Source organism: Lissotriton helveticus, chromosome 4_1 (genome assembly GCF_964261635.1).
Source record: "Lissotriton helveticus chromosome 4_1, aLisHel1.1, whole genome shotgun sequence".
In the NCBI taxonomy this organism is placed as follows: Eukaryota; Metazoa; Chordata; class Amphibia; order Caudata; family Salamandridae; genus Lissotriton; species Lissotriton helveticus.
In genome coordinates, this window is record NC_136063.1 from 30967 (window position 1) to 175145 (window position 144179).

Here is a 144179-nt window from a genome sequence, read left to right on the forward strand (position 1 = left end):
CCTGAGCCCTAAACCCTAAAGCCTGGCCCTAAGCCCTAGCAGGAAACCCTAATCCGGAGCCCTGAACCCTAACCCCGAGCCCTAAACCCTAGAAACGGGGCCTTAAACACCCTCCCGGAGCCCTAAACCCTAGACCGCAGCCCTGAACCCCGGCCCTGAGCCCTAAACCCTAAAGCCTGGCCCTAAGCCCTAGCAGGAAACCCTAATCCGGAGCCCTGAACCCTAACCCCGAGCCCTAAACCCTAGAAACGGGGCCTTAAACACCCTCCTGGAGCCCTAAACCCTAGACCGCAGCCCTGAACCCCGGTCCTGAGCCCTAAACCCTAAAGCCTGGCCCTAAGCCCTAGCAGGAAACCCTAATCCGGAGCCCTGAACCCTAACCCCGAGCCCTAAACCCTAGAAACGGGGCCTTAAACACCCTCCCGGAGCCCTAAACCCTGAACCGCAGCCCTGAACCCCGGCCCTGAGCCCTAAACCCTAAAGCCTGGCCCTAAGCCCTAGCAGGAAACCCTAATCCGGAGCCCTGAACCCTAACCCCGAGCCCTAAACCCTAGAAACGGGGCCTTAAACACCCTCCCGGAGCCCTAAACCCTAGACCGCAGCCCTGAACCCCGGCCCTGAGCCCTAAACCCTAAAGCCTGGCCCTAAGCCCTAGCAGGAAACCCTAATCGGGAGCCCTGAACCCTAACCCCGAGCCCTAAACCCTAGAAACGGGGCCTTAAACACCCTCCCGGAGCCCTAAACCCTAGACCGCAGCCCTGAACCCCGGCCCTGAGCCCTAAACCCTAAAGCCTGGCCCTAAGCCCTAGCAGGAAACCCTAATCCGGAGCCCTGAACCCTAACCCCGAGCCCTAAACCCTAGAAACGGGGCCTTAAACACCCTCCCGGAGCCCTAAACCCTAGACCGCAGCCCTGAACCCCGGCCCTGAGCCCTAAACCCTAAAGCCTGGCCCTAAGCCCTAGCAGGAAACCCTAATCCGGAGCCCTGAACCCTAACCCCGAGCCCTAAACCCTAGAAACGGGGCCTTAAACACCCTCCCGGAGCCCTAAACCCTAGACCGCAGCCCTGAACCCCGGCCCTGAGCCCTAAACCCTAAAGCCTGGCCCTAAGCCCTAGCAGGAAACCCTAATCCGGAGCCCTGAACCCTAACCCCGAGCCCTAAACCCTAGAAACGGGGCCTTAAACACCCTCCCGGAGCCCTAAACCCTAGACCGCAGCCCTGAACCCCGGCCCTGAGCCCTAAACCCTAAAGCCTGGCCCTAAACCCTAGCAGGAAACCCTAATCCGGAGCCCTGAACCCTAACCCGAGCCCTTAACCCTAGAAACGGGGCACACCCTTTCACCCTCACATACCCTCACACCCTCACCCTCACACACCTCCTCACCCTCACACCCTGACACCCTCACACCCCCTCACACCCCCTCACTCTCATACCCCCTCACCCTCACACCCCTCACCCTTACCCTCACACATCGTCACACACCCTAACCCTCACAGCCCCTCACCCTCATTCACCCTCTCAGCCTCACACACCCTCTCACCCCCTCTCACCCTCACACAACCTCTCACCCCTCATGCTCACCCCCAGCACCCTCACCATCACACACTCTGTCACCCTCACACACCCTCTCACCCTCACACACAGCCTCACCCTCACCCTCACACCCCCTCACCCTCACACCCTCACACTCACACCCCCTCACAGCCCCATACCCTCAAACCCCCTCACCCTCACCCCCGTCAACCTCACCCTCCCTCACCCTCTCACCTCCTCACCCTCAAACCCTATCACCCTCACACACGCTCACCCTCACAGCCCCATACCCTCAAACCCCCTCCCCCTCACCCCGTCAACCTCACCCTCTCTCACCCTCTCACCTCCTCACCCTCAAACCCTCTCACCCACACACCCTCACACCCTCACCCTCACACCCCTCACCCTCACACCCCCTCACACTCACACCCCCTCACCCTAACACACCCTCACCCTCACAGCCCCTCACACCCCCTCACACCCTCACCCTCACACACCCCCTCACACACCCTCTCAACCTCACACACCCTCACCCTCACAGCCCCTCACCCTCACACCCCCTCAACCTCACCACGTCACCCTCACCCTCACCCGTCACCCTCACCCCATCAACCTCACGCTCCCTCACCCTCACATCTCCTCACCCTCAAACCCTCTCACCCTCATACCCTCACCCTCACACCCCCTCACCCTCACAACCCCACACCCTCACCATCACAACCCAACACCCTCCCCCTCATACACGCTCACCCACACACACCCTCACCCCCTCACACTCACACCCCCTCACCCTCACACACCCTCAAACCCCTTCACCCTCACACACCCTCACCCACCCTCACAAACCCTCACACACCCTCAAACACTCTCACACAGCCTCACACTTCCTCACTCACCCTCACACACCCTCACTCACCCTCACAACCCCTCACCCTCTCACACACTCTCACTCACCCTCACACCCTCACACCCTCACCATCACACACCCTCTCACCCTCTCACACCCTCTTACCCTCACACACACCCTAACCCTCACCCCCTCACCCTCACACCCTCTCACCCTCACATCCCCTTACACCCTCACCCTCACACACACCCTCACACATCCTCTCACCCTCACACACCCTCATCCTCACAGCCCCTCACCCTCACACCCCCTCACCTTCACCCTCCTTCACCCTCACACCTCCTCACCCTCAAACCCTCTCACCCTCACACCCTCACCCTCACACCCCCTCACCCTCACAAGCGCACACCCTCACCCTCACAACCTCACACCCTCACACCCCCTCAGACCCATTCACCCTAACACCCCCTCGCCTTCACACCCTCACCCTCACACACCCTCACCCTCACACACCCTCACTCACACACACACCCTCACCCTCACACACCCTCACCCTGACACATCCTCACCCACACACCCCCTCACCCTCACTCACCCTTTCACACACCCTCACCAACATAGCATAGCATAACAAATCACAGCATAGCATAGCATAACAAAACACAGCATAGCATTGCATAACAAAAAAAGCATAGGATAGCAAAACATAGCATAGCATAACAAAACAAAACATAGCATAGCAAAACACAACAAAGCATAGCATAGCATAACAAAACACAACCACATATAGCATAGCATAATAAAACATAGCATAACAAAACAAAGCATAGCATAACATAAAGCAAAGCAAAACAAAACAGCAAAACATAACAAAACACAACACATAGCAGAACAAAACATAGCATAACATAACAAAACATAGCATGACATAACATAAAACAAAGCATAGCATACCAAAACATAGCATAACAAAACATAGCAAAAGATAGCATAGCATAACAAATCACAACAAAACATAGCATACATAACAAAACATAGCATTGCAAAGCATAGCAAAACATAGCATAGCATAACAAAACACAACAAAACATAGCATAGCATAACAAAACACAACATAGCATAACAAAATAAAGCTTAGCATAGCATAGCAAAACATATCATAACAAAACATAGCATAGCATAACAAAACACAACAAAACATAGCATAGCATAACAAAACAAAGCATAGGATAGCAAAACTAAACATAGCATAACATAACAAAACATAGCTGTGGGCGTGGGAGTAGGGACGACCGTGACAACAGGTATTGGATTCAAAGAAGGCTTTATTTTCAGGGTTCTTTTCGGTTTTGACATAAACGTTTTTTTGTGTCTTAATGTCAGTCTCTCTCGGGCAAAGGTGCTTTGATCCGTGGCGCTGGTCTTCTGAGGTTCCGTGACGATTTTACTCGTGTTTGTAACATTGTCGTAAATACATAATTTTGGTATCAGTGAACCGCAAATGATCCATTCAGTATATCCTGGTGTTTTCGCTATGCTACGAGCAAGAGCACTCCAGTTACAAACACATTTCTGTTCTACCCGTGGCATCCATCTTAGAACACGGAAGCCATTTTGTATTCCTTGCCCTCACATAGTCAATGGACACGCAATGACCTCTTTTTCATTAAAGGACACGTAGGCTTTAACCGGCAATTCACCTTGCTAGTGACACGTGCACCTTAGGCCAGCAACGCTGTAGCAGCATGACTCGGCAGGAACTGCCTCCCCAGCCTGAGGCCAGTCCTGCTATACTGGTTCTTGTGTTCGTTGGCCTGATCATGATTAGGCGGCCGAAGCTGGTAACCGTGCCCATTTACGACCCACAAACATTTCTTATCCTGTCTTTCTATCTTCTGCACCTGGCTCTGCTCCTTTCCTTCTGGGCCTTTATTAGGGGGAGGTAACGAAATTTACGATGAGGCGGTCCGGGTCTTGAATGAAGAATTGACATGGGATTATGATGGACTAGTGGGAACCCCTCATTCGTAATGTTTTGACATCAGATACTGTTGACGATCCCTGTGCAACGCCAAATATTTATTATTTAAGACACGAATGTTTAGAACTGTGGTAACATGTAAAGAATTTGCCTGAAGCCCAATATTTAGTATATAAGGAGCAACCCTCTTTGTACAAATCGAACAGGCTCCTAGACACTGCCCATGTGTAGTTTCTGTGACTTCTGTGTCCCTGCAGTAATAAACCTTTGGTCTTTGACGCCACCATCGAGAAGCCCGTGTTTCTGTTTGTTTGTGCACCAAGACAGGTGGAACTCCGGGGTCTTCGGGTGTTATCCCTGACACCTCTGGACGGAACCAAAAAGTCCAGAACTCCAATTGGCGCCCAACGTGGGGCGACGTCATTCGGTACCGGTCCAAAAGCCTGAAGAGTTCGAGGAGCTTCGTGTGAAGATTTCAGAGGGAGGCGCCCCACTTCATCGATCCCGGCATATCGCAAAAGTGGCCCCGACGTTCTCTTCCACGAGGGTTCCCGTTCAGACGGCTGCAGTGGTCCGTTGCCTTGACCGTCGCCCTGTCTTGGACCCGAGGTGCAGTCCTCAGTACGGCGAAACGTGACGGGTTTCTCCTTGGTGACGTCTTCAGTGCCTCAGTTAAGTATTTAGTGGTTGCTAGTTGGTTATTTTGTAAGGGTTGCTCCTATTTGGATAATCCTTTTAGTTCTCAGTTCAGTTCAGTTCTGTAAGGTTATCACTGGTTATTCTGGTTACGATAATCATTCTGTTCAGTTCAGGTATCGATACATTTGTCAGTTCTGGTAGGCCTAAGTTCTTGGTTCGAGTGCGCATCTTTTCTGTTTGTGTCTTGTTTGTTTTGTGTTCCGGATTATAAAATGGTAAGTCGGAAAAATTGTATGTTGTCTTGTTTTAGTTGCAACAGTGATTCCCAGTTGGAGGACTCGTGTTTGGTTCCTCCGATTGGAACTCCCCTTTATGATCTATATTGCAAATTTGGCGTGGGCCCTATCTCTTATAACGAGGTATGGATCCGCTACACAGAGAAAGATGGTGTCCTTAGTTGGCCACTACATGGTAGTTTTGAACCTGAAGTTCTCGATAATCTAGAAAGAAGGTTGTTTAAGAAGAAAGCCCGGCCGGCAATGTTTGATTCTTTCCGTTATTGGCGAAAAGAATCTAAACAGAGAGAAATTAAAAAGTTGAAGAAAGAACAGAAAGAGCAAGAGTTGACTTTAGAACAGTCTGCTAGACAGCTGCAACTCAACGAGTCTGAGAAAGCGATGGAGGTGGCCGATAGAGAGCGTAATTTAGCGATAGACAAGTGCTATCCTGTTTTGCCATCGAGTACGGCTAAGATAGTAGAGGACCCTGAAAAGGATCCCCTGTTGTCTTACTTGTTACGATCACCCCCACCGTATGCACAGGGTGCTACGGCTCCACCTATACCGAATGTTCAATTACCGGTTGCTGGACAACCTGGTGTCCCTGTTCCCGCTCCCCTGAATCAAGTTCCTGTACCTCCTGTGGTCAATATTAATGTTCCTTCGACAACCCCTCTTCTAGGGTTGCCGGCTTCTTTACCTATGCCTGTGTCGCTCACACCTGCTACTTCACAAGCTATTTTTCCTGCTACCCCTACTGTTCCTGATCTATCTGTTCCAACTGCTACTCTATTCACTGCCTCTGTTAATATTATGACTCCGCTTTCTGTTCGTCGAAGAATCACTGATTCTGTCTCCAATATTCTATCTCCCTTCTATAAAACTCTGATTAAGACTCCTACCTCTGACTCTGTGCAGAGACGTAGTCAGCTTCCCAGTACTGAAGAAAAAGGAATATTAGATTCCACTGCTCTTAGATGGGTTTCGAAAGTTGGAAGATATAATGTACAAAATGTATTAGATACATTTATGCAATGGAACGAACCGACACAACGATATGTGTTCGATGAAATGTGTTTCCTTCTACGTGAGGAATTGGAAGAGGATGACCCTGAATCAAATCTAGGAGAATTAATTAATGTTCAGAAAGAGTTTGCTGCAGGTATGATAGTTGGACAAAATATAAAAGAAGCGATGGAACTGATTCTAAGTTATAGGAATGACTCATCCCTTCGTTCACCGAGAGAATTAGAGAAACGTAGTACGAAACGAAATCGTCAATATCCAATGAGAGAGGTTCCACCAATTTGGCGTGAAGCTGTGCAAGCTAATGCAAACCTTGGTATTGCAGCCGCTCCGGCCCAATTCCAGAGAGTCTGGATACATATTCCATGGAAGCGAGCTGAAGTATTAGCAGTGAAACAGGCCTTGCCAGATCCGCGTAAAAATCCTGCAGGGTACTACAAAGAGTTGGCTCAAACAGTTGACGCTTGTGTATTGAATCTTGCTGACATAGATCTGCTATTTGGTAATGTAGTACCGCAACCAATTTGGGCTAAAATTCGTAAAGAGAATCATCCAGTTGCCCTAGCTGGTGACTGGGCAGCTATAATTGCAGCGGATGGTCAACAAATAGGTGGTTCCAAACCTGAACCTTTAATTGCTAATTTGCCTGGTAGAATAATCGATTTAATGAAAACCTTGATGCCAGCATTACGCGTTAACTGGGACAAATTGTCCGCGTGCAAACAAAAGAAAGACGAAAGCGTCTCCGACTTTTTCACAAGATTCGAGGAGACTTTCGTGGATCATAGTGGTCAGGATATGAGCACAGAAGGAGGCCAGAGATTATTTGTTGATAAATTTGTGCACAATCTGTTGCCAGAACTTAGTGGTAAATTAAAGAATTCTGAAAGTGCGTGGGCTGTCTCTACGACTGCGCAAATACTTGCGACTGCTCAGTACTATGAAAATAGGGATAAAGAAGAGAAGGAAAAATCAGATAAAAAGACGAAAGATTTAAAAACTAAAGTACTTTTACAGCAAGCTTATCCGCCTCGCATGAATCAGACGAATATGCAGCAAGGGTCATATCAAAGAACGGATTATAATTTTCAAAGGCCACAATACCAATGGAATCAATGTGCTTATTGCAAAAAGGAAGGTCATTACAAAAGTGAGTGTCCAATTCGAACGCAAAATAATGCTGCGGCAGCTCAGAGAGGTCGTGGTAGTTCTATGCAAAACTCTAGAGGTCGAGGACGAGGTGCTATGCCTCCGCAGACGAGTGATCGCCCCTCTAATTATTTCGATCAGCGAAATGGACAATCTGCCCAACAGAATAGGTCTCCACAGTATCATGTCGAAGACTATTATGAAGCTAGTGAGGAAGTTCAGCAAGGTGAATACTAGGACAGCCATGGACAAAGAGAGGGAGTAGTATCAGTTCCAGTAGATCAGAGTGGGCCTTATGTCGCAGTAGCAACATCAGGTATAGTCGAACCGTTTCTGTTGGATACTGGTGCAGCAAAAAGTTCTATCATTCATGCGAAACTCCCTGGCGCACCTTTGTCTGGCTCAACAAACGTTTCAGTAGGTTTTTCGGGCGCCCCTGTTCATAACCCTGTTTCTGGTCCTTTGTTGATTTCTGTTGGACCCCGTCAATCGAAAGCACCCCTGATTTTGACGACAGGTTGTAACGAAAATCTGCTTGGTTTAGACTTGTTAAAACGCCTGTACGCGACATTGTACTGTTCTCCAGCAGGAGTACAGCTTACGTTGGGTAAAAGAATAATCTCCCCGATGTACTTGTCGATGGATGCGCTCCCACCAGAGCTGCGTTCACTCCCTGATACTCTTTGGGCGACTGGTCCTAATGATGTAGGTCTATTGGAAATTCCACCCTATGTAGTAACTTTGAAAGCAAATGTCAAACTTCCACGAATTCCACAATACAGAATCTCTAGTGAAGGTGAGCATGCGCTCCTACTGATAGTACAAGACCTGATCAAGAAAGATGTTGTAGAAGAGACTAGAGGTAATGTCTGTAATAGTCCTGTACTGCCTATTTTGAAACGAACTGACCCTACAAAGCCCCCAGTATATAGGTTCGTAATTGATCTCAGAGAGGTTAATAAAATTGTGATCCCACAGTTTCCTGTGGTTCCAGACATTACTGCATTGTTAACGTTGATTCCTGCTACAGCAGCATGGTTTTCGGTTGTCGACTTGAAAAATGCCTTTTTCAGCATTCCGATAGCCGAGGAAAGCAGAGATATTTTCGGTTTCTCTCTAGGAGGACGAAGTTTTAGATTTAAACGCGCTCCACAAGGTTATTGTGAAAGCCCATCCATTTACAGTCAAGCATTAAAAAGCCAGTTAGATTCCTTCGTACTTCCTAGTGGTTCTGCTTTAGTACAGTATGTCGATGATCTTCTAGTGGCTGCCGATGACAAGGAAACTTGCAAAACAGCTACGATTTCTTTATTGCATCACTTGTCAGATTTGAATCACAAGGTGTCACCTTCAAAAATGCAATACTGCTGCCAAGAAGTGACCTACCTAGGTCATCTCTTGTCAAAGGAGGGAAGGAAGTTGACCCCAGAGAGAATAAAAGCAATTACACAGATGAACGTTCCTAGCACGCAGAGAGAAGTACGTGCCTTTTTGGGTATTACCTCATATTGTAGGCAATGGATCCCAAATTTTTCTCTTCTAGCAAAACCATTGGTAGCCTTGACTGGGAAAGGTGTTCCGAGTCCGGTACCATGGTCTGCTGAATGTCAGCAGAGTTTTTCTGAGTTACGAAATGCACTGTGTTCAGCACCTGTATTGGGTACACCCGACTACAGTAAGCCATTCACGCTCTACGTCCACGAGAGAGAAGGTTGTGCATTGAGTGTTTTGACGCAGAAATTTGGTGATAAACAACGCCCTTGTGCGTATTTTTCATCAACATTAGATCCAGTAGCTAGAGCATTGCCTAGTTGCTTGAGAGCTACAGCCGCAGCTGCAGCTTCCATTCGACAATCTGCTGGTTTAGTAATGAACAACATGCTAGTAGTCATGGTTCCTCATGCTGTGGATACACTCATGAACCGAACCAAGACGCAACACCTTACCAGTGCTAGATTATCAGGTTATGAACTGACACTGTTAGCTAGTCATATTCAGATCAAAAGATGCAATGTATTGAATCCAGCAACATTGTTGCCGACTAGCGAAGAGTCGAGTGATTCCGAACCACACGACTGTTGTTTCAGAACTGAGGAAGAAACAAAAGGACGAATCGATCTAAAAGACACTCCGTTGTCAGAACCAGATGGCACGTTGTATGTTGACGGGTCTTGCTTCAAATTGGAGAATGGTGATGTGACTGCTGCTTATGCAGTAACAACTTTGAGTACGATTGTGGAGACTGCAAGAGTGAGTCAGAATTCTGCCCAGGCTGCAGAATTGATCGCGCTAACAAGAGCGTGCATTTTAGCTAAGGGAAAGAGAGTGAATGTGTTCACAGATAGTCAGTACGCGTTCGGCGTGGCCCATAGTTTTGGCCGTTTGTGGAAAGAAAGAGGTTTCATTACGTCCCATGGGACTAAGATTCAACATGGTCAGCTAGTTAATGACTTGTTGGAATCTCTAACCTTGCCGACTGAAGTTGCGATTGTGAAATGCAGTGCTCATAAAGCAATCACGGATGATGTTGGTCGTGGAAATGCTTTTGCTGATGAGATCGCAAAACAGACAGCTAGAAATATGATGAGTAGAATGTATGTTGCAACGTCTGCAAGATGGATTTCTGAGTCTGGAATGTGTGAGAACACAGTGGAAAGCGTGAAGGAAATTCAGAAAGAGGCGACTGAGGAGGAAAAACTTGCATGGAGAGAGAGCACGGGTAAATTGGACTCGAGTGGGTGTTGGATTGACTTGTCGGAACAACAGCGTTGGATGTTGCCTGATGCGTATGTGCTTGCAGTAGTAACGATGGCACATGGAACAGCGCACATCAGTTCAAAAGGGATTTGTAAAATGTTGGCCCCGGTCTGGAAGAATGACGGGATTAGTAAGTGTGCAGAGAGAGTGATGAGAAATTGTATGGTATGCTTGATGCATAATCCTGGCAAGGGAATCCCCACACCTGCAGGTCACTTCGCTCCTCCTTCCTGCCCCTTTGAGGTGATCCAGCTAGACTTCATTCACATGGATCGTTGCAATAATCTGAAATACGTCCTAGTGGTAGTTTGTGCTTTCTCCAGATGGATCGAAGCATACCCACTGAAGGACAATACTGCCTTATCCACTGCCAAAATTCTTCTTAAAGAATACTTCCCCAGATACGGAATGCCACGGATTGTATGGTCAGACAACGGAAGTGAGTTCGTAGGGAAAGTTATGCAGAGTGTGTGTGCCGGCCTAGGGATTAGACAGAAATTTCATAGTGCGAATCATCCCCAGTCCGCGGGTTTAGTCGAGGGTTATAATGGCACCCTTAAACTGAAACTCGCTAAGATACAAGCATCCACGGGTTTGTCCTGGCCAGACGCATTGCCTCTGGCTTTGCTATCAACAAGAGCAACTGTACATTCTAGAGTAGGGCTTAGTCCTTACGAAATAGTTTTTGGCCGTCCTGCAAATGTTTGGGGGGTACCTAGACCGAAAGAATTTAAGCAGCTGGAATACCCAATGTTAATTGATTACCTTTTCGACTTGACTGCTAAATTGAGTCTTATTCACCAACAGGTTTTCGATGCATTGCCAAAGTCACCGGAGAGTCCAGGCCATCAGCTGAAACCGGGTGATCAGGTAGTCATCAGAAACTTTGCAAGAACCAAAAATCTTCAGCCCAGATTCATTGGCCCATTCCAAGTCCTGCTAGCAACGAGAACTGCTATTCGTGTGGCCGGAAGGAAAAATTGGATCCATACGACACATGCTAAACGTGTGCCTCTGCCACTTCCTTACGACAACTGGGTAAAGAAAGGAATCGGTGCCTCTGAAACGGAACAAGTCCCCAGGTTCATACCTTTCAGCGATGCAGAACTGATCACGGATTCACCAAATTCTGACTCTCCTCCTGAAACTGCTCTTTTGAACCCTGAACATTCGTCATCCACACCCAATGAACATTTGCCCTCTGCACCAAAAGAACATTTGCCATCTGCGAACGTGAACATTGCAACGTCAGCTGAAAATACATTGTTTCCAGATCAGACAGCTCCTGCAAAACTGAGATACAACTTACGTTCTCGCAATATGGACAAATAAAGCAGGAAACTGCCTATTTTCAGATTTGAATTTGCTATACATTGCCTCCAGCCAGGAAGTTTGCTAATACTTTGTATTATTTCTTTTTGTTTTAAAATTGCCTTGCCGTCTGGGTAGCCGTAGGGTCGTGGCTGTGTGCCTAGTTGAATCTGCGGGGGTCCGACACAAGGTCGATCTTTCTGTTAGTTCTGGGAACTCCCAGGGCTGATAGAGGCATTTTCATCTACGTACACATCATCAGTGGTCGCGAACGGTCGTAGAAGATGGAGCTTCCTGAGCTACAACGAGAAAATGTAATTTATGTTCGCAGAAATAGACTGTACAGAATACTACACAGCAAATGCTTTCTAATGCAATGTGCAGTCACATTTTTAATTGTTTTAATAACGTTGGTGGGTGGAATCGTCTTTGGTGTACATTTGATTTTTATGCCAGTAACTACAGTACCTTCCCTTGATCCTACTACTTCTACGGTTTCTTCTATGCATTCTTTTCACTCATTTCCTGAACACGAACAAGCTCGACGCTCAGAATTTATTAACAATACATTTGTACAGCTCTTGCATCAACACCAACTGATAGTTAATACTACAGACTGCTGGGTGTGTGGCTTGATACCTCACACTATGGATAAAGGCATTCCCTATCTAGTCTTGCCTTTCAGCTATAATGGATCATTTCAGGCTTTTCAGACCATTTTTTCATATGCCCTTGAGACCTATCCTCCGCGTCCACCACGGTCCACTAAATACAACTCAGCCAACAAAGCTTTAGTCCAGGGAATTATTGATATGATTAAAGACGTCAATAATACTCCATCTTATCCTAGAGATGAATTACTGGTGTATTTGAGTTGGAACTCTACAGAGTATCGCCTTAGTTTGGGAGAAAGCAAGCGTAAAAGCTCCACTTCAGTTTGGGTCGTGCCTCACCGAGGTCAGGTCTGTTTGCAAGGAAATGGGAGAAATCCGAGAGCTCAGCTAGGGAGGAGTGAGTGCGTTGAGACTTACGTATTTCCGTCTAACTCCTCCCCTGCCTTTCTGACTGCTAGGGGTACCTACTTCATTTGTCAGGACAGAGCATATACATGGCTGCCTGCTGACTTTTCAGGTTCATGTTATATTGCTCGATTGTTACCCCCGACATACACTGCTTCTTCAGATTATCACAAAACCAGAGTAGCAAGAGGTGTCTTCAGCAAGGAAGATACCGCTGGTCAAGAAGCTGGAGACTTCTTCAAAGGTTTTCTTACGTTTTGGGGGCCTATGGCCAATAGTAGAAATCTTCGTCAACTAACACGGGTAGTTGAATCTACTATTACAGAAACTGCAGGTGCCCTTAGTAACTTAACAGCTGAGCTTCAGGCGGATCGTCTCATGATGTTGCAGAACCGTATGGTTCTAGACGTAATACTTGCAGATCGAGGTGGGGTATGCAGAATGATCCAATCGAGCTGCTGTGTCTTTATTCCAAATAATGCTCCAACAGTCTATGAAGCAATCTCTAAGCTACATAAGATTTCCGACTCTATACACGTAGATAAGGGAAACTGGTCCTTCATGGAGTGGTTTTGGACTCTGGTATCAGCGTGGGGATGGAAGGTTCTGATGGTCATTGGTGTCATCCTAGTATTTCTGTTCTCGTGCTGTCTTATTATCCAATGTGGTCCCGCTCTGTGTAGCCTCTGTGCTGCAACCTGTTTCAGAAAACCACCTGCATTAGGAGAAAAGGCACGAGACAGGATGATGATACAACAACATGTCACTAACCTAATGAGCATAGAATTAGACTCTGACTCTGATATAGACTGAGTAATTGCCTATGTAAGGGCAAAAGGAGGGTCTGAGGTTCCGTGACGATTTTACTCGTGTTTGTAACATTGTCGTAAATACATAATTTTGGTATCAGTGAACCGCAAATGATCCATTCAGTATATCCTGGTGTTTTCGCTATGCTACGAGCAAGAGCACTCCAGTTACAAACACATTTCTGTTCTACCCGTGGCATCCATCTTAGAACACGGAAGCCATTTTGTATTCCTTGCCCTCACATAGTCAATGGACACGCAATGACCTCTTTTTCATTAAAGGACACGTAGGCTTTAACCGGCAATTCACCTTGCTAGTGACACGTGCACCTTAGGCCAGCAACGCTGTAGCAGCATGACTCGGCAGGAACTTCCTCCCCAGCCTGAGGCCAGTCCTGCTATACTGGTTCTTGTGTTCGTTGGCCTGATCATGATTAGGCGGCCGAAGCTGGTAACCGTGCCCATTTACGACCCACAAACATTTCTTATCCTGTCTTTCTATCTTCTGCACCTGGCTCTGCTCCTTTCCTTCTGGGCCTTTATTAGGGGGAGGTAACGAAATTTACGATGAGGCGGTCCGGGTCTTGAATGAAGAATTGACATGGGATTATGATGGACTAGTGGGAACCCCTCATTCGTAATGTTTTGACATCAGATACTGTTGACGATCCCTGTGCAACGCCAAATATTTATTATTTAAGACACGAATGTTTAGAACTGTGGTAACATGTAAAGAATTTGCCTGAAGCCCAATATTTAGTATATAAGGAGCAACCCTCTTTGTACAAATCGAACAGGCTCCTAGACACTGCCCATGTGTAGTTTCTGTGACTTCTGTGTCCCTGCAGTAATAAACCTTTGGTCTTTGACGCCACCATCGAGAAGCCCGTGTTTCTGTTTGTTTGTGCACCAAGACAGGTGGAACTCCGGGGTCTTCGGGTGTTATCCCTGACACCTCTGGACGGAACCAAAAAGTCCAGAACTCCACTTCCTCCGTCTCTCACTGATGTCGGGTGGGGGGGGTTCTTTACACCGGATGTCGACTCCGTACCATGGAAGAGACCAACAAAAGAGGGATGCCGTTAGATCACAGTCCTCTATACGAGGTGCACCAGGGGGACTGGGGGAAGGGAGGGCGAACCCAGTGACACGTGTTTACTCTATATACAGTGCTCCGTGAACTTCAGGGTATGAAAGGAGGTACGGAGGGGTCGGAAAGGGAAAAGGAAGTGGATGGTAGGGTAAACGACAGAGGGAAGGGACAAACAGGGGCATTTACACTGCTACCCTCGCGCACTCCGTCTCCTCACCCAGGCCGCCCAACGCCGCCGTACCTGTGACAGCCACACTCCTCCCTCGTGAGGAAAAGTAGAAAATGACTCACTCTCCCCACCAGGGATCTATCCAGCAGTTTGCATAATAAAGCAGCAAAGGAATTGACAGGCAATCTGTAAAATTAAAAGACATCTTTATTATAATTAATTATGAGGCTTCGTCGTCCAACCGTAGTTCTACAGCTGAAAGAGGGAGCCTGCCTGAGCTTTCTCAGGCAGGCCTTTTATACAAAAAGTTTGCCCCTAGGCTCACATTCTTGCTGTGACACACATCATTGTAGGTCGCTCCCATGGTACCATAACAAAGCAGGCTATAATTATGAATTCCATTCTACTTGCCCAAACTGACCAACCCATCTTCCATCATGAACATATGTCAAACTTCACATATTTTCCTGTGCAGGCCGGAGAAGCTCACAATAGAACTGGTTTCCTCCCCATCATATAAACAGTCACCTCCCCATTGTAAAAGCCCAGAAGCAGAGAAACAGAGCCAGGTGTGGAAGATAGAAATGTAGGATAAGGGGTGCTTATGGACCATAAACAGGCATGGCTACTGTATTCGGCCTTCTTATCTTGCTCAGGCCAATGTACACAACAAGTTGCTCAGATCTTTAATATAGATTGACTAGAGGGCATGGACTGGTTTGGTGAGGCCAACATCACGTAGGCAGATTCAGCCTGTTCAGGTCAAATGGGAATCAGGAAGAACTCAAGCTAAGGGGTACGTGTCCTTTCATACTTGCTCTACCAGAATCATTGGCTCATGTATATGCCTATGTAAAGGGCAACACCTAAAATGGACGCTGTTCACAACATGGGTGCCTGTGGGCTCAGAATGAATTTGCCAATAACTCCTGCATGCATCATTGTATTGTGATGAAAATACACACACATATAAAACTTGCCATTTTCGTTTCTCTGATATCAAAATCAAAGCAGAATAATGATATTTTAAACACAGGTTCAGATTTCAAAGAACCTCAGACGCCCCTTTTGCCCTTACATAGGCAATAACCTATACTCATGCTAAATCTGAGTCCATGTCTATCTTCATCACTAGCTGGTGTTGATGTAGAAATTGTACAAAAGGAATTATCAGTAAACTCTGACCTAACCAGTTCATGTTCAGGTAAAATATGAAACTCATGTGAAGAAACAGTAGAAAAAAAAGAAAGAGTATGTTGGGAAGTTGGTGCAGACGTCAATTGTGTAGAAGAAACAAACCAAAATATAGTAGCCAATAAAATACATAAAAGTATTAAAATAGATAGAGCAATACCGCACTTAGAGAACAATATTCTATAATCTCTTGCTTTTTATCGTCATTTCTCAATACAATCTCCATTTTCTAATGTCGCTCACGCAATCTTGGTAGAGTACTTCAGCTGTGATTATTAGCAGGTCATAGGGACACTGCAAGTCCTGCAGGCCTACTGCCACTACTCAGGTCACAAACTGAACCGTTTGTACTCCTACGTGACCCTGCAACTGGCAAATGGTAACCAATCAAAAATTTAACAAAAAAAACAAACAAACATAATACAATTTCAGAAAAAGCAAGAGAAAAATAAAAACAAAAGTCAAATGCAAAATACTTGCACAATCCTAAACAGAAAGCAAATCCTAGAATTATCTAATAACATTTTATATAGCTTCCTATGCATTTCAGTAATTCATTATATGTTTAAGTGAAACACTGGTGTTCCTGATCAATGCTCTCAGATGAAAAGGGATACTGTTCCACAGAGAGTGGACTTTATTCTGCTTCTACTAAACAGAATAGTACTTTAAAACAATGCCAGAAAAGCAGCAAAAATTAGTTTCCAAACTTCAAGTCTATACAAGCTCACAGAAAATACCCAAAGTCCGTCAAAGCCTCTCCTGGCAGGCTTCTATTATCCATCAAATCCGCTTCCAGTGTTTTCTTCGCGTTGGGCCTCTTCAAGTCAGGCTTTTCATGAGAAAACAATACTGTTTAGTTGGAGTGCTCTCCGGGCAAAACACTCACAGCTCACTCGAAAGTCTCAATGTCTCAAAACAATGCACCAGTGTCTGTTCTTTGTGGCAGACGCTACAAATGATGTGCTGTTCATTGATCAAGGGCACAAAGCATCTCGTGCAGATCCAAGCACTACTTAGCAAGATCAGCAGCATCTTCGGACTCCAACACTCATCATTTAGTGTCAGAGGACGCTCAAGCTGCTCTCTCATGGGCACCAAAATGTAGTGCCTTTTTCCAAACGTGGATGCTTGGGTGTACTGCCGTTCCACTGGTGCAAAGCAAAAGAGGTGTGAATGTGGCCAAAACTCGGGCCAAGGGCTCAAGGGAATGTACACTGACAGAGGTTTCCAGCACATAACAGGTACAGAGCCCAAACAACAAATAAAAGAACCAGCTCCTCCTTTCTTCTGCAACGCCTTTCGCAAATCAAATGCCTTGCTTTGGAGGTACCACTGATGTCGCGCTGATGATCGCTGTTAAGCTTCGCGACTTTCTTGTTGCACGAATTGTAGAGCCAGGAAATCTATTCATCTCAGAGCGGTCACTGATGGGGAGTGAGCTTAGTGCTGATCACAGGTCTACAGGGAATCACTCTTCCTTTAACTCTGGAAGGTCTACCAGAGCCTAGTGATGCAGGGAATGTAACACAATTGTTAGTTTCCTTCAAATCAAGCACAAGAAGCAGTTCATGTGTTTTAACAAGGGGACTGGTAAGCATGTGGCCTGTAATTCTGCAAGGGAGTGACAATGTGCCATTGGCATAAAATACAAGAGCAAAGGCAAAAGGGCAAAACAGTATCTTTAGAATCTTCATTTATGTTCTTTTCATTATTCTCTGTCATCTATAGCTACACAGGAATTCTATCCAAATGAATTTCCTCACACAGTGGCATTGTCTAATGGGGTAAATACATGTGTTCCCTCAATGACTAAGCCTAGGTGTTCCTAAATTCCTTATCTAGAACATCTCGAATAGAAAAATAACATGATTCAGATTATCAAGGACATGAAGAAAAGTCCCTTAAAAATGTGCATTAAGTGCACTATGCAACACAAAGGCTAATGATCAAATGTGAAGACAAAGAACAAACACTAGAAAGTCCTGGTATTTGCATGATTAGAACACATCTAATTAAAAAAATTGAAACAGCAGAAACAGAAGAGAACTGAAAAATTAAAAATAGACATTAAAAATATGTCGTACTAAAAAGAATGTAAACTTGAGATATCTCCTATTGAGATGGAAAACTTGTATTGGGTCAATTAACCAGGCTATCACTATCCTGACAGTCAGTCTGAAAAGACATTTGAAGTAGGCCTAAAGAAAATTCTTGAGAACCAGTCTGGTCACACAAAAGGGGATAGTATGTAGCATAAGGGGGGTTCCTAATACATCACTGCAGTCTAGAAGTGTGAACATGAACAATACACCCATAATAATAAATGGGCTGACTGGTGAAAGGAAGATGGAGAAGGGAAAATGGACGTAGAACACAACTAAAATCTTCAATAACTAAACATGATGCAACATTGGTCAGGTAAGAAGCAAAAAGAAAAATCTATAGGAAGGACAAGAGTTTGCTTGGGTGGCCTAAGGCGTGTGACGCAGCACCAAGAGCACAGGGATACATGAAAGACCAATGTTACAGAAATTTAACTCTACCGCTGACAATCTATACCCTACACGGTAATTCCAACTAATGTTCAGTTGTCTCTTCAGGGAAAGAAAAAAATGAATCCATAGGCTAATCAAAAAATGCGATCAAAAAATGCGATATCGAAATTAGGCCACCTTTAGTCACGGATCTATAATTCCATCCTTAGGCCCAATCAAGGATACATAAATGCAGAGCTGCCTGTCCTTAAGGAAAAAGGGCAGTTAAGTGACTAACAACGGATGGCACACTTTGATCCAGTATATCATTTTAGTTTTCTTAAATATCATTACAGCCAAATTTAGGCATGCACTAGAAAAACTGCTGCCTTACTCGCTCACAGTATGAGGTCCATATCTGTGAAATTTATCTTAATACAATATTCATCCAATTTATTGTGAAATAACACATATCGTCATATGTGTTCCTTCACAGCACAGGGGATAAAAAAATACACATATCAAGCCATCTCAAGCCATAAGATATACTTGCTGTATATCAAGCACAAGGAAAAAAACAGCCCAGACAAACAAACAGCATATATGAATAAGCGGTCATGCATAATACCATGGCACATGTACTGTATACTATAAACCTGCAGCCCAATCTCAATTGTCAAGTCTAAAATCCTATACCCTACTTTTGACAGCAGGGCATCAGGTAATTGATACTCTGCTGTAAAAATATTATGTCGCTGTGTCAAATAACGCGTTTCAGTGGACCAAATGTATAAATGAAACATAAACACACATTTTTTTTTTTAAAGAAATTACGCAAAAAAAACATTTCTCTTCAACCAGCCAACTCACGTGTCTTGTGAATTAATCCATGAATTATCTATTGGAAGAAGCAGAAAAGATACACAACACACACATTTCTCATAATACAACATCAATTATAACCCTTTTTATCAAACATGACACAATGTGACATACAAAAACTTTTCATTATTTACCTGTAACTTTTTGTCCATGCACCTTGCAAAAACGCCCATTCTCACTCAGGCCTAAGGCCTTTAAGTTGCAGAATTTTGGGGAAGGGCTTCTACTTATCGCCTATCTAAAACTTAATGTAACACTTCGTTTTTCTTTTTGTCAAATAAACTTAACTAAAAAAAATCATTAGTTCCTAGCATGGAGACACACATATACCAGTTCTACAGATCATTTAGCAGAATGTTTGATATTTTTTTTAAAGAAATCACTTTTGCATTTGCCCTTTTTAAATCATGTTCCCTCATTTTACACAGTGCTTAATTTGTAAGACATGAAGTGCAGGTGCTACAATTTTGCATGAGGAATACCTTTCCTATTTGTTTATTATCTCAGATGTGCGCTTTTAACGCAGATGTAATGTGAATGCGGCAAATGAGAACAAGCCAGCCTGCAATGAATGAAGGTTACAGATTTAAATCATATACAAGCAACTACATCTCATATAAAGCGCTTGTGTGCAGCATTTTGAAAGCAACTGGGAGCTATGCAAACCACGTGTGGGCTCTAGAATCCTTCAGGGTACTGACAAATGAGGCTGCAGTTTTTCAAATTAAATAGTGTTCCTTTTATTATTATTAGCGGGATGCAATGCTGTGTCAGCCCTGCCGTATTTCTAATTTGAGATAAATGTGTTGATGACATAATTTACCGAACAACAAGCGTTTTGTGGGAACATGCTGGAGCTATTATTTATTCTTTGGCTAAAATGCAATCATCATTTGCTGTACATGTGCCCTGCATCCTCTGCTCATTTTAGTTCAAAAACAGAAACCCCATCCCAGCTAATGTCAAATTTGTAACGCTTTAAGAAGACACTTTTAAATTATGAACATGAGCAGGAATTAAATTTATCGGAGCAAGTCAGGCTATTCAAGTGACCTCAGGTCAGGACCGTGGCAGGGGCAGGGATTTAAATATAAAGAGGCAGCTGAAGTTAGCATCAAATGCATGTTTAACCATGTCATGCTGCATTCCACAGGCGAGGCCCTAATTAAAAGGTCACAAATGTCAACAAGACAGCCTTACAAGATAACATCTCGGCCGCTACTGCTGGAACACGTTATACAGGTTCTGCCAGTCCCCTGCTCATGGTAACTGAAGCTGACGAAAGCCAGTAAGTTTAAACACTTCCACATAACCTGCAATATTTCACTATATTTAAAACAATTTCTATGACACATTGACTCACTGAATCATAAGAAGGCACAACCTGCAAACATATATTATGACCTAAATGTATGCATTTTACTGAAGTGACGCTTTAAAAGGGGCCCTGTAACCATTCAAAACAGTCTATTTATCTGAAAATCGACTTTTGCATTCTGGATACTAAGAAATAAATATCATACAATTTTTTTGCATAATGGGTATTACTAGAATGTCTAATATCAAATTTAGGAGTCATACATTTGAAAATAATTATTTATACCTTATAGAAATGAGCTTGTTTGCGCCTAGGGTAAGGGAAATTGCGCACAGAAGTGTTTGGTCATTTTCGTGGTACAACATAACTTAAATCAAACATTTTAATGCTAGGGGGTCATAGTATGAGTGTTAAGCTTCACAAATATTAAAAAACGATTTTTGTAGCACTTGTTTTTAATTATTATTTTTCATAATTAATAATTTTTTTCTCCTAATGAAGCCTAATTATTGCTATTTGTGACTGTTCTACATGTAAAACGCTCACTATATCCCTAGCCTATTATTTAGATACATATTAACACACAAGCTTAGGCGCAGCTGCCTAACTGGGACTGCGTGAGATTACTGCGCCATATTTATGTAAAAAGGACTATTTGCAAAATTCCACCACCCGTGTTTAACTAAAGAGGTGTTGGCTGAATGAACATTCTTATTAGATATACTGCAGCTGAAAAGACTTGGCTGTGAACATCTAACACCGTGCGTCTAAAGAACAGGCAATTTCGTGTTTTCATTTTTTTTCTTTGGAGCCTTATTTACATCTATTGAACGTGACCCATACACATACATACATTGAGCTCATTCCAGACACAAAACGGAAGGGGGGTCAAACATTCAGGATACACAAAACAGCGTGCTCTAACCATTTCTTGTAAATAGCGCCGTCGCAATTTACAACAAAACCCACAAACAACATAGACATTTAAACACACATTTTAACCCATAGGTCAACACTTAGGACAGAAACAAGGAACAGCCTACAGACTGTCTTCAAAAATAACCTGCCAATACTAGTTGTAAACCATATTTACAACAAAAACTTTTTTGTTCATATTTTTTTTCGTTTTTTTGTTGTTAAATTCTTCAACAGATTTCCAGAAGGCTGCAAAAGGGACAGCCTCACAGACCTTTAGAGAGAGCTCATAAATTGGAGTTCCAACCGGAGGTATCAGACGCGAATCCTCCAACCGGGAATCCTTTGTTGCAACCTAGTCAATACTAATACAAAACAAAATACCGCGACCAGGCATCTGCGCTCACTAGTCGGGTTTCAGACTTCATGGGGCTATCTCCAACGATATACACGCAAATGTACGTGACCCACGGTTTTTGAATACTGCAGTGTTCAAATAATACTAAGGAACCAATACTGAGGAAGATTATCCAACTAAAGCAACCGGCGATAATCTGAACCACAGCAACCAAAGGCCTACCAAACGAACCAAATGTATCGATACCCGAACTGAACTGAACTGAACCGAATGATTATCGTAACCAGATAATCTTACAAAACCGAACTGAACCGAGAATCTTACGAAGGACTGCGTCACATTTCTGCGACCAATAAATAACTGAGGACTGCGTCACATTTCCGCGACCAATAAATAACTAAGGACTCAGAACCAAAAAGGAGTGGGAGCGACCCACTTATTCTTCAATTAAAGCAGATGGAGAAAATATCTCTTCATTAACTGCCTATACAAATTGCAATTTGCATATACACAAATATTTGTCCAAATTATAACTGTCAATTCCCCACTGCACTAACAGTCTGTTAAAAAAAACTTACAGCAAAAAAATGAGTTCCTTAGTCAGGAGTGGCAACTTCAGGAGAGTTTTAAGTCAGAAAAATCAAAAAAACATACTGGGCCGCAGAGACAAATAATCCCCCAGAAAACCCTGTGCCCAGAGTACCTCTTTTTGGTAGAATTCTGTCTTGTCTTCCCCAGCAGTTTTTCCATCCGTTGACAAAACACTACTGAAGATAACCACTCCATTATAAGGCCCACAGTTGGATGCGCCATTTGAGGAAAAGTAGAAAATGACTCACTCTCCCCACCAGGGATCTATCCAGCAGTTTGCATAATAAAGCAGCAAAGGAATTGACAGGCAATCTGTAAAATTAAAAGACATCTTTATTATAATTAATTATGAGGCTTCGTCGTCCAACCGTAGTTCTACAGCTGAAAGAGGGAGCCTGCCTGAGCTTTCTCAGGCAGGCCTTTTATACAAAAAGTTTGCCCCTAGGCTCACATTCTTGCTGTGACACACATCATTGTAGGTCGCTCCCATGGTACCATAACAAAGCAGGCTATAATTATGAATTCCATTCTACTTGCCCAAACTGACCAACCCATCTTCCATCATGAACATATGTCAAACTTCACATATTTTCCTGTGCAGGCCGGAGAAGCTCACAATAGAACTGGTTTCCTCCCCATCATATAAACAGTCACCTCCCCATTGTAAAAGCCCAGAAGCAGAGAAACAGAGCCAGGTGTGGAAGATAGAAATGTAGGATAAGGGGTGCTTATGGACCATAAACAGGCATGGCTACTGTATTCGGCCTTCTTATCTTGCTCAGGCCAATGTACACAACAAGTTGCTCAGATCTTTAATATAGATTGACTAGAGGGCATGGACTGGTTTGGTGAGGCCAACATCACGTAGGCAGATTCAGCCTGTTCAGGTCAAATGGGAATCAGGAAGAACTCAAGCTAAGGGGTACGTGTCCTTTCATACTTGCTCTACCAGAATCATTGGCTCATGTATATGCCTATGTAAAGGGCAACACCTAAAATGGACGCTGTTCACAACATGGGTGCCTGTGGGCTCAGAATGAATTTGCCAATAACTCCTGCATGCATCATTGTATTGTGATGAAAATACACACACATATAAAACTTGCCATTTTCGTTTCTCTGATATCAAAATCAAAGCAGAATAATGATATTTTAAACACAGGTTCAGATTTCAAAGAACCTCACTCGGGAGTGTGGCACGGCGGTTCACGGGGTCGTTGGCCTCCTGGCTCTCCTCTGGTCTCGGATCCTCCATCCTCACCGCGGTGTTCCTCCGGGTAGACTCTCGCTTCTTCTCCTTCTCCGCTTTGTTCTCTCGTCTCCGCTCCGCTTCCTTCCGCCTTCTCCTCCGGGGTGATTACACACCCCGTGTACAGCACTTCCTGGCTTTTACCCAATCCGGGTCCTGTGACGTCCTTCGGGGCTGGGTCTTCTGTCTCTGATGCAAATGCCCATTTAATGGAGCCGCTCTCTTCTCCCGTGTCGTTCGTTCCGCTCAGTCGGTCCTCCCACTCATTGGTCTGTGGATAGGGTGGAGATGTACAGTCAGCAGGGCAAGGGCTCCACCATTCCCTCTGGGTACTTGTCCCTACTCCGTTACAATAGCATAACAAAACACAGCAACACATAGCATAACAAAACATAGCAAAAAACCACAAAACATAGCATAGCTTAACAAAACACAACAAAACATAGCATAGTGAAACAAACCATGTAATAGCATAGCAAAACATAGCATACCAAACACAACAAAACATGGCATAGCATAGCATAACAAAACATAGCATAGCAAAACAAAGCATAGCATAATAAAACAACAAAACATAGCATAGCATAACAAAACATAGCACAGCATAACAAAGCATAGCATAGCAAAACATAGCATAGCATAACAAAACACAGCATAGCATAGCATAACAATTCAAAGCATAGGATAGCAAAACATAGCATAACAAAACAAAATATAGGATAGCAAAACAAAACATAGCATAGCATATAGCATCACTCCTCACTCAGGGGCTCCACAACATCACTATGCGCCACTACAGCATCACTGAACGCCACAGCATCAATCTGTGCAACCATTCAACAACACCTAGTTCAAATATGTTCTCTCAATGTTTCAAGCTTTATTACAAATGTAACAAAAAGATGTTAATATTTCACTTCTGTTCTTGGATTTTCGTCACAATAAAATACACTGAACATAATCTTCACACAAGCTATTTACAAAACTTTAAGCTATTGCCATTATAAATTACAATAACTTTTATTTAAGTATTAATTATTGAAAATACATTTTAAATCCATTGTTATTTGTAATATCAATACATGTAAGTCACGTAAATACAAAACATATTGCATTGCAAATGCTATAGCTGTCACATTTGCGAAAGTTATAGTTATTGACATTGTAAATGGCACAGCTATTAATTTAGCTATTTTCAAAAACAAAACATAAATAAAAAATGTGTCATTTACAATACCAATAGCTCAAACTTTCCTAATGCGAGACCTATTGCATTGCAAATGCTTGTTAATAAGTGTAAGTCATCAGCAGGCCTATCAAGTAATTTAGGTGCAACATGTTCCAAAAGTCAAACTTGTTTATCACGTTCTGGCAGCAAAAAGTTGAAATTGTAATGTTACTGCAAAAGAGATTGTTATCCCCATTGGCAAATATAGAGTCACACACGGACGTCTCAGCTGTGTTAACGTCTGAATCCTTCTCCTTCCTCGCTGCCAAAACCTGGAACACCCTCCCTACCCACCTTCGACAGACCCAAGACCTGCTCTCCTTCAGAAGACTCCTCAAGACCTGGCTATTCGAGCAGTAGCAGCACCCCCTCCCTCAGCGCCTTGAGACCCTCACGGGTAGGTAGTGTGCTCTACAAGTACAATGATTGATTGATTGATTGCTCTGAATGGGACTCCCAAAGTTAGTACTTCTAGTATCAAACAACTTGTACCACTCAGCCCGACTTGATACCCAAGTCAAAATTAATGTAACCTGTAGGCTTAAGCAGCATTTAGAAAATTGCCCACATTTTCGAGAGGCCATTTACAGAGGATGAGTATGAAACAGCCTTCTGCCCACCTGGGAAGTCATGTAAATGGCTACTGGCTCAGATAATAACAGAGGCCTGTCATTGAAAGAGGATTTGCCTCCTCCTAGAAAGAAGGCACATGGGGTGTTAGCCCAAAAGTCAAGCTTCAAAGGAGAGGATGCTGTTAATGGGCAAATGATAACCACACTCAAGGTGGGCTGCTCTTTACTTCGGGAAGACAGGCTTGAATCATGGACAGAGAGAGTTAACCACTGACAAAACTGGCTTTGCAGTGTGCCTGTGGCCCAGAGGTAGCCAAAACTCCAGGGTGGGCTACTGAGGATGAGAGAGGGGTTCTGTTATCATGATAGAATAGTGTCTTCTGGCCTTGCTAGATGCCATACTTCACAGTATGTTGTCTTCAGACAAGAGGGACCCTAGTAGCTCTTTGGAATGTATGACGTTACAACACCTACATTCACAACTCATGCCTTTACAACACAGTTTTTACATCGCAACACTCTTTAAAACGCATACATTTACATCGCATGCCATTACAACAATTTTTTTAAAACTTCATTTACAACACATTCCATTATATTACAGTATACCTTTACAATGCATACCATTACAATGCATACCTTTCCATTGCATTTAGAGTAGGGTAAGTGTTGGATAGTATAGGGGTAACAATTACTATTCCAACTCCAGGGTGTGCAACAGTAGGGTAAGTGTTGGATAGTGTTTGGTAAAAATTACTATTTTAACTCCAGAGGGTGCAACAGTAGGATAAGTGTTGGAAAGTGTGTGGGTAAAAATTACTATTTTAACTCCAGGGGTTGCAACAGTAGGGTAAGTGTTGGATAGTATAGGGGTAAAAATAATTATTCCAACTCCAGGGGGTGCAACAGTAGGGTAAGTGTTGGATAGTGTATGGGTAAAAATTACTATTTCAGCTCCAGGGGGTGCAACAGTAGGGTAAGTGTTGGGTAGCGCAGGGGTACAATGCGTTGTAATGGTATGCGTTGTAATGGTATGCATTGTAATGCTTGCGTTGTAGTGACATGCGTTGTAGTGACATGCAATGTAATGGCTGCATTGTAGTGACGTGCATTGTAAAGTATGTTGCGATGTAATGACTGCGTTGTAAATGTAGTGCGATGTAATGACTGCATTGTAAAGGTTGTTTCCCATCTCTTTGGCATGTGAGGGTACCCTTCCTTAAGGGAACTTTCTGGGCCTAAAAAGGGCCCCCCTAGCATCTCACTGTAGTGGAAGAAGAGGGTCAATGAAGAAATGCACTGCTGACCTCGGAACAGGCAAAGAAAAGACTGCACCAAAGTTAGACCTTTGACCCTGTCACCAGGTAGGTCGCCCCCCTCAGCCACCACACCCTGTGCCGCTGTCCCGCTGCCCACTGCCCGCTGTGTCCTCGCTTGTTTGCCTGTGATTCCCTCCTTTTCTCTTCTACCTCGGACAGTTTTTTCTTTTTTGCCAGTGTTTACTGTTTATTATTCTCCTGCCTCTGATTGTTGTTTATTGCCTCTGATGCCTCTGCTGCCCTGCGCCCTCCCTCCCCTGCCTCCCACCCGCTTCCCTCTCTTGCGCTTCCTGCCTCTGCCTCCCTGTGGCCCTGCCCCCCTGCCCCCCTGGTGCCCCATTCGCCGGCCCGCTCCCGCCTCCCAGTTGCTCCTCCCTCCCATAGCCCCTCATATGGAGGCTGCGCTGCTGGCACGCCAAAGGCAAGCTGTCTGCGCCCGTTAGTGCCTGGACTGCGCCCAGCGCCAGAACCCCTGGCTCCCGCTAAAACCAAGAAACCCGACTGAGATACGACACCACCACCCTCCACACACTCAACACCTACCAAGCCACCCCGAAGCGCACCCACGGACCCTTCACCAGCCAAATCTGCAAATTCACCTGCATCCGAACCTGCATCCCACCGCCCAGAGCAGGCAACAACAACAACCACCTCAAGTGCATCCTGCTCAACACCCACTCCGTCCACAAGCACGCCGTCGAACTCTGGGACCTCCTCAACACAATAGCACCAGACGTCGCCTTCCTCATAGAAACCTGGATGAATGCCTCCTCAGCCCTCGACATCGCCGTAGCCATCACGGACGGCTACAAGATCACCCGAAAGGACCGCGTCAACCAAACCGGAGGAGGAATCGCCATCATCTACAGGAACACCATCGGTGTCACGACCAACTCTGAAGATGCCCTCACCACCGCCAAACACCTACACTTCCAGATCCTCACTGACCCCAAGGCCACCCTCAGAGGAACCCTCATCTACAGACCCCCAGGCCCACGAACACAATTCAGTGAAGCCATCTCCGACTTCATCAGCCCAAATGCCCTCGCCTCATCAGACTACATCCTCCTAGGGGACCTTAACTTCCACCTGGAGAACAACAACAACACCACCACCCTGCTTGACAACCTCGCCAACCTCGGACTCAAGCAACTGGTGAACACCCCCACCCACTACGCCGGCCACACACTCAACCCCATCTTCTCTGCCAGAAGCCACGTTGCCTTTAGCCACTCCACCGGACTACACTGGACCAACCACAGCTGCGTCCACTTCACCTTTAAGAAGACCACATCCCACCACCACCCGCAACAGATCCCCCGTAGCTGATGGAGCAAAGTCACCATAGACCAGCTAACCACATAACTGAACCAGAACCCACCAATCAACACTACTGACACCAATGACGCAGCCCGCAACCTCACACAGTGGATCGCCAGCTGCGCCGACGCCCTTGTGCCACTGAAGAATCCTCCAGGCAAGTCCTCAAGAACGCCACTCGCAAACACCACCAGCTGATCCGCACCACCAAAAAGACATCGTTCAAAGAGTGGCTGGACAACAACACACACACCAGCAAGGAACTCTTCAGCATCGTAGAAGAGCTCTTCAATTCCAGCGCCAGCAGCAACGACATCACACCGTCACAAGAGCTCTGCAACTCCCTCGCCACGTTCTTTCACAGCAAGATCGCTGATATACATGACAGCTTCGGTGACCAGACTCCGCCCCCATTCACCGAACCAACGCCCCCTACAACCATCCTCAGTGCTTGGACTCCCATCAGCACTGAAGACACCACCCACGCCATGAACACCACCCACTCGAGCTCTCCTTCCGTCCCATGCCCTTACCACATCTTCAACAAAGCCGACACCATCATCGCACCCCACCTATGGAATGTCATAAACAACTCCCTCGCGTCCGCCACCTTCCCAGAGAGCTGGAAGCACGCAGAGATCAACACCCACTGAAGAAACCCACAGCGGACCCCAAAGACCTCAAAAACTTCCGCCCCATCTCTCTTCTTCCCTTCCATGCTAAAGTTATCGAGAAGATCGTCAATAAACAGCTGACCGCTTTCCTTGAAGCTAATGGCTCTCTCGACCCATCCCAGTCCGGATTTCGAGCCAACCACAGCACCGAGACCGCCCTCATCGCAGCCACTGACGACATCGGGACCCTGCTTGACAACGGGGAAACAACCGCCCTCATCCTCCTAGACCGCTCAGCCACCTTTGATACAGGCTGCCATCGCACCCTAGTAACCCGCCTCCACAATGCCGGGATCCAAGGTAAAGCCCTGGACCGGATCACCTTGTTCCTCTCTGACAGAACCTAAAGAGTCCGCCTCCCTCCCTTCCGCTCCGGAGCCACCGAGATCATCTGCGGAGTACCCCAAGGATCATCGCTCAGCCCAACCATGTTCAATATCTACATGAGCCCACTCGCCACCATCGCACGCAAACACAACCTCAACATCATCTCATACGCCAACAACACCCAGCTGATACTCTCCCTTACCAAAGACCAAGCCACCGCCAAACTCAACCTCCAGGAAGGAATGAAAAACGTCACAGTATGGATGAAACTCAGCCGTCTGAAACTGAACTCAGACAAGACGGAGGTCCTCATCCTCGGACCATCCTCTTCCACCTGGGATGACTCCTGGTGGCCCACAGTACTGGGCACTGCACCGACACCCACTAACCACGCACGCAACCTGGGATTCATCCTGGACTCCTCTCTCACAATGACCAAGCAAGTCAACGCCATCTCATCCTCATGTTTCAACACCCTGTGCATGCTCCGTAAGATCTTCCAGTAGATCCCTACCGGAACTAGAAAGACGGTCACCCAGGCCCTCATCACCAGCCGACTGGACTACGGGAACGCCCTATACGCAGGAACCACAGTCAAACTTCAGAAAAGACTCCAACACATACAGAACGCATCCGCACGACTCATCCTCGACATCCCTCGCCACAGCCACATATCAGCCGACCTGAGAGACCTGCACTGGCTCCCCGTCAGCAAGAGGATCACGTTCAGGCTCCTCACCCACGCACACAAAGCGCTCCATGAGATAGGCCCCAAATACCTCACCAACCGCCTCAAGTTCTACACTCCAACACGCAAACTCCGCTCCGCCAGCCTCGCCCTCGCCACCGTCCCACGGATCTGCAGAACCACCACCGAAGGAAGATCATTCTCCTACCTGGCGGCCAAGACGTGGAACTCCCTCCCCGCCCACCTACGACTGACCCAGGACCACCTCACATTCAGGAAACACCTCAGACCTGGCTCTTCGAGCAGTAGCGGCATCCCCCCTCCCTCAGCGCCATGAGAACCCTGTGGGTGAGTAGCGCGCTCTATAAATGGATTGATTGATTGATTGATAGACTGCACCTGCTGCTTCTTGTCCTGGCGAATGAAAGGACTGTGTCTGCGGTGTCCTGCTCATGAAGAAGTAGTCCCTAAAGCTCAGCTGGAAGCATAGACTCAAAAAGTAAGTCGGCTGAATTCCTGTGCGAAGCACAGGGCAGAAAATCTAAAGAAGCCTCTCTAGCGTGTTGGTGCCCAGATTGCTGCATCACCTCCCATCGCTGATGTGCAGCCCAAGAGATCAAGAATCGATGCTCAAAGGGGCCAAAATGTCTGCTGGATCGGGAAAAGTCATCGGCGTGAAGCTTAGTAACCCAGAAGGAGAGCTATTGTCACAAGAAGCCAGGCTACCGGTAGCCCAGAGGCACCTGGACTGCTGCTGACCCAGAGGAGACTTTGAGGAGTTTCGAAACCTGTGGTCAAAATCACCTCTCTAGGAAGGTGGATTGAGGGGTAGCACTAGGAAGAACCCAGTCGACTACACAGCATCTTCAGCATCCTTGAGCATACTCTACATCTTGTATCTCTTGTATTAGGACCACTACATGAAAGTGCATGTCAAGGAGCTACTGGTCTTAATGTCTAGACTGAAGTCTGCTTGCCTTGCTGATCCCTTCGATTGGCTCCCTGGAGGAGTTGGCCTCCAAGAGTCACTCTAAGTAACCGCATTTCACTTGAAAATGTTCCAAAGTGTAAAATGTGTTTCATATGCCAGTGCTTATTCAGTTAAATTATACGTTTTGATGTGTTGTTTCTTGTAAACTCAGTCTCTCAGGATTTATTCCATGTTGTTCTTCATGATTCATAAAAATATACTGTATTTAAAAAAAAATATCTTGTGTTGAGTTTCTTTCTTCTTTAAATATGTTCATTCATCAATTGCTATACACTTTGTGTAATTCTGAGTGCTCAGAGCCACAGACACCCAGGGATGAGCTTAGGTTTAACAAACAAAACCTGAATGGCAATGAAGGGGTTGGTAGTGTACTACATGTTGACACCTTGGCCGCGGCGGTAATTCCGCCGTGGCGCTTGGGGGAGGGGTGGCGCCCGGCATCGCCATGTTTGTGACGGAACCACTTCGTCACTAGCCACAGGCGCGCTGTGCTTGTGACGGAGTGGTTCCGTCACGGCCCCGCCCGCTCAGTAGAACTGCCCTGCAGGTGCGGAATTACTGCAGCGTGGGGTGGGCAGCCACGCCGTGACGGAACCACTCCGTCACCAGCACAGCGTGTCCATGGCTCGTGACGGAGTGGTTCCGTTACGAGCACGGAAGGGGTTAGGGACACAGAGCCGCACCATGCAATACAGCTAAATTACCTCACAGTCACTCATATTATGATGTTGCATATGCTCTGAATTATCTACATCACTCTCTTCCTTCATGTTTAAAAATATATATATATTTGGAACTCAATGGAAGTTTCTGAACAGGTTAACTGAAAACATTGTCAAAGGTTCTAAGATGTCATCAGACCTAATACTTTCATGTTTTATCCCCAGTCATGGTAAGGAGATTTATGATGTGTCTGAACCACTTCATTTTGCCTCTATTAACAAAATATAAAGGTGTAATCAGCTAAGAGTATACCCAGCTTCCCGAGCTGATACTTAGTTGTGACAACTCCCAATAGTTGCCTGGACTTTCATGAAGTGAAATTCATGGCAAACCTAAAGTCCACCATTTAGTAGACATGAGGCCTGTTTGAGATCTCGGCGGACAGAATACTCAGTCACAATGATTACAGGTATCACATCCGCCAAAAAGTAAATCCCACAGAATATAATGGAATTTGTTTTTCAGCGGACGGGATATCTGTTACAGTAGTGATCGAGTCACCTGTCCGCCGAGATCTTAAACAGGTCCATAGTCTTAAACTTCACTCAGGTGCAACCTGTCCTCCATTTGACTCCACCGTGATATCAGTCAAGGCATCCATCATGGAATGACGACAGTGAGGGTTCCATCAGAGGTCTAGAGCATGGACAGGGTCTGACTGATAATATCATGCGCTGGGTCTACATTCTGTTCTCTTTCTTTGAAGCTTCATCCTGAGTGAAGTAACTAGTCTTGGTATGGTATTTACCTTCATTCCTTGTACACATCTGTCATTAAGCACCAAACCCAAGTTAGCCAATAAAGACACAGACCCAACATAGAAGTAGCGGTGTGAACTAATGTTTATTCCTTTTTTCAATGTGCAATACAAAGCAGGCCTATATTTTATTTCTATTTTGGGTTATAGCTGTAGCTGTTTGCTGGATTAAAAAGCACATTAAAATTGGATATAAGAACCAATAACTCTGTACTCTTGTATTTTGACACCATCAACACAACTGTGACATATATTCTCAATTACTTAATGATAGAAGAGGTATTCAACCAAGAAGCAGAAGAAAACCAGGAATAGCTGTTCATGGCTACTCATGAAGTCAGCATTAGTATCACATCAGGAGAAGCTCCTTCTACAACCATAAGACAGCATCATTAGTAGATTGCAAGACTGGGCTTGGACCACTCAATGTATAAATATGAGATAACCCTCTGAGATGCCCAGGGGCTTAAGATGGCTGAATAGAGAATCTGGTGGTTAAACAACATTTTGCCTGGATTGTACAAAGAAGATTGGCCACTTGTACACTGTGTCTCAGAGAGGCTGGCATGAGTTCATGTGATTCCTCATCATCACAAGACCAGACACTACATTCCACAGAGCTTTAGGAATGTTTCTACCGACAACTACTAAGCTGCAGTCAGAGTGCATATGGGGAAGAACATAGGTCTCAAACTTTCAGGGCAGGGGAACACTTTAAACCATAATCAGAGGTTTGTGTTGCTGCCAGGTTGAAAATTCCAACTTTGCAGGAATCCTGAGTAGTGCATCCTTTCCCGCTATATGGTATCCCAGCTTCACCTGTTGAAAAACACAAACAATAATCAGTCATTAACATTGCTGTTAGATCAAGGTTTTCTGTATTTAGGAAGGAAACCATTTCCATCCCAGGTCTCAGATTGGCCACCGAACCATAACAGTAATTGTTGGAGGCCACACGGCCCAGGTTCCATGGCCTGGATCCTGTGGTCCAGAAATCATGTTGTTTTATACTGTTTGTGGTTTTCTTTTTCACCTTTTCTTTTGCAATGAAAGCTGAACACTTCCACACATTTTATTCAAATAAAAACCCAAACTACTCAGTAAATTAAATGAAGCCACGAGGTATACCCCCTTCATGGCAGAAAGTCCGTTTTCTTTTTATTTATTATCTCTTTGTGCAAACTCTGGTGGGATTTTAATCCAGTATTGGACATAAATTACCACTGCACAACAGTGTTGTGTTAAGGAGTGCCAGAAATATGTAGTGATTCAATCACACTTAGACAGGAAAGCAGCATAAACAGGATTATCGAGGTCAACAACATGCGGCACACCAACACAAGTGGAATTATAACACAATGTTTCTCACCAGGCCTGAAGACAGTTCCATAGAAGGTGCCACAGGCGTTCTGATTCCCAGTGCACTGAACATCTACAGTCGCTGTGCAGGGCTTCGCGGACTGGTTACTGGTACAACCTCCACATATGTAGCCATTAGGGGTGCCGTCTGGAGGAGGAACTGAAACAACCAAGAAGAGGAATTGAGAAGCATAATTCTGTTAATAAAAATGGTGGCCAATCATGGCTAAATCCCCAGATTCTCACAATAAACCCTTTTGACACCCCACTTTGTATGCAATTACAGAAATGTTAGATTTGTCTCTTGAGTCCCAGATCTTTCCACTGTATGTTTGTCTATAAAAAGGATGGGTTACAGTGAGTGCTGTAGAATTGTGAGTGGTTAAAGTAGATCCCTAGCCTGATTGTATGCTTCACGTAAGTGAGTAGTAAGGCCAAAAATACAGACACATATCCACAAAGCCTGGGCGGCCAGCTACGCTCCGTGCACGGAGTGCCGCCTCCTACGCATTTTGCGTAGCCGGCGTAGCCAGGCGGCACTACGCGCGCTCCGCAGACGGTGCGTAGCCGGCCGCCACCCGCCTCCCTCCCGCCCTCCCTAAATACATAAATAAATGTATAAAAAGCTTTTTAAAACACTTACCTTGTCTGCCGCGTCCCCGGGGCTCCCTCTCGCCGTCCCGCGATGCGCGCCGCCATTTCGGATCCTAATGCGCATGCGCGGGCGGCCGCGCATGCGCATTTCTCGTGAGGAATGCGCATGCGCGGACGCCCGCGCATGCGCATTAGGATCCGATTTGGTGGCGGCGCGAACGGCGGGACGGCGAGAGGGAGCCCCGGGGACGCGGCAGACAAGGTAAGTGTTTTTAAAAGCTTTTTATACATTTATTTATGTATTTAGGGAGGGCGGAAGGGAGGCGGGCGGCGCGGAGTGGGGCTACGCGGAGTGCGCGGGTGGGCGTAGTTGTGCGCCCACTTCGCGTAGCTCCGCGGAGCCCCACTCCGCACACTACGCCCAGGGTTAATATCCACAATGCAAACATATGCAATGCACCCTTGCCATTTAAGCTACTTAATCAACATATATAAAATAGTTAGAAATATAAATAATTATAAATTAATTCTAAAAATGTATGCAGATACTAAATATACAAATTTAATTATATGAAGTTTTGATACATTAATTTGTAACTTAGAAATTGATGTAACAATAAACTTAATATATTTGTATTTGCATTTTTCACTATTTAATATTCAATAAACAAATTAACATTATTTTCTGTGGGGTGTTATTTTAGTCTCCTACCTCCATTATTTTCTAATGGAGGGTATTACAGGGGAAGTGGTTAGCCCTGTGCTGTGCTGCACTTATTAATATTTTTGTTTTTTGTTTTTTCATTTGTAACTTCCACTAAGATCTTGTGACAGCCAAAAGTTGTACAGTTCCTTAAAATATATGTTACTGTTATCAATCAGGCCTGTCCATCTAATGATCTATTTTCATTGAGTTTTCCTTTAATTTCTTTCACCATATGTGCCCTCTTACCCCCTCTATTCATTCTGCTCTCCTGTTCTTCTTTGAGTCTTCCCTCCACCCCTCTGGTGGTTCACACCACGTACTAAGCCTCCCCAACGTCTAGCTCCTGGCAGCCACAGAGCACACCAGCCCTGAAGCAGATGCCAGATGCCCCTGCCTGGCACACACTTGGCCCTTGCAGCATCAGCCTTTTATGCCCAGCTCCAGGTCTGTTCAAAGACCCACAGCCTATCATCCTATTCTTTCGCATAAATCACATTTAGCGCAGTAATCACATGTAGCACATAACTCACATCAAAGTCCAGGTTGCGCCACTGCGCCAAAACCTAAATGTAGCAGCTGCCCACTACTTGCTGGGCAAATGGGGACAATAGCAAGGGGCCTAAACACTGCAGCTGGCACTAAGTGCTGCGCAGCTGGGGAAGGCCAAGTAGGGATGAAGGAGTGCGACTCACTCCTAAGTCCAAAGTACAAGTCCCCTAAGAAGCAAAACCTAAACGGTGCAGCTGCCCACTACATGCTGGGCAGCTGAGGACAAAACTGCGACAGGGGGGTGCTCTCGCTAGCCCTCTGGAACATTGCACCCAAAATGTTGGAGCCACACAGGGCTCAGTAATTAACTAATGTGCCAAAGGTGGGAGTCCTCTGGACTCTAAAATTAACCATGTGTCTTGGAGCACTCTGGCTCCTAAAATAGTGATACCCAATATCAGGAGCAAAGACTGGCCCCCAAATACTGCCAAGCGCACTAGAGCTTTAGATAACTATGCACCAGGAAGAAGGAGAACTTGCCCCCAACTGTTGGAGCCACACGCGGGCTCTGGAAATAACTGGGCCATGGCAGAGCCACACACCGGCTCTTTACACAACATAATGCCTTCAACGTAGGAGTGGCCCCCTATCACACGTGGGCCGCTCAGAAACTAGCCGGACAGCTCACTCACCGGCTCAATGGTCAGGCGGCGACTCCTCCGATCTCCTCCTAGTTGGGGCCGGGACTCCGCTCAACAGGCGGCAGGGGAAGATCTGTGGCCTGTGCGTCGGGGGCAGGCACCGGCAATGTGCCTCGAGCCCCCTCCACCTTCCTCAGCCCTCATTGGTGCCTGCGGGGCTATGGGGATTCTCGTGTCTTCTTAGACGGCTGCAACACTCCACGGACCAGCACCACTCCTGAGGAGTCCGCAAGGCTCCCCCTGCTGGCTCTGTCACCCGGTCCCTCTCAGGGAACCCGGGGCTTGGCAGGGAAGCCCACGAGACACCAGACGACTTTCTCCACTGCCGGGGTGAGGGCGGGAATTCCATTATGGAACCGGAAGTCCCGCACGCCGCCAGGCACAACGCTGCCTGACTTCCGCTTAGGCCGCTCGGGGCAGCGGCAGTGATGCGATCATTCTGGGCACCCTGAGGGGTAGGCTCCCTCCAAATCGGGCTATAAAGCAGGGTAGGCTCCTGCTAGTTAAAATATATGAACAGCGGCCATAATGCAGGGTGGGCACCTGCAAAGTCTCGGTAATCTCAGTGGAATCCCTGTGGTATATAAATAAATAATACCGGATCTAGGTTTGTCTAGGCATAGCAATAACAGATAGCTCAATAAATAAGAGTCAAGATTCGAGGTAGTAGGAGTTTTGCAGGTTTAATACAGCATAAGGACAGGAACAGGACAACCTGCACAGGAATGGAATGGCAGGGCCCGGCAGCTGGGATGAGCTGGATCTGGGATGAGCGCGCTAACATTTTAATAACAATACACAAGTATATATACACTAAAACAGTTGCATTACAGTACATATGATAGGCGGAGCAGTGGGTGTGGTCAATAGCAGTCGCGAAAGATAAGGGTGAAAGTAGGTGTGACAGGAGGCATATACATAGACATGTGATGTAAACGTAACAGAATATGTCATAAATGGGGCGGAAACATGGAGGGGGCTACCTAAGGAGCCGGGACCTCTAGCCTAATGGTGCGCGCAAACTGGCAATGACGTGTTACTAGGAGAAGCTGGGGGCTATGAACTCTGTGCTAGGAGCAGAGACTGAAGTCTGGAGAGTCAGGGCAACATGTACCTAAGCAGTATCTAGTATCTGATGTTTAGAGAACATGTTGATAGAATCCAAAAGTTATCGGGGTAAAAGCTAACAGACTCTAAGACCGGAGCATGCATTATTCTACATGTAGTGCGTGATGAAGAATATTAAAGGACCATTTAATACAGTATTTCTCTTACATGGAGACGTAAAGGCTAGACAATGACGGAAACTATTGATGCGATTCAGTAGCTTAGGAATGCAGAGAAGGAGGGCTGGACTGATAACTAGAATCATAACATACTCTTGGCAGACTCAGAGGCAGAGCCAGGCTGGGCCAGGCACTGCGAGGCAGGAAGTAAGTGAAGGGTCAGGAACACAGGTGGGGGCTGTATCGCTCCTCAGCGAGGCTCAGGAGACAGAAGCTGAATCTGGTGTCCAGGCCCTTTTGAGGCCTAGAAACAGGGACTATACAGTGAAATAACGTGCACACTGAGAACCGTGGCAACGTAGCTTTACATAGGCCTGATATTCGTAGTATTCACGAGAACTGGAAACAGGCATACTAGAGGGGGACACAACTGTAATTGCGTCTTTAATCGAACATGGGGAACACATATGCATATTAATCATGCACACATAACATATGATGGAGGACGCGTAGGGACACAGAACATGGCAGAATTTACTTTTCCACATTCCCACCTTGTCACTACGTTTCCATCAGGAAACATCAATATTCATGATACCATCTATCATTTCATACAGTATCATTTGCTCGTCTCGAATTTTCTTGGAACGGGATTTAGAATGGGACTTGGGACTAGGAATACAAGAGGTAGCACAAATGCCGCAAATCGCAGGGCCACATTGTATACAGAGGCAGCAGCTGAATATGATCGCTACTGCAATACCTAGAAAGGACAATACTTTCCATCCCCAGGCGGAAATTATATTCCAGAACCAACCGGACCATGTCCAGGTGCCTGGATCTTGGTGTAACAGATGGGCAATTTTATGGAGTCTGGTTATAGCTGAATAAACAGACGGCGCGTTATTAGGAATGAAAATGCAGCAACTAGATCCGATGACTCTACAGGCCCCGCCCCTATCGGCCAGTATGACGTCAAGGACGAGACGATTCTGGAGCACAACAAATCTCATAGCAGATTGCTCTTCAGTTAAGTTACCTAGGGCAGAGGCAGTCTCATTTACTACAGCTTCAAGGGTTCTTGTTAACCTACGGATTAGCTTACTATTCTGGATAGGTCCTATAAAGAAGAAGAAACCTCTATTGAAATCTGTATACTGTTCTAGAGCAGTTTCAGTATAATCAACAATGGGGGACTCGATCTCCCTTCTATGTCTAATGTGTACTAGATGTGTGTTTCTGTGATAATCAGATGGAGCTAGGAAAACAGGTGGCAGTAGGAAGGCAATGTAACAGGTTCCCTCCCAATCGAGGGGCAGACGAACATATGCGGTTTGACCACAAATAAAATAAGAATGACGTGAAGCTTTGAAAATAGATTTCCCACTGTCACTATATTTGACAATAGTAGTACAATCACTATGTCCTTCATGTATGGAACCATAATTTCTAACACATAATTCGCCTTTGACTGGTAGTACTGAAATAGCAGGTAAGTCTGGAGTAGTATCAGACTGAACATTCAGGACCATGAAATTCGAAGAATAATTACCTAAATTGTAAACTTCGTTTTCGAGATCTAACCCTGTTCTGTGGGGAAGACCTTGCTTGTCTGGGAAACATGTACTGTTAAGAAAAGACATATCTGTTGAGGATGATGTTAACGTGGACCATGCTCCACACGAACCATTATGTGAAAATGGATAAGGAAAGAGTGGCAGAACTCCCTTCGGTGTCTGGAAAGGGGGGAGTCGACCACATATCCAACAATTAGTGGCATTGCTGGTCTGGTGTGATTAATGTAACATGCGGATAAAAGAATTGTTACGCATAGCGAGGCGATAAGAGAGTTCATGAGGAGGCAGATGACTAAACGTGTGCTCTACTGTAACATTAGAAGACTTATTTACATGAGAAACTGGAAAATACAGATAAAATGCATAACTGGTGCAGGAAATCATAATGCTGAGAAATAATATGAAACTTAGAAAAACGATACATCGGATTGAGTTTTGACTAACTCTCTCACTATGGGGGTCTATTTTATACATGTCAGAAACCAGTCCAACCGTTTCACCTAGGGGAGGACTTAGACAATCAAACTGGCTGACTTATTTTACTAGACCTTAACTTTTTCTTATACTCCTGTTGCGGAGTTGTCTCTAACAGGGAGGGTGCAGTATCAGTGTCTTTTGCGGGACAGTCCTTAAGAATAGTACTTTGGCAGTCTTTTAAATGCTCGGAAATGTTCTTTGAAACGGGCTTCAATCCATAAAAATTTTTGATGTGCGAAAGATGCACCCAGCCTTTCCTTCCCTCCAACTTCACGGCTGTACGGGTGGCGAGGAGGACCTGTCGGGGCTCCTTCCAGCGAGGCTCCAGCGGACTTGAACGATCAAAATTTCGCACTAGGACCATGGATCCAGGAACGATTTCATGCGGTGCCACCTCGGTATTGTCTGGAAATGCGGCGGCAACCTGTGAACGACAAGAGTTGAGGGCAGACATCAAGGAAGCTAGGTAATCTGTCAGCATATTACTTGAAACATCGGTAATACTTCGGGGTCTAGGTGTACCCCACATGTTAGGGGGGCGGCCGAAAACGACCTCGTACGGGGACAGACCTGATCTGGAATGTGCGACCATGCGCATGTAAAACAAAGCAACTGGCAGAGCTACTAGCCAGTCTACACCTATCTCTTGACATACTTTTGCAATTCGGATTTTCAGGGTCTGATTATGTCTCTCTACGAGACCGGCTGCTTCAGGATGGCGTACGCAATGGAACTTCCACTGGTACCCTAACAACAGGGAAACATGTTTCATCAACTCAGATGAGAATGGCTGGCTGTTATCAGAATATACGACTCTAGGGATTCCATAACGGGGGAAATATTCACGAACCAACTGCTTGGCAGTAGTCGTGGCTGTGTAATCTGGGACTGGATATGCTTCTGTCCACCTGGACAAAGCGCATACAACTACAAGGACATACTTAAAACCTCGACATCGCTCCAACTGAATATAATCCATCTGGAGGACTTCGAAAGGGTGGTCAGGGGGCTGGAATCCACCTTGTTCCACCGGAACACTTTTACCTGGATTAAACTGACAACATATCATACAGGTACGGACTTTCTGCTTGGCTGCAGCTCGTAAATGCTTGTTGAACCAAATGTTCTGGATACTGTCTAACATTGCTTTTTCTCCTAAATGTGCTGGACTATGTGCGGTATTGATAATGACTTGAACCATAGAGTCGGGGAGAAACCATGTGGCTCTACCCTTCGTCAACCATCCTTGATCTGTCTGGACCCCTCCTTGTTCGGACCATTTCTTGATTTCCTCGGGAGTAGCATGTAACTGTATATCTATGACATCTTGAGTAGGGTCCTTAACTGTCATACAGGTAGTCGGATCTAGAGTATGTGTCTGTGTTGGGTTAACTGAAATGTCTGGAGTCTGTGCTGTAAGCTTGGCTGTGCGATCTGCTAGGTCATTACCTTGAGAAATGATGTCAGTAACTTTCGTATGTGCTTTGCACTTCATGATAGCAATAGATGTCGGTAAATGTATGGCATCTAACAGAGCCTGTATAAGGAGACCATGCTGAATCTTGGTTCCATGAGAAGTCATGAAACCTCTCTCCTGCCAGAGCACTCCAAAGTCGTGTACGACTCCAAATGCATAACGTGAATCTGTGTAAACATTAACTTTCAGGTTCTTGGCGTGTATGCAGGCTTGAGTCAGAGCAACTAGCTCTGCTGCTTGAGCAGACAGGGTGTCAATACGGTGTGTTTCAATAACTTCAGTGTCAGTAGTCACTGCATACGCGGCTACTAGTTCTCCTGTACTTGTTCTCATGCATGAACCATCCACATAAAGTGTCAGGTCGGGATCTGGTAATGGAATATCTGTCAGATCTTGTCTTGGTTTTGTCGTAATGTTGACTACTTCCACACAGTCGTGTGTGGCCGGATTCGAAGTAACTGACGGTAACAGTGTAGCAGGATTTAGAACGTTGCAGCGTCTGATCTCTATGTGTGGCTGGAACAGTGTCAATTCATAACCTGTTAAACGTGCAATTGTCAAGTGCTGAGTTTGTGTTCGGTTTAAAAGAACTTCCACGGAGTGTGGAACTTGTACTGTCAGGGAGTGTCCTAACACTATGGAATCACTTTGTCTGATAGCTAATGCTGTGGCTGCAACTGACTTGAGGCACGCAGGCAGCGCCTGGGCTACAGGATCTAATGTGCTCGAGAAATAAGCACAAGGCTTGTATTGTCCTGCTTGATCTTGTGTGAGAACAGATAATGCTGTACCTTCGCGTTCTGTGACGAAAAGTGTAAAAGGTTTACTGTAGTTCGGTGTGGCTAGGACTGGAGCTTGACATAAAGCTTTCTTTAACTCATTGAAACTAAGTGTATGTTCAGATGTCCAAGGGAGGACAGTCGATACTGCTGCCTCCTGTGTCGTTAACTGTATCAGTGGTTTAGCTAGAAATGCATACTGAGGAATCCATTGTCTGCAATAAGAAGTAAGGCCGATAAAAGCACGTACCTCCTTCTGGGTCTTAGGCTGAGGAAGACTCGCTATTAACTGGATACGGTCTGGTGTCAACTGCCTACCCCTCTTGGACAGTAAGTGTCCTAAGTAGACCACTTGCTGGACACAGAATTGAAGCTTCGAAGGGGACACCTTGTGCCCCATCTCGGCTAAGAAATACAAGACTGTAAGGGATGCTCGCTCGCAAGCACGTTCAGAACGGGCTGTGATCAGTAGATCATCGACATATTGGAGCAGGGCAGTGTCAGTTGGCATGTGAATGTTGTCTAGTTGTCTCTTGAGTGCTTGACTGTAAATACTAGGACTTTCTGTGAAACCTTGAGGAGCGCGTGTGAACATATAGCTCCTTCCATTTAAACAAAATCCGAAAAGAAACTGGCTGTCTGGATGAATGGGGACACTGAAAAACGCATTCTTGAGGTCTATGACAGTGAAAAATGAAGCTTCTGAATCAATAGCTGTCAACAGGGAAGAAATATCTGGGACCACTGGATACTGGGGAATAATACATTTATTGAGTTCTCGAAGGTCAATCACTAATCGATATACTGGAGGTGCATTTGGATCAGTACGTTTCATGACAGGAATGATCGGAGAATTACATACATTGGAGTCAGTTTCTACAATTACTCCTTGGGCCATGAGCTCGTCAATAATTTTGGATAAGGCTGCTACAGCCTCAGGTGGCAATCTGTACTGTCTGATTCGTGGCAGGACTACACCTGGCTTGAGAGTCACACGATGGGGTGTGATTTGCATAAAGCCAACATCAGTTGGACCTTGCGCCCATAGATGCTGCGGAACATTAGACAATCTCGGATCAAAATCTCGTAATACATAGTGACCCTTGAAGTCACGTAAAAACAAACGTATTCACTCTGGGGAACAGCATATAACTGCACCTAACTCTTTCAGTGTTTTAATGCCTAATAGATTTTCTGGACATGACTTAGTAAGTAACAGATCAGTAGTGCGGGACAATGGACCTACTTCTAGAGTAACTGGCTTTGAAATTTCATTTACGATAGGTTTTCCTGAAAATCCAAGGGAAACATTTCTAGAGCCTGAGAGTGGAGCCCCTGGAACTTCGGCATGACTTATAGTGGTCCTACTTGCCCCTGTATCAATCAGAAACTTTCTGTCTTTCCCTAATACCTGACTGTGAACATAGGGACCCTCTTGATCTACAGGTATCTCGATGAGAGGCAAGCCTACCTCCCTCTCTAGGCTGTTTCATGAATATGGCTGATACTCTGGATACTCGGACTGTGCATACTGGTACATCTGCTGTGTAACATGCTGTGTTGCAGCAATAGGCTGCGGTACGGTAACTGTCTGTTGTGCATTCTGTGGCTGAGGAGTCTGTGTAACTTGTTCTTGTCTAGGCGGACGTGGTCTTTCTTTAGTCTTACCGGTAGCTATGTTGTGTTTCAGAACTGCACACTCGTTTATAAAATGACCTGGCTGTTTGCAGTAGTTGCAGTTTCCTTTAACGGGAGCTGCAGGATGACTGGCTTGATTCGGACCCCTCTTCTGACTGTCTTGAGGAACAGATTGTGCAACTAGTACTTTCATTTTCGTGTCCTTCATACGTTTTCTCTCATGTTCTTGCTCTTCTCTGATTCTATTCTGGTGATACTGGAGCATCTGTAACATCTGGGACGGAGTACTAGCTTGCCACGTACTTTCGACTTTCAAAACTCGATTCTTAACTTGTGGACTTGAGTTCTCGACTAATTTAGTAACAAAAAGGTGAGGGTATGACTCGCTACTTGTCTTGAGGCCACTGTTTATGGTAAACATTTCTCAAATCTAGAATAATAATCACTAATATCTTCGTCTTGTTTCTGTTTACAGGCTGAGATTGCATCCCAGTCTTCTTTTCTAGTTGTCAATAATCTAGGCAAAACTTGTATTAACAATTCTGGTAATTCTTTACATTTATCTCCAAGACCGGTACCTGGTACTCGTGCCTTGTCTTCAGCTTCTAGGACTGTCCAATCGATCTTTTTCTCTCCCACCTCCCAATCTTTTTCCTTGAGTTTCTCATATACCCCTGCGGGCAATAGGACTTTTAACATTTTAATAACGTCTGGATACGTATATTCTCCCATACGGAGCATGTCTTTTAATTCTCGGTGGAACCCTGCTGGATCTTTATCATGACAGGGAATTAACTTTTTCATAAGAGTTCCATCTTTGAGATCGGGGTGTAAACAAACACTCGTTGCATTTCACCACCCTCTGTCTTAACTGGATGCACTTCTCGTAACGGGTTCTGTCTATCTATGTGAAAGGGTTTACCTTCTGGGGGTGAGACATGAATAAAATGCGGGTTCAAGAACGTTCTATATTTGTGCCGCTGTTCTAGAATGACACTAATTAAATCGGTACCTAAACCTCTCCATTTATACTGGAGAAACTCGTTCAGGACATCATGCAACGGACCTGGATCAGAATGTTGACCCTCGTACAATGTAATGAGGTGCTGAATCATATACATACCCGCCAGTCGCTGCTCGGCTGGGGGCAATTTCAGAAACATTTGTGCCACTATTTCGTCTGGAAAAGTGGTAGAATCAGTAATCCATCGGACTGCTGATCGGACTAGTTCTTGTTCATGCATAGTACTTAACTCGCCATAACCGATTCGTGATTTCAGAATGTGATCGGTAGCTTGAAATACTTGTTCTAGAGAACCTTGTTCTGGTGCTGGATGGTGAAAAACTGGCTTGTGTTCTAGACATAAATGGCGATCTGGAAATCTAGATTTTCCTACATACGCTATTCTGTCAGAATTCTCGTCCTCCTCTGTAGGAGAGTCACTCTCTTTCTCGCTTACTTGTGCTGCCTTACGTTGATCATGTAACCTTATTATTTCCTTACGGATTTTCTTGTACATACTCTCTATACTACCGATAGTTCTATGCTTACCGTCGGCTATATTATCACTCCACCTTGTCAGGATTTTCATTTCGGCTTGATCTTTGGTCGGATAATCTTGTTCTCTTATTAGACAATTAATCAGAAACTTTAATAGCATGAGCTGGACTTCAACTTTTCTTTGGCACATAACGTCACTAATACTTTCTGGATCATTCCCTGTACGGATGAAACGATATATTCTGTCTAGATCTTCTTTCATATCTGGTAGGGTGTCCAAATACCCGGTCACCCGTCTTACACGTATAGAATATAGAATCATACTATCATCACCTGTGACTGGATCATAGCGACATTCAGTAAGGACTCGTCGGATATCTGCAGCGGACTGATATTTGGGCGTACGTTGTGACGCACATTCATGTAACTCGACCAACGTTTTACGTTGGTGTGGTGGCGGGGTACCAGGAGGACCTCCCCCTGCGGCCCCATAACTAGAGTCGTCAACTGATGCTCTTCATGCTGGCAGAGTGGGAAATTGAAATGCGTGCTGCACTTGTATGGCGGGCTGGACCGGGGGTACCGTAGCAGGTACTTCGGTGTCTGGAGGAGCGGGAAGTGCCTGATTTACAGGGACTGGCGGAGCAGGAACAGGATTTGCATATTCCGGGACTGTGTCGTCCAAATAGGACGAAATGAAAATATCAGCTGCGGTCGGTTTGTGACGTAGCTTGGTCGGAACTAGTGGTAGCGGAAAATTACTGGATGCCTCCAGGGTCGCTTTTGGCGAGCCCTCGGCAAGAAGAGGATACATACCCTTAATGAGGGCATGCCTCTGCCTGTCTGACTGTTCAGTTCTGACTCGTTCACCTATCTCGATTAATTCTTTTTCTTGGGCTCGCTCTAAGGATTCTCTACTTAATTCAGACTTTCTGATTTCTTTTTCGGTTCTTTTATGAGATTCTTTGCGCCATAACTCGATGGCATCTTTCTGTGACTGTCTGGCTTTCTTTTTCCATAATGCCTCTTCTACTCTCATGATGCACTCGGCATCCCACGTACCTGATACGGGCCATCTATACTTTTCTTCCAAACCTTTGGTATACTCTACCCATAAATCTAGATACAATATGGCGCTTATGCCATGCTTCTGATACATGAAATGACCTGGACTGTCCCTAGGCGGAACAGGAACTGCTGCTTCTAGCAGACCTTTTCTGGTTTTTAACTGACGCAGTTTTGAAAAGAGTGGCATGACTGAACTATAATCTGGACACAATACAATACACAACAAACACGATAATTACTTCACACTCATACCACGACATTAAAATACATGAAGAACATTGTGAATAATAGTTCGAACAGAATACCACCTGGAATACGGAAAACAGAATACATGAATTTTCTCGAGAACAGAACTGACTAGAACAGAAACTAGATGCACTGCTAAAACAGTACTAAACTTACCGGTCTCATAAAGAGACACGTCAGGACCCGCATCCACCGAAGAGGACACTTCGTTTGGGATCCGTGTACCACCAAACCCCACTGACCAGAGTCAATTAGATTGACCCTGTCTAGATACTACCCCAGCAACGGTACTCACCGGGCAGCAAGAACGGAAGGCCTCGGACTGGACTGGACTGCTTCGACGCCGGACGGACGAACTTCGGACTTCTGTTACAGGTGGGCCTCCGGATACCTCGGACCTTGGACTCTCGGCTTGGGCTCTGGTCGGGACTCGCCGCGTTCCTCCACCGCCTCGTCTGGATGCTGGACCGCCACCTCCGTCTCCTCCGTAGGCCTGAGGGATACTTGAAGCAGAAATATCTGCACGTGCACGGTATGGTTCCGTCACGGCTGCAGAGGGTCAGGGGGCACGCGTGGCTTCACCGGCGCGTGGGGAAAGGGCAAGTCCCTGTTCGGGCGCCATTATGTGGTATATAAATAAATAATACCGGATCTAGGTTTGTCTAGGCATAGCAATAACAGATAGCTCAATAAATAAGAGTCAAGATTCGAGGTAGTAGGAGTTTTGCAGGTTTAATACAGCATAAGGACAGGAACAGGACAACCTGCACAGGAATGGAATGGCAGGGCCCGGCAGCTGGGATGAGCTGGATCTGGGATGAGCGCGCTAACATTTTAATAACAATACACAAGTATATATACACTAAAACAGTTGCATTACAGTACATATGATAGGCGGAGCAGTGGGTGTGGTCAATAGCAGTCGCGAAAGATAAGGGTGAAAGTAGGTGTGACAGGAGGCATATACATAGACATGTGATGTAAACGTAACAGAATATGTCATAAATGGGGCGGAAACATGGAGGGGGCTACCTAAGGAGCCGGGACCTCTAGCCTAATGGTGCGCGCAAACTGGCAATGACGTGTTACTAGGAGAAGCTGGGGGCTATGAACTCTGTGCTAGGAGCAGAGACTGAAGTCTGGAGAGTCAGGGCAACATGTACCTAAGCAGTATCTAGTATCTGATGTTTAGAGAACATGTTGATAGAATCCAAAAGTTATCGGGGTAAAAGCTAACAGACTCTAAGACCGGAGCATGCATTATTCTACATGTAGTGCGTGATGAAGAATATTAAAGGACCATTTAATACAGTATTTCTCTTACATGGAGACGTAAAGGCTAGACAATGACGGAAACTATTGATGCGATTCAGTAGCTTAGGAATGCAGAGAAGGAGGGCTGGACTGATAACTAGAATCATAACATACTCTTGGCAGACTCAGAGGCAGAGCCAGGCTGGGCCAGGCACTGCGAGGCAGGAAGTAAGTGAAGGGTCAGGAACACAGGTGGGGGCTGTATCGCTCCTCAGCGAGGCTCAGGAGACAGAAGCTGAATCTGGTGTCCAGGCCCTTTTGAGGCCTAGAAACGGGGACTATACAGTGAAATAACGTGCACACTGAGAACCGTGGCAACATAGCTTTACATAGGCCTGATATTCGTAGTATTCACGAGAACTGGAAACAGGCATACTAGAGGGGGACACAACTGTAATTGCGTCTTTAATCGAACATGGGGAACACATATGCATATTAATCATGCACACATAACATATGATGGAGGACGCGTAGGGACACAGAACATGGCAGAATTTACTTTTCCACATCCCTACGCCAGGGATTCCTTCTGGGAAGTACAGCGCTTTGGAGGTAATTTTAAAAAAAGCACTTGCAAAGCGCCAAGACCAGCAAAAGGTCCTCAGAGATTAAGAAGGGATCCTGGTGCAAGGCAGAAGGGTCACAAGGCAAATAAAGTCTCAAAGGCATCCAGGGGCTGGGCAGGGCCCAGGGAGGCAAGCCTTCCCCTGCGCCACAGCAGCAGCACGCCCCTAGTAGATTCTAGTCAGGAAAACAAGAACCTTTTACAAGAGGTCACAGCCTCTTTTTATACAGAGAAATCCTTTGTTGTCAAAGGAGCAGGCAAGGGGCGAACCAGATGCAACTGGTTCCTGAGCACTTTGTTTTGCTCAGCCCCTCTGCCTATTCACAGGATGCGTCAGCTCGAGGCAGACGCGGCTCAGGGCGGTGCCTACAAGACACCAGGGTGGTCATGACGGATAGGTCACAGCTCCTTTAACTGGTCTACCACCTGGGATCCAAATTCACCGGATGCACAAGGGTCAGACTTCTTCTGACCCCCTTCCAGAGTTCTGCACCCTCCCAACTGGAGTGGTACCCCTAGAAGACAAACTGGCCAGGACACTGGCTACAGTCGCCCTGCCGTCCAGGACAGGCAAACACCTGAACCTGGCTCCCCAACCTAGGGATGCTACCCTTTGGTTAGATGCCTGGCGCACCAGGACTTCTACAAGTTGAAAAAAAAATCTAAGACTTTCTCCTCTCCTTCAGCAGCAAGGCAACCACTGCAGGCCAATCCCCCAGGTAAGGGACAGTTTTCCTGCATACAGCTTACCCGGTTCCTTCTCTTCAGGCAGAAGTTCCTTCTTGCAACTTCAGGACACTACTTACAGTTGCCCTTACATCCAGATCCGGAAACACCGGCTACTGGCTCCCCAACCGAGGGACGTACCCTTTGGTCAGATGCCTGGCGCACCAGGACTTCCTTGAGGGTGACACATAACAAATGTGTCGTGTACAAGTCAACCTGTCACTCAGGACAGAAGTGGCATCACCATGGTCACTCCCTGGCGACACAGCCCATCTGGCTGGCCCCTGACCCACTGGTTCGTCCACTGGGGGTTCTCCCCCTCGCACCCCTCCATCTGGACATCTGCACCCTCCCAACTGGAGCGGTACTGCCAGACATCAGAACTACTGAAACCCAGTTTGGAGATGTTCCACGTTCTTAAGACACTGTGGGAGATCCTCCTCAAATGACCTATTGGTACAGCCTAGGCCCCCAATCTGATGTTCCCTTCAGAAACAATCCAGGCCCTTAGACTGGGTTTCGGGCACCAGGAGACACGCAGTCCCACCCACTCCTTCTCCTCTGAGACAGGACGTGAGCCCCTACACCGAGACCTAGCTGGGCTACACTGAACCTCTTCCACCACACTGGACTGGAAGACACCTCAGCCACTCCTTTTGGAATCACTCCATCCCCTATGTCTCTCTCCTCCCAAAACCTTACCAACTCCAACATACTGTATCTAAACAGACCACAGAAATCAAAAGCAGGCTCCACTTCTGCAGATGTTTTTGGGAAAAGTTTAACACAAGTAACTTAAGTGTCTGAGCTAAAACAGTAGTCCACAATTCACAACGTATTAAGCAAGCTCCCCATCCAGAGAACTCACAACATTCATCCACACAACCCCTCCCTAGACTGGTAAGGCAGTTTCTACCACCCCTGATTTCTCAACCTGACCACACGTGACACAGGTATCATCACTCCGGGAACGGGACGGGGAACACATGCACTGCACACATTTTCGCTGCCACCACTGGATCCTACCCTTACTGGTGAACCCAGAAAACACACTGCACTTAGGGATGATCTACCCCCCCACCCCCCGAGCAAGGGACACCTAACTCACAGTGCACCAGAAACACATTTCCAAAGAAATGACATTTTTAGAACAAACTTAAAAAACAATAATACCCTTCCATGTGACTATCTAAAATGCAGAGTTTTGTAGTGGAGCCAGCTGTCGCTGTGGTAGTGCACAAACGCAAGTCCATTTCCCACCACTGACAACCATTGTTAAAAACTGGATTTCTGGTTGGCTGAGGCTTGCGCCAAAGACAGGCAGAAACCAGCAATCTAGTCAGGGCAAGGAAGTCACCCGCCAAAGATAACCCCTGCTCACCCCCTTGTTAGCTTGGCACCAGAATTCAGGCTTATCTCGGAGGCAATGTGCAAAGCATTTGCGCACGCACCCCCAGCAACAACGTCCCAGGCCCCCCACAAAAGGAACTCCACACAAGGTTATATAAAAATAGCCTTTGTATTATACCAAACACATTAGATAGGAAACACACACTTTACAATGTGCCATAGGAACGGGCAGAATTTACAGGGGATTATATACATGGGACCTTTCCACATGGACCACTGTCAGGAATAAGCACTTTTAGAACTAGCACTTGGTAGAACATAGGATACTCCTAGGAATAGCGCTTAGAACATAGAACAATAATCAACCAGTAATTACTGATAATAGGATAGTACCACCTACGCAACCCTAACCACCATAGGACAATATAACGCTGGGAACCATGAACTCACTGGTATAACCTATACTAGGAAAAACAACCACCTAAGCATAAAAATACATTTAGGGGTATAGGTCAGAAACTTCAAACAAGATGCATAAAAACACACTCAGAGGTGTCAGAACACGGGGTGCGCAAAACATACTACACACAGTACATTTCCTAACACCCAAAGCGTTAGCGCATAAATCATAATATCACATAAATCACATTTAGCGCAGAAATCACATGTAGCACATAACTCACATTAAAGTCCAGGTTGCACCACTGCGCCAAAACCTAAACATAGCAGCTGCCCACTACTTGCTGGGCAAATGGGGTCAATAGCAAGGGGCCTAAACACTGCAGCTGGCACTAAGTGCTGTGCAGCTGGGGAAGGCCAAGTAGGGATGAAGGAGTGCGACTCACTCCTAAGTCCAAAGTACAAGTCCCCTAAGAAGCAAAACCTAAACGGTGCAGCTGCCCCCTATATGCTGGGCAGCTGAGGACAAAACTGCGACAGGGCGGTCTCTTGATAGCCCTCAGGAACATTGCTCCCAAAATGTTTTAGCCGCACGGGGCTCAGTAATTAACTAATGTGCCAAAGGTGGGAGTCCTTTGGACTCTAAAATTAACCATGTGTCTTGGAGAACTCTGGCTCCTAAAATAGTGATGCCCAATATCGGGAGCAAAGACTGGCCCCCAAATACTGCCAAGCGCACTAGAGCTTTAGATAACTATGCACCAGGAAGAAGGAGAACTTGCCCCCAACTGTTGGAGCCACACGAGGGCTCTTTAAATAACTGGGCCAGCGCAGAGCCACACACCGGCTCTTTACACAACATAATGCCTTCAACGTAGGAACGGCCCCCTATCAGGAGGAGGCCGCTCAGGAACTAGCCGCGCAGCTCACTCACCGGCTCAATGGTCAGGCGGGGGACTCCTCCGACCTCCTTGTAGTTGGGGCCGGCACTCCACTGACCAGGTGGCAGGGGAAGATCAGTGGTCTGCGTGTCGGGGGCAGGCACCGGCAATGTGCCTCGAGCCCCCTCCGCCTTCCTCAGCCTTCGTTGGTGCCTTCGGGGCTCTGGGGATTCTCGGGTCTTCTTAGACGGCTGAAACACTCCGTGGACCAGCACCACTCCTGAGGAGTCCGCAAGGCTCCCCTTCCTGGCTCTGTCACCCGGTCCCTCTCAGGGATCCCGGGGCTTGGCAGGGGAGCCCGCGAGGCTCCAGACAACTTTCTCCACTGCCGGGGTGAGGGCGGTAATTCCATCATGGAACCGGAAGTCCCGCACGCCGCCAGGCACAACGCTGCCTGACTTCCGCTTAGGCCGCTCGGGGCCGCGGCAGTGATGCGATCATTCTGGGCACCATGAGGGGTAGGCTCCCTCCAAATCGGGCTATAAAGCAGGGTAGGCTCCTACTAGTTAAAATATATGAACAGCGGCCATAATGCAGGGTGGGCACCTGCAAAGTCTCGGTAATCTCAGGAGAATCCCTACGCCAGGGATTCCTTCTGGGAAGTACAGCGCTTTGGAGGTAATTTTAAAAAAAGCACTTGCAAAGCGCCAAGACCAGAAAAAGGTCCTCAGAGATAAAGAAGGCATCCTGGGGCAAGGCAGAAGGGTCCCAAGGCAAATAAAGTCTCCAAGGCATCCAGGGGCTGGGCAGGGCCCAGGGAGGCAAGCCTTCCCCTGGCCCCAGCAGCAGTATGCCCCTAGTAGATTCTAGTCAGGAAAACAAGAACCTTTTAGAAGAGGTCACAGCCTCTTTTTATACAGAGAAATCCTTTGTTGTCAAAGGAGCAGGCAAGGGGCGAACCAGATGCAACTGGTTCCTGAGCACTTTGTTTTGCTCAGCCCCTCTGCCTATTCACAGGATGGGTCAGGGACATCAGACACACCACAGGGGGTGGAGCCAGCATTGTGAGGGGAAAGCCCAGCCCTATTTAGGTCCCAGGTGCACTCCTCCCTCACATCACTCATACAGGTCTCCCATCCACCACCGGGGCACACCCATCCTGACTCCTGGAGCCAGGCTCACCAGCCAGCTCCAGCCAATCACAAGCCAGCACATTCACTGCACAGGCACACCAACTTCTAGAAGTGGCACTTCCACACTAGACACAATAACGCCGCACACATCATCACACAGCATTTAATCACACGAGTCCGCACATACCAAACTCACACCTGCACTCCCCACGCATCAGGAACTACCAGCGACACATACATTCCCCATGCATTCCTATGGGAGGGCAGGCCAATCTCTCACACACACTCAGAGAGCGCACGCACTTTACACTGCGCCACAATGTCAAAGTGCGCAAAGACCAGAAATCACCATAATTATCTAATAATACCAGGCAAAAAGTTCAGGGGTGAACCTGCCAGAAGGGCCAAGTCCAACACAACCCCCTTCCAGCGAAAACGCAGGACAGCCCAATCACCATTGTGATGGACTTCCCTGCTTTGGGCGATAGAACATGGACACGGGCCCGCGCTGCAGGGACACCCTCCGGTTCTACGCGACGTTGTTCCACAAAAACCAGCACATACATAAGAAGATTTAGGCCCAACCAGGCTACCCCACTGGTATTCCTTAGTTATCCACGGCTAGGACCAGGCCCTAGGCTACCCAGATACCACTGGTCCTTGCCAATCAAGAGGGGGGAGTGGTAACTCCTGGCATACAGTAGCCATTCTCCACCCTCCTCAATGTAGTTCCAAACTTCCACTGATCCTTCAACCTAGGGTCCGCACCCTCAGGCTGACCAGAGGTCACGGGCAAGAATGCCCCACCCTACCTCTACTTCTGGGATTGCGCACTCTCCCAGGTGAAGCACCCTCCAGAACACAACTCTCCGACCAGTTCGGGACCTTACTCCCTAAGCAGCAGTGACCGTGGTCAGATCAGCACAAGGACGGTGTAGCAAGGCGTTGCACTTTGCGGGTTGCCAACTGTGGTTCGCGGACAGCGTTGAGACGGGGTTGGCGACCGGGATAGGCTGCGCGGCTCGAGGCAGACGCGGCTCAGTGTGGTGCCTACAGGACACAAGGGTGGTCATGACGAATAGGTCACAGCTCCTTTAACTGGTCTACCACCTGGGATCCAAATTCACTGGATGCACAAGGGTCAGACGTCTTCTGACCCCCTTCCAGAGTTCTGCACCCTCCCAACTGGAGTGGTACCCCTAGAAGACAAACCGGCCAGGACACTGGCTACAGTCGCCCTGCTGTCCATGACAGGTAAACACCTGAACCTGGCTCCCCAACCGAGGGACGTACCCTTTGGTTAGATGCCTGGCGCACCAGGACTTCTACAAGTTGAAAACAAAAATCTAAGACTTTCTCCTCTCCTTCAGCAGCAAGGCAACCACTGCAGGCCAATCCCCAAGGTCAGGGACAGTACTCCTCCATAAATCTTACCCGGTTTCTTCTCTTCAGGCAGAAGTTCCTTCTTGTAACTTCAGGACACTACTTACAGTTGCCCTTACGTCCAGATCCGGAAACACCAGCTACTGGCTCCCCAACCGAGGGACGTACCCTTTGGTCAGATGCCTGGCGCACCAGGACTTCCTTGAGGGTGACACATAACTAATGTTTCGTGTACAAGTCTGCCTGTCACTCAGGACAGAAGTGGCATCACCATGGTCACTGCCTGGCGACACAGCCCTTCTGGCTGGCCCCTGACCCACTGGTTCGTCCACTGGGGGTTCTCCCCCTCGCACCCCTCCATCTGGACGTCTGCACACTCCCAACTGGAGCGGTACTGCCAGACCCCAGAACTACTGAAACCCTGTTTACAGATGTTCCACGTTCTTCAGACTCTCTGGGAGATCCTCCTCAAATGACCTATTGGTACAGCCTAGGCCCCCGACCTGATGTTCCCTTCAGAAACAATCCAGGCCTTGAGACTGAGTTTCGGGCACCTGGAGACACGCAGACCCACCCACTCCTCCTCCTCTGAGACAGGATGTGAGCCCCTACAACGAGACCTAGCTGGGCTACACTGAACCTCTTCCACCACACTGGGCAGGAAGACACCTCAGCCACTCCTTTTGGAATCACTCCATGCCCTATGTATCTCTCCTCCCAGAACCTTACTAACTCCAACAGACTGTATCTAAACAGACCACAGAAATCAAAAGCAGGCTCCACTCCTGCAGATGTTCTTGGGAAAAGTTTAACACAAGGAACTTAAGTGTCTGAGCTAAAACAGTAGTGCACAATTCACAACGTATTCAGCAAGCTCCCCATCCAGAGAACTCACACCATTCATCCACACACACACCCCCAGACTGGAAAAGCAGTTTCTACCACCCCTGATTTCTCAACCTGACCACACGTGACACAGGTACCATCACTGCGGGAACGGGATGGGGAACACATGCACTGGACACATTTTCGCTGCAACCACTGGATCCCACCCTTACTGGTGAACCCAGAAAACAAACTGCACTTAGGGGATGATCTAACCCCCCATCCCCCCAGAGCGAGGGACACCTAACTCACAGTGCACTAGAAACACATTTCCAAAGAAATGTCATTTTTAGAACAAACTTAAAAAACAATAATCCCCTTCAAGGAACTCCACACAAGGTTATATAAAAATAGCCTTTGTATTATACCAAACACATTAGATAGGAAACACACACTTTACAATGTGCCATATGCACGGGCGGAATTTACAGGGGATTATATACATGGGACAGGGCCACATGGACCACTGTCAGGAATAGGCACTTTTAGAACTAGCACTTGGTAGAACATAGGATACTTGTAGGAATAGCGCTTAGAACATAGAACAATAATCATCCAGTAACCACTGATAACAGGTAAGTACCACCTACGCAGCCATAACCACCTTAGGACAATATCACGCAGGAACCATTAACTCACTAGTATAACCTATACTAGGAAAAACAACCACCTAAGCATAAAAATACATTCAGGGGTATAGGCCAGAAACTTCACACATGATGCATAAAAACACATTCAGAGGTGTCAGAACACGGGATGCGCAAAACATACTACACACAGTACATTTCCTAACACCCAAAGCGTTAGCGCATAAATCATAATATCACATAAAGCACATTTAGCGCAGAAATCGCATGTGCCACATAACTCACATCAAAGTCCAGGTTGCGCCACTGCGCCAAAACATAAACATAGCAGCTGCCCACTACTTGCTCGGCAGCTGGGGACAATATCAAGGGGCCTAAACGCTGCAACTGGCACTAAGTGCTGCGCAGCTGGGGAAGGCCAAGTAGGGATGAAGGAGTGCGACTCACTCCTAAGTACAAAGTACAAGTCCCTTAAGAAGCAAAACCTAAACGGTGCAGCTGCCCACTACTTGCTGGGCAGCTGAGGACAAAACTGCTACAGGGGGGGCTCTCGCTAGCCCTCAGTAGCATTGCGCCCAAAATGTTGGAGAAACACGGGGCTCAGTAATTAACTAATGTGCCAACAGTGGGAGTCCTCTGGACTCTAAAATTAACCATGTGTCTTGGAGCACTCTGGCTCCTAAAATACTGATGCCCAATATCGGGAGCAAAGACTGGCCCCCAAATACTTCCAAGCACACTAGCGCTTTAGATAACTATGCACCAGGAAGAAGGAGAACTTGCCCCCAACCGTTGGAGCCACACGATGGCTCTGGAAATAACTGGGCCAGGGCAGAGACACACACCGGCTCTTTACACAACATAATGCCTTCAATGTATGAGCGGCCCCCTATCAGGCGGGGGACGCTCAGGAACTAGCCGGGCAGCTCACTCACCGGCTCAATGGTCAGGAGGGGGACTCCTCCGATCTCCTCCTAGTTGGGGCCGGTACTCCGCACACCAGGCGGCGGGGGCAGATCTGTGGCCTGCGTGGTGGGGGTAGGCACCAGCAATGTGCCTCGAGCCCCCTCCGCCTTCCTCAGCCTTCGTTGGTGCCTGCGGGGCTCTGGAGGTTCGCGGGTCTCCTTAGACGACTGCAACACTAAGCGGACCAGCACCACTCCTGAGGAGTCCGCGAGGCTCCAGACGACTTTCTCCACTGCCGGGTTGAGCGCGGGACTTCCATCGTGGAACCAGAAGTCCCGGCCGCCGCCAGGCACAACGCTGCCTGACTTCCACTTCGGCCGCTCGGGGCCACGGTGGAGAAACGATCATTCTGGGCACCATGAGGGGTAGGCTCCCTCCAAATCGGGCTATAAAGCAGGGGCGGCACCTGCTAGTTAAAATATATGAACAGCGGCCATAATGCAGGGTGGGCACCTGCAAAGCCTTGGTGATCTCAGGGGAATCCCTACGCCGGGGATTCCTTCTGGGAAGTACAGCGCTTTGGAGGTCATTTAAAATAAAGCACTTGCAAAGCGCCAAGACCAGCAAAAGGTCCTCAGAGATAAAGAAGGGATCCTGGGGCAAGGCAGAAGGGTCCCAAGGCAAATAAAGTCTCCAAGGCATCCAGGGGCTGGGCAGGGCCCATGGAGGCAAGCCTTCCCCTGGGCCCCAGCAGCAGCACGCCCCTATTAGATTCTAGTCAGGAAAACAAGAACCTTTTACAAGAGGTCACAGCCTCTTTTTATACAGAGGAATCCTTTGTTGTCAAAGGAGCAGGCAAGGGGCGAACCAGATGCAACTGGTTCATGAGCACTTTGTTTTGCTCAGCCCCTCTGCCTATTCACAGGATGGGTCAGGGACATCAGACACGCCACAGGGGGTGGAGCCAGCATTGTGAGGGGAAAGCCCAGCCCTATTCAGGTCCCAGGTGCACTCCTCCCTCACATCACTCATGCAGATCTCCCATTCACCAACGGGGCAGACCCTTCCTTACTCCTGGAGCCAGGCTCAGCAGCCAGCTCCAGCCAATCACAAGCCAGCACATTCACTGCACAGGCACACCAACGTCTAGAAGTGGCACTTCCACACTAGACACAATAACGCTGCACACATCATCACGCAGCATTTAATCAGTCGAGTCCACACATACCAAACTCGCACCTGTACTCCCCACGCATCAGGAACTACCAGGGACACATACATTACCCATGCATTCCTATGGGAGGGCAGGCCAATCTCACACACTCACTCAGAAAGCGCAAGCACTTTGCACTGCACCACAGTGTCAAAGTGCTCAAAGACCAGAAATCACCATAATTATCTAATAATACCAGGTAAGAAGTTCAGGGGTGAACCTGTCAGAAGGGCCAAGTCCAACAATACCCTGAACAGCCTTTCCGTTACGGATGTTTTAATCACAGACTGCACGTACCCTGAACAGCCTTTCTGTTACAGATGTTTTAGTCACAGACTGCACATACCCTGAACAGCCTTTCTGTTACAGATGTTTTAGTTACAGACTGAACATACCCTGAACAGCTTTTCTGTGACAGATCTTGTAGTCACAGATTGCACATACCCTGAACAGCCTTTCTGTTACAGATGTTTTAGTCACAGACTGCACATACCCTGAACAGCCTTTCTGTTACAGATGTTTTTGTTACAGACTGAACATACCCTGAACAGCTTTTCTGTTACAGATGTTTCAGTCACAGACTGCACATACCCTGAACAGCCCTTCTGTTACAGATGTTGTAGTCACATACTGCACATACCCTGAACAGCCTTTCTGTTACAGATGTTTTAGTCACAGACTGTAAATACCCTGACAGCCTTTCTGTTACAGATGTTTTAGTCTGAGGACTGCACATACCCTAAACAGCCTTTCTGTTACAGATGTTTTAATCACAGACTGCAAGTACCCTGAACAGCCTTTCTGTTACAGATGTTTTAGTCACAGACTGCACATACCCCGAACATCCCTTCTTTTTCAGATGTTGTAGTGACAGACTGCATGTACAATAAACAGCCATTCTGTTACAGATCTTGTAGTCACAGACTGCACATACCCTGAACAGCCCTTCCGTTACAGATGTTGTAGTCACAGACTGCACATACCCTGAACAGCCCTTCCATTACAAATGTTTTAGTCACAGACTGCCGTACCCTGAACAGCCTTTCTGTTATAGATATTTTAGTCACAGACTGCACATACCCTAAACAGCCTTTCTGTTACAGATGTTTTAGTCGCAGACTGCACATACCCTGAACATCCTTTCTGTTACAGATGTTTTAGGCACAGACTGCACATACCCTGAACAGCCTTTCTGTTACAGATGTTTTAGTCAGAGACTGCACATACCCTGAACAGCCTTTCTGTTACAGATGTTTTAGTCACAGACTGCACATACCCTGAACAGCCCTTCTGTTACAGATGTTGTAGTCACATACTGCACATACCCTGAACAACCTTTCTGTTACAGATGTTTTAGTCACAGACTGTAAATACCCTGACAGCCTTTCTGTTACAGATGTTTTAGTCTGAGGACTGCACATACCCTGAACAGCCTTTCTGTTACAGATGTTTTATTCACAGACTGCAAGTACCCTGAACAGCCTTTCTGTTACAGATGTTTTAGTCAAAGACTGCACATACCCTGAACATCCCTTCTTTTTCAGATGTTGTAGTGACAGACTGCATGTACAATAAACAGCCATTCTGTTACAGATCTTGTAGTCACAGACTGCACATACCCTGAAGAGCCCTTCCGTTACAGATGTTGTAGTCACAGACTGCACATACCCTGAACAGCCCTTCCATTAAAGATGTTTTAGTCACAGACTGCCGTACCCTGAACAGCCTTTCTGTTATAGATCTTTTAGTCACAGACTGCACATACCCTAAACAGCCTTTCTGTTACAGATGTTTTAGTCGCAGACTGCACATACCCTGAGCATCCTTTCTGTTACAGATGTTTTAGGCACAGACTGCACATACCCTGAACAGCCTTTCTGTTACAGATCTTGCAGTCTCAAACTCCACGTACCCTGAATATCCCTTCTGTGACAGATCTGGTAGTCACATACTGCACATAGCCTGAACAGCCTTTCTGTTACAGATGTTTAGTCACAGACTGCACATTCCCTGAACAGCCCTTCTGTTACAGATGTTGTAGTCACAGACTGCACATACCCTGAACAGCATTTCTGTTACAGATGTTTTAGTCACAGACTGCACATACCCTGAACAGCATTTCTGTTACAGATGTTTTAGTCACAGACTGCACATACCCTGAACAGCCTTTTGTTGTATTCCCTTTACTTATATTGTATCCTATCTCTTTAAGATGTACATTCTATGTTAACTTATGTCATAGAGTGCTTTGAACTATCTGTATTCTAGCTTGTCAGTTAGCTCCCTGGCTTTCTGATGGGAACACCAGTTCTTCTCTGTAGCATTAAATAAATACTATTTCAAAACTCTTATATTAGTGTCCACCCTTCTACATGGATTATTACAAATGGCGACGAGGATGGGATACAATATAAGTAAAGGGAATACAACATATCCTCTCCCTTTCCCATGAAGGATATGTGTACAGGGGCAGTGAGCAAGAGTTGGTGGAATAGTTGTATGAGTAACGATATGGTACTGGGTGAAGTAAAAGAAATGATTGTCAGGGGTTCGAGGAGAGAGAGTTGTGTATCTCCTGCTCTTCGTCCATATCTAAAAGTTTTGGAACATTTGTCAATATTAGACAAGGACGGCTTTATCATTTTAAAAGAAGACAAGTTCATCCCTCCGCAAGAGGTGAGGTTCACTCTATTCAAAATCGCTCATGAAGGTCATCTGGGGCAATCTCTTACTAAGAGGAGAGTGCGAGAACATTTCTGGTGGCCAAGTATGGATCGGGAAATCTCAGAGTGGGTTGAGAGATGTACGGATTGTTTGGAGTGTGAGAAGAGGCTTAAGGTTGGTGTTCAAGGAGAATGTGGAACAATTGAAGACCCTGGAGTGCCGTGGCACACTATATGCCTAGATTTCATAGGTCCCTTCTACCAACTGGGGCATGATATGAGGTTTGGTTTGGTAGTTGTGGACGTCTCGTCGAAATGGTTAGTAGTCAGATTTATGAAGGAGATCACTACCAGATTTACAATTGAAATGTTAAAAGACATTTTCAGGGAGGAAGGATTTCCTGTAAAGATCATCACTGATAATGGGACGCAATTAACCTCAGCAGAGATGGTCAGTTTCTTAGAGAAATGTGGGATTGTGCATTCAAGAACGTCGTTGTACAACCCACAGGGTAATGGCATGGTTGAGAGGGCGAACCGTATGGTTAAGGGAGCTATCCAGATGGCCCTGTCTTCTAGAGAGAATGTGAAAGAGTTGGTTAATGATTTAGTTTGGGCCTATAGAACCACTGAGAATGGTGTGACTGGGAAGATTCCTTTCCGTGTAATGAGAGGACGTTCAGCTGGCACCAAACTTGTTGCAGCATGGATGAAAGAATGTTTGAGTTCTGGTGCCTTGGAGAAGAAAGAAGACGATGGGGAAGCGATAAGTAAGAGTAGTTTTGCGGTGAATGATTGGGTGAAAGTGAAACCAGGACGTGTTAGCGGTGGGTTGACTAAGTTCAGGGGTCCGTTTAAAGTCAAAGCAGTACATAAGAGGTTTGTGACCCTGTTTAATGGGGAGCATTGGAATTTGAGGCGAGTAGCCCTGTACAAGAAAGCGGCAGGAGATGCGTTTTGTCCTCAATCTAACCGCAAGGTAGACTCAAGAGAGGGTGGTGGAAATGGATTTGGAGCAGGTAGGGACCAGAGGGAAAGGAGACCTCCGAGATACTTACACATACCCTGAACAGCCTTTCTATTACAGATGTTTTAGTCACAGACTGCACATACCCTGAACATCCCTTCTGTGACAAATCTTGTAGTCACAGATTGCACATACCCTGAACAGCCTTTCTGTTACAGATGTTTTAGTCACAGAGTGCACACACCCCGAACAGCTTTTCTGTTACAGATGTTTTAGTACCAGACTGCACATACCCTGAACAGCCTTTCTGTTACAGATGTTTTAGTCACAGACTGTACATACCCTGAACATCCTTTCTGTTACAGATGTTTTAGTCACAGACTGCACATACCCTGAACTGCCTTTCTGTTACAGATGTTTTAATCACAGACTACACATACCCAGAACAGCCTTTCAGTTACAGATATTTTTGTCACAGACTTCACATACCCTGAACAGCCCTTCCGTTACAGATGTTGTAGTCACAGACTGCACATACCCTGAACAGCCCTTCTGTTACAGATGTTGTAATCACATACTGCACATACCCTGAACAGCCTTTCTGTTACAAATGTTTTAATCACAGACTGCACATACCCTGAACAGCCCTTCCGTTACAGATGTTTTAGTTACAGACTGCACATACCCTGAACATCCCTTCCGTTACAGATGTTGTAGTCACAGACTGTACGTACCCTTCACATCCCCGCTGTTGCAGAAATCAGAGTCACAGCACGCTCTGCTTGTCCATAGAGAGAACGCTGGAGCATTGGAGGAGAACTCTCTACCACAGGCTGCTTTATGGGAAGGATCCAGACAATATTTGAATGCAGTTAGAATAACATGGGTCCCTTTTGGAAAACTGAATATTTTGGTTTAACAAAAACGGATCTGAGCATAAGTTCCAGCAAGGACATGGTCGTCTTGAAGGAGTCCTGTAAAATAGGTACAGCCACTACTTGTGCTTCACTAATGTGGCCGAGCAGGATTTGGCATGTTAAATTATTATGTTTTTTAAAGTTACATGTATCTTTCTCATCACATAACAATTTTAATTAGACAATATATTTTTCTGAACATTTTCTGAAACAGGTGTAAGTCTTCCCTCCTCCCACAATGCTGCTCACTCCATGGCATTCTACCACTGAGTTTTACGTCATGCTCCTTTTATATTCATTTCCATAATTCTATCCTTCCTGAGCTTGTTTTTGTCCATAGATTCTTTGCCAATTATGACTTTTAAATCAGGCAAGAAAGAGATCTGGGTGGAGGACTTAGGAATTTAGACCAGACAGCACATAGCCAATCAGAAGTTCATTCCCTGTGGACACAAGGGAGGGGCATTCTGGAGGTCAGACAGGAAGCTTGCAGGCACCTTCATAAATGGCCACAATGTTGCCAATGTGGAGTTCTGGACTTTTTGGTTCCGTCCAGAGGTGTCAGGGAAAACACCCGAAGACCCCGGAGTTCAACCTGTCTCGGTGCACAAACAAACAGAAACACGGGCTTCTCGATGGTGGCGTCAAAGACCAAAGGTTTATTACTGCAGGGACACAGAAGTCACAGAAACTGCACACGGGCAGTGTCTAGGAGCCTGTTCAATTTGCACAAAGAGGGTTGTTCCTTATATACTAAATATTCTGCTCGGGGCAAATTCTTTACATGTTACCACAGTTCTAAACATTCGTGTCTTAAACAATAAATATTTGGCGTTGCACAGGAATCGTCAACAGTATCTGATGTCAAAACATTACGAATGAGGGGTTCCCACTAGTCCATCATAATCCCATGTCAATTCTTCATTCAAGACCCGTACCGCCTCATCGTAAATTTCGTTACCTCCCCCTAATAAAGGCCCAGAAGGAAAGGAGCAGAGCCAGGTGTGGAAGATAGAAAGACAGGATAAGAGATGTTTGTGGGTCGTAAATGGGCACGGTTACCAGCTTCGGCCGCCTAATCATGATCAGGCCAACGAACACAAGAACCAGTATAGCAGGACTGGCCTCAGGCTGGGGAGGCAGTTCTTGCCGAGTCATGCTGCTACAGCGTTGCTGGCCTAAGGTGCACGTGTCACTCGCAAGGTGAATCGCCGGCTAAAGCCTACGTGTCATTTAATGAAGAGAGATCATTGCGTGTCCATTGACTATGTGAGGGCAAGGAATACAAAATGGCTTCCGTGTTCTAAGATGGATGCCATGGGTAGAACAGAAATGTGTTTGTAACTGGAGTGCTCTTGCTCGTAGCATAGCGAAAACACCAGGATATACTAAATGGATCATTTGCGGTTCACTGATACCAAAATTATGTATTTACGACAATGTTTACAAACACGAGTAAAATCGTCACGGAACCTCAGACCCTCCTTTTGCCCTTACATAGGCAATTACTCAGTCTATATCAGAGTCAGAGTCTAATTCTATGCTCATTAGGTCAGTGACATGTTGTTGTATCATCATCCTGTCTCGTGCCTTTTCTCCTAATGCAGGTGGTTTTCTGAGACAGGTTGCAGCACAGAGACTACACAGAGCGGGACCACATTGGATAATAAGACAGCACGAAAACAGAAATACTAGGATGACACCAATGACCATCAGAACCTTCCATCCCCACGCTGATACCAGAGTCCAAAACCACTCCATGAAGGACCAGTTTCCCTTATCTACGTGTATAGAGTCGGAAATCTTGTGTAGCTTAGAGATCACTTCATAGACTGTTGGAGCATTATTTGGAATAAAGACACAGCAGCTCGATTGGATCATTCTGCATACCCCACCTCGATCTGCAAGTATTACGTCTAGAACCATTCGGTTCTGCAACGTCATGAGACGATCCGCCTGAAGCTCAGCTGTTAAGTTACTAAGGGCACCAGCAGTTTCTGTAATAGTAGATTCAACTACCCGTGTTAGTTGACGTAGATTTCTACTATTGGCCATAGGCCCCCAAAACGGAAGGAAACCTTTGAAAAAGTCTCCAGCTTCTTGACCAGCGGTATCTTCCTTGCTGAAGACACCTCTTGCTATTCTGGTCTTGTGATAATCTGAAGAAGCAGTGTATGTCGGAGGTAACAATCGAGCAATATAACATGAACCTGAAAAGTCAGCAGGCAGCCATGTATATGCTCTGTCCTGACAGATGAAGTAGGTACCCCTAGCAGTCAGAAAGGCAGGGGAGGAGTTAGACGGAAATACGTAAGTCTCAACGCACTCACTCCTCCCTAGCTGAGCTCTCGGATTTCTCCCATTTCCTTGCAAACAGACCTGACCTCGGTGAGGCACGACCCAAACTGAAGTGGAGCTTTTACGCTTGCTTTCTCCCAAACTAAGGCGATACTCTGTAGAGTTCCAACTCAAATACACCCGTAATTCATCTCTAGGGTAAGATGGAGTATTATTGACGTCTTTAATCATGTCAATGATTCCCTGGACTAAAGCTTTGTTGGCTGAGTTGTATTTAGTGGACCGTGGTGGACGCGGAGGATAGGTCTCAAGGGCGTATGAAAAAATGGTCTGAAAGGCCTGAAATGATCCATTGTAGCTAAAAGGCAAGACTAGATAGGGAATGCCTTTATCCATAGTGTGAGGTATCAAGCCACACACCCAGCAGTCTGTAGTATTAACTACCAGTTGGTGTTGATGCAAGAGCTGTACAAATGTATTGTTAATAAATTCTGAGCGTCGAGCTTGTTCGTGTTCAGGAAATGAGTGAAAAGAATGCATAGAAGAAACCGTAGAAGTAGTAGGATCAAGGGAAGGTACTGTAGTTACTGGCATAAAAATCAAATGTACACCAAAGACGATTCCACCCACCAACGTTATCAAAACAATTAAAAATGTAACTGCACATTGCATTAGAAAGCATTTGCTGTGAAGTATTCTGTACAGTCTATTTCTACGAACATAAATTACATTTTCTCGTTGCAGCTCAGGAAGCTCCATCTTCTACGACCGTTCGCGACCACTGATGATGTGTACGTAGATGAAAATGCCTCTATCAGCCCTGGGAGTTCCCAGAACTAACAGAAAGATCGACCTTGTGTCTGACCCCCGCAGATTCAACTAGGCACACAGCCACGACCCTACGGCTACCCAGACGGCAAGGCAATTTTAAAACAAAAAGAAACAATACAAAGTATTAGCAAACTTCCTGGCTGGAGGCAATGTATAGAAAATTCAAATCTGAAAATAGGCAGTTTCCTGCTTTATTTGTCCATATTGCGAGGTCGCAAGTTGTATCTCAGTTTTGCAGGAGCTGTCTGATCTGGAAACAATGTATTTTCAACTGACGTTGCAATGTTCACGTTCGCAGATGGCAAATGTTCAGCGTTCAAAAGAGCAGTTTCAGGAGGAGAGTCAGAATTTGGTGAATCCGTGATCAGTTCTGCATCGCTGAAAGGTATGAACCTGGGGACTTGTTCCGTTTCAGAGGCACCGATTCCTTTCTTTACCCAGTTGTCGTAAGGAAGTGGCAGAGGCACACGTTTGACATGTGTCGTATGGATCCAGTTTTTCCTTCCGGCCACACGAATAGCAGTTCTCGTTGCTAGTAGGACTTGGAAAGGGCCAATGAATCTGGGCTGAAGATTTTTCGTTCTTGCAAAATTTCTAATGACCACCTGATCACCTGGTTTCAGCTGATGGCCTGGACTCTCCGGTGGCTTTGGCAATGCATCGAAAACCTGTTGGTGAATAAGACTCAATTTAGCAGTCAAGTCGAAAAGGTAATCAATTAACATTGGGTATTCCAGCTGCTTGAATTCTTTTGGTCTAGGTACCCCCCAAACATTTGCAGGACGACCAAAAACTATTTCATAAGGACTAAGCCCTACTCTAGAATGTACAGTTGCTCTTGTTGATAGCAAAGCCAAAGGCAATGCGTCTGGCCAGGACAAACCCGTGGATGCTTGTATCTTAGCAAGTTTCAGTTTAAGGGTGCCATTGTAACCCTCGACTAAACCCGCGGACTGGGGATGGTTCGCACTATGAAACTTCTGTCTAATCCCTAGGCCGGCACACACACTCTGCATAACTTTCCCTACGAACTCACTTCCGTTATCTGACCATACAATCCGTGGCATTCCGTATCTGGGGAAGTATTCTTTAAGAAGAATTTTGGCAGTGGATAAGGCAGTATTGTCCTTTAGCGGGTATGCTTCGATCCATCTGGAGAAAGCACAAACTACCACTAGGACGTATTTCAGGTTATTACAACGATCCATGTGAATGAAGTCTAGCTGGATCACTTCAAAGGGGCAGGAAGGAGGAGCGAAGTGACCTGCAGGTGTGGGGATTCCCTTGCCAGGATTATGCATCAAGCATACCATACAATTTCTCACCACTCTCTCTGCACACTTACTAATCCCATCATTCTTCCAGACCGGAGCCAACATCTTACAAATCCCTTTTGAACTGATGTGAGCTGTTCCATGTGCCATCGTTACTACTGCAAGCACATACGCGTCAGGCAACATCCAACGCTGTTGTTCCGACAAGTCAATCCAACACCCACTCGAGTCCAATTTACCCGTGCTCTCTCTCCATGCGGGTTTTTCCTCCTCAGTCGCCTCTTTCTGAATTTCCTTCACGCTTTCCACTGTGTCTTCACACATTCCAGACTCAGAAATCCATCTTGCAGACGTTGAAACATACATTCTACTCATCATGTTTCTAGCTGTCTGTTTTGCAGTCTCATCAGCAAAAGCATTCCCACGACCAACATCATCCGTGATTGCTTTATGAGCACTGCATTTCACAATCGCAACTTCAGTCGGCAAGGTTAGAGATTCCAACAAGTCATTAACTAGCTGACCATGTTGAATCTTAGTCCCATGGGACGTAATGAAACCTCTCTCTTTCCACAAACGGCCAAAACTATGGGCCACGCCGAACGCGTACTGACTATCTGTGAACACATTCACTCTCTTTCCCTTAGCTAAAACGCACGCTCTTGTTAGCGCGATCAATTCTGCAGCCTGGGCAGAATTCTGACTCACTCTTGCAGTCTCCACAATCGTACTCAAGGTCGTTACTGCATAAGCAGCAGTCACATCACCATTCTCCAATTTGAAGCAAGACCCATCAACATACAGCGTGCCATCTGGATCTGACAACGGAGTGTTTTTTAGATCAATTCGTCCTTTTGTTTCTTCCTCAGTTTTGAAATAACAGTCGTGTGGTTCGGAATCACTCGACTCTTGGCTAGTCGGCAACAATGTTGCTGGATTCAATACATTGCATCTTTTGATCTGAATATGACTAGCTAACAGTGTCAGTTCATAACCTGATAATCTAGCACTGGTAAGGTGTTGCGTCTTGGTTCGGTTCATGAGTGTATCCACCGCATGAGGAACCATAACCACTAGCATATTGTTCATTACTAAACCAGCAGATTGTCGAATGGAAGCTGCAGCTGCGGCTGTAGCTCTCAAGCAACTAGGCAACGCTCTAGCTACTGGATCTAATGTTGATGAAAAATACGCACAAGGGCGTTGTTTATCACCAAATTTCTGCGTCAAAACACTCAATGCACAACCTTCTCTCTCGTGGACATAGAGCGTGAATGGCTTACTGTAGTTGGGTGTACCCAATACAGGTGCTGAACACAGTGTATTTCGTAACTCAGAAAAACTCTGCTGACATTCTGCAGACCATGGTACCGGACTCGGAACATTTTTCCCAGTCAAGGCTACCAGTGGTTTTGCTAAAAGAGAAAAATTTGGGATCCATTGCCTACAATAAGAGGTAATACCTAAAAAGGCACGTACTTCTCTCTGCGTGCTAGGAACATTCATCTGTGTAATTGCTTTTATTCTCTCTGGGGTCAACTTCCTTCCCTCCTTTGACAAGAGATGACCTAGGTAGGTCACTTCTTGGCAGCAGTATTGCATTTTTGAAGGTGACACCTTGTGATTCAAATCTGACAAGTGATGCAATAAAGAAATCGTAGCTGTTTTGCAAGTTTCCTTGTCATCAGCAGCCACTAGAAGATCATCGACATATTGTATTAAAGCATAACCAAGAGGAAGTACGAAGGAATCTAACTGGCTTGTTAATGCTTGACTGTAAATGGATGGGCTTTCACAATAGCCTTGTGGAGCGCGTTTAAACCTAAAGCTTCGTCCTCCTAGAGAGAAACCGAAGATATCTCTGCTTTCTTCGGCTATCGGAATGCTGAAAAAGGCATTTTTCAAGTCGACAACCGAAAACCATGCTGCTGTAGCAGGAATCAACGTTAACAATGCAGTAATGTCTGGAACCACAGGAAACTGTGGAATCACAATTTTATTAACCTCTCTGAGATCAATTACAAACCTATATATTGGAGGTTTTGTAGGGTCAGTTCGTTTCAAAATAGGCAGTACAGGACTATTACAGACATTACCTCTAGTTTCTTCTATAACGTCTTTCTCAATCAGATCATGCACTATCAGTAGGAGCGCACGCTCACCTTCACTAGAGATTCTGTATTGTGGAATTCGTGGAAGTTTGACATTTGCTTTCAAAGTTACTACATAGGGTGGAATTTCCAATAGACCTACATCATTAGGACCAGTCGCCCACAGAGTATCAGGGAGTGAACGCAGCTCTGGTGGGAGCGCATCCATCGACAAGTACATCGGAGAGATTATTCTTTTACCCAACGTAAGCTGTACTCCTTCTGGAGAACAGTACAATGTCGCGTGCAGGCGTTTTAACAAGTCTAAACCAAGCAGATTTTCGTTACAACCTGTCGTCAAAATCAGGGGTGCTTTCAATTGACAGGGTCCAACAGAAATCGACAAAGGACCAGAAACAGGGTTGTGAACAGGGGCGCCCGAAAAACCTACTGAAACGTTTGTTGAGCCAGACAAAGGTGCGCCAGGGAGTTTCGCATGTATGATAGAACTTTTTGCTGCACCAGTATCCAACAGAAACGGTTCGACTATACCTGATGTTGCTACTGCGACATAAGGCCCACTTTGATCTACTGGAACTGATACTACTCCCTCTCTTTGTCCATGGCTGTCCTAGTACTCACTTTGCTGACCTTCCTCACTAGCTTCATAATAGTCTTCAACATGATACTGTGGAGACCTATTCTGTTGGGCAGATTGTCCATTTCGCTGGTCGAAATAATTAGAAGGGCGATCACTCGTCTGCGGAGGCATAGCACCTCGTCCTCGACCTCTAGAGTTTTGCATAGAACTACCACGACCTCTCTGAGCTGCCGCAGCATTATTTTGTGCCCGAACTGGACACTCATTTTTGTAATGACCTTCCACTTTGCAATAAGCACATTGATTCCATTGGTATTGTGGCCTTTGAAAATTATAATCCGTTCTTTGATATGACCCTTGCGGCATATTAGTCTGATTCGTGCGAGGCGGATAAGCTTGCTGTAAAAGTACTTTAGTTTTTAAATCTTTCGTCTTTTTATCTGATTTTTCCTTCTCTTCTTTATCCCTATTTTCATAGTACTGGGCAGTCGCAAGTATTTGCGCAGTCGTAGAGACAGCCCACGCACTTTCAGAATTCTTTAATTTACCACTAAGTTCTGGCAACAGATTGTGCACAAATTTATCAACAAATAATCTTTGGCCTCCTTCTGTGCTCATATCCTGACCACTATGATCCACGAAAGTCTCCTCGAATCTTGTGAAAAAGTCTGAGACGCTTTCGTCTTTCTTCTGTTTGCACGCGGACAATTTGTCCCAGTTAACGCGCAATGCTGGCATCAAAGTTTTCATTAAATCGATTATTCTACCAGGCAAATTAGCAATTAGGGGTTCTGGTTTGGAACCACCTATTTGTTGACCATCCGCTGCAATTATAGCTGCCCAGTCACCACCTAGGGCAACTGGATGATTCTCTTTACGAATTTTAGCCCAAATTGGTTGTGGTACTACATTACCAAATAGCAGATCTATGTCAGCAAGATTCAATACACAAGCGTCAACCGTTTGAGCCAACTCTTTGTAGTACCCTGCAGGATTTTTACGCGGATCTGGCAAGGCCTGTTTCACTGCTAATACTTCAGCTCGCTTCCATGGAATATGTATCCATACTCTCTGGAATTGTGCCGGAGCGGCTGCAATACCAAGGTTTACATTAGCTTGCACAGCTTCACGCCAAATTGGTGGAACCTCTCTCATTGGGTATTGACGATTATGTTTTGTACTGCGTTTCTCTAACTCTCTCGGTGAACGAAGGGATGAGTCGGTCCTATAACTTAGAACCAGTTCCATCGCTTCTTTTATATTTTGACCGACTATCATACCTGCAGCAAACTCTTTCTGAACATTAATTAATTCTCCTAGATTTGATTCAGGGTCATCCTCTTCCAATTCCTCACGTAGAAGGAAACACATTTCATCGAACACATATCGTTGTGTCGGTTCATTCCATTGCACAAATGTATCTAATACATTTTGTACATTATATCTTCCAACCTTCGAAACCCATCTAAGAGCAGTGGAATCTAATATTCCTCTTTCTTCAGTACTGGGAAGCTGACTACGCCTCTGTACAGAGTCAGAGGTAGGAGTCTTAATCAGAGTTTTATAGAAGGGAGATAGAATATTAGAGACAGAATCAGTGATTCTCCGACGAACAGAAAGTGGAGTCATAATATTAGCAGAGGCAGTAAATAGAGTAGCAGTTGGAACAGATAGATTAGGAACAGTAGGAGTAGCAGGAAAAATAGCTTGTGAACTAGCAGGTGTGAGCGACACAGGCATAGGTAAAGAAGCCGGCAACCCTAGAAGAGGGGTTGTCGAAGGAACATTAATATTGACCACAGGAGGTACAGGAACTTGATTCAGGGGAGCGGGAACAGGGACACCGGGTTGTCCAGCAACCGGTAATTGAACATTCGGTATAGGTGGAGCCGTAGCACCCTGTGCATATGGTGGGGGTGATCGTAACAAGTAAGACAACAGGGGATCCTTTTCAGGGTCCTCTACTATCTTAGTCGTACTCGATGGTAAAGCAGGATAGCACTTGTCTATCGCTAAATTACGCTCTCTATTGGCCACCTCCATCGCTTTTTCAGACTCGTTGAGTTGCAGCTGCCTAGCAGACTGTTCTAAAGTCAACTCTTGCTCTTTCTGTTCTTTCTTCAACTTTTTAATTTCTCTCTGTTTAGATTCTTTTCGCCAATAACGGAAAGAATCAAATATTGCCGGCCGGGCTTTCTTCTTAAACAACCTTCTTTCTAGATTATCGAGAACTTCAGGTTCAAAACTACCATGTAGTGGCCAACTAAGGACACCATCTTTCTCTGTGAAGCGGATCCATACCTCATTATAAGAGATAGGGCCCACACCAAATTTGCAATATAGATCATAAAGGGGAGTTCCAATCGGAGGAACCAAACACGAGTCCTCCAACTGGGAATCACTGTTGCAACTAAAACAAGACAACATACAATTTTTCCGACTTACCATTTTATGATCCGGAACACAAAACAAACTAGACACAAACAGAAAAGATGCGCACTCGAACCAAGAACTTAGGCCTACCAGAACTGATAAACGTATCGATACCTGGACTGAACAGAATGATTATCGTAACCAGAATAACCAGTGATAATCTTACAGAACTGAACTGAACTGAGAACTAAAAGGATTATCCAAACAGGAGCAACCCTCACAAAATACTTAACTGAGGTACTGAAGACGTCACCAAGGAGAAACCCGTCACGTCTCGCCGTACTAAGGACTGCACCTCGGGTCCAAGACAGGGCGACGGTCAAGGCAACGGACCACTGCAGCCGTCTGAACGGGAACCCTCGCGGAAGAGAACGTCGGGGCCACTTTTGCGATATGCCGGGATCGATGAAGTGGGGCGCCTCCCTCTGAAATCTTCACACGAAGCTCCTCGAACTCTTCAGGCTTTTGGACCGGTACCGAATGACGTCGCCCCACGTTGGGCGCCAATTGGAGTTCTGGACTTTTTGGTTCCGTCCAGAGGTGTCAGGGAAAACACCCGAAGACCCCGGAGTTCAACCTGTCTCGGTGCACAAACAAACAGAAACACGGGCTTCTCGATGGTGGCGTCAAAGACCAAAGGTTTATTACTGCAGGGACACAGAAGTCACAGAAACTGCACACGGGCAGTGTCTAGGAGCCTGTTCAATTTGCACAAAGAGGGTTGTTCCTTATATACTAAATATTCTGCTCGGGGCAAATTCTTTACATGTTACCACAGTTCTAAACATTCGTGTCTTAAACAATAAATATTTGGCGTTGCACAGGAATCGTCAACAGTATCTGATGTCAAAACATTACGAATGAGGGGTTCCCACTAGTCCATCATAATCCCATGTCAATTCTTCATTCAAGACCCGTACCGCCTCATCGTAAATTTCGTTACCTCCCCCTAATAAAGGCCCAGAAGGAAAGGAGCAGAGCCAGGTGTGGAAGATAGAAAGACAGGATAAGAGATGTTTGTGGGTCGTAAATGGGCACGGTTACCAGCTTCGGCCGCCTAATCATGATCAGGCCAACGAACACAAGAACCAGTATAGCAGGACTGGCCTCAGGCTGGGGAGGCAGTTCTTGCCGAGTCATGCTGCTACAGCATTGCTGGCCTAAGGTGCACGTGTCACTCGCAAGGTGAATCGCCGGCTAAAGCCTACGTGTCATTTAATGAAGAGAGATCATTGCGTGTCCATTGACTATGTGAGGGCAAGGAATACAAAATGGCTTCCGTGTTCTAAGATGGATGCCATGGGTAGAACAGAAATGTGTTTGTAACTGGAGTGCTCTTGCTCGTAGCATAGCGAAAACACCAGGATATACTAAATGGATCATTTGCGGTTCACTGATACCAAAATTATGTATTTACGACAATGTTTACAAACACGAGTAAAATCGTCACGGAACCTCAAATGGGGTCACGTGTTACATACATGCAGCGCGTTGCACTCACCCTCTGTGTCATTCTCTTGGCCTGCGACTCAGTGACTGACGTCAGGAGGGCACAGCGTCATGATACCCGAGCAGCTGCTGGTGTGGAGAGCGAAACACTGCTTGCAAAAAAGGCAATCTGCAGGAAAGAGAAATTAATTATAAAGTTTTGTAAGTCATTTTGGGGCATATTATCAAGAAGGGCATTAAAATTATCGCCGCTTTAGCGGCAGGAAACTTGTGTGGGAATAAATTCTCAGGGGCATATTATCAAGCTCATTATCGCAGCTTTAGCTGCAGTTTCCTGCCGCTAACTTTAGTGCATAACAAGGACCCCCTGATATGGATACCGTTCCTGGGTCAGGGCAACAATGTGTGGGAAATAAAACACCCAGGTAGCAAAAATACACTGGCAAAGTAACAGACAACAGATAGAATAAAAAGTATTGAAGCACTGAAATTAGCACAAAAAGTATCAATTTAATAATTGGTATAAAATTATCATGAACAGATTCATTGACATTATGATTAAAAGATTAATATAAAACATTTATATAAAACAAAATTTGTTATGGTTTCTTGTGTGGAGTGATACAATGTGGAGATGGTTCAGTCTACGCATTTCGACACCTTGAGAGTGTCTTCTTCAGGACACTACCATCAATTCACTTATAATGTATCTTTCCAGAGAAAATTGTGAGCTCTTTAAGTCCAAGTGGGTATGATCACAACTAGTCAGGCCAAGTTTTCTTTTTATGCTGATGAAAGGCTACTCCATAATGTAGGAATTTCTTTATGCGATGTATTTCTTTTCTCCGAAATGGTGACGTTTTTTCTTCTTATTTAAAAGCCGCGTTGAAAATCGGTATAGCCAATCAAGAAGGATAAAGATGAGTTATCACTGTTTTGATGGCTGGTTAGGCGTTATCGGCGGCGTGTGTTTGACTACGTTGTTCTGGATGGAAACTCAAGAATTTATTTTATATTGATCGTTGTGGCTCTTTTCAGCGTGTGTTTAGCAGAGCTTACGCATGTGTGACGACGACATTTTATAAGTAACAGTCCAGGATCATGAGGAGTTACTAATGGAGTAGATTTCTTATGTGTCAATACGGTTGAAAAGCAAATGCGCGGGTACCACGTGAGCTCGCTGAGGTCGTGCAGGATGGTGTCTATACCCCGCAGAATGAAATCATCAGACACCTGGAGTGCATCCCTCTCACTTGCACTCACAGCTGCTCGAGCCTAGGTAAGGTGCACCAGCTCTGTTTGCATTGACATTATCTAACGCCAAAAAGCCACCAGGGCTTCAAAAGGCACATGATCCCAGACATCACGAAGCATACAGGCACATGCAGTTTCAAGCAGACCCTTGAGTATCCATCATGGAATGGATTTCTTATTAAAGACAAGCATTGGCAATGCCAATCGGTCCCGGCATATTGATGAGTTTATTGTGTAGTTTCTCATCTTATTTTTGTCGTGTTTTGGGTAATTTTTAAAGTTTTGCATGTAGCCTGGGCATTTCATGTTTTACAAATTAAGCACTGCCCTTTCCTTGAATTAATTGTCTGCAAACTGTTTGTATTTAAATAAAGCGCTTGGGCTAAAAGCAAAGTAGCAACTGCCACGTTTAACTTTGCAGTGCTCGGCAGGCATATAACTCCCTAATAAAGGACTAAACCCAGTGCCTAATTTGTAAAGCATGAAATGCGGGGCTAAAAGCAAAGCAGCAACTGCCACATTTAACTTTCTAGCACTCTGCAGCCCTGTTCCTGCACCCGCCAGCCATGGGCCTGCATCAGACTCGGAGGATCTGGACATTGTGTTAGTAGAGGATGACCATAAGGACACTGGACTCTTTAACTGATACATCTTTGTTGACAAAAACTTATTTTCCCCTTTTAAATTGACTGGTTTCCCTGACACTCCCTGACGTGTTATATTTTTGTTGCCCCACCCCATTCCAAGTTACCCTCTCCATCTGCATTAAGATCATCATTTGTTTTCCTTTCTCACTTCTAAATGAACGGTTGTTGTAATAATTGTTGGAAATGGGATCCCTGGCTGGCCAGGGCTTTCGCCAAAGTCAGTCAGAGACCACCACACCCAAGTCAGGGCAAGGGAGTTACCCGCCAAGATAACCCCTACTCACCCTCTAGGTAACGTGGCGCGAGCAGCAAGGCTAAACTTGGAGGCGATGTAAGTTAAGTATTTGCGCATGCACCCCAGCAACAACAACCAAAGGCCCACCACAAAGGAGAACTCCACACAAGGTTATATAAAAATAGCCTTTGTATTATAATAAATATACATCAGATAAAACACACATCTTGTTACACTGTGCCAACAGGCACTGGCGGAATTTACAAGGGTTATTGCACAGGACAGGGCCACTTGGACCACTGTCAGGGGTATCAGCACTTTTAGAAATAATACTTTCAGAAAGTAAAATCAGTGTAGCACACAATATAAAAATAGAGCACACAACCAGTAATCACTGGTAACAGGACCTCACTAGCACCACCTGTAGTAGGGAGAAAAACAACCACCTACACATCACAATACCTGTGAGGTGTAAAAACAAAACACATGATGCATTAACATTCAGAGGTGTAGCAATAACATTGCGCAAAACTTAGATCAGTCACCACCTGTGACAGTCCCTGTGTCCCAATGTCAGGGCCTAAACGTAGCAGTTGCCCACAAAGTGCTGGGCAACTGGTTCAGGGAAAGTTAGGGCAACGTTGGAGCCTCTCTGGGCTCAAGAACCACCACTGTGGCACTGCGGAGCCTCACTGGGCTCCAGAACACGAACTGGCCCTCCTGAGCCTCTCTCAGGCTCTTCAACAGAATGGGCACTCGAGCCTCTCTGGGGCTCGTAAAGCAATCTGCCCCCTCGAGCCTCTCAGGGCTCACAACCAAAAAGGTGCAGCCTCACTGGGCTGTTGGGGTCCCTCACGGGGGAATGGCACCCTCAGAGCCTCTCTGGGCTCAAAGAACAAATGGCCCCCAGGAGCCTCTCTGGGCTCTTCAACAATGATGTGGGCGTCGGGGCCCCTCACGGGGGACCCTCGACCACGTGGGGCGCTTCTGTGGGAGTCCCCACCTCTGGGGGACTCGGGAAACAACTGTGCACCCTGGTGGAGCGGCCCGCTGTCACGTGGGGCCGCTCGAGTAGAGGCAGGGGGGGGAGAGGGTGCGCGACCTCGCGCCTCTCTCCCTGGCCGGCTTTCACTCACCGGCTGCTGGGCTCCTCACTCCCGGGCGGCGGCTCCTGCACGAGATCTCCCGCTCCTCGGGGGCTCTCTCCACACTTCTCCTCCGGGGCCTCGAAGGTCCAGGACTCTTCCTGGGTGGCGGGGCTCCTCTTCTCTCGTCCCGGGGCTCTCCTCTCCACTCGGGGAGCCTCGGGGACCCGGCTGGCAGCTTCTCTGCTGCGAGGGGCGGGACTTCCGGGTTGCCTGTCTCGGGCCGCGCTGCAATTGGTCAGCCGGCCCAGTGCTTCCGGGTCACCGCGGGCAGCGCGGCGGCTCGCTTTTAGGCAGGCAGACGGGCTCCCATGATCCGAGGAGTGGGCTCCCTCGTGGATCAACAAAAACGGGCCAAACAAAGCGGCAATGAGCGGGGTGGCACCCGCGCCGCTAACTCGCCACACGGGGCAGTCAGATGCCGGGTGGGCACCGGCTGTGCACACCAAGCGCTAGCAGCGCTAGTAACGAAGGGCAGGCGCTCCCAAGCGCCTCCAGGACAAAATACAGCGCTCACAGCGCTATGGCCAAAATCAAGCGCTTTCAAGCGCTAGGCAGGCGATTTCAGCGCTTCCAGCGCTGAAGGGCAGAGAGCAGCGCTCTCAGGCTGCAGGCAAGGAGTCCTCAGTGCTCCCCAGCACTGGAGGACAGGACAAGGCTCCAGCAAGGGCTGGAGGCAGGCAGGGGGGCAAGGCTGGGCCAGAGCCAGCACACTGGGTCTCCAGGCAGGGAGACACCCCAAGTGGCGGTCCTCCTGGCCCCAGCAGCAGCAACAGCCCCCTCTGGCAGGATCCAAAAGAAGAACATTTTCCAAGGGGACACAGCCCCTTCTTATAGTAACAAATCCTTTGTTTCAAGGTGCAGGGTGGGGGGAAAACCAGTTTCAGCTGGCTTTGGAGCACTCTTAATGGCCCAACCACCCATTTCATTCACTGGGGAGGCTAGGGTCGTTAGACACACCACAGGGGGGCGGAGCCAGCATTGTGTGGGGAAAACCCAGCCCATCCAGGACACAGGTACACTCCTCCCACACATCACTCATGCTAATCTCCCACTCACCACCGGGCAGACCCATCCAGACTTCCTGGAGCCTGGCATGCCAGCCAGCTCCAGCCAATCACGCTCCAGCACCCTCACTGCACACATATCTTGATGTCCAGAAGTAGCACTTCCCTTCTAGACACATACATGCCGCAGACACCATCTTGCAGCATTCACTCTCACGAGTTCAGACATACTAAACTCGAGCCTGCACTCCCCACGCATCAGGAACTACCAGGGACACACACATTCCCCATGCATTCCTATGGGAGGGCAGGCCAGCCATGCTACACGCACGCACTTTCACTCTGGGACCCAGGGAAAGTGCGCAGAGACCCAAAAATCACTGACACAGGGTCACACATAAGGCAAAAAGTTCAGGGGTGAACCAGCCCTGCGGGCCAAGTCCAACAATAATCATACATAAATATCTTTGAGGAATCCTACTTACTTTAACTTGTATGACTTCGTTGTGAATGTCTGGTACAGAAAATGGACACGTATCTGATATGTGCAGCTGCGCCCTACACTATGGCCCATCCCCACCCATGCTCATTTACACAGCTGCCGAACAAAATGGTATCCAGCAGGGGATGGCTGCTACAGCGGGAGACCTGTTTTGCCCGTAACATCGGTGTGGGGCAGCCACTATCGAAGGGGGAGGGGCCCGCACACTGTGTTCGTGGCCGAGACTTCCTGGGATACCGGGACTTCGGTAGGAGTATCAGTGGGCCCTGGAGAGGGCTAAACATTCTGCCGACCTCTCACGAACCTGCAAATATTCTTTAAACAGGGATTGGGATCAACTATCCCAACAAGCCCACCAGCCGCTGCTTGCTTTGGAGGGGAATGGAACAATAGGAGTGCCCCTGCACTGTGCGACTGACCGCAGGACCGTTGTTGAGTGGCCTAACCTGCTGCAGAGAAGGGTAGAAGCAGGCGACACACACAAACATGTACCACTTTGTGATTTCAGCGTGCACCGCTTGAGCCTTGCGAGGGTGACTCCTAGGGGGAAGACACAGATAACTCTGGGACGAGGAACAAACACTGTGCCCATAATTGCCCCCAAAGTTAGGAATTGCACCTGATATAGAGATTGAGCCGAGGGACTTGGTTTAGGCCAATTTATTCTTTGCAGAGCATTTTCAGGGCAGTGCCTGACTTCAAGATGGCGACTGGGGCCAGTCTTAACCACCTCCGAGGGAGACTCCGGAGGCTCCAGGCCACTCCTAAACTGAGCTGTTGGGGCATCCCTTCTAATCCCCCTTTACATAAGCGCTCCATCCTGGGGCATTTTAAGGATGTGATGTCTACTGTACGATGGGGCCAGTAAAACTCCTGACTCTTAGATGGTGCCCGCCCCCTGCCCTTGTTCAGCCCGCTGTCCTCTCCAGCTCTCTGGCGTCTGCCTCTCCCGGCTATCGAGCCTCCTGTTGATGGTGCCTTGATAATCACCGAAACAATATCCCCATGCCCATCTGGATTTTGTTTGGACAGTGGGTTTCTAATCTCTCCAACTCCCAACCAGACATCCGGCTAAGTCTCTCCCCATCTCCCTGTTTCGTCTTCCTTCCACCCCACTCCCTGACAGAGGAGTCTGAGCATTATGGCCGATGCCCGGTGCTAGCTATAGAGGAGATCGGCACTGGTTCATCCCCTTGACCGTCACCTACCTAGTCGGACATTGAGCACAGTTTCTTCCTGTTCTCCCTGTTTTGTCTCCTTCCTCCCCCTCCTCTGACGAATTTACATTAACACTGCTTTTTAATCCTATCTTTGATTATGCTGTGTAACAAATGTAACTTGGAACCTGTAATTCACTGATCCTCATGTAAAGCGCTTTGATACCTACGGGTCTAGCCAGCGTTATATAAAACTCAATAAATAAATAAATAAATATAAGTCCCAAATAAAGGCCTTCGTGTTGGCCTTTTTTGGGGGTCCTATGTGGCTGCACAGTATTGGAAAGTAAAACGTAGCATTTGCTGCTTGTTTGATTTTTGATAGTCAAGTTTGTTCATTTAATAGCAAATAGTTTGCGTCCAATTCATTCAAGTGTCGGAGTATTTACAGTGTTATTTCTCATCTTATTTTAGAAGTGTTTGGGGGCATTTTCAAATTTTTGCTTTTCGCCCCAGCACTTCATGTTTTACAAATTAAGCACTGTAGTAGGTATTTATTTGGAATCTATGTTGCTGCAGAATAAAACGTGGCAGTTGCTGCTTTGCTTTTAGCCCCAGCACTTCATGTTTTACAAATTGAGCACTGCTCTAAACACTCCTTCCCTTGAATGAATCATCTGCAAACTATTTGTATTTAAATAAACAAACTTGTTTATCAAAAATCAAACAAGCAGCAAACACCAAGTTTAACTTTCCAGCAATCTGCGGCCACATGCGTTCTAAATAAAGGCCTACACCAAGTGCCTGATTTGTAAAACATAACGGGGCAGAATTATGATAACTGGCGCATCCCCAGGGATGCACCAGTTATTTTGCGCCGCTGCTCCGCCACCCATGACGCGCCGCATTTACAATGCAGCGCACCACGGGGCAAAAACGGCACAGATGCGTGACGCATCTGTGCCGTAAAGGTGGCGCATTGCTGGAGTTGCGTTGCAAGCGCGACGCAGCTCCAGCAAGGCTCGGGGGTGCCCCATCTTTACAATGCTGCGTCAAGACCTACGCCTGCTTCAAGCAGGCGCAGGGTTTTGACGCAGCATTGGCCTGAAAGTGACTGAGTGAAAGCTTATAGATTTCACTCAGCCACTTTTGCGAGGCGCACCTGCCCCGGAACGCCCACCCTGCGCCGGAACGCCCACAAGTGGCGCAGGGCTTTACAACGTGACACATCTGCCTAGATGCGTCACGTTGTAAATGGGTCGTAGGGATGCGCCACGTTTACGCCGCAGTTGCGTGACGCAAACGTGGCGCATTCCCAACATAAATCTGCCCCAAAGTACTGGGGCTAAAAGCAAAGCACCAACTGGTGTTTTTAACTTTTGCACTCTGAAGCCAGATAAGTTCAAATAAAGGCCTACGTGTAGGCGCTGCTGAGTGCTGTAGAGTATAACATTGCATTGCTGCTTGTTTGATGTTTGATAGGCAAGATTGTTCATTTAATAGCAAATAGTTTCCACACAATTCATTCAAGGGAATTAATGTTTACAGTTTACTTTAACTTCCAATTTTTGACACTGTAAGTAGGCCTGTAATTAGCACCTATTTGCTGTATAGTGCAGCAGAGTAAAAATGGCAGGTGCGGCTTTGCTTTTAGCCCCGTCACATCATCTCTTGCGAATTAAGCACTGCTCTAAACACTTCTTTCTTTGAATGAATTGTCTGAAAACTATTTTCAATTAAATAAACAAACTTGCCTACCAAAAGTGAAACAAACAGTAACTACCATGCTTAACTTTGTAGTACTCTGCAGCCACATAAGTCCCAAATAAAGGCCTACAGCCAATGCTTAATTTGTACAACATCAAGTGCCTGGGCTAAAAGCAAAGCAGCAACTGCCACGTTTAACTTTCCAGCACTCTACAGCCACAAACTTCCGGAATAAAGGCCTTTGAGGCAGAGTGCTGGAAAAGGCATTTTCAAAGTTTCGTTTTTTGCCCACAAACTTCATGTTTTACAAAATCAGCACTAGAGGAAGGCCTTCATATGGGATTTGCATGGCTGCAGAGCACTAGAGAGTTAAAATGGTAGTCGCTGCTTTACTTTTAGCCCCGGCACTTCATGTTTTATAAATCAAGCAGTGCTCCAGATACTCCTTCCCTTGAATGAATTGTCGGCAAACTATTTGAATTCAAATAAACTAACTAGCCTATTAAAAACCAAACAGACAGCAACCACCACGTTTACCTTTTGAGCACTCTGCAGCCACATAAGTCTCAAATGAAGGCCTACAGCCAATACCTAATTTGTAAAACATGAAGTGCCGGGGCTTAAAGCAAGGCAGCAACTGCCATGTTTAACTTTGCAGCACTCTGCAGCCATATAACTCGCAAATAAAGCACTGGCTTTATTTGGGACCGACATGGCTGCAGAGTGCTGGAAAATTAAACAGAACAGTATCTGCTTGTTTGATTTTTGACAGGCAAATTTGTTAATTTAATTGCAAATAGTTTGCAGACAATTCATTCAAAGAAAAGAGTATTTTGCAAGGCTTAATTTGTAAAATCTAAAGTACCTGGGCTTAAAGCAAAGCAGCGACTGCCACATTGTACTTTGCAGCATTTTGCTGCTAAATAAGTTTCAAATATAGGCCTACATCCAGTGCCTAATTTGTAAAACATGAAGTGCTGGGGCTAAAAGCAAAACTTTATAAATGCCCGAAAATACCTCGAAAAAGCATGACAAACTGCATTCTAAATACTCCTTCTCTGGAATGCACTGTGTGCAAACTATATGATATTATATAACTTGCCTTTCAAAAAACAAAGACACAGCAAATGTTACATGTTACTCTCCAGCATTCTGCAGCCACATAGGTCCCAAATAAAGGCTTACATATAGGCCTTTATTTGTGACTTTTTTGCTGGAAAGTTAAACATGGCAGTTGCTGCTTTACTTTTAGCCCCGGCAATTCATGTTTTACAAATTAAGCACTGGGTGTAGTACTTTATTTGTGAGTTATATGGCTGCAGAGTGCTGCAAACTTAAACATGGCAGTTGCTGCTTTGCTTTTAGCCGTGGCACTTCATGTTTTATAAATTAAGCACTCCAGTGCTTAATTTGTAAAATATAAATAGCCCGGGCTGAAAGCAAATGTCAAATTTAACTTTGTAGATTTTAATGGGTGGGCGGGGTGCACAGCGGTTTGTTTAGAGATTTTTAATCCAATTTTTATGTGCTGCGTAGTGTTGGGTGCTCCAGCAGGTTACGTGTCTGTCCGTCACGTGTAAGACAATAGATGCTAAGTGTGTGCATACATGAATTATGAATGCATCCCTGCACTGTAGGGCACTCCTTTGGTTCTATATTAAAACTCCAAAACAAGTTATTGCGGTATGCTTCTTTAATTGGTTTTCCAAAAATGTTCATTTGATATTAGATCATATCGATTAAAGTTCAGAAAATTGTTTTTCATCATGTCCTGTTTTCAAACAATGAAAAATCCGTCAAATTTCATACATGCTCCAATGCATTTCGGGCTACCCTGCCCTTTATCCAGGAGCTCTAAGAAATCAAAAAAGATATAACCAGTAACTAATATGTACAATGTAACACACTTAAACACGCTGATTGCGTGACATCTTGCAAAACGGTTGTGGAGCGCGGCAAGTGCTCGAGATCGTGATCAAAAAAGTGAACGAAAAAAGTGAGGCGGAGTGTCAGGCGGTAACGTGGACTAACTTAACGGACTGTCAAGTGTTGTGATCAGGATGAGGCTGAAACGAAAAAAACGTACATAAACAGCCGTCCGTGGGCGTACACGTATACCTATCTAGGAACAGACTTATAGTTACACATTGTTTGAAAACAGGACATGATGAAAAACAATTTTCTGAACTTTAATCGATATGATCTAATATCAAATGAACATTTTTGGAAAACAAATTAAAGAAGCATACCGCAATAACTTGTTTTGGAGTCTTAATATAGAACCAAAGGAGTGCCCTACAGTGCAGGGATGCATTCATAATTCATGTATGCACACACTTAAAATTTAATTTTGTAGCACTCTGCAGCCTCATAAGTCCCAAATGAAGGCATTCATGTAGGACTTTTTTTGGTATAGTTTGCATACTCTTTATTCAACATTAGGAGTATTTAGAGCCTAGGCGTATTTAGAACATAGTTTCTCATCTTGTTTTTTACCTTTTGGGCATATTTTAAGTTTTGCTTAGAGAACATTCATGCAGGACGTATATGGCTGCAGAGCTCTAGGAAGTTAAACATTGTAGTTGCTGTTTTGCTTTTAGCCCAGGTACTTCATGTTTTACAAATTAAGCAGTGCTCTAAATCCTCCTTCCCTTGAATTTTCTGAGGTGTTTTGGGGAATTTATAAAGTTTTGCTTTTAGCCCAGGCAATTCATGTTTAACAAATTAAGCACTGGATGTAGGCCTTTATTTGAAACGTACTTAGCAGCAGAATTCTGCAAAGTGCAGCGCACAGCTGCTGCTTGGGTTATTAGCCCAGCTTCTTCATATTTTACAAATCAAGCCCTGCTCTTGATACTATTTTCTTTGAATGAATTGTCTGCAAACTATTTTCAATTAAATAAACAAACTTTACTATCAAAAAGCAAACAAACAGCAACTACCATGTTTAACTTTCAAGCAATCTTCAGCCACATACGTCCCAAATCGAGGACTACACCCAGCGTTTAATCTGTAAAACATCAAGGGCCAGGGCTAAAAGCAAAGAAGCAACTCTCACGTTAGACTTTCCACACACTTTGAAAATATTATGCATTGAAGGCTAAGCAATTGCACTATTTCCAAAACGCTGCAAATGGGAAAACAAAGCAGAGCACATAAACACACCTTCCGGAACATTAAAGTGGTTACATTAAGCAATTGCATTGGTTTACAAATCAATCAGAGGGAAATAAAGCAAAGCACATACCCTGCATTATAATGCACCTCACATTCAGGGATCGAATCACGTTAGTTTCCAAACACCTTAGAGCAGAGTAGCACCTACAGCCAAACTACAGGAAGGGATAATTCTTCCAGCAATAGATGGAGTGGAGATAAAGGGCTTCTAACCAAGTAAAAAAACAGCTAAGCCCTGTTATCACGTGCCTGGCCTTTTGTAGACCTGTGAAGTACTCAAGTGTGTCTGCAATGAAGGACGCCAAGCCAGCCAGCCTCCAGAAGTTCAAAAACTGTCTGTGTGTGTGTGTGTGTGCCCAGGAAGTACACGATTTTGAGAGGCTGAAGCACTTTAAATCCTCTGGGGCAGATTTACAAGCCCCTTGCGCCGCTTTTACGCCGCCATTGCGTCACTTTTGTGACATAGTGGTGGCGCAAAAGATGCACCATGGTGCGGGGTATTTACAACGTGATGCATCTCCCAGATGCGTCATGTTGTAAAGCCCTGCGCCAGAAGGAGGCGTACCATCGCAGGGGGAGGCGTTCCGCTGCAGGAACGCCCCCCAAAAGTGGCAGAGTGAAATCTACAAGATTTCACTCAGTCACTTTTGGGCCCATGCTGCATCAAAACCCTGCGCCTGCTTTAAGCAGGCATAAGGATTGACGCAGCATTGTGCACATAGGGCCGCCCTGATCATGGCTGGAGCTGCGTCGCGCTTGCGACGCAACTCCAGCAATGCGCCGCTTTTACGGCACAGATGCGTGACGCATCTGTGCCGTTTTTGCCCCATGGTGCACCGCATTGTAAATGCGGCGCATCATGGGTGGCGGAGCTGCGGCGCACAATTACTGACGCATCCCTGCCGATATGCATGGATGCGCCAGTAATTGTAAATCTGCCCCTTAGTGCCTTACGCCACTGCCTCAGATGGAAAACAAGGCCAGACACATGAAATAAAAAGTCTAAAAAAAACAGCATACAACAACAATGCTGGAACAAACTCCCTCTCCATATCCGCAAAGAAGACAGCTATGCCAGTTTTAGAAAGAACCTGAAGACCTGGCTTTTCCAGAAATAACCACCCTGTCCTTTATTCACCTTTCTTCCAACGCCTCGGTTTGTCATCGGCGCCGGGAAACCCTTGTTGGGTAGCTGTGCACCATACAAATGTAAAAAATAAATAAATAAATAAACTAGTACAAGTACAGGGGCCAATAGACATAGACGTGCCCAGCAGTCAAAAAGGAGGGACAGTATTAACCAATAAGAACTACAACATTTTGACAGGCACACTTAATAATAAATAAAAAGAACAAAGTGAAAAGAGGCGTTTACAAACATAGTAAAATATATACTGCACTCTCAACGAGACAGCGCATTGTGCTGCCTAGCCAAGACCTAAAAAACTATTCCAAGATGGCCTCTGATGGACACCTATGCTATCATTGTTGTTGCCTGCATGCTAGATCCTCAATACACATGGATTTGAAAATATTTCAATTGGGGTATACGTAACACCAAGGGGCCGATTCTGATCCTGGATTTTTATTTTCCATACAAATAGGATTTGTATTTTTTTGCATACAAATTGTAAAAGTCCCTTCCAACCCGTGTAGTACGAGTCGTACAGGAAAAATACATACAGATCGGCCCGATCCTTACAAATCGGATCGGGAAAAGCTGTACGACACGGACTTGTAAAAAAGACCATACAATTTGTAAAAAGGCTGTCCAACCCGTCAAGTACGATTCGTACCGGGTTGTCTGCATACGATTTGTATGGAAAATGGCCTGTATACAGGGAATGACTTGTACCGGGCAACGAAGCGAACCCCTATACGCCTCGCACCCTGGTATGACTCGTTCTGGGGGTATGACTCAAACCGGGGTACGGGTCGTATAGGGGTATGAGGCGTACAGGGGTCCCCCCACATGCAAGACATGTGTATGGTGCGTACCCCAACATCGCGCATGTACGCAACGTACCTATGCAATTTTGGGGTACATACGCGATTTTGGGGTACGGTGCGTACGTACGAGATTTTGGGGTACATATGCGATTTTGGGGTATGGTGCGTACATACGCGATTTTGGGGTACATACGTGATTTTGGGGTACGGTGCGTAGGTACGCGATTTTGGGACACGGTGCCTACGTACGCGATTTTGGGGTACGGTGCGTACATACGCGATTTTGGGGTTCATACGCGATTTTGGGGTACGTGCGTACATATGCGATTTTGGGGTACATACGCGATTTTGGGGTACGGTGAGTACATATGCAATTTTGGGGTACATACGCGATTTTGGGGTACAGTGCGTACATACGCGATTTTGGAGTACGGAGCTTGTACAGTGTGTACACGACCAGTACCCCTCCATCGCGTATGTACGCACCGTACCCCACTTTCCGTGTCATCCGTACGCACCGTACATACGCACCGAACCCCTGTATTCATGGGGTGTACGACACGTAAATGAGGGGGTCTGTCTCGTACTGTTTTCGGGGCGTACAAGGTTATTCCAGCACTTTTTGGCTCTTGTAAAAAAAGAGCCTTACAGAGTGCCGTTTGTACGAATCGTACTTGCCGGGTTGTAAACTGCTGCCGGGAATACATGGGAACGTCGCGTAAAGAGCAATCCGAATCGGAATCGCTTGTATATACGAGTTGTATGGTCTTTTTAAAAATTTGTATGGAGTGCATCTATTTGTACGGATCGTACTTCCTAGGTTGTAGGGGCCTCCTTACAAGTACGAGTTGTATGGGGAAAATGCTCCATACCACGATTTGTACAGCGATTTTCCAGGATTGGAATCGGCCCCCAAGTGTGCAATTTGGATATAGGGATACATTGTGACTGGTCCAGGTCTTGCCAGTGAAGTCTGCTTACACCATATGGAGGTGGCAAAAGGTCCTTGAAGAAGCTGTGGTCACCAGACGAGAACTAGTTCACCAGTGGAAAGTAGATGTTCCTCTAGCCTGATCCTTTGAAACCTATTGGTTATGTCCGAAAGGACCCAATATCAACTGAAGAAAGGTAGCATCTGCTGCTTTAGAGAAGCTCAAGGCCATGTTGAATCTGGACTTTTTTTTCTTTTACTCATGGAGAAAAGCAAAATATGAATTTAATAAACGCTTTTTCTCACGAACAAACGTAACTATATATCTTCTGATGTCAATTTGGAATGTCTAAACTGATTTCTCTAAATCATATGAATGTCACATGTTTTTACCAGTATTGTTGGAAACGTTTGACCATTTGTATAAATCTGCACAAATGCAGCTACTATATTCAATCTCTTAATTACTCTGGCTCAATGTTTTAAAATGAAATGTTAATGGAAGGTATACAAAATTAAATAAGGACAGAGGTGGTCTATTCCAAGATGGCAGTGTGGGAAGACAGCATCTCTCTTGTTCCGACCACTTGTTGATTTATTCAGGTCCCTTCTAAAAGTACAAATATCCAACAATTTACAGATTTTCCTTCTAGAGAGAAGGTGCTAATTATAGCCTGTTTTCTCTGCTTCCAAGAATGCACTGTAGATCCAGAGAGACCCTTGTGTATGTCCCTCTGTGATACACTGGGGACAAAAGAGCACAAGGCAGGATGAAGGTTTTGTGAAACTCCTGCATCTGTTGTTTCTCTGTTGCCAGCAGCCGTCCTCCGTCTTAGGGTCAACTTTCATGCAAAACTGTGTTGGGAATCATCTAATGGTTACCATGGCAACAGATGCCCTGAAGGCGAGCGCACCGATCAATATTGAAAATACAATCCAGACAATCTTAATGATGATTTACATTCATTAAAAACTAACAGTGATTGGTTCTATGGGGTCATTAGACGGTGATGTCACTGGGAGATAAAGGAGTGGTACCTGGGTAGTCACTGCAACTCAAAACCTTAGCAAGGTCTAACCAGGCACAACATTGGTAAAGTGGGGTATCCTGTGAGGACTACAAGTCATTAAGACAATTTTCAGTCATAGCCTACCCTAGAGTGCCTCAATGGTGAGCCTAGAGAGCACTAGATTTTAAGTTTGCGGCCAGCACCACCAGAATGCTTTGAAGGGCACAGGTGGTGCCCTCCTTGCATACTCCTTAAAACACAACAAGATGGCCGCCCAGTGAGGAGCTCCGGCCAGTGGCTCCCGGCCAGACATAGCCTTTTTGGCTAAAATCCCTGGATTCCCACCTCCTCAAGGGATAAACCTACTCACCTAGGTTTCCATCCTTAACTGCGGTTATCGATGCTCCATCCCTGTGCTTGTAAGCATGAGATTCTCGTCAGAATTTGCACTTGAGGCTTTCTCCCGCGGAGTTCGAGGACCAGCATGGCTGATGTCCAATGGAGCCGCTCTGTTCAGCTAAAGGGGAGTCTGGCCCAGGTATCTCGCTGTGGCCGGCACCTACCCAGCCGGACATCGGGCACAGCTCCCCTCTCAACTCCGCTGCTCGTCTTCCTCCCCCACCTTCCTCTCTGAAGCCCCTGCTGACCAACGTTCGGCGGAACCCTTTACAACGCTGCTGATGCCTTTCTGATCTCGCCGGATGGCCGCAGAGGAGCCGGGTGTAGGTTCTACCCTCCCAACTCTCCTCCTGCCGCAGAGCTTGGTTACTGCTCCCTTCCCCTTCAGTTACCTCGTCTACTGCTCCTCCCGCAAGTCAACTGGGACAATTTGGGATTTAGCAGAGGTAAGAACTATCGGCACTGCTCTGCGTTGCATTCTGAGCCTGTCACTCTCCTGTCCGTGCCGGAGAAGCGCCCATGCTGGCTCCAACTTTGCTGCCTCCTGTTCTCTTGGTCTGCTGCCCTAGCTCCCGTAACAGTTCCTCCTGTGACCTATCGACAACAGATCGGACACTACTGCCCAGAACATTTGCACATGGACACAGCACAGCTGTGACTCACAAATAGACTGCCCCCACCTCCCCTAACCATCTGGCTACTTTCCCAATCTAGTGCCTCTCCATGAAATCAGCTCTTATTTTTCTTTTTCCTCTGGACTTATCCCCCGGACTTCTGGGCTTGGACCCTTATGCTCCCCACCATTTGAGACTATATTCCTCTGCCTCTCCTACCCTCGATCCCCCAATTATAGCAATCCCTGTTGCCGTTGTCTCTCGTTCACCACGGACCTCCTCCTCGTTTTTCTGTTTTTGTTTCCCTCTCACCTTCCTGCCCTTCTCTGCTTACCTTACCTTACCCTTTCCTTTCTGTGCTCCCCCTTTTTCTTCCACTGCCCTTTCGTCTGTTTCTTGCCAACACTTAAACTTCGCTTTTACTGCTCTTCCTCTTGTTGCTTGCTGCCTCTTCATGCGTCTTCTCATTGCCATCCTCGAGTAGTCTCATATTCTTAACTCATGTTCTTTTTTTCTATTGTGTAACATTGTGTATTTGTTTAGTAACTTTGTGTAACTTGCTTTGTGCTGATACTCTGTGAAGCGCTCTGATGTCTCCAGGTCTAGCCAGCGCTACATATAACTCATAATAAATAAATAACTAGGTTTGGGGACATCCATTCCAATTAAAGGTGTTTAAAACTGAGCTAAAGGAGAACAGGTGCAGGGAAATACAGGAAGAAAGAAGACATGGCACTAACGTGACAGTAGTTAGAGCAGATTTCTGAAGAGAATTAGGCCCCATCCTGAGCACTACCTTCTTCATATCAATGTGCACCTTTGAGCGATGACACACTCTAAGAATAAAGACAGTTATGGTCATCTTACCTCCAGTTATCAGTGCCTGGAGCATGGTGACAGCTGCAAGGAGGGCCCTCATGGTGCCAGGAGAGTAAGGAGTAGGTGATGGAGTCTCTGCACCTGACCACCTGCCTGTGTTCTTTGTACGTCTCGTGCTCAGGGCATGTCTTTTATACTGTCTCAGAAGGGGTGGGGCACAGGATACCCGAGGTCTGCACACTGGAAGAAACGTGATGTGCCTGAACGTTTCATTTGTGACTGCCTTGTGATTGGGTGCACTTTGAGATGTACTAAAATAAATCTTATGTTAATGGATAATGTGGATTTATTGCAAACCAACTTGTACTGGTGCCACGATTATAATTGCAAGGCTGACTTCTAGTTCCTTCACAAACAAAAATGTTTGCAGGAATCATACCTATGAATACAATCTGTTATCTTCCAAGGACGGGTATTGACTACATAGGGAAATTACTGCATCATCAACAGTTTTCCTGTTACTAATTTTGGTTTTTCAAGCATGCTGAAAGTTATCAGGGAAAAGTCCCAAAGAAAAAGCAAAACATGAAGAATCTTTTGTGGTAAATACTGCATCCACGTGTTTTTCCACATTACCAGGGCGAACCCTAGAGTGAGAGCTATTTACACAACATAGAAACTACCACACCCGGAGAAGTTTGCTGGGTGCTCCAAATACCTCATCCCACTATGTCCTACTTTCTGTTTTAATTTCTGCCAGATATGTTACAGATATCAATTAATTTTTGTGCATTATCTTATTCATACATTATTAACTGTTAAGTAAATATGGAAACTGGAATACAACCAGTTGAATACTGAGACAAAAGCTTGCTAAATAATCCAACAGGTATAATGGAGATACAGACACCATGCATAAAACAGACATGATTCACTCTTATATGATACATTTATTATTTTCTGTATTCTCTTCAGTTCTCCTTGTTCTTTGGTATCTTGTCAACATTATCAGTTTCACAACCACACTGAGGAGTGGACAGTCAAGAAATTTTTTTCCTCTCTATGGTGAGCAGGTCTGTGGCAATTTATAACAACAATTAAATATATTTATTCCCACTTGAGAATTCATAAAAAACTCTATGAAGGTGATTAACACAAAGGTGTGACAGTAACCCACTGTAATAGTAATCTTTGTAAGCTTATAAAAAGAGGGGCAGATTGAGAGCTCCAGACAAGTAGACAATATGAATAGGGCAGCAGTCATAGTTAGATGGAAAATTATCTCTGTAAATAAAATGAATAAGGCCTGTTGTTGTTTTCAGCTAGGTGGTCAGACTTGAATGGACCTGATAAGGAATAAAGGGGATCAAAACTAGGAACTAAATGAAGAAGATAAGTGATGCCAGTGTACAAAGATAGGGATTGCTAACACCACCGGAAAAGCTAAAAGATCAGTGGTAGATGGTAAGTGGTAGAGAAGACATCATATAAAAGCATTGGTGGGATGATATGGCAATTCAATAAGTTGCAGAGGTTTGCTTGCCCTTCAGGGGTGTTTTTGCTTACCCTATATAACTCTGATGTAGGTATATCAGGGAGAAATGGGAATGGTGCCATGTCCATGTCAAAACATGCTATCGGTTTAGACTTGTAACTTGTAACTGGTCAGTCATGTCTCTGGTTTTAGGATGCTCCTAGATTTGGTTTGAAGTGGTAGATATGAATGAAAGAATGAAATGGGATGTTTGAAGTGCACGGCTACTCCATGGAGTGTCACAGCGCTGAGCTTTCAGTCAACTGCAAAGTTAAACCTATAATCCTTATGGTGGTATTAGGGGATTCATTAAAACACATTTTAAGATGTAATTCCTGATTGTAAAGGAGCAGCTACTTCATGCTTAATAACTTTGACATCATAGTGTTATATCTTCTTTAATGATAAAGTTAGATTTGACGTTACAGTTTTAGAACAGCCATTTTTAGAAAGTGGAGACTTTGTTGCTCCAATACATGTCTAGGCTGGGTGACAACTACACTTTGTGCATTCTCTCTAGACAGCCACAACAGAGGAAGGGATGGGTGTGGCAGGGGATTTGTCTGCATCCATTTGAATACTGATAGCCTTCCTGGCCAGGAAGGAGGAGAGGTGGCGCACACCATTTTTGGGGGGTTATATAGTGCAAAACTCGACCCCAAAGTATCAGAGTGCTTTACATGTGCACTAGGTACATTACAGAGGGACACGTTTAGGGGCATATTCTCAAGGACTTATCACTGAGTTATCGACACTTTATCCCGGTGCAAAGCAGGAATATCGACGTGGAAATATCGTGGAACAAAAATATCGCCGTAGAAATATCGTATGGAAGAAATATCGACCACAAAAATATAGATGACAAGAATATCGCCTGACAGGTAAGTAATATCGATTAGAAAAATATTGTTGTAATAAATATCGTTCACAAAAATATAGTTTACTAAAATATCGATTTTTTAATAATGTTATGTATTTTAGTGTTTTTAATAAGAATTGTTTGTCATTTTATTATATGTTTTAGAATTTTTCCACTCATTAATTTATTTTAAGTTTAATTTTGCCTTATTAGTTCCGTAGCGGATTGTGGATTTATAGGGGAAGGGGTGGGAAGTAATTTAATTATGTAAAAATAATTTATTAATTAGTTTGTTAATTTAATAATTAACTATAGTTTAATGATTAGTTGTTAATTAATTTCAATTAGATAATTAATAATTAAGTATGTTAATTGTTTAATTTATTTTAGGTGTGTGTTGTGGTGTTTAATATATGTAAATGTTGTGAAGGGTGGTAAGTAATTAATTTTCTATTGATTAATTATTAAATAGCTTACAATTAATTTTTATTAATTGTTTAGTAATTATTAATTGTAAATGTGCAATTAATATAGGTGTGTGTTGTGGTTTATATATGTGTAAATGGTGTGAAAGCTGGTAAGTAATTAATTGTTTAATTAATAAATATTAACAAACTCATTTAAAATAATTAATTTGTAAATATTAAATGTAATTGTGTAAGTAATTTTAGGTGTGTGTTGTGGTGTTTATATGTGTAAATTAGTGCTAAATAATTATTTGTTTTATTTTTGTTAATAATAATATATTTATATTTATATATTAATTATGTTAAAATTAGAAAATAAATTTATTGAAAATGTTGATATTTTTATTTTTTATTGTTTTGGGATCCTGTTGCACTCTCTGGAGTGGGAATAGTAAATTTTACCCCTCCGCTATCCAACGCTTTCCCTACTGTTGCACACTCTGGAGTGGGAATGGTAAATTTTACCCCTAGGCTTTCCAGCGATTTCCTTACTGTTGCACTCACTGGAGTGGGAATAGTAATTGTTACCCCTACTCTATCCAGCGTTTTACCTACTGTTGCACTCACAGGAATGGGATAGTCGTTTTTACCCTCCCGCTATCTAATGTTTTAACTATTAATGTTTTTATTTTTTAATTAAATGTATGTATTTTTGTTTTAATAGTTTAATGTGTTAATTAAATATAGAATATACTAAATATTTGTATTTATTTTCAATTATTTATATATGTTTTTATTTTATTTTTATATAAAGTTTATCAATTAAGTAAAGATAATACAAAATAAAATATACTTAAGTAAATATATGTATATGTACACTTTTTTGTGTTTATATTAATTAAATTTAGTTATTTGTTATAATTAGTTAAAATATATATTTAAAATTAATTTAATTTGTTAATAATAATAAAAATATTTTATTAATTAAGTCATATTATTTTTTAAAGTCGATATTTTTTACATCTATATTTTTTACATCTATATTTTTTACATCTATATTTTTAAGTCGATATTACTGTACTTACCTTTTTAAGTATAGGGAGGCGATATTTTTATTATAGATATTTTTACATCTTTATTTTTTTCATTGATATTTTAACATGGATCCCTTTATCCCAGCCAAAGTGGTGATAAAGTTATCACCCTATTCACAAGCTGGTGCTTACAGCCGATATCACCAGTTTTCCTGCGATAGCAGCGGCAAAAAACATCACTAGCAACTAACGCTAATGAGATGCAGAGTAGGCATTCCCGTGCAAAAAGTAGCGAAAATACCACTTTATAACATTCTCAACGACCAGCCAGATCGGTGGTAAGATCACAAAACATGTGATAAGGTGTGTTAGCAGCAGGGATTTTACACCTGCTCTTACCTGGTGTTAAGTCGGACAATAACCTGCACCATAAAAGGGTGCACAACCCACCTGTACAACAGATGCCATGGAGCTACTGATCATGCAGCTCGGAGCCCCAAGAGGGCCACAACACCCACTGCCACCACCCCCAGGCCCAATCCTCTGGATCCCCCTGCCCTCCCCCCGGACTACCACAGAGGCAACGCAGACAAAGACAGTGGACCTTCAGAAAACGCACCAGCCTCACAGAATTAACATCAGAGAATGTCATTGCCCACTAGAGGCTCAAAAGGACAACCATCCTCCGCATCCTGAACATCATTGCCCACAGTTTCTGGCTGTGCTGCATCTGTTGGCCTCTCGTACCTTCCAGCCAACAACTGCCAGAGTCGGAGGAGTCTCACAGCCAGCCCTGTCAAAGTTCATCACAACTGTCTTGGATGCCATCATCAGCTTGGTACACCAGTACCTTCACTTTGCCCACACTGCGCAGGAACAGCTGGAGACCAAGCAAGGCTTCTACACCATAGCTGGCTTCCCGCACGTGTTGGGGGCAATTGACTGCACACATGTCCTACTTGTGCCCCCTGCCAACAATGCACACAATTACCGCAACAGATAGGACATGCATTCCATCAATGTGCAGGCAATAGTGGACCACCGGGGACTCTTCACCAATGTTGTCCCCAACTACCCAGGCAGTGTGCATGATTACTACATCTTCCGACAGTCCATCATCAACCAGCGCTTTCAGGGTTGCACCTACGGAAATGCAGTGCTCGTTGGTGAGTACCAAATGAACATACCACACACCTCAAATCAACAATCAAGCAACTCACAACTTTGGGAATGCACATGTTACAAATTCACATACAACATGCCAAACAACTGCCCACCTACTAGACACAACAACACAACTTACTGTGGTAATGTGGGATAGCCATGTACATAAGCCATAAACTTTATGCTACCTCAGCCTCTCAATAGCAGATTGTGGGCAGAAGTGGGAACCATGCATTGGCGACGGAGGCAATTGACCCATGAATGAATATGTACATAATGCCAAGTGTGGCGTGGATGTGCAGGTCATACTACAGTATGCAGAACAAAGACATATCCATGTTGACATACACTGCTGGCGTTTGGAGTGTAGTGGGCAGTGGATGCAACCATGTTACATCAGCCATTGGGGAAGATCATGGAAATGTAGCTGTGTCGTACCCCCTGTAAGCGTAAGCGTTGGGGATTGGCATACAACAGTCCAGCCTAGGGGTGTGGTTCATCAACATGGGGCTCTGGGCGTGGTTAAGTTTTGGCCTTACGAAGGAAGTAACTAGCCTCTATTGTAGTGTTGGTGCCACCCGCAATGGACAATGTTGCAATGTGCGGGCTTGGCCAAAGGGTTAAATGATGCAGTGCAAGTCCACTCGGGGTCCTGGATCATACATGCCAACTATGTGTGTCGCTATTACTGCAGCATAATCCAAAGGCCTGCCCTCAACCGCATCGCAAGTTCAGCCAGCCATGAAATCTACATTTGTGTCCTCCCTATCCTTACCATAGGCATACACACACATGCCCGCCCACCTTCAACGCACAACATCACAGTGTCATTGTCAGGCTTGTGGACATGCGCAGACAGGCATGACAATGGTGTGCCGTAGTAGTGCAAGTGATGCAGCAGTGAGGCTACGTAATAGCCATTGATGCTGCTCCTTTGCTTCAAGCAGTACATGTCAAACAGGAGTTACTCAGTCACACATATCACACACCAATGAACCAGTGAGCATGCCAAAACATCATGCAGAAACAACTATTGACTCATGTCTCACTGGCCTGTCACAGGTGATTACGGCTATCCACTCTGCCCTTCGATGCAGACACCCCTCCGTGTCCCACACACACAGGTAATACAATGCAGCCCACAAAAGCACCAGGAGCATTGTGGAACGCACATTTGGCGTGTTGAAGTCACGTGTCAGGTGCCTGGACATCTCAGGTGAAATGCTCCTATATAGCCCAGACATTGTGTACAATATGATTGTTGCATGTTGTGAGTTGCCTGATTTAATATGCGGGGGCCAACATTTCAACTAATTGCAGTGGAAAGTTTGCTATTGAACCAGGCGGACGGTACACCAACGCCCCTTTCCGGCAGGCCCGTGTAGGTGCATCTATCCTAAAGACCAATACTTCCATGGTGGCAGTACTGCACTGGTCTAGGATCGAGAGGTTAATTCCGCATTTATAAATGATGGCAATACCGCCTCCAGTTTTGGATGGTCTATCCAACCTAAGCATTTTAAATCCTTCCGGAATACCCAGGATTACCCAGTGTAATGGCCGGGACCGAGTGAGGCTTGAGCCATGTTTCTGTAAGGATACCCAGCTCCAGCTGGACTGTAGAAATAAGGTCCCATACTTCCGTTGAATGCTTAGGCGAAGAACTGATATTACACAACAGATTTTTTCACACTTTATGTATGGTATCTGTGAGAGGCAACTTGGTGTGACCCACAGTGTCTACATGAAAACGAGCCTTCCGTGCATGGCCAGGTTTCTGATGCACAACCTGGGGATGGCACTGTCTGCAAACTTAATAAAAACTGTCTAGTGTATCTAACATGCATAGCGGGATTGAGTTTTGAGGACCAACGGCCAGAATCTCTGGCCCCAGGCCCCGGCCGGCAGCGGACGGGCGCAGACGGGCTTGTCTTTGGCGCGTCTTCGGCGCGTTGACGGCCGGGGTCGCTGAGGCATGAGGGCTAAATAGCCCCTCTCTGCCTCCAACTAGAGCGCTAACTGCTCCAATGCGGAAGTACCTGGCTCTCCCTATCCAGCCCTCCGCGCAACGGTACTCGCTACCACGTCGGACCGGGGCGGGCAGGAGCAGACACTGAGACAAGGCTTCCTCAGTAAGTAAGTACCAGCCGCCCCCTTTAAAATTCCCAGTTAAGACACAAATTGGATATTTAAAAACTCAGTAACGTGAGACATGGAATGCTGCCACAGACTGCCGTACCGTCAAACGGATCGGGAGAGACACTGCCACCGCTCTTCATGCCAGGCTGTCCTATCAATAGTATACACGTGTGTGCAGATGACCCGATTGAGCTGCAGTTACCTACAGACCAGGGCTCGGCCTGAAGGCCTCCCATCATACCGACCCTGCAGCACTGGAGAAGTGCACTGTGGGTTTCAGTTTTCAGAAAGATTGTAATAATGGAAAGCCCAGCCTGTGCGCACAAATAAGGACCAATATATTCTTCAAACAGGAGTAGGGCTTCGTCGCAGCTTGAAGGCCAGCTTAGCTCAAAATGCACCTCTGGCGAGGCCTTGTCAGGCCATAATCCTACAAGCTGATTTTTGGTGATATCAAGGCTGGTTTGCAAATCATTAATCCACTTCTGTAACAACACAGACAAGCTATAAGCGATGGAATGGAATGCTGGCGATGGAATGGAATGCTGGCGATGGAATAGAATGCTGGCGATGGAATGGAATGCTGGCAATGGAATGGAATGCTGGCGAGTGGAAGGGCGCTTGCTGCAGCATTTGCATCCATCGCTCTTTGGTCCTTGGGGCAGTAGGAGTGCATGAACTCAGCGCGGGCTTCCAGTCAGCCCATCACCAGCTGACACCTCTCGCTGGCACTCTTCCTGACAGATCATCTTCAAGGGGTTGGCCCAGCTGGGGGAGAGCTCCACATTTTCCTTGTAAACATCTCAAGCCGCTCCAAGGAGCAGAGAGAGGCCTGGATGGGAGCCGCAATTAAAACTCGAATTATTCCGACGAGCTACTTCACTTTAGTGTTATGTAGTCATCCAAAACAATGGTCCTAAAATACTTTGCTCTTTTCCCACGTTAGGTTTGGCATCCTTCCTCTTGCGACTCAAGTTCTATCCATATCAGATTGTTATCTGTCCGCAGGTCTGGCGCTGACCGAGGGGGGGACTCCTTCATGATCCACAGAGCACTGGCTGTGCCTCTATGCCGTATTAGGCAATCATTGGCCAGCTGGTACTGGCATCAGGGTAGCTTCAGAATCAGAGCAACCATGTTCGGAGTTCCAAAGGTGCGGCTACAGTGCAAGGTCAGGAACATTAGGGCTCCAACGGTGTGGCTTCAGTACAAGGTCAGGACTATCAGGGCTCCAAAGGTGTGGCTTCACTGCAAGGTCAGGACTATCAGAGCTCCAAAGGTGTGGCTTCAGTGCAAGGTCAGGACTATCAGGGCTCCAACGGTGTGGCTTCAGTGCAAGGTCAGGACTATCAAGGCTCCAACGGTGTGGCTTCAGTGCAAGGTCAGGACTATCAGAGCTCCAAAGGAGTGGCTTCAGTGCAGGGTCAGGACTATCAGAGCTCCAAAGGTGTGGCTTCAGTGCAAGGTCAGGACTATCAGGGCTCCAACGGTGTAGCTTAGGTGCAAGGATTATCAGAACTCCAAGCAAAATAGTATTTTATCCTTTGAGTGCTCCCCCACCCGTGCAACAAGGCTGTCTTTGAAAGCTTTTTTTTGTGTTCTGGGGCACTTTTTAAATCTCTTGTGCTGGAGTCATGGGCCATCTACCTACAGACGCCTTATTAAAGTGCCAGCCCTGATGACGTATCTGTAGTTCGGCTTTCCCCAAAAGGTAGGGGTGTAGCTGTCATGTGCAAATCCATGACATGCTGCACACGCTGCTCGACTCAGAGACACGAAAGCGATGAACCCTACCTTGCTCAGGGAAGTTGCATGCACCCTAAAGCATAATAACCAGGCGAGGGATGTAAATGTAAATGTAAATGCCAAGGTATTTGTAGAGCGCACTGCCATCAAGCGGTTTCCTGGCGCTATTACTCATACCGCTGTGGAACCCTTCCTGGCTTTCCCTGTGAAGTGTCCACTCCTGGGCACCCCCAGGGTGAAGCCAGGCATCCTAGCGCTGTTGGGGCGAGTGTGGAGGTTAAGCAAGCTATTGCCCAGAGTTGCAGCGTGGGACCCATGATTAGAATAGGCACAGAGGTGAAAATTGTCAGGTCCGAGGAAATTGAGCCCAAGACCCACCGAAGCGGGAATTGAACCCTGGTCCCGGGCCAGTACTCTGCTTCAGGGTCTGCCGCTGTAACCATTGAGCAACACTCCTCCTATGAGTCTCCGCCAAAATTCACACCATCGCAAGGGGGTGGTGGGTGTGTGGAGGAAACTACACTCCTTTATGAAGGTGAGCTCATTTCGTGTAAAATAAATCTAGCCAGGAATTTCAAAAACCATAAAAATGCAAAAACCCTCTTTCAATACAATGGCGGGGGTCCTGTCAGCGTCTCATCGCCTTGACCAGCAGTCTGGAGGATCAGTGCGTTACAAATAGGACATTCTGATTTTGGCATATTTACGTCACATGGTTCTCCTGGACCCGCACAGATAATTAATAACACCCCACCCCTCTAATATACCAGGTACGATATGCAGCGGGACAATTAAGGTGTTTGTGCAAATGTGAAACGCGATAACAGCGCTCCCTGATTTTCAATTGACCTAATTCACAAAAGGGCACTTGGCAATCCACAGCATGGTCAGCATTTGCGCTCACTGAGGTTTGTTTGTAAGAGGGTCTTCGCCTCATTGCTGCCCTTATATGACACACATTCCTGTAGGCTTGCAAGCAGGGCTATCTCTTCAGTCCAATCTGGTCACTGGGAGAGAGGGGAAGCCCTGCTAGGGTGCCAGACAAAGGGCTGCTTATGAAACTGGAAGGGCCGGGGCAGCCATCATTATCCCAGCCCCAATAGCTGCCATGACGGATCAGCATAACATTTTCTAATAGGCACACACATGATTTGCTGCTGCGGAGAAAAGGATACCTGCTGGCACGCGGCCAGGCTTTGAAGCGCAGGGCTTTATCAATGTTCCCCCCTGTGGCCGCGGGAATGGAGTGGTCTGAGGAACACGCTTCCTGCCTGCACCTGCGATTCTGGAGTTCTAGCACCTTCGTCTGAGCCTGTGAGATTTGTTTTCAATTTTCCACCCCTGTGCCTTTTCAGCAACTTTCTAGTCATTATATGATTTAGAAACTTCTTGGAAGAAAAGGCAAGACGGAGAAAGGTCACAACGTGGAAGGCAAAAGTAAACAAGCGCTTGCCATCTGTTTTCACTTAGCTGCTTGTTTATATTTGCATCATGCTTTCACTTTCACTTTAAGTGAAGGCGTGATGCAAAAATAAACACGTGCCCGAGTGAAAACAGATGGCCCCCTAACGATAAGAAAGTGCTTCACGGCAGCTGTGAAGGAGACGACCCAGTCCGGATGGGCTGTCCAAAAGGGGAAAGGGCAGTGGTCCAGAAGCATAATTTTCAATGGGAAGCCAGCGTTTAGCATAAAGCCTGATGCCACCCAATGAAAATGATGGTCGGGGCTTCAAGTCCCCTTCTGAAATCTCATCTCTCACTTTAGGTCTCACCGAGCGTGCAGCACATGCGCTGCAAAGCTAGGCGAGACCTAAAAAAAACACATCTGTGACAAGGACTGTGCTACTTTCTGTGCTGCTGCAGGATTCACAGCCCAAGGCTCCTGTTCTAAGTAATTTTCTGCTGCTGTAGCTTCTTGACATCACTTGTGCCAGCAATGACGGATGCGCGCGGGGCTCATTTGAGCAGACAGCAGGGTGAAGCAGGTCTCGTCCGACAGGCCTGGTCCTTGTTGTCACTTGTGCTAGAAATGACGCGTTCATTTGAGCAGACAGCAGGGTGAAGTAGGCCTCGCCTGACTGAGGCCTGGTCCTTGACGTCACTTGTGCTAGCGATGACGTTGGCACGCGGGACTCATTTGAGCAGACAGCAGGGTGAAGAAGGCCTCGCCTGACTGAGGCCTGGTCCTTGCATCTGACAGCACGTCTGCACGTGGTGACATCATGTCATGTGCCAATTGTCTGCCCGGGCCCAGGTCCCCCTCGTGCCAGCTCCCACCTCCCACTCTTCTGTTTGATCAGTGGATTCCAGATGACATGCATTTACTGCCCTTTGTTACGTGACCCTTGAACTTAGAGGTTACGTGCAGTTACAGCTGGTAATTACTCATGCACGGCCTGCGGAACCCACAGAGATGCCCACACAATGGCGTAAATTGAAAAAAATAGATAGGTGAGAAATTCTAGTTCTGCTGGTTTGTTCATGCTCAGCTTCTTAAAGTTGTATAGTGGCCATCACGTGTTACTGCATCCAAACAGAAGGTGGTGTACACACTGCTAGAGACGTTCTGTCCTTGCCGTTGGCACTAAGGATGCTCTGTCCGTGCTATTGGCACTATTGATGACATGTTCCTGCCGGTGGCACTAAGGATGACATGTCCATGCCAGGGGCACTAAGCATGCTATGTCCCTGCTGCTGGCAGTAAGGATGCTCTGTCCCTGCTGCTGGCAGTAAGGATGCTCTGTCCCTGCTGCAGGCAGTAAGGATGCTCTGTCCCTGCTGCAGGCAGTAAGGATGCTCTGTTCCTGCTGCTGGCAGTAAGCATGCTCTGTCCCTGCTGCTGGCAGTAAGGATGCTCTGTCCCTGCAGGAGGCACTTAGGGTACTGCTAACCATCTACCAATGATGTTTATGACGATAATGTGTGATATGCACCTAGTAATGACAGATGAAAGCAAATAAACAGAGTGGACTCCCCTGGTCGGTGTGTACTGTGCATAAGGAACAGTGGGAACCGGACACTATTAGCGCAATGCGGTCAGGCACCCAGAATAGTTCTGCACCAACGGGCAGAGTTTGTTGCTCTGAGTGCTGTGCAGCTGGTGAACCGTCGTGGATAGGCTTTGCAAAACAGCAGTTGATAGACAGAATGCAGAACAATGTCATACAGTCACCCCAATACAGGGACCTGGGCCTAAATCCATCGTTTTTTGTTCACCATGCCATTCCAGTTTGAACACAGCCATATGCAAATCAGTCTGACCCTGTGCCTCATGGGAACAGTCCAGCCTGAACTGCCAAGCCATGTCTTTCCTGGACCGGAATCAAGCAACCAATGACCAGTTTCTGGCTATCAGCCGTCATCAGCCTGGATAGCTTGACTCCAGTGGTGTGGAGAGCACGGGACTCACGTCTGAGCATACCCGTCCCACTCGGGGTGACAAATGAAAAAACAACAGTTGATGGACAGAATGCAGAACAATATCATACATTCACCCCAGTACAAGGATCTGGGCCTAAATCCATCGTTTTTATGCTCACCATGCCATATGCAAATCAGTCTTGACCCTGTGCCTAGGAGTGAGCTAAAGAATGCTGATGGATTAAACCCAGATCAGTTGACTGGGGGTGAGTGTTTGATTTGCTCAAACGCTCCGTCCATCATCCCCTTTGGTATCGCTTGGATTGGCTCTGTGCACACAAACCACCTGTATTGACGGAGTTGATTTTTTAGACTTGAATAAAGCATCTGAGCATGGTATTATTACACTTGGCAATAATCAGAGTAATTTAAGGAATTGCGCATTACTCTTGTGATGCAAAAATTGTGAAATTATGTAATGAAACAAGCAAGAGAAATCAATAGTAATTTGGGGCAAAAATCCTACAGCAGAAGCACAGGAGCAATAATCTAAGAGTGAGCAGCAGCTGGGGACAGCTGTTCATGTCCTGTAGCATCTAGCGCTATTTTCTCAGGGCAAAATGCATCCTCTGACGCATTTTGGAAGCGAGGGTGCATTTTGTATCAAGAAAGTGATGCTAATTGCAGGAATATTCTTCTCATGTAAGTGCTCATAATTACATGTCATTTTGCTGTATTTGCGAGGAATTAAACTAGAGAGAATTACACCAGTTATGCTCGCCGCTACTTATTATCTGAGCTCCAATGCCCGAACCTGTCATTAACTCTATAATTAATTATTTTACCTAGGAGTGGCTTCAGGTGGAAGCAGAAATGTTGGGGACGCCTCCTCGACAAAGGGAATGCAAGGCTGCGCAATGCGCAGCTGTGAGTTACTAAGGGGAATATGTACAATGAAACGGGACAGAGCCGCAAGCAATCCTGCTGCACTGCACTGCACTGCGTCATTTAAAAGAACGCAGGCTTGCTCCTTTTTTACAAAAATAGGGCGCCCCCTGTTGTTTCCCTTGCGCTGAAAGAGCTGCCAGCACAGGCACCCTTGCACCATGGGGCATGGGTGCCTCAGTTTCAGGGATGTTTGTTTAAGTGCAGGAAGGGGCACCTTCCTGCACTTAAACAATCTTTAATGGCAATCTGCTCCCACTGTGTGTGCTGCAGAATGTAGCACACTAGAAAGAGCAAAAAACGAGGAGAGATAAAAGTATTTTTCTCGTGGCATCATTGTAACGCCTCCTTGCAATGGCGCTCGCTTTTGGCGCTGCCTCAGACTGACTATTCCATGTAAATCTGGGGCCGCGTCAAAAAGCAGTGGGTGTTGCCCGGGTCCACCCACAGCAACACCCGCTGCAGTCTCCTTTGACACAGAAAACTGCACCAAAGGGTAAGATATTTACAAGGTGGTGTTAAGCCACACAAAGTGCCTGAGTGCTGCCTTGTAAATATGGAGAAGGGTGCTGCGCCACCAGAACGTCGTACAAAATGGGGCAATCCCCTTGTAACCTAGCCCCTATGTGTCACAATCCATCACAAACCATGACTTACATTGGATTGTAAATCCCACCACAACGCCCCACATCTGAGATGTGTTCAGAAAGTGTCGCTCGCCTGATGCGAAGTATTTTTAAATCTGGGCTCCGGTTTTTAGAAAGGCCTCTTTGGTAATTTTCAAGAATGTGGAGCACACAGAGAGGTTGAAGCGGGGGTAGAATGGATGGACCCAGGCTGTGGTGACCATTCTGTAAATGAGCAGACGTGTGATGCAGAGGAGGTTTTGTCTGATTCTTGTACTCATGTTTGTGGGCTTCTTCTGTGGGATGCAGTTAATATGAACTTATCCAGACCCTTAACAAGGAAAATGTGTTTTTAGAGAATGGCTTCCAGATGTGACATAAAGGCAAGGGGGGCAATGCAGTGAGGGTTTGATACCAGAATACCATGCGCTGAAAATAACTTGCTCTACATATATTTTATTGAATATTCATTACTTGCTGTGAAAAATACTACCTTGTGTGCATGTGCGCTCCTTGTGAAGACCAGAATTCTGTCACTCACAGTGAAGCCAGCCAATGGCGGACCTGGGCTGTCTCCGTGACCCACGCTGTATGCTGTTGTGGGTGGAAGAGAACTGTGAATGACACATCAGCAGACCAATGGATGAAGAGGGCTTACTAGAAATACCTATAAGTGTAATATCTACAAGATTTAACACATTCAAAAAGTTCTTGGCATCTGCAGAACTAATAATAGAAAATCTACAATCAATAGAGTATCATTTTTCAAAAAGATATTTAGCCCACTACATTTATATCTGAGAATATTTTTTAATATTATTATTCGGACAGGCAACTGCAGTGAGATCTATCTTCTTACAATTTTATAACACATTTCTGTAATATAAGTGAGAGATTCCAGCACTCGGTATGTCTTTGCCTCGACCTTTAAAAAAAAATCTTTTTATTGCATTTTTTGTTAGTAATATAGTACATGAATTGCTCACAGGACAATACAACAGGAGACATTTCTCCCACTTCCGGTTACAACAAGCGCATAACTGATGTTTCGAGTTTAGCAAATGACAGTTTCAACATGGAATCAAGTTTATCAAAGATAATTGCCCTCTTCCCGCCACTGTAAGCATGTCAGTGTACATATATATTTTGCAATCATCAAAACAATGTTATTAAATAGCATATAATGCAAGATTCTGATTCATGGTAAGAAGAAAACTCAACCGAAGTGACCATCTAGAGTCTAAAAGTAGAGTAATACGCAACTGTGTCATTTCCCCAACCCATAAACAGCAGCGTTGGTGCGTGTCTGGGATCATGGATGTTGGAGCAGAGCCACCCTCCTGCATGTCTGACACCAATGAAGAGGTAAGTCAGTCTACTAATATCTGAGCAACCATGGGGAGGGCACTACATCCAGTCAACTCTAACCCTCCCATCAATCGCGCGAGCCCTCCTCCGGGACCTGTATCGATGATCTGAATTCCACCAGCATTGCATCCCAGTTTTGATCTACCAGGTATTTGCGCAGCCCTAGGGCGTCCTCACTGTGGCGCGCCCACACAAGGAATGATTGTATCCAGGCCTTGACCGACAGAAGGTCTGGGGACTTCCACTGGCGAGTTAAGAGCCGCTTGACAGTGAAAAAGGAATCAGTAAGTGATCTTGTGTTTTATGGTCCTAGAGAATAGACCCAGCACACACGCCTCCCAAGTGTGTAATGCTGGATGCTCAGCACAGCAGGATAGTCGGCTCATGAACAGGGTCAGATTGGGATCACAATTTGGCCTGGGCACTGATGAAAAAATATATGCGGGGCTGTGCCCACATTCGTGCAGCGTGACCCACATTCGAGGGGCGTGCCCTTTCATGAAACACACAAGGAATGTAAATGGAAGGATATTGTTCTTGGGAAGGGCACAGGGCCAAGGTGACAATATCCTACAAGCTGGGCAACTGAAAAACAGTGAAGCCTCTTTCTCCTAAAAATGATTCCCCAGCCCTACAATGCAGGAGCGCCTGAAAAGCAGCGAGGTCCCAGCTATTTGTAAATTACTCAGACCTCCCCAGCTCTTCACTGCCTCAGACAGGAGAGGGGATAAAGCAAAAAACACAGCTGCTGGGGGTGGGGGTGATGCTAAGGTGAAAAAGGTGCCAGTTCCCAACATTACATGTCCCCCACAGCCAGACCCATCCTTCCCCACCCACTATGCCCTGAATGAGAAGGGCTTTGGGCGAGGTGTTAATGCAAACACTGTTTCTGGGCTGCGTGGACCCCAGGGGGGCCGAGGTAAAAGAGGCACAATGGCCTGAGCAACACCTAGCGCCCTGGGAGGCCGATTCTGGCACAGAATCACCCCTCCCCAGCTCACCATCAGTGTGATTGCTTGGCAGGGCAGGGGGTGAAGGAGAGGCCACAGCTGATCATCGCTGAAGGGGCGCACAGCAAGGCTGCTTTCCTCTCCCTGTCCAGTGCTCTCTGTGGACTGGGAAAGGGGGAAAATCAGCCCACAGAGGGCACTGAGGCACCGGCCCTTTGGCCAATCCCTGAGTGCCCGCATTACCAATCTGTCCCTGGTCATGATATCGTGCCAATAAGTGTGTAAGGCTGGACAGTGCCATAACATGTGGAGCAGATCAGCCCCAGCGACAGCTCATGAGGGGAAGGCAGCGTTCGTCTGATAAAAATTTAGATTTGTTTTGACTATGGTAAGGTCTGCTCTATGCAGAATGTAAAATTGTATTAGCCAGAATTTCACATTCCGTGGGATGTGGGTAGGCCCTGACAATGTCGTTTATTATTTATTTATTTATTTATTTAGTATTTTGTAGAGCGCACAGCTACCTCCGACGGAGGTGTCCCAGCGCTGAAGACATTAACTCAGGAGGGTCAGGGGAGTATGAAAGGAAGGAATAGAGTTAGATCTGGGAAAAAAACCAGGTCTTTAGTTTTTTCCGAAATAGGGGTTCTGATGTCAGAAATCTTATCTCTGAGGGAAGCTGATTCCATAGTTTGGAAGTGGTCACTGCAAGGGCCCTTCCTCCCGTACGTGCAAGACGATAACGGGGGCAGATCATGAGGCGGAGATGGTTAGATCTGAGGTTTCGAGGTGGTTGTGAAAACCTCATTCTACGTCGTAGGTAGGTGGGGCCTCGGTCATTGAGAGCTCTAAAGGCCAGGGTTAAGGCTTTAAATGGAATGCGCAGTTTTATTGGGAGCCAGTGAAGTTTCATCAGGTGGGGTGAAATGGAATGGCGGTAAGGGATATTGCAAATTAGCCTAGCTGACGCATTCTGAACTTTTTGTAGTTGGTTAATGAGGTAAGTGGGGGCACCTACGTACAGGCTGTTAGCGTAGTCTAGATGAGCGGTGGTGAGGGCATGGACTACTGTTTTTCGAGAGTCGAGCGGTAGGTAGGGGATGATTTTTTTTTATCATTCATAGCTTCCCGAAACAGGCTGAGGTGACTTTGTTGATTTGAGTCTTACAGGAGAGGGCGGTATCAAATTGAAAGCCTAGGTTACGGGCGGCTTGGACTGGTACCGGGGGGGGGGGGTTGAGTTCTGACGGCCACCAAAGATTGGAAGGTAAGGGTGATTTTTGACTAAAGAATAAGACTTCCGTCTTATCTGTATTGAGCTTTAGGTTGTTGGCAGATATCCAGGAGGCGATATTAAGCATACAGAGGCGAAAGTTGTGAAATGATTTTTCAGTGTGGTCTTTGAAGGAGAACACCAGTTGGGTGTCGTCTGCGTAAAAGGTTACTTTGACGCCACAGGATTCAACTACTTTTGCCAGTGGTTTGAGATATACGTTGAAGATGAGCGGGCTAAGGGCAGAGCCCTGCGGCACGCCCCAGATCAGTGGTTTTTTGGAGGAGAGAAAGGGTCCCAACATCACTTGTTGTGCTCTGTTTGTAAGAAAAGATTTTACCCATAAGAGGGGGGACCCGCAGACACCTACTTCTTGCAGGCGAGTCAGTAGTTTGTCATGTGGAGAAGTGTGGCTCAGGGGTTAGAGGCAGCAGACCCGGAAGCTGAGATCTGTCCTGGACCAGGGTTCAATTCCCCGCCTCGGCGGGTCTTGGGCTAAAATATTCCACGGACTTGATAATTCTCGCCCCGGTGCCTCCTCGACTCACGGGTTCACACTCTGCGACTCTGGGCAATAACTTGCTTAATCTCCACAACGGCCCCTCGCGGCGGGATGCCTGACTTTCACCTTGTGGATACCCTGATATACCACAGGGGAATACCAGGACGGATTCCCTAAGCAAGCGCCGGGAAACCCACTGTGGGTAGCTGTGCGCTATATAAGCTCAACTACATTTACATTTACATGGGAGATGGTGTCAAATGCTGCGGATAGGTCGAGAAGGACCAACATGGCCTCCTCTCCCCTATCCGTGCATTCTCGGATCGACTCGGATACCTCGAGTAGTGCTGACTCAGTACTATAGTCTGGTCTGAAACCTGATTGGGTATCATGAAATAAGGAGTTAGATTCCAGGTAGTGTGACAGTTGTTTTTGAACAGCTTTTTCAAGAACTTTTGCGGGCTTGGGTAGGAGTGAGATCGGACGGTAGTTGTTTAGACAGGTAGGATCAATGTCAGTTTTTTTTGGATTGGAATTAGCATAGCATGTTTCCAGGCGGTGGGGACAACTCCAGTGAGTAAAGAGGAATTCCAGATGTCTAGTAGAGGGTTAATGATTAGGGGGGCAATTTCGTTCATGATAAGGGCTGGGGCTGGGTCCAAAGGTGAACCGGATTTACATTCAACAAATAAATTCCAAGCAAGTTCCTTGGTAAGTGGTTGGAATGCGGTGAATGTATGCTTGCAGTTGAAGGTAAGATCTTTGGAGATGTCGGTGCCGTTCTGAAGAATAGTTGCCGCAATGGTGGCAATTTTTTCTTCAAAGAAGTTTGATAGGTTTTCACACAGTGCTTGGGACATGGGTACTGGAGTGGATAGTGCACTGGGATGAGTGAAATCTTTCACTATATTAAATAGGGCCTTAGTATTGTTTTTTGCTTTGGCTATGGTATCTGAGAAGTAGGTGCTCATGCAGTGGGGCTTGAGTTTGCGAAACTCTTTAAGGCCTTGTCGGTAAAGGGCCTTGGCAACTTGATCATAGTTCTGTCTCCAAAGTCGTTCCAACTTTTTGCACATGCTTCTGTGTGCCCGTAGTTCTTGGGTGAACCATGGAGCCGATGGTTTTTGTCTGCGGGAAGTAAGGATTTGTAAAGGGGCAACTTTCTCGATAGCGGTCGTGAGGTCGCTGTTTAGTATACGCACCGCTTCGTTGAGGTCGTCCGGAAGAAGGTTTAAAATGTTATAGTAATTTTGTTCAAGGGCAGTAGGTGTAAGCTTGTGCCATTTTCTGCCTTGAGTTCTGATGGCAGATTCCTGTTTGACCGTTTGGGTCAGAGGTAGCTCGAAAGGTATCAAGGAATGGTCAGACCATGATAGAGGTAAGGGGGGAAAAGTTGTAAGTTTCTCGCAGTTTGAGAAAATGAGGTCGAGGGTGTGACCTGCAGTGTGAGTGGGGCCTTTTACTTTTTGTATCAAATTTATATTTTGCATAGATTCTAGGAGTTGGGACGCGCGGTTGCAGCTACTTACATCCACGTGGCGGTTGAAATCTCCCAGTACCATGAAGTGGGGGTGTTTAAGGGAGAGATCTGCCGCGACTGCCAATAGCTCTAGGATGGTGGGTTGGGGGGGTGCGGGGGGTTATAGACCAAGATCCCTGAGGAGATGGCTGTTGCAGAGTCAGTGATTGAGAGGTATAGAGCTTCAATAGGTTTAATGTTTAGAATTTTCCTTGAGGTGATTTTTAGGTGATTCTTTAGGATCACAGCGATTCCTCCACCAGTTTTGGTGCCCTCATGGCTTAATCGTTGCCCACTCCTTTTCTGTACAGCGATGAGCGAGGTCCACCTCCCAGCGACCTCGCAGATGTGCCAGTGGGGGCATTGTGTAAGTCAGCAATGAGGCCGTTAACCAGCAAGACACCCTCGCTGTACAGGTCTCCTAGTGTGTGTAGTCCAGCCGCATGCCAGGTGAAACTCAGCTCCAGATATAAGAATGTCATGCAGCTGAAAGTACTTCCTCATAAAACAGCTTCAACTGGGAGAAAGCAGTGCAGAATAGGTTTTTATTAAACTCATCTGGCAAGTGCCTGGTTACTGAGCAGTATTTCCTCTTGAGTGAGCGTGAGCGGCTCATCAATGTCCGCCCATTGTTCTGGGGTAATGCACTGTAGTTCTTGCATAGAAAGAAACAAGCACTCCTCAGCCTGGGTAGTCGCTGTGGATGAATGATATAGATCGGTGTAGTGTCATGTAAGGTCGACGCCTAACCTTGTGAGTATGAAGTGACATGCTAAAATAGGAGTTTAGTGCCAAGATGGGTGAACAAGGGAACCTCCTTGGCATATGATCCAGGACACTTATCGTCCAGCTTGGTCAGCTGTAGCATGTGCACGAGCTAAGTGTGCAGTGTAATTTAAGCACTGCAGTCTTTCCAGCAAAGATTTATGTTCTGCTTTTTGGTTCTCCATTCGGCATATTTCAGTGGGTGTGCCCACCACTCGGGGTTCCTCTTGGAGGAGCCCGTCCTCGGTATGAGGGAGATCTACTTTGAATGGATCTGTGATGACTACATTGTGTACCCAAGCAGTGTCCCCAGATGACTACTTTACAAGCGTCCCATTCTATTAGGTGTGATGATGCTGTGGTGTCATTGCTCTGGAGGTATTCATCTATGGCAGAACTCAGGTCTTCCTGGAAAGGAGGGTCCTCAATAACCTCCGGTTGTAATCTCCATGTGTAAATGGTAGGCGTGTCAGTGTCCCACAACATCTGCAGGAATTGCGGGTTGTGGTTGGAGTGAGTCATGTAAATGTGTAAATGTGGGTGTAGTTGTAAAGCGCACTGCGACTCCATGGAGTATCCTGGTGCTGAAAACCGCTGGGGAACCCGTCCTTGTTTTCCCTGTGACATGGTCCCTTTCTGGGTATCTCCAAGGTGAAACCAGGCATCCCCGGCGTCTGTGGGGGGCCATTGTAGAGATGAGGCAAGCTTAATGTCCAGAGTTGCCGAGTGTGTTCCCTGGTTAGAGTAGGCACCGAGGCGAGAATTATCGAGTCCGTTTTGACCCTGGTCCACGACCCTGCCGCATCGGGAATTGAACCTGGTCCCGGGCCGTTCTCTGCTTACGGGTCTGCCGCCTCTAACCAGTGAGCCACACCACTCCAGTCATACTCTTATAGTCAGTCCATATCATGAATAAGGCAAAGGTAGACGTACAAACAATTTTGTCCAGTCAAACATGTAGCTGATGAGAGCCTGAAAAGCTTGTGTAAATTTTGTTTCTGGACTTGCGGTGCCACCAGACATCCACCAACCGCCAATATTCCAGCCAGTTCCACAAGAATCGTGGGTGCTCCTGAGAGGGGGGCAATGAGCAATCTAGGGCTGGATCAAGGACACAGTTAAAGTCACTGCCCACTAGCCACGAGAATTCATGCAAGATGCATAGCTTATTAGATAGGGTATCAAAGAATGTGGCTTAGTCAGAGTTTGGAGCAATAATCGAACCCAGGAGTATGTGTCAACCATCTAGGTGGCGTTTCAAAAACACGAACGCCCCTCCTCAACTGGTGAGAGTCCAGCCACCTTGCTATTTAAGAGCCATAAGAACAAAAGTACCACAATGGATTGACTAATCAGTGAACACAGAGAAGGTTGGCGACCACTGCCTATATTTTCATTAACATTCTCAGAGGGGAAGGGATTCCTTGTGGACTCCTTTACATTTACAAATGGGTTTCCACCAGTTTTATACTATTGGTAAAGTATTACTGTTTTGATGTTTTGCAACTGTAATTCAGTCACAAAACAGAAATACATACCTTACTGATTCGGTATTGGAAGGGACGTCCTAATAATGTCCCTTCCAAAAACTGAAATGCAAATGCAAAATGCAATTCAGTACCAAGTCACTGAATCACATTTTGCATTTTGTACATTTGAAACAGCATTTTTACTGTCACAAATGGGCCAATCTGAGAATGCTTTGTACATCTGGATCGTGTCTCTATGCTGTCATTTTTTATTAAATCATCAGGAAAGAGCAAAGCCAATAATCCAATATATGGATACGGAAATCCAAGGATTCATAAATGCAACGTACAAAAATGACAGTCAATAATAATACAAGTGGTCCATTGGGAAAAGCTCAATCACACAAGCCAATAACGTCAAATTTGTGAGGGAGCAAAATGCAAAAAAGAAATCTATCAGATTAGGGTTAAATTGAGATGGGAGATGACAGTGCAGCATATGTGTACTTCGAATGAGTTTAACAATGGGAAGTAGACCGAGAGGGTGAAGGAGAAAGAGTGGGAATGGAGGATGGGGAGGAAGAGTTGTGGTGAGGGGACCACATGAGGGTTAGGGGGTGAAGGGAACAGGATGGTAAGGGTGGAGGAAGAGAGGGAAAGAAGAGGGTGATACAGTGATGAGCAGAGGGAGAAAGCTAGGTGAGCCCCGAGGGAGAGTGCACCCTGGAAGTAGGATTTCCATCATCTAGGTGGGCCAGAACTGGGGGCCTGCCAAGCCAAAGCTCCCCAATGCTTGGTCAAAGTAGTGGCAGAGATTAGGGAGGAGGAAATGAGGCATGGAAGGCTTGGAACACTGCCTTTGCAGCAGGGACATAACATCAACCCACCCTCAAGAAGGGAGACAAAATAAGAAAATAATTTTCAGCCTTATCTTGCAAATTGTAGATGATTCTCCCATAAGAGTTGGTTTTCTACATAGGTATGAGCCATTCCTCATGCGTCGGCTACTGCAGAGAATGCCAGTGGCACAAGATGCAGACCTCAACTGCTGTCAGGGACGTAGTGAGCACATTGCAGTCATGATGGGTCAGCTGGGGAGAGTCCATCAGGTCCTAGAGCAGAAACAGAGGGTTCAGCAACAGAATGGGCACTTCTTTTATCTCCCTCAACTTATACCCCACCGAGGCCCAGAAGGTGCAGATGTCTTGTCAATCTTAGATATATAAACAATGTCACAGTGTATGTGTCCACCATCCAGCAAAAGGAATGGGGCGGTAGCCCTTCTGGCTTGAGTTTGGCTGGTGTTCAGTGCAACTCCTGCAGGATTATAAATATTTAGGATTTCATCCGGGCACCCCACGCACTCCGGCCAAGATTCTTTAGGAGCGCCACCCAGTCCTCCTCTTTTTAATCAAACTGGAGCTGATCCTGCCAAGTCGCCATCAGTCTTGCTGCTTGCTGCTAGAAGTACAGATAGTGAATCAGAAGATTACACATACCGGACATTACATATTTAAACTGCCCCAAGCTTTCAGAATAGTGCGCACCAGAGAGGTGGGTATGATCCAAGGTGGAGGGGCCCAGTCTCGGTGTGAGGTAGTGGCGTAATTGCGTACATATACACTGCTGACTGGGGGAGGCTATATTAGTCTTGGAGCACCACCAAGGATTTGAGTTTGCCCTGGAGGGGCCAGGTGGTTCAGAGTCTGAAATCCTGCCTCCTGCCAGAGGTCCCAATTTGGCATAGCCCCCTATGTGAATCCCATTATTGTACCAGATGGGTACCTTATCATGGAGTTGAACATCCACCGAGAGCAGTCTGTGAACCAGTGCCTATCACCTGGAACATGGGGTTCACTGGCCATACAGTGGTTTGACTGGCATATATGGGGATCACAGCCCCATTGGGCTGTCCATGATACAATTTTCTATTGATGTCATAGTTTTTACTATACGCATGAACAGTATGACGCAAGTTCCTAATTCTCTCCTGAAGCTCCCCCAGCCACACACAATGATAAGTGTATAAGCCAGTTGAGTTCCACGGGGGAAAGGGGATGGGACAGAGAAGAGACTGCCACACACTCTTCTGAGTGATCTACTTTTCAGACTTCTGCCTTCTATTGTTTCTTCTTCTTGGGCTGCTTGAATTGTGCTGCAAAAAGAAATATAGTTACTTCTCTTAAACTTCCTATTCTATTCCTTATCTTTCTGTGAGACTCAGTCTTTTCTATCCTACCTGCCCCTGGTGTGCCCTTTGCTTCTCTTCTATATTATTTTCTGGGTTTCTTGTTCTTCTTTTTTTTGTGCTGCAGGCTGTAATGTATTTAAATGATTATTCCTTAAACCTGTACACTCCCATTTATCTTGCTTTATGTATTGTCTTGCAGGGATCCTCACCTATTGTACTGCTGCACTAGCTTCTATATGGATTATGTCTTGTAGGTAAGTATTTAGTTGTATGTCACCGGAGCTTTGGACTTCCTTATTGTATTGCCAAGTAACTCATTGTCTTATTCCCTTAGGGTGTACTATTGTACTATAAAGCAATGTACTCAAAGTCTAATTTCTTATTGTCTTGTGTTGTTTCTTTCTCGCAACCGTTATGCTTGTTCTGTGACTAGAATTTGCTCGAGGAGCGCGCTGTGCTTTTTGTGCATGCTCCGCTCGAGTACAAAAAGCACTACTCCTGCTCACTCCTGTCAACTCCTCAGTAATACTTCTCAACAAAATTGGAACGGGCTTACATGGTTCGGCAGATGCCTTTTTCTCTCTCCAAACAAAACTCCGAATTTACTTTCTCGGGCAATACAAGCACGACGCGTACACTTCCCTAAGCTACGCAGTGCTTTCTTGACAAACGTCTTCCTCCTGTCGTTACTAAGTGCAGTGCACCACACCTGACGAGCTTCACCTGCTTCATGTAAAATGGGGCTGGAGACTAGACAGCCAACCTTCCTCCCATCGGCATAAACCTTGGCGGCCATTTTGAATGTCCCTCGAGATCGTTTTTGGACAGACACAAGTGTTTTTCTACATTTCCTGAGCTTGCTGGTTGTAAGTACATTTGCTGATTGCCTTTTTGCCCCTTGCGTTCCTGGCAGTACCCTCCCTCAAAGTACTTCCTTAATGTCTGGGCCTGCCTGGGAACCTACAACAAAACTCTTGTATCAATCGAGGCGCATGCACTTTTGTAGCTAGCTCCCAAGACCTTTCCTCAGGACCGTAACCTTTCCAATCAAACAGATAGTACAGCCTACCTCCTCGAACCTTTGAGTCCAAAATCTGTTGTACTTCAAATTCCTCTCCCTGTTCTGTTTGGATTGGCTTTGGTTTCTTACAAGTTCGTAATCCACTAGCCACCTTCTTCAATAAGGAAACATGAAATACTGGGTGTACTCGCAAGGCCTTAGGTAACCTTAACAGATAATTTAGTGTACTGAGCTTTTTCTCAATTCGATAGGAGCCTATTAACCTTGGTTGTAATTTTCTGACTCCCTTTAATCTAAGATTCTTTGAGTTCAACCAAACTTGGTCACCCACTTGCAACTCAGGCTCTTTTCTTCTTCTTTTATCTGCATGGAATTTATATTTATCCTTAGCCTTGGTTAAATTGTCAGTGGCTAAACTATGGACTCGTGTCATATGCTCTACCAAATCTGAAAATGCTGGAACATCCACTTCCCGACAATTTAAAGAGTGAGGTGGATGTCGCCCTGAATTCATAAACAAGGGGGTATTGCCTGTGGAAGCATTCTTTGTGTTATTATGTGCAAACTCAGCTGCCCATAAATAGTCTGGCCAATCTCCTTCCTGATCTAACAAATATAATCTGAGGTACTGTTCTAATTCTTGGTTGACTCGTTCTGTTTGGCCATCTGACTCTGGATGATAGCTAGAGGAATATCTGGTTTCGATGTCGAAGATAGTTAATAGTTAACAGATAGTGAATGCCTTCCAGAAATGGGATAAGAATTGAGAACCCCGATCAGATATTAAAACCTTAGGGATCCCATGTATTTTGACGATGTTTTGACTAAATGTACATGCAAGAGTCTTACCAGTTGGCACCCCTTTTAAAGGTATGACATGGGTCATCTTGGTAAATGCATCTACACACACCAGTATGGTATCATAACCATGACTAGAGGGTAAATCAACGATCAGATCTAAAGTTACCGTGTGCCATGGGTAGGGTGGTGTGAGCAAGGGTTGTAGTAACCCTTGTGGAGCTCACCCCTCGGTCTTTCCTTTTGCACAAATCTCACACTGTAGTGTAGTTCCTATATTCCCAATAGGCTCTGCGCATTGGAATAACATAAACGACAGTTTAGACGTAGGACTGAGGTCATCTAGGTCTCTACTGAATATGTTAGACTTAATTAGGTTTGCCAGCTAGCTCAGAGGTCACTAGAAACTTTCTCGAATGAACAGGAAGGAGGTAACTTTCCTGATTAGACAAGAAGGGATTAGTTTCTGACAACCGCATAAACATGACAACTTTGCTCCCCCCAGAATAAGGAGTATATCTCCAGAGTCGTGTGAAAACAATAGACAGCTATTTCACACGGTCAATCGTGCATGCTTAGTTTCACCAGAGTGCAGAGAAATAGAGAGACGGGCGTTTTCAATAAAAGGTGTTATTTATTGAGCAGTCTTCTTTCTCATGCAAGAGAAATGAATTGCCGCAATACTTATCATGAAGTAAAGTGCGTACAGTAAAAGTAGTATTATGAAATAATACTGTAAAAGCATTGATATGGTTTCTGAGCCATATGAAACTTTAAAATGGATAAAATATATACATACATAAAATCATTGACTAAATGTGCTCAACTGGTGTTTCTAAAATACGCCTACCCCGGTGTACCTGACCTAAGCCATGCACTGCTCCTGGACAGACTAGCTAGGTCCGGGATAAGAGAACAAGCTCTCCAATGGCTAACAGCCTTTCTATCAGGGAGGACGCAGAGGATCCAGTTAGCAGATCAGGTCTCCGACGTGGGCGCCTTAGTTTGTGGAGTCCCGCAAGGGTCCGCGCTCTCTCCACTTTTATTTAATTTATACCTACAGCCATTAATAGAATCCCTGGCAAACATGGGCTGTAAAGTTTTTAACTATCCCCTTCTTTATAGGCTACATTGGCTCCCTATGAAACAAAGAGTCGAATTTAAGAGCATGTGTATTTGCCATAAAGCAATCCATGGACAGGCGCCAGCCTATATAAAAGAGAGGCTTGAAGTATATGAACCTAAGCGCGCCCTGCGATCCTCCGACTCCTTCCTGCTATCCTGTCCACGTTTCAAACTGACAACAAAAGGAGGCAGATCTTTCTCAGTCCAAGCCCCCACCATCTGGAACAAGCTACCAGAGGTGCTCCGCAGAGAACCCAACCTTCTCCGCTTCAGGAAAACTTTGAAAACTTTACTCTTCAAAGATGCGTTTACATCCCCGTAGTCAGGTTGCTATTTCTATATTTCACCTTGTTTCTTGTTGCTGGACTCGGTCAGAAGCGCTTTGAGACCTGTCGGTGAGTTGGCGCGATACAAAACCCAGTTACAAATTACAAATTACAAATTACAAATTACGAGGGAAGGAGTAAGTAAGTTAAGATAGTTTTGCCAAGAATCTGCATCAAGAATTCTCTAAGGATCTAATCAGCTTCGTACCTTGTTTATAGAATGAAGGAGGTCTTGTATCTCTCTCTCAGGACTCGATCTCCCAGCAACCCGCAAGGGTGACTGGAAACACTGGGGCTGGATTTCTCGGCAGGAGAAAAGACAGCGGCTCTCTCAGTGCATCAAATGGGAGGGTCGGCTTCCTTCGGCACTCGCATCAGCTGGGCGTCGGGCAAGTAGATAGCCGCTCTGCTCCAAACCACCGTGTGTTTGCTTAAGGCAAATGTTGGTATATTTATACCTGGAAGGTGCCGAGTTTGACGTAAGGTTGGACATAAGACGTCACTAAGAACTTACAGTTCTTTCTGGACTCCAGGAGTTCTTGTTCAAATCAAAACAAAAGCAGGGGGAATTCCCAGGCTGCTGGAGGCTTGGTTTGTTTAAAGAACGCGGTGTACTTTCTAGGAGTCTATGGGAGTAGCCTTGCCGCATTTGGACTGCATTGGCTATGACTAAATATGGACATGATTCTTATGCCTTTATAAGGACATGATTTGTTATAACCACATAAGGGCATGAATCGGGAATATTTAATTAGGGTCCTAGATACATTCACAACACCCACTCCACGTATAATGTCCATCATTACTAAATACTATGCACTACTAAACATATAACGATGCATGTGTGTTTTCCAACCCACCCCAAAATACATAAATTGCATTCGAAATGGTATATGGTAAATACACGAAAATGAGTATTTATACTGCACGTTTTTCAAGCAATGGTATCATTCAGATAATGCATATATAAATATCGGCTGAATGAATTGCGAAAAGTACATTTATGAAATGGCTCTAAAAACAGAAAAGAAGGTCGAGACCATTTCATCACATATTTATACAATACTGTGCTTGTGCTAGAGGCTGAGTTAAAATATTGTCTCTAGTGTCTCTAAAAATAGAAGGTCTGTTCTCTAAGAATAGTTCTACTTTAAGCAGAGTACCATGTGCCAGAAAAAAGGTAAATATTTTGGAAATGGAAAAAGTTATTTCTCTTTCAGGGGAAAAATAGTTCCAATTGTTTTCAGTAGTGTTGTTTATCACAAAAACTGAAGGCCGAATTCAGAGTTCAGGGAACGCTGTGTGCTTGTTGTTTTAAAAGTTATTCTCGTTGTTCGGAGAGAACATCAGATCAGACAGGCTTGCGAAAAATTGGTCTACAACAGTAGGTGAAAGTTCGACCAAGTTCGAAAAAGCTGAAATAGTGCAAATTTGAGAATCATTGCTATCATCGATGTCTGAATCAGCAATGCTCACAGAGGTTGTACCTGTGTAGTGCTGCTTTCATCTCGTAATTCACCGCCACCTAACCGTAATGGTGAAGTCTCAACGAATGCCGTCATCAGAATAGGTAGCCGCTGGGAACAACACGTTGCATAAGCCGTTACCGAACCAAGCAAAGTATCGGTATCCATAGGTACTGCTGATGGTAGTGTAAGACAGACGTCCAACATGCATTCTTCTCCGCATAGCAGACATCGAAGAACAGGTAAGATGCAATCTTGCCAGATTGGTCTGAATGAAAGAAACCAGGTAGTACTCAGATCTCCTAGTCAGGCAAAGCCGAGGACTTTAGTGATCTGTTCTCTGTAACGTATAGCCAGGATCGTTTCTTCCAATGTAGCCTGAGTTTTGTCTGTGGCTTGGCTTGCCATATCGGAGCAGAAGGATCAAAAATAAAATTCCTGCTACGAGTCCCAAAAGAAGAGGCAGGCCGCCGAATAAAAAATGCACAAAATTCAGGAAGATGCCTAGAACTGTTTCAAAGGGTGCTAACAGTCCAGAAAAAAATTGTCTTAAATACATGTGCGATGCCACTGGTATCAGACATGTTTACAATTTGGCTTAACATTTCTACGAAATGCACGGGGCAATTTGTCGATAATAGGGTATGTATCTCTGCGGCTGTCCTTGCAACTTGCAGATCATATGTCTCTTTGGACGAGGTTAAAGGCACAGTTGTCTGTAAAAGAATAGACTTCATTCTGCTTAAAGTATCAATTCGAATAGAAGAGATATTCAGAGAAGGCCATATTGCTGCCTCCTTGTCTGGTTTGCTGATTGGATACAATACTTGCATACAGCAAATGACCCTGGAAGTAATGGTTACGAGATAGGCTTTTCCTGGCACCATGCCAAAGGCTCTATCTGTGTTGCAGGGGTGCCATGCAGGTGTCATGAAAGGTCATTTGATGAACCTTCGCAGGCTCCATGCAAGTTAATACCTTGACACAGAAGTGTACCGCTTAGTGATTGTTTACAGTTGCTACCACTAAGAAATACTTATTTTTTCCCTTCACTATACCATTTATGTGTGTAAGGTAAATTGCCGGTTGATTTGATGTATTTTTTACCCAACCTTTCATACAGGCCTGCTGGTATATACTTTTGGCAATATTGAAACTGAAAAGTTGTTATCTGAATTGTAATTGTTCCATGTATTATCCATTCAATGACAGGTCTCTCTGACATTGTCAATGGTAATCTCTCAAGTTTTTCAATGCTCAGAATCGTATAGTCTGCTCCTTTTTGTGCCAAACTGATTTGTTTATCAGTAAGGTTGAAGATAGAGAATAATGACGTTGTGTTGATTAGACGCCATGGCACGTAGCCTGAACGCAGGTTTTGATACGTACAGCCTAGCAATTGGGACTGACCATGTTGTAACATTAGCAAGTCCTGCTCTATTATATCAATAGCAGATGATACAATGCTGTTCAGTGAATAAATTCTGGAGGACAGAGTCGTTAACCCATTGTCCACTACAGAAAGTGATTTTTCCAAATTAATACGATCAATTTCTCGTATTTTTTCTGCAGTTTCAATTTGTGTCACGTTCCAAGCTTCGTTGTAAGCTGCGTATATACCAGCGTATACGAAATGTTTTTGACGCTGTTTGCGAGGTCCCAGTATGAAATCTCGCAGTCAGCCCCTTCCTTAAGTAAAGTCAAGAGTTGCTTAATTTCTGGCAGTGTGGATTTCTGTAGCCATTCGAGGCATAGTTTCCCTACACTGTATGTTGTAACTATCCCTGGATGTTGTCTCTGGGAATATCTTGGGTCTGGCCTGTTCTGTTTGAACCCCTGTATTTTGTTCAGGAATCTATCTTGACAGTTATTTGTGTCTGTGGGCCAGATCAACCATTTTTTCCAATCAGGATTTGTTCTGTTTTGGTGTAAAATATGGGATACGTCTATCTCCCCATCTGTATTGCTATTACTATCAGGTATGGGCTTTGGAATAGACGGTTTGTTTAAGTCTTTTATCTTGGCTAAACCAAGACAGGTTGTTTGTTGAATGGTGTCATTCAGGAATATTATCTGTTCTGGGATCATGCAGGCTCTAAATAATGCTTCAAGACCTTGTACCTGCCAGTCTTTTGTACCCCAGATGGTTTTTGTCTCAATGTTGTTTTTCCAAATTTCAAAATCAAATGTAGACATTTTATCATAACATTGTTCAGAATAAATCAATTTAGTATTTGTCAACATTGTTTTCATTCCTGTCTTATTTAACATTTTAAAATAAAATGTTTCTGGATCACTGTTGTTAAACCCTGAGAAGTATGGGAATTTCTCATAAAATGTTTTTGAGCTGCCTTTTGGCAGAGTCGGACAATGTTCCCATTGGTTATAAGTAAAAACATTTCTAGGTTGAGCAGATTTATGCAAATAGTGATGACCATAATGATTATAACAGTACATTTCTTCATAGTTTGATGAACCCTGCAAATAATCCTGTTCTGTGTATTTTGCTGACATTACTAAATCTGACATCATATTATTAATATTTTCAAAGTCCCAATCATCAGAGAAAGTACTTGGGGCCTTATTTATGAAGGACTTGCGCTACCGGTGCGTCCCTTTTTCCCATGTTAAAAGTGACGCACCGGCAGCGCAAGTCCTTCATAAATAAGGCCCTTGGTGTCACAAAGTCACTTAACGAAACCTTGAACTGATGTTGGTACATAATAGGGGTTACAGTTGGTACATTTGGTAAAGTTGGAAGAATTAATATAGTCAATACGTTGCTAATGCTGCCAAAGTTATTCAAAGGACTAATCCTTTCGCAGGAGTGACTCACGGCAGAAAAAAAAAAAGTGCTAAACCAGCACTCTCAAGATTCACACTTCCGAAGTAACTTCCAAATAGGTTCCCAAACGGCTACCAAACAGCTCACACGTGGCTCACCGCAGCAGCGACTGTAGACTGTAGTCTGTAGGCTGTAGGCTGTAGTCTGTAGTCTGTAGTCAGAACTGCCACTCCTTCACTGCTTCAATCCGCTCATGGACGGCTCTATCTCCCACAGTAATGACTCCCTTTTATGAACCTGGGAGCCTGCCGCTCTCTGCTGTCTGGTTTCTCTGGTTTCTCGCTTTAGCTCCAATCTGGTCCCGAGGCGAGAGCAGGATAGTTTAGGAGGGGTGGGACTCAAGATTGGTTCAAATTGGTTCGCCAAGAATATTTAGGAGCCCGGTCCGGCCGGAGTGAGAGACACCAAGGAGGGGCGAGGAGCCGGTGCCTGTCCTGTGGGCGCCACCGCCGGAGCCGCCCGCTATTGGCAACCAACCTGCCTCTCTCCTTCTGACCCTTCTTGGCCCTCTTGGCAGCAGCGGGCTGTGGTTGTGGCAATTGCTTTGCTCGCTGTCAGCTCTGCCCACCACACCTCCTCTTATGCGTATCTCTCTTGAGCACACCGGCTCACGGAGCAGCCTGCCTCCTCACTTAGCCTGCGTCTCACCCCTCACTGTTCGAGGCTCCTTGCAACTCCTCTCTCCTGAGCACACTGGCTCACGCAGCAGCCTGCCCCCACCGCGTCACTGTCTTTCACGGCTCACGGGGAAGCCACACACGTTCTTTCACTGTTGCCTCGCAGAGCCTGCTCCACCGCGTTTCTCCTCGCGGCTGCGACTCGCGGCTTCTCGCTGGTCTTCGCACCCAGGCTCACACCCAGGCTCAGACTCAGGCTCAGGCTCAGGCTCATCGGGTGCATGCACAGCACAGGCTCAGAGCTTGCGGAGCCGTTGAACTCGCCGCCGCTGCTGCCGGACGCGTCTTCACCTCGCTCTTCACGCCTATCCTCTCTCACGTCTCCGTTTCCGTATGCCAGACTGTGTATGATTGTTCTTGAACTGATGTGGATATTTCAAGAGCTCAATCGGGTCATAGATTTCTTAATCAGTTCTGTCCCATGCTACACCCCCAGGTATAGGATTGGCTGTGATGTTCACTGATGACAGTTCTCTTTTTTCGATGTGTGAAGATCTGTGAGGCTTTTGGACCAAGTTGATGTTCTGAATTGCTGTGTCCATTGTAGTATATTTTCCATCAATAAATCTACCCAAACATAGAACCATGATGAGCCAAAGTAGGAAGAAATGTACACCTAACACAATCCAAAATTCAATCCATGGTGAGATCAGATATGTTTCTTTGAGTTGATGAAAAAGTTCAGTCATTTTTTGTTTCAAAGTTTTTGTTGCTGGCATTTCTTCATGTTCGCTTGGATCATCAGAAAAGTCATCGAAATTGATGAAGTAGCCAGATGCAGTTCTGTCAATTGTTGGAATTGCTTCCAGATTCTCATTAGTCTTTGCATTTTTCTTTGTTTCATTAGCATAGTCTGAGGCTACATCGTTGTAGACAGGTGTTTCTTGATGAGCTGTTGCAATTTGGGTTTCAAGAGGCACAAGTTCCATTGCTTTGTTGCATAGTCCTTTTTTATTCACTGCAGGTTTATCAAATGTGATTAGTCTTTCAGTTTAAACCTCTTGGATTGTAGCAAGATTTGGTCTTCTGCTATTTCTTGGGAGTCCACTGGGCCTACTACTTATTATTGGCCACATGATTGTGGTTTTACCAGGTCGATGGATACAACTCTGTTCTCCTTTTTACCAGCAAGGGACAGTAGTACTACTGATCTTGTTCCGCTGACAGCTAAGACAGGTACTGCTTTTCTGTAGGAAGGCTCAAATTCCGTCTTCAGTGCGATCTTTTCTCTGACTAGATCCCCAATCTTTGGAATCCAGACAAGTCTTGCTGGGACAAGTGGTTTTTCTTCAGTGGCTGCTGGCTTTAACTTTGTGTTACCTAGACGACTTCTCGTTTCATTTAAGTCCTGTAAAACAGCCAAACGATCTTTGATATCAAAGGATTTTTCTTTCACCACTGAAGTCTGACAATCTAAGTCCTGGATTATCATTCTAGTACCGAACAATAGTTTGTATGGAGTGATACCTCTTAGAGAAATTCTTGGCAGATTGTTAAGACTACGTTGGACACTTGTTAGATGTTTGACCCACCCATCACCCGAACCTAATACCCTTGCCGTTATAGATTGCTTTATGTCACGGTTTTTTCTTTCCACTACCGCATTACCCTCAGGATGGAAGGGAGAAGAGTACCGCAATGCAATGTCCATGCTGGTCATGGCCTCTTTGTAAGCTCGAGGGCTAAACGCAGGACCCTAGTCAGAATGTAGCATGCCAATTGTGTATGTGCCGATAAAGACTCGCAAATCTTTTATAACAGTTCTGGCATCAGCCGAGCGCTGGGGCCTACATCTTAAGTGAATCTAGTCTTAATAGTTATGGGAACGCATTTCTCCGGCTGGATTTCTGTGTATAGATTGCCTAATGCTTTCTAACAAAGGTGTCCTGGCAATAGTCTGGTCCGGTTCACAACTGTGATCTCTATTGCATGCAGTCCTGACAATTCATTGCAAAGTTATAAATTTGCAAGCTCATCCCCGGCCACCAGTATTGTGATTGTAATTCTATTAGAGATTTCAAGATCTCTTGGTGCCTCAGACCCTGTCCCATGTGCACTTCTTGAATCAAGTAAGCCCTCCGGTTCGTGTTTGGAATTACTCTATCCTCCACTCCAGGGATTTGAGCAAAAGGAACGGAGTTAACATCAATTATGTATTTATTTCCGAGTGGATAATTTAGAGGTAACACCGCATAGTTGCCCTTCATTGAGACTTTCACTGCTAGGAGCGTTTCACCGTCTATTTGTTTTTTAGTACGCTTTTTTGTAGCTATGGAAGCCGGTTTGCCTGCTGCCGCTGTGGCTCTGTTAGCCAATGAATTCCCTGCAATGTGAACGCCATCACTTTGATGACTCAGTGTATGTATCACATGAGTCTTTCGTAGTTCTTTCTGCAGAAGAACTACCTGTTCCCAAAGTTTTTTATGCTTTATTGTGGCACCTGTGTCATCCTTGTAACCATTTTGAATCCAGGTATGCATGCTCTTATTGTAAGACTGGACGCAGTAATGCGAATCGCACACTATTAGTGTTGGGAATTTGCGATCGGCAATTTCAAGCGCCATCTTTAAAGATCTTATTTCAGCACGCTGTGCTGTACAGTTTCTGAGTGATTCAGTTTTTGTTATTAGCGGTCTAAATTTACCTAAGCGCCAGCGACCTTTAACGATCGCGCACGCTGCATTGTAATTTTGTTTTCCCACATCGTAGTGTTGTGCGAATCTGTCTGTGTAGATTACACAGTTGTATTGTTCTAGAGGCAGAATTTCGATTGACAGAGGATATTCATGTTTGTATTCTAGATCTTCTAGTTTTTTCATTTTCGGATCAAAAGCGTATTTCACGTCTTCTGCAGCAAGATAATTTTCCCATTGTATCCATTTTGGATCTAATGCCACAGCATTTGGAATGCGTGGTCTTGTTACTGCCTCAAGGGCTGATTCTGCTGTTAAAACAGATATGTTTCTCTCTTGGACTAGGGCTCTTTCTTTTGCTACAGCAGTTTGAACCGCAGTCAGAATTTTTTCAGTAGAACTGAATTTCATTTCAGCTTGTTTGTACAAGTGTTATTTGTAAGCTATTGGTACCGTTTCTCCCTCATTAGAGGTCAGGTATGTGAATCCGCATCTTCCTGGGATGACTCAGATTACAAGGTTGCGTACGTTTTCGCTTGTTTGCAGATTTGTTTTAGTTAACATGTCTGTTTGTAACGATCTTAAAATTTCTGTGTGTTTCTGAGTCCAATTAATTGATTTGAAATCAGGTTTTATTAATTCGTATAGAGGTTTAACCCTCTCTGCATAATTTAGAATGTATGTTCTTCCGAAATTCAGGAAACTTAGTATTGATTGTAAGTTCTTCAGCGTTTTTGGAGCTTGGAGTACAGCACACTTCTCTAAGAAGTTGTCTTCTAGGCTTTTGCCTTCACTTGATAATTCATATAAAAAAAACAGGACAGTTAGATGGGCAATTTGTGACTTTTTAAAGTTGAATTTGTACCCTTCAGATGCGAACCCAAATATTATGGTGTTCACTCTTTTTAAGTGAGTCTCCAGGTCGTCGTCTGTAAGATAGATGTCATCGACATAAGATAATGCCTCATCATCGTACATTTGTAGTAACTCTGTTACCCTTGCTGAGAATAATCCTGGGCTGTTCTTGAATCCCTGTGGGAGTCGACAGAATTGTTAATGAGCCCCCTTATAGGAGAAAGCGGTCAAAAACCTACTTTCAGGTGCATTGTTTTGACAAAAGAAACCATTCGAAATGTCTAATGCCGTTTTATGTTTTTTGCGCACGATGTTATTCATTAGTCCTGCACTATGTGAGTTTTGTAGTGCAAATGTTTTGCAGCAGGAGTTTAGGTGTCTGTAGTCCAAAACTAGACGATATGAATCGTCTGGCTTGGAGACAGGAAACAAAGGATTGTTCATTTGTGAGGTGCATGTTTCAATTACCCCCTGATATTCAAGTTGATCTAAGATCTCCCTGACTTGCTTTTTAGCTTCTTGCAAAACAGAATACTGCCTCTGTGCAGTTGGTTGATTTTTTAACTGGATTTTATGGTGAGGAGAATCCTTACCCCATCCTACATGATTTTTATATAATGCAGGGGCTTGGGCTACTGCCCATTTTCTTGCAAATGTGTATTTTTTATGAATTGGAATGTGATTTGAGAAGGCAGGCATAATCATTTCTTCGCCATGTGGGCACTCCCTGACAAACTCTGGTGGCCAGTCTTTCTCAGCTAACAGGATGTCATCGCCTTTCGAAAGGTTATCCCAAAAGAGACCCCTTACTTTCCTAGTCTTGTCCCCCTCTATACGCAATGTTATTTCGTATAATTTGTGGGGTTTGCTAACTCTGGTGTCTGCAGTTTCCACTTGAATGTATTCATTCGTGTCTACTGTCTCCAGAAGATTCATTAGGATCTTGCGAGCTATGGTCACTTCAGCTGCGCTGTCTAGCATTGTTTGGGTCCACTCTCCGTTTTTCAGTTTTGTCCTCAGTATCCTCGGCATGTTTTATTTTAATACTAGCTACCTTCTTCTTTGGAAATTGTAATTTTTTACTTTGATGAGCAGGTTCCTTGTCTTTGGACTTGACGTGCTCTTCCTTGTGTTCCGACCGTCCTCTTCTTTCCGATTTCTGTGAGGAATTCTGAAAAGATCGAGAGGGAAGTGTATCAATATCTTGATATCTGTCAGGTTTTCTCAAATTATACCTATTTCTAAGGTTGAATCTTTTTTCAGAGGGCTCCCTCTGGGGAGAATTGCCTACTCATTCTGGAGATCTATCTCTCCGTTGAAGAGACCTTCCTCTGGACTGAAACCGTTTTTCTCTGGGAGTGGATTGTTTATTACCCTCCCAACTCTTTTTTGGAGTGTTCAGATTATTTTTAATAAACGTTTTTTCAGGTTTTTCAGTTAATTGGGGTTTTAGTGGTTTCCCACCCAAACTATCTCTACCTAGTTCTTCATAGGATTTTTCTATGATTCTGGCAAGTTCAAAAGGTTGTTCTGCTATATCTGTTTCTTTCAGTTTCTGGCGGATCGCCACAGATGCTGCTTCTCCTTTTATGTTGGCTAATAATATAGCCGAGACTTGCTTGAAGTCTTTCAGTAATTTCATACCTAGAGTTAAAGCAGGTTCTGGACCGTATTCATTTTGAATCTGTCTTAGTACGTCTGGTATAACCGCCATGGACGGAACACCATGTGTTTTTGTGTATATAGAAGCAAAGACTGTGCCCCAAGTGTCACAGTCCTCCACATGTGGTGCGATCCCCATTGGAAGACAGATAGTCAGAATTCTGTGTTTCTCATGAGGTGTAGTATCAGGAAATACTGCCCCTATTTGAGTGATTTTTTGAGCTAATCAGAATGGAATTTGTTACCGTTTTGCGGGTATTTTGCCAATGGCTAATTGTATATTCTGTGGTGTGATTTTATTTGTGTTCCCCTGGTGAGGGGTGTGCTGTGGAACTTTTATTGCTGGTTGGACTGTTGAATTCCGCATGAAATATTGGACCAATTGTCTATGTATTTTAATTAGTTGGTTTAGCTGGGTTAAAAGTTCCCGGTCTGACATGTTTTCAATGTCGGGATGTGGTGTGTAGCTGGCTAGAACCGGCCATGTGGCTCCTGGTCTACCTAATGGACCGAGCCTGGCATGTTATTTTGATGTTTTAGGGCGCCATTAAACTAGAGCTGGTGCTCTTGGTATGTTAGTGGAATTTCAACGTCCTCGAACGGAGCGTATTCCTCTGGAGATTCCTCTATTTTGTAATAGTGGAAATATTGTGTCACAGCGTGTGCTGCTGGAAAATGTATCCATGAATAGAAAACCTCTGTCTGCCGATATTCATGGGCCTCTACCACAAATATGACTGTACCACCTCTTGATGGTAGTCCATTTTTTATAAGTTTAAGAGTTATAGTTCTTCTTACATTTACCGGAATGATTATAGCATTCGGGTCTTCTTCTCGGAGACTTGCGTCATCCGCAACAGGTTGAGCTGCTATTCTAGCTCTTTCTCTTTCATCGGCACTTTCCGTAATTTTACTGACTGAAAGTTTTGTTGCTTTGCAGAGCAAGTTTCAAGGATACAAAGATTAGGTGCACAATATTTTGGAACACTGTATGCTTCAAAGTTGACTAAACCAAAAACGAATACATAGGAATCTCTTCCTACTAAGTTCCGGCGGATATTAACCCTTTACCCACTCCAGACGTCTATTGGAGTTTTTACGGGAAAAGTGGTCTGTGTGAAAAGCACGACTGAGTTACTCTAGTATCTTGCACTAGATTATCGCCTTACCAAGCGTTGGGCGCCATGTAGTGTAGTTCCTATATTCCCAATAGGCTCTGCGCATTGGAATAACATAAACGATAGTTTAGACATAGGACTGAGGTCATCTAGGTCTCTACTGAATATGTTAGACTTAATTAGGTTTGCCAGCTAGCTCAAAGGTCACTAGAAACTTTCTCGAATGAACAGGAAGGAGTTAACTTTCCTGATTAGACAAGAAGTGATTCGTGTCTGACAACCGCATAAAAATGACAACTTTGCTCCCCCCAGAATAAGGAGTATATCTCCAGAGTCGTGTGAAAACAATAGACAGCTATTTAACTTAGTCAATCGTGCATGCTTAGTTTCACCAGAGTGCAGAGAAATAGAGAGACGGGCGTTTTCAATAAAAGGTGTTATTTATTGAGCAGTCTTCTTTCTCATGCAAGAGAAATGAATTGCCACATTTGCAATACTTATCATGAAGTAAAGTGCGTACAGTAAAAGTAGTATTATGAAATAATACTGTAAAAGCATTGATATGGTTTCTGAGCCATATGATACTTTAAAACGGATAAAATATATACATACATAAAATCATTGACTAAACGTGCTCAACTGTTGTTTCTAAAATACGCCTACCCCGGTGTACCTGACCTAAGCCTAATACGTGGGAAGGAGTAAGTAAGTTTAGATAGTTTTGCCAAGATTCTGCATCAAGAATTCTCTAAGGATCTAATCAGCTCCGTACCTTGTTTATAGAATGAAGGAGGTCTTGTATCTCTCTCTCAGGACTCGATCTCCCAGTAACCCGCAAGGGTGACTGGAAACACTGGGGCTGGATTTCTCGGCAGGAGAAAAGGCAGCGTCTCTCTCAGTGTGTCAAATGGGAGAGTCGGCTTCCTTGGGCACTCGCATCAGCTGGGCGTCGGGCAAGTAGATAGCCGCTCTGCTCCAAACCACCGTGTGTTTGCTTAAGGCAAATGTTGGTATATTAATAACTGGAAGGTGCCGAGTTTGAAGTAAGGTTGGACATAAGACGTCACTAAGAACTTACAGTTCTTTCTGGACTCCAGGAGTTCTTGTTCAAATCAAAACAAAAGCAGGGGGAATTCCCGGCCTGCTGGAGGCTTGGTTTGTTTAAAGAACGCGTTGTACTTTCTAGGAGTCTATGGGAGTAGCCTTGCAGTATTTGGACGGCATTGGCTATGACTAAATATAGACAGGATTCTTATGCCTTTATAAGGATATGATTTGTTATAACCACATAAGGGCATGAATTTGGAAATGGGCATGAATCTGGAATATTTAATTAGGGTCCTAGATACATTCACAACAACACGTAGCAACATGTTCTCGAACATCCTTTATTACCTCTGGCTACCAAAACCATTGTCTCACCAAATCTTCTGTCCTTGTTATGCCGTTATGTCCTGCTAAGATGCTATCATGACATTCCTTCAATGCCTTTTGCTGCATTTCGGATGTGGGCAAGTAAAGAACTCTGTTATGATATAGTAGACCTTGTCAAAGTTCCTGCTTAGGATCTCTCTGCAACCATTTAGCAATTTCTTCCTTAGTCATCGTATTCTGTTCGTCATAACCCTTGATTTTTTCTTGCAATATAGCTCCAATTACTCTTTCCACTGGAATGATCGGCTGATCTTCGATTTCTTCGGTAATTCCTTCAGTGCCCAATTTGGACAAGGCATCCGCTTTACCATTCTGCGCTCCAGGACGATATGTTATGAAAAACTTGTGTTCTGCAAAATACAACGACCAGCACAATTGCCTAGGAGTCAGCGTCCTTGCAGACTTCAAAAATTTCAGATTTCAGTGATCTGTGTATACCAACACCACAGGCTTTGCTCCCATAAGGTAGTGTCTCCATTCCTTGAAGGCATTCTTTACGCTTTTTGTTAAAGACCGAGACTTTCGATCAAGGAGCTTCTTATTCAACATTCTCTAGGAATATGTCAGCGGTATTTCAACTGGCCAAAATTAATTCTGAAATTTTGCGGACTTGGTCACCTATACAACTTAAACTTTTTCTAAAATGTTTTACCCCCAAATTGAGTTTTGATCTTGATTATTCTCACTGTAATAATTTATCGCTCTACAAACCCTATACTGAGTCATTGGAGTATAAGCAAGAACGGTTATATTTAGGGTTTTCTCTCACACATGGCGCAAGAAGATCAATCACAATGTTACGTTTGGGTATTCTGCCAGTTTCATCTTTTACCTCAAGGTGGTCTCCAGGCAGATCCCCGCTCTGTGCTCTCTGTTGTGGGGGAGATCAGAATATCGAACATCTTTTATTCGTATGCCCACATCCCAATGTAGTAACAGCACGGTCAAAATATCTAGACCCTATATACCGCATTTGTAAAATCATCACTGTAAAAGAACTACTACTTGCATGTAAACAGCCTCCCAATGAATTAGTTTGTTATAATCTTTACAAATTTTTAAAGTTATTTTTGACATTATATTGAATTGTAAATTGTTGTTTTTATATATTTGTGGTCCTCAGTTGAGTACCAAATCAAACAAAACTCTTTTGACTTTGACTTTGCATCCTTGATGGCTAGCGACTCTTTTTCAGTGATGGTGTAATTGACCTCGGCTGTTGTCAGTTTTCTAGAACAAAATGCCACTGGATGCAACTGTCTGGTAGTTTTATGTCTTTGAGACAACACACCTTAGTGGAGTAGTGTGGCTCACTGGTTAGAGGCAGCAGGCCTGAGAGCAGAAGTCAGCCCGGGACCAGGGTTCAATTCCCGACGCGGCAGGGTCGTGTACCTTGGTCAGCAGACTCGATAATTCTCGCTTCGGTGCTTACTCTAATCAGGGGTTCCACTCGGCAACTCTGGGCATTAGCTTGTCTAATCTCCACAACGGCCCCACCAATTCTGGGGATGCCTGGCTCCACCTTGGGGACTCCCAGCAAGGGACCATCCCACAGGGAAAGCCAGGACGGGTTCCCCAGAGTTATACAGCGCCGGGACACCCCGTTGCTGGGGCAGCTGTGCGCTTTACAAGTATACTACATTTACATTTTACATTTACCTCCAAAAGCCAAATTTGATGCGTCTGTCTGTCCAAAGAAAGGCTCTGCTGGATCTGGGAGCAACAAAATGGGTGCAGTGGTGAAATCCTTTTTTAATTGAATAAATGCTTCCTCTGCTTCTCGTGTCCAGGAAAACTGAACTCCTTTTCTCAGTAATCAAGTTATTGGAATCAGTTTTTTGGAAAAGTCTTGGATGAGCCTCGGGTAGAAATTGGAAAATCCAAAAAACTCTGTACTTCTTTTACCGACTTAGGAGAGTTCCATTCAAACACAGCCTTAATCTTATTTTAATCCATTGTAATTCTTTCTGATGCAAGTACAAAGCCCAAAAACTCTACTGTAGAGACACTAAAAGCACATTTCTCTAATTTTACATACAGACTGTTTTCTCTCAATTTCTGCAATACCTTCTTCACATGGTCTCCATGTTCTTCTTCAGTATTTGAATAGATCAGAATATCATCAATATACACTATGGCAAACCTATCTATGCACTCTTTCATCACATCATTGATAAAATGTTGAAAGGCTGCTAGTGCTTTACATAACCCATACGGCATGACTTGATATTCATACAGTCCATGCTTGGTTCTAAATGCGGTTTTCCACTCGTCTCCTTCTCGAATTCTGGCAAGATGGTAGGCCCCTCTCAGATCCAATTTTGTATACATTTTCGCTCCCTTCACTTGATAAAATAGCACTGATATTAACCCCTTCAGTGCTAATGACAAGGGTAACTCGTCATGGAGTTTCCATTGGTTTCAATGGAAATTCAATGATAATGTTGGGGATTGCTTAGCAGCCAAGTGGTTAAAGGCAGTGGGTAAAGATTCTTTATTGTTATTCGATTAATAGCTCTATATTCGATGCAAGTTCTCAATTTAACGTTCTTTTTTGGAATAAAAAATAGGGGGGAAGAGACTGGAGATTGGGAAGGTCGAATAAATCCATTTTCTAAATATTCCTCAAGATACTTTTTTAGATGTTCATCCTCTTTCTCCGTTAATGCATACATTCTACTATAGGGGAGATTGGATCCTGGTTCCAAGTCAATTTTGCAGTCAAAGGCTCTATGTGGAGGAAGCCTTTTGGCTTCATCTTCATTGAATGCATCACGAAACTCCATATACTCCTTTTGTAAAGATACTGTGTTGATGACACAAATGGCAGTTTCATTTTTACTCAAAAAATAGGCTGAAGATTTTTCTACTGTTCTCTGACATTCTTTACAACAGTGTCCTTTACAATAATTTGAATTCAAGCCGATTGTTTGTGCTGCCCAGTCTATAGTTGGATTATGCTCTGTGAGCCAAGGAAGACCTAACATTTTTGAAACTGTGGCGCATCTTTTAAATTGAATTGTAACATTTCAACGTGACCATCTTCTGTTTCCAACTCTACTGGCTCTGTGTGGCTAACAATGGGGCTAACAATGGGCTCTAATGATAGATTTGTACAACTCACAGCTCACACTGCTTCACTTTTTTCTTTCTTAATTGACTGCAGTCCCACTCTACCAGCAAATTTCAGATCACAGAAATTCCCTGTAGAGCCAGAATCAATCATTACAGGAATTGAGTTCAGTTCCTTTTCTTTGAAACGTATCGTCATTATTAACACCAAGGGGCTCATTAGGATGGCGGACGGAAGAGCCACCGCGGCCCTGGAGTAGGCGGAAAAACCCTTTTCCGTGTCCGCCTGCCGCGGATACTCCGTCCGCCATATCAGGATAGGAAAACGTGTCAAATTTCCGTCCGCGACGGAAAAGCACGCACCGCCGCCGAACTACACACGACCACGTGGCGGACGGAACACATCCGGAGGCCCCGCCGTACGTACTGACGTCTAAGACCGTCCCCCAAATCAAGATGGCGGAAAACACACATAAAACCGCAGCGGAAAAACAACCTGTCTGAACACGGCGGAATCCCCACAGCGAACATAGGTGACATAGCAGAGATACCCACCGCAAGCTGACCACCACCATGGACCCAGCGCTACACGCTTTCCCGATGCTCTTCGCGATCCACCACGTCCTAGTCATGGCCCACTATGGACGACGACGCAGGTAAGGCACAAACCATTGGCTGTCTGGAGGGGAATACCAGCAAGGGACGTGACGTAGGGAGGGGGAGTGTCATGTTACCGAAACCACTGACGAGAAGCATATACGAGTACACATTTGTAGTACGCAAGCAGAAATGACAACGACAGACCACGAGACTTGATAGACTACCTTTATTGTACAAAATAGGGGTATAATCACAGTGTATGCGTGAGCATGGGCAAAGTGGGCACCAGAGGATGAACATCATAGGCAGCACATCAGAGGGAGGAATGCAGTATCAGAGCATCAACAGGGCATTGTGCAGTACAGAGCAGGTACATCATAGGCAGGTAACGAGAGGGCAGTATGCAGTATCAGAGCATCAACAGGGCATTGTGCAGTACAGAGCAGGTACATCATAGGCAGGTAACAAGAGGGCAGTATGCAGTATCAGAGCATCAACAGGGCATTGTAGAGTACAGAGCAGGTACATCATAGGCAGGTAACGAGAGGGCAGTATGCAGTATCAGAGCATCAACAGGGCATTGTGCAGTACAGAGCAGGTACATCATAGGCAGGTAACGAGAGGGCAGTATGCAGTATCAGAGCATCAACAGGGCATTGTGCAGTACAGAGCAGGTCCATCATAGGCAGCACGTGAGAGGGGCTAAGTGCATCAACAGTCCATTGCACAGAACAGGTCCATCAGAGGCAGCACGTGAGAGGGGCTAAGTGCATCAACAGTCCATTGCACAGAACAGGTCCATCAGAGGCAGCACGTGAGAGGGGCTAAGTGCATCAACAGTCCATTGCACAGAACAGGTCCATCAGAGGCAGCACATGAGAGTGCAGTATGCAGTATCAGAGCATCAACAGGGCATTGTGCAGTACAGAGCAGGTACATCATAGGCAGGTAACGAGAGGGCAGTATGCAGTATCAGAGCATCAACAGGGCATTGTGCAGTACAGAGCAGGTCCATCATAGGCAGCACGTGAAAGGGGCTAAGTGCATCAACAGTCCATTGCACAGAACAGGTCCATCAGAGGCAGCACGTGAGAAGGGCTAAGTGCATCAACAGTCCATTGCACAGAACAGGTCCATCAGAGGCAGCACGTGAGAGGGGCTAAGTGCATCAACAGTCCATTGCACTGAACAGGTTGATCAGAGGCAGCACATGAGAGTGCAGAATGCAGTATCAGAGCATCAACAGGGCATTGTAGAGTACAGAGCAGGTACATCATAGGCAGGTAACGAGAGGGCAGTATGCAGTATCAGAGCATCAACAGGGCATTGTGCAGTACAGAGCAGGTACATCATAGGCAGGTAACGAGAGGGCAGAATGCAGTATCAGAGCATCAACAGGGCATTGTGCAGTACAGAGCAGGTACATCATAGGCAGGTAACGAGAGGGCAGAATGCAGTATCAGAGCATCAACAGGGCATTGTAGAGTACAGAGCAGGTACATCATAGGCTGCACAAGTACGTGTCCCTACCAACCCGTCACAGGAACCACAAGAGTGCCACGCAGTTCTCAATGGACACACCATGTGAAATAACATTTGAGTGAAGTGTTCAGCACCTCACATCACAGAATCAGGGGGACTGCGTGAACTACCTGCCTCGGACACACTGGCAGCACCAGCAACAGGAGTGTGAGACACAGCCACAGCCCGAGTGACACACACATGGGCCACGGACCCAGACACACTGGCAGCACCAGCTACAGGAGTGTGAGACACAGCCACAGCCCGAGTGACACACACATGGGCCACGGACCCAGACACACTGGCAGCACCAGCAACAGGAGTGTGAGACACAGCCACAGCCCGAGTGACACACACATGGGCCACGGACCCAGACACACTGGCAGCACCAGCAACAGGAGTGTGAGACACAGCCACAGCCCGAGTGACACACACATGGGCCACGGACCCAGACACACTGGCAGCACCAGCAACAGGAGTGTGAGACACAGCCACAGATGTAGTCACTGACACGTGAGCCACTGACCCAGACAGACTGCCAGCACCAGAAACAGGAGTGTGCAACACAGCCACAGATCTTCTAACTGACACGTGAGCCATAGACCCAGATACACTGCCAGGACCTGCAACAGGAGAGGGCACAACTGACACTGTGCCACCATCTGATACATGAGAGTCAACTGCACCAGCGCCACTGGGACAACTGAAATGATGAGCCACAGGGCTGTATGGGCCAGGAGGCAGGGTGGGCCTGGGAGCTGGGGATAGCTGACCTAGAGCCAAATCGGGGTTGGCAGGTGTCAATGGTGTGTGTCTGCGTTTCTTAGGGATGTGTGAGTGCACCCTGGACAGGACAGGACTGCCAAGTGGTGGGAACTCCAAAGAATCACCACCCACCATAGGTGGAGCATCTGCTGCCGGGGATCTGGTTTCTGGGGACGTGCTGGAGCCTGCTTGTCGTTTGCTCTGTGCCTGCCGCCTGGACTCGGATTCATATGTAATGGGGGATGCAACTACAGGGGACACCCTCCTCTGCTTCTGACTGGCCTGGATGGGAGTGGAGGTATGGGGGGACTCCGCCGCGGAGACATCAGTTTGGCGTTTAGTAGAAAACATCAGCCTCAGTGCAGCCAGGGGTGAAGTATGCCTGTCCTTGATTGCGCCATTGTCCATGCTAGATGCCTTGTCCGTAGGATGTGCCTTATCCTTAGGTGGAGTGTTGTCTCTGGATGTAGCCTGTGCCCTGGTCGCCGCCCTGATCCTGCCAGCAGACTTGTCGTCTGTGGTGCACCTGTCTCCAGTAGACACCTGCTCTCTGTGTGTGTCCCTGCCCTTGGGAGATGGACCTTGCTCTGCTGTGGGCCTGCCCTTGGGAGTCTCCCAGCTCTTAGTAGGTGCCTTTGTCTTGTTCCTGCCCTTGGGAGTGTCCCTTTCCTCTGCTGTGGGCCTGCCCTTGGGAGTCTCCCAGCTCTTAGTAGGTGCCTTTGTCTTGTCCCTGCCCTTGGGAGTGTCCCTTTCCTCTGCTGTGGGCCTGCCCTTGGGAGTCTCCCAGCTCTTAGTAGGGGCCTTTGTCTTCTCACTGTCCTTGGGTGTGTCCCTTTCCTCTGCTGTGGGCCTGCCCTTGGGAGTCTCCCTGCTCTTAGTAGGTGCCTTTGTCTTCTCACTGTCCTTGTGAGTTTCCCTTTCCTCTGCTGTGGGCCTGCCCTTGGGAGTCTCCCTGCTCTTAGTAGGTGCCTTTGTCTTCTCACTGTCCTTGTGAGTTTCCCTTTCCTCTGCTGTGGGCCTGCCCTTGGGAGTCTCCCTGCTCTTAGTAGGTGCCTTTGTCTTCTCACTGTCCTTGGGAGTGTCCCTTTCCTCTGCTGTGGGCCTGCCCTTGGGAGTCTCCCTGCTCTTAGTAGGTGCCTTTGTCTTCTCACTGGCCTTGTCCAAGGTACAGTCCATGGACATGTGAGTATCCCTTGCCTTGGGAGTACCTTTTGTGTTGAATGCCTGTGTAGCTCCTGAAGGCATGTCCCCCAACAACACTTGTGGATCCTGTGTGTGTACTCCAGTGTATCTGACGTCGTCTACGTGAACAGATTTAGCTGATCTAGGGGATGGGGTCTGTGCCCTGCGTGCCCTGACGTGCTGTCTGACGCTGCTTCTCGTGCAATAACCTGTATTTGAGTCCTGCTCAGAATAATCACTACCCCCTGAGACATCCAGTGGTGTAGATGGGGAAACAGAAGTAGCACCCTGTTCATGTGACTGTACTATTGCAGACGACACACTGCTTGCCAATGATCGCCATGCATCCCTTCCATGAATGCCACCACCTGCCCCAACTTCCTATCATGGTCCTGGAAAGCATTTGTCATATTGGTCTGCCCCACACACAGCTGTTGCAGCAGATCAACGGCCTCAGCACACAGTGCATTTTGGCTCACCGTGGCAGGGGCAGCGGTGCCTGCACCGAACGCCACTCTGCTCCCCCTACTCCTCCGGCCACGAACAGTACATGGTGCAGTTGGCGGAAGTGTGGGCCCTGTGTGCTGTCTTCCGACAGAAGGTGATGAGTGCCCACTCCCAGTCTGTGACAACAGAGCAGGCTCACCAAGAGTGTCCGACGAGGAGGACGATGGTGTCTCCACATGCGAGTCCTCAGGGACGGTCCTGTCCCCCTCTCCGGCGCTGGCCTCCTCTGTGTCAGTCTGCGTGTGTGCGAAGTCTGAGCCGGACTCATTTCCTCGACTACTCTCCACCGTCTGTGGCTGAGTGTCCTCTGTCATAGCTGAAAAGCACATAAAAGATGTGTGAGTCATGGGCAGACTGACGTACAGAAGGAACAGGATTGCCAAATTACATAGCTGAAAAAGATTTTGTGGCCCTCATCCTGCACATGGCCCACCTCTACCAGTCATCCTCACATTTCCTGCCATGGGGCCATGGACCACTAGGGGATGTGCTTCAACACTCAACTACTAAGCAAGTGGCGTGTCAACATACATACGCAACACGGAACTCAATAGTGTGTCTGTGCACCAATACATGCATAGCACTCACAGGTTTCCTACACAGACAGTATGCTCACCGCTAGTTTGCTGTTGATTGGCACTCAGACGTTCGGCCAGTTCAGGATGCGTCACTGCAATGATACGGTGCATGAGAGGGGTCATGGAGCGTCGGGCCAGACGGGGCGTCCTTGGAATCAGGCCCAGTGTTACTTCTGCTACATTCTTGCTCAGCCTGGAAATGTCGTCCCAGCGTTTGTGGCAGTGTGTATGTCGTCTGTTGCACACCCCCAATGCCCGTACTTCCCGTGCTATGCTCCTCCACAGGTCGTTGCGAAGGTGCAGCTTGACCTACCATGATGGGAGACAACAGAGTGTAAGTCAGTGGACAGTTGGCCTGTCACACACATAGGGGCAAGACGTAACTGTCAGCAGCCATGCACAATCAGGAACATATGTCTAGCCCACACTACACAGCTAAGATAGAAATAGGTGTGAGTATTTGGGCCCCTCATGCACACCAACATGTCCCACACTGCACTTACCACCCGTCCTGGTGCGCCGTAGAGGCATCCATAGTTGCGGAGTACACCGTCCACAAGGACATCAAGCTCCGTGGCGGTGAAGGGACGAGACCGGATCTCTTTGCCTCTCGACATGGCAAGATCACGGAGTATGGCACTAGAGCAGCAGTCGGTGGTCAGCTCAGCAGCAGCAGCAGGTCGAGGTGATGGTCACAGGCAGCAGTCGGTGGTCAGCTCAGCAGCAGCAGGTCGAGGTGATGGTCACAGGCAGCAGTCGGTGGTCAGCTCAGCAGCAGCAGCAGGTCGAGGTGAACAGGCAGCACTGGTCCCCAGGGTAGGAAGTGTCATTTTGGCCAACACACATATATAGGGCCCTCAGCACGTGTCAGTGGCATACGTCGCCAGCAATTGGTCAGCCCTGGAAGCGTGATCGTGAAATGGGCCAATGACTGGCCCTGTTGTTGCGGTGCACTGCTTCAGCTACTTGCAATTGGCCATATGCGGCCAGCGTCCCTCTTCCCATTGGCTGCATGTGCAGGGACCGTCACAGGCACACATCGGCAACCGCACGTGCAAGCCTCAGGCACGGATGCTTCAGTTGCAACAATGTTCTATCACTGGCGCCTCCATGGCGGTGCACGTACTCAGCGGGGGAGGTGCAGGCCTATACACCCTGTAGATGTACTCAATGGACATGCCAGTTCATGACCCCCCTTACAGTCACCTTGTATCATCCACTGTACACCGGCCGGAGCGGCCGGGCCTAGGACGGCCGTGCCCGGCCATGTACACAACCGCCGTGCCCGGCCATGTACACAACCGCCGTGCCCGGCCATGTACACAACCGCCGTGCCCGGCCATGAACACAACCGCCGTGCCCGGCCATGAACACAACCGCCGTGCCCGGCCATGTACACAACCGCCGTGCCAGGCCATGTACACAACCGCCGTGCCCGGCCATGAACACAACCGCCGTGCCCGGCCATGAACACAACCGCCGTGCCCGGCCATGAACACAACCGCCGTGCCAGGCCATGTACACAACCGCCGTGCCCGGCCATGAACACAACCGCCGTGCCCGGCCATGTACACAACCGCCGTGCCCGGCCATGTACACAACCGCATGGCCGGGGACGGCGGTTGTGTACATGGCCGGGCACGGCGGTTGTGTTCATGGCCGGGCACGGCGGTTGTGTTCATGGCCGGGCACGGCGGTTGTGTACATGGCCTGGCACGGCGGTTGTGTTCATGGCCGGGCACGGCGGTTGTGTTCATGGCCGGGCACGGCCGTCCTAGGCCCGGCCGCTCCGGCCGGTGTACGGTGGATGACGCAAGGTGACTGTAAGGGGGGTCATGAACTGGCATGTCCATTGAGTACATCTACAGGGTGTATAGGCCTGCACCTCCCCCGCTGAGTACGTGCACCGCCATGGAGGCGCCAGTGATAGAACATTGTTGCAACTGAAGCATCCGTGCCTGAGGCTTGCACGTGCGGTTGCCGATGTGTGCCCGTGACGGTCCCTGCACATGCAGCCAATGGGAAGAGGGACGCTGGCCGCGTATGGCCCTTGGGAAGTAGCGGAAGTTGAGCACCGCCATGGCGGCGCCAATTATGTTATCTTGTCAGACGCTGCACCGTGATGTGTTGTGTGCAGTTGCGTCATGAGGGATGTGAGCGTGATAGGGAAAGGTCATATGTCATACAATATAGCATGTGTGTCCATACAATGCCCATCGGTCGGCACACAATGGGCAACAGATGTGCATTTGTACGTGTTGACGTCGGGTGTGACCCTACAGACGTTCTTACATCTTCACAACTACACAGTACATCACGGCTGTGTTGCCAAATTATGCATCTGTTGTCAGTGTCTTGTTCTGGCGAGGTGACTACAGTGGTGGTGGTACACATGCATTCCGTGTATGTGTTTTGTACGTTGTGTCACCATGCATGTAATTACCGTATGCACATCATTATTGGTGTTGGCATTTGTGCTTGATGACATGGCGTGTGTATAATTATCGTTTGTGTGCATGCAGTTGCATGTGTGTCTGTGATGTGGCTACTAAACATTAGGGTGAAGACTGAAGTTTTGTCAGTAAGGTTCACATGTGATGGAGTGGTACACGTATGCGTCGTTTGTAAGTTGACCTAAGTTACATCTCTCTCCCACACAGGAGGGCTCCAAATGTGCATCGGCCATACACTGTGCTGGAGGATATGGTTGACGAGGAGGTGATTCGGAAATTCCGGCTGGATCGACGTCGTTTGCTGGAGCTTGTGGCTCAATTGTCTCCTCATCTGCAGCCACGTAGGACGTATCCTGGGTCGATTACACCCACTGCAAAGGTCATGGCGGTACTACATTTCTTCGCTACTGGCACATTTCAGTACACAGTTGGACATGCCGGGGGGATGTCACAGGCCATGTTCAGCACGGTTCTTCGGGATGTCTTGACAGCTATGATGCTGTACAAGAATGACTACATACATTTCCCACGGCCGGAAGAGTTGGCAGCTGTCAAAGCTGATTTCTATGCACTGGGCCACATACCTCACGTTGTGGGCTCAATTGATGGCACACACATCGCTATCATTCCACCACGGGCACGGGAACAAGTGTTCAGGAATCGAAAACACTTCCCTTCGCTGAACGTGCAGGTGGTGTGCCTGGCAAACAACATCATCTCCCATGTGTGTGCAAGATTTCCTGGCTCCGCACATGACGCCCACATCATGCGGAGCAGCAATGTCCCACGACTCATGGCAAATCTGCGACCCGGTCAAGCGTGGCTTGTTGGTGAGTGTGCAGTGGGGACTCTTGTGATCTCTGTGTTGCATGGGGTACCCACCATATCTTGTTGTGATGTTTGTGTCTGTCATCCCCCTACATAGGCGACTCGGCTTACCCAAACCGGCCCTGGCTCCTCAGTCCCCTACGTAATCCTAGAACAGCGGGTGAAATGCGGTACAATGAAGCACATGGAAGGACACGGAGAGTCATCGAACGTACCTTTGGACTGCTAAAGTCTAGGTTTCGGTGCCTCGATAAGACCGGAGGGGCCCTGCCTTACTCACCAGGAAAAGTATGCAGGATCGTGATTGCCTGCTGCATGCTCCACAACCTGGCAGTACGCAATGACATTGAACTGCTGTTGGACCCTGAAGACGAAGAAGTTCCTCGGCCTCCCATCCCACCCATGTCGACTGATGAGGATAGTGGTGAGGAGGAAGGTGTGGACCAGAGGCGCCAGCTCATAGATTGCTACTTCCCTTGAATGTGAGTAACTTCCTCTAGTGGCGGTTGACAAGGCCTCATGTATGTTTGCTGGTGTTGTGTGGATGTGAGGTTCATCAGCTGGGTGTTGTTTGTGATGGTTGCATATGTGTGTCTTCATGTCTTTGGACATACAAGTCTCCATGATGTGTGTGCTCTCATCCCATGCTTTTGTGATGGTTGTCGTTTGTGTAATGTTGCTGTGCATTGTGTTGTGATGTGTGTGAATCTGTTTCCTGACGTGTGTTTGCTGTCTCTGATTTTCTCTAGGTCACTCCCGCAGCGCCATGATCATGTACGACTATGATCCCTGAACCTGTTTACGTCTGTTTCTGAAGGCAATCATGTGAATAAACATGGAGGCAAAACATCATTGTGTGAGTAAGTGCAATTTATTTACAGGTTGTGCTTCTGTGCTGGTGAATATTTACAAGTAAGTGGGGTGGAGGGAGTTGGAGTTGAAGGTAATGGCAGATGAAATGTCCGTGCTGACACCACATTGGGGGGTGTCAGGGTAGTCCAGCAGACCAGTGGGAATGATTGTCTGTGGGACAGGATACTTAGCTGGGTGAATGTCTGGCACAGGCAGTGACATTGTCATGGTCGTCCCCTCTTGGAGCGTGTGGATGGTGCTCCAACACTGCTCTCAGCCACTTCCTGCCTAGGCCGGCCCCTCCGTCTCTGAGATGGAACAGAGTCAGCTGGGAGGGCAGGTTGTTGATGGGCCACATCCGTCGCCAGGGGCACAGGTGGTGGTGGCGGCGGTGGAGGCGGAGGTGACGGTGGCGGGGGAGGCGGAGGTGGCGGAGGTGGCGGTGGAGGCGGAGGTGACGGTGGCGGTGGCGCTACGACACTTGGTGGAGGGGGGGGGTTGTTCCGGCCAACCCATTCCCTCCACATCGTTGCCTGCTGGCCCATGATCTGCACCATCTGGCCAAGGATGCCACAGATTTCGCGCTGGACGTTGGTGTTGTCCACTGAGTCCTGGTGTGCACGATCTGCGTTTGCCTGGGACAGGTCGTATGACGCCTGGCACCTGGCAAGGGCTTGTAGGGACTGTGCCACTGGATGGGGTAGTTGTCCTTCCTCTGCACGGCGGTGTGTGGCTCGCCTGATTGGCTGATGTCCCGTTGCCTGTGTTTGTGGCCCACTCACCCTGCCTGTGTGTGAGGCAGATGGACCAGCGTCGTGCGCTGGGTTATGCTGGGTGGCACCGGCAGGAGTCGTGGTGCTGGTGGTAGTGGTGGTACTGGTGGTACTGGTGGTACTGGTGGTACTGGTGGTGGTGGGGACTGTGCAGATCACAGAGACAGGTGTCGCTGGAGTCACACATGCGACGTTGGTCGGTCCCGGGAGTCCCTGTGAGGCAGATGGCCCTGGCTGCGTGCTTGGTCCCGCTCCATCCTCCGCACCGGAGCTGCCTGTGTCCTCGTCACCAGAGAGTCCTGTAGGTGTGGGAGGCGAGGCTGGCGGCCGGGTACTGCTTTCCCCAGTCAGTTGACGATCACCTGAGGGACAAGATAGAGCTGGTCAGTAATGTGGACATTACATGGTTATATAGATTTGTAGATATTTCTGTTTCCTGTCGCACACACCCCACCCTCTACCACCACCCTCCCCGTGAACATGGGGGCCTGTTGGGAGTTGTAGTTTGGGCCTCTCACCCACCCCACCCTCCACCACCGCCACCCTCCCCGTGAACATGGGGGCCTGTTGGGAGTTGTAGTTTGGGCCTCTCACACACCCCACACACCCTCCACCACCACTCTCCCCGTGCACATGGGGGCCTGTTGGGAGTTGTAGTTTGGGCCTCTCACACACCCCACCCTCCACCACCACCACCCTCCCCGTGAACATGGGGGCCTGTTGGGAGTTGTAGTTTGGGCCTCTCACACACCCCACACACCCTCCACCACCACCACCACCACCCTCCCCGTGAACATGGGGGCCTGTTGGGAGTTGTAGTTTGGCCCTCTCACACACCCCACCCTCCACCACCACCACTCTCCCCGTGAACATGGGGGCCTGTTGGGAGTTGTAGTTTGGGCCTCTCACACACCCCACACACCCTCCACCACCACTCTCCCCGTGAACATGGGGGCCTGTTGGGAGTTGTAGTTTGGGCCTCTCACACACCCCACACACCCTCCACCACCACCACCACCACCCTCCCCGTGAACATGGGGGCCTGTTGGGAGTTGTAGTTTGGGCCTCTCACACACCCCACCCTCCACCACCACCACCCTCCCCGTGAACATGGGGGCCTGTTGGGAGTTGTAGTTTGGGCCTCTCACACACCCCACCCTCCACCACCACCACCCTCCCCGTGAACATGGGGGCCTGTTGGGAGCCATGTACATGTTTGTGAGTTGGTGTCCAACGTGCATGGGTTGGGGCGTAGGAGATGTTTCTTCTCAGTTGTGTGAGCCTGACCATGTCGTGCTGATCGTGGTGCTTGGTTTGTACTCACCAGTCTCTTCTCCTTCGTCAAGTCCATCTAGGCTCTCTGGGTGTAGTATCACCAGCACCTTCTCCTCCCAATCGGTGTAGGGTATGGGCTCCGGGGGTGTGCCACCGCCAGTATGATTGGCTCTGGCAAAGTTTTTAGCTCGGATGCCCTTGACCCTTGTCTTCAGGTCATGCCACCGCCTCTGGATGTCATGCTTCGTCCTCGGCACAGTCCCCGACGCATTCACCCGAGTGACGATCCTGTCCCACATGTGGTTCTTTTGCGCCACGGACGTCTGCTGGACTTGGGCCCCGAAGATGTGGGGCTCAACACGGATTATTTCATCTACCATTACCCTCAACTCTGTCTCCGTGAATTTGGTTTTTTTTTTGGGTGCCATGGTGTGTGGTGCTCAGTGTGTGAGTTGAGTGAGTTGGGGGGTGCAGGTGTGTGGTGTGTGATGTGTAGGATTTGTGTGGT

General features: G+C 46.3%; 1 protein-coding gene across 1 annotated transcript; it reads right to left on the reverse strand.

Moving 5' to 3' along the window:
- Window positions 1-32740: 32740 nt before the first annotated feature.
- On the reverse strand, window positions 32741-89554 carry LOC144826867 (phospholipase A2 inhibitor and Ly6/PLAUR domain-containing protein-like). Its single transcript, XM_078685328.1, has 5 exons — window positions 89503-89554; window positions 61742-61897; window positions 42328-42333; window positions 33567-33716; window positions 32741-33016 (listed from the first exon to the last, which is right to left on the reverse strand). Exons 1-5 carry the CDS (start codon window positions 89552-89554, stop codon window positions 32886-32888), a joined length of 495 nt encoding a protein of 164 aa, XP_078541454.1. The 3' UTR covers window positions 32741-32885.
- Window positions 89555-144179: the final 54625 nt, after the last annotated feature.

Coding starts and splice junctions, on each gene's coding strand:
- LOC144826867 (XM_078685328.1), bottom strand. CDS start 89,554: ATGAGGGCCCTCCTTGCAGCTGTCACCATGCTCCAGGCACTGATAACT. Junction 61,898..89,502: donor CCAGGCACTGATAACTGGAG/GTAAGATGACCA, acceptor GTTTTCCAAAAG/GGACCCATGTTATTCTAACT. Junction 33,017..33,566: donor TGGAACTGTCTTCAGGCCTG/GTGAGAAACATT, acceptor GTTTTTCAACAG/GTGAAGCTGGGATACCATAT.